Here is a 144,179-nt window from a genome sequence, read left to right on the forward strand (position 1 = left end):
TCATACACGACAATATTCCCGCGTATTTTCTTCTATAATCTTTTTGTCTATGAAAACCAACTGTTCCGTTGAATTTGAATTTAAATTAAACCGAATAGAATATGTTTAGTTCTTCATAAAGCAGCTTACCTAAATTTATTTATTTATGAAGTGTTGCTTTAAAGCTTTTGATGCTCAATAGAAACTCACGCTATTTGGAATAAAACGCAAATAATAATTTCTGAAGTACGGATGTTCTAAGTGAAATGCATGCATGTCTAGGCCTAAGCGCTGAAGTTAAGTTCACTGTAATGCTCAGAGCAACCAGGAATGATTCAGGTAAAAAGGAAGCTTTATCATCTTTGATACAAAGTAATTGATACGTTAATCATTTTTAATATAAAACATTTGAACAGTCTGACAAATTTAATTTGAGCATTCGTATCCAGCAGTAAAAAGAAGCCCATCTTCTTTCCATATTAAATATTAATTACAAGGCGGCTTAATCTAACGATACTTACTTTTCCCAAGCATGCGTTGTGCAAGAATATTATTAAAACTACTGAAGGCTCTTTATAATTCAGCTGTGATGTAACAATAAACCTTAAATGAACCTTAATGTTATTATCTTTTTTTAATTTTTCATTATTTGTAGGGTATAGCGACAAACATTTTTAAATATTTGCTAGATTTCTATTCTATTGATTTACTAACCGTATTTACTTAGATAACCATATCATATGGAAGGATAAGTAACTCGTGCATTCGTTTCACGACGAGGAAATAATATGGTAATACTAAACTGCTGAAGGTGCTCGATCTTGATAGGACACTTGTGAATATATAAATCATTTCTCATATATGGCCGCACTAACTATGCCCAGAAGGACAAGAATTAGAGTAATATGATGTGTTCATTAGAAAGACTTATTATCTAATATCAAGGCAATCGTTTCTAATATAAAAGTAAATGTATTATGATAACAAAACAAGATTATTGATTGGTACATGTAAAAGTATATAACTTTGTGTTTTCAGTTCATTAATAATTTTGCAATTTTTTCACATTGTACTTGTGAAACCTAACGCTTAAAACATAAATATTATTTTTATAACACAAAAATCACCCAAAGAAATGGGAATTCAACATAGTTTGAGAAACAAAATTCCTGCACATGTTCTCTATACCGAATACATTATCCGGGTGTTTATTTACACATGACACATACAATTTGTTTCATAACGATATGTTAATCTTTTTCAAATTATATACGATGTGTAACATTTACGTTTTATACATATGCTTTGTTTTGAATATCGATTACTTGTTTTCTGTTAAATATAAGTTGCTGGTAAATTTGAAAAATGAAATGATACAGTTTCACTTCAAAACACATTTTCTTTTTTGAAATATTCAACTCTCCTTTAAAAGGCAACACAAATCAATCATATTTCAATATATAATACACTTTTTGCAATGTAAAAGTATTAACTTAATATGATTGAATGAATATAATTAACTAAATCTAATTTCTTACCACCATAAAATGGCGCCATCCGATGAATTGGTTATGTTATTCATAAAGAGATTCTGAACATATGTGAAACTACAGAAATATCAAAAAATTCATTAATGCATTGCTTTGTCTGAAGATCTCAGACATTAAAAAACGTGCCTTTGTGCAATTTTATCATTTTTTTAAAGATAGTTAAAATTTTCAGAATGTAAAGTTGTATCAAGTCAGGCTTAAACGTATAAAACCTTTATTGTAAGAATAATTGTTGGATATGGTACCACAAAAAATTATATGATAAATTATATAATAGACGAAAATGTAAATATTGATGTTGTCATTGTTTTCCAGTAAATAAACGTTACTTTCAGATATTGTTTGCGGGAACAAGTAATGAAAAAGGAAAGCAAGGAAATAGCAGAATATACAATTTTTACATTGTTATTTGCTTACAAACAATAACAATCACACAGATCGTAATGACCAGAAACGAATTTGGTAATGTCTGTAAAGCACAATTGTTAAATTTTAGATTAAATTCTTTTCACATCTCACACAGCCACAGAAGATTTGATTAAGGTTGATAAGTAATTTAGTAAATGGCTACACTTTAGATAGCGGGACATAAATTTGCACTTCACGCTAAACTATTTGCTAATAAAGATTGCTGTTTATACAGGTTGATAATTGTTGCCTCAAGAAATGCAGGGCATAAGTTTACAGACAAATCACTTTTATGCCAAATTTCCCTAAAGATATAGATAAAAGCATTGCAAATATGTGATACATTACTCAGGGTACGAGGCCGATACAAGGATTCCAACCTCTAGAAAAAAAGCCTTACAAAATAATTAAAGTCGACCACTCGTATTTCATACAATGATTTCTCTTTATGCTACTATAGATTAAATGTGTAAAGCGTACTTTTAACATGTTTAAAGTAATCTAATGGAACCGAAACCAAAAGGAAAGCAAAAACGATGAAGGTTGCAGACCACATTTTATCTGTCAAACCATTTTGACAATATGAAATATTTGATTGATTTAAAGTTTCCCGAATAAAGCATGAATATTTTAAAGAACAAAGTTTATTTTGTTGTCGCATTAGGGTTTAAAAAACATACTAGTTACTTGTTTTGTTTTGCGAAAATACCATTATCTTTGTCTTTATTTGTATGACAAATGTTCGAAAACATCATATCTAATTGAAAAAAAAATGTTTCAGCTTGAATTTAAATCTCTAATGAAGTTCACGCGGTACAATCACTTTACTTTTGGTGTCAATTTTAAATTACGAATCAAAGAATAGATTTTTTATTGAATTGGTTTTTATGACAATGTTAAAGTCATATGATGAGTTTTTGAAAGACCATAAAGTGCCCCAAACTGTGTGTGAATAATTGCAGACAATAGCGGACACCTGACTAGAGCCAGAATCATTATGTGTAGTCAGAATATTGGCTAAGCAATTTCAAACTTTCATACAAGTAACTGAAGAAATAAATATTTGTCCAGAGTTGTACTTCTTAAAATGGATAGAAAACAGCAAAGAATGTAAATAAAATATAGAAAATCATAATATCTAAAGAACGCAAAAACGGCAAAATTTAAAGTGTTGCAGGTTGGTTTGCTCCAGCCTGTTAATGGGCGGAAGTGGTACTTGCAAGCTACCGTCAACTCCAAAACTCCCCATTGTACCGGCTTTATCAGAGTTTAACATCTAAAAATGGAAATTGTGAAAAAACGGTTTATCCTTTTCAATGTCAATGATAATTTTGTCGTTTTAAATGTTATTAAATGCTTTTATTTGTTTGTGTTAGAAACATATATTAAAGGAAGGAAAATATCGTTTGATCTTGAGCAATTAATAAATAAAGGAATCTGTACATTCAGGAACAAAGTAAAAGTATTCCACTCAGGATGTACAACTCAATAGAAAGCTTATATAGCTGGTGATCACTATTATTTTAATTCTATAGGTATTCAATAATCAGCGTATGTTGTATAAGGAAGTATCAAGTAGTATATTTAACATGCCATTTATTCATCATCAACATCATGCATTCATGTATAACAAAGATAATAAGGATATGTATAACAAAGATAATAAGGATATGTATAGCAAAGTTAATAAGGATATGAATAATAAATGTAGACGAAATAAATACATATCCTGAGACCACACAAGATTGGTTTATTTAACCAAGATAATAAACAATTACAAGACAACATATTTATATGGTAGGTAACATACACTGTTATAAAGTCCTTGACATATATCTTAATTTAAAATAATATGCAAAATAAAAATTAGTGATATTCCATACATAGTATGAAATTATGTTTTACATACATAGTATCAAAATTTATTTTCTATACAATGTATGAATATATATTCTCTTTAATCTGTATACTGTAACCATACATATAAATTCCTTATCGATGTACAATTTAATTTTACATATTTCAAAATAATGTAACGTTTCTTTTGTTTATATTTAACACAGTGTTTTAATTTCAGAAATTACCTTGGTTTGATACAGCATACTTAATAATATCAGTACTTTTGTTAATCTAATTATTTAATTAATAAATATTCAACTTTACCATTATTGAATAAGTCAAACAAAATGAATTCAAGGAATTACAGTCATTCGTCATAAACATTTTTAAATGTATGTTATCATGACAATTTCCAACTTCGAATTCGATTTCTTTCTCTAGCGACCTATTTGTTCTTCTGTCTTGGTAATGTTTGTTTGAGAACTTAGGGGAACATTGACGTCATAAAGGTTAAATCATGGTACCTTGTATCAAATCAAAGAGAGACTAAATCTTTATCATGCATTAAGGCTAAATGTCGCTAAGTGTACAGCAGACAAGTTCTATAGTTGAGAACTTTTGTATTCCTCGGTCACCTTGTCAGGGTTGTAGATAAGCGTAAGTAACATAATCAGAGTGACGAGTATGACAAAGAAGACTATGCCAAAAAAGAAAACATAATCCATCGCATCAGTAATGTTCTTCCACTTTAGATCAAGGTACAGCTCGTCTTCTGTATCAGATGACATAACGCTTTGCTTGGACGTAGCTGCTTTTGACTTTACACGATGAACATGGCTTTTGCATGACCTACATTGAAGAAACATTACAATGCCATAAAATCGTCGATAAAATTTGCCGATTTCATGATTTCCATCATCTCTGCTGAGCAATCTAGCTTCAATAATGGTAAGTATCACGGCTAATGTACTGATGGAAACCATGAGGATAAGCCACACGGCCAAGTGTGATGTTGTGTCCGAATTCTTTGGAAATTCAGCAGCTACTATTGTGAGAAAAACAACAAGGGCCAAAAACACAGTAATGCCGTAAGAAGCTCTCTCTCCCGATGATAAAGGTAAAACGAATGTAAATAAATTCAGAATGGACAGTAGTATTACCGGCAGTATCATATTGAATACGTAAAATCGCGGCTTCCTCTCCAGCATTAACGTGTAACTTATTGAGGCAACTTCACTATTATCGGCTTGGAACGTAGATTTGACAAGCTTCCATGTTGAACTCTCGGAATAATGACTTTTTATTATTCCTGATTGAGAAAGCAGATTAACATCAGATTTCAAGTAACTCCATGCGATCAATTTAATGGTGCATTGTTGGGTGTCATACGGGTAATATGTAATATCAACAGAACAGGTTGACTTCATGACCTGAAACCAGAAAAAGAGTATGTCTAAATGCTATTGCATACCGTAACAAAAGTTTCCTAATAACATGCGCTACATTCCATTTACAGTTTTTGAAATAATAAAACATTAACAAGAGCTTGTTCCTGTTGATATAGAGGGCATATTTTACTCACGATCGCCAATTAGTATATCCACCAGTCTTGTGATTTTAATTCAAATACAGATACTATAGATTTTGAGGTAACAAAACAACATATATTGTATTCTATATTCATATTATGTTAGTATAATATTGTGTCATTTAGGTAAATCATTATAAGACATATACATCTAACCAATCCCTTTCGATTGATATAAGGCAGTTTGTCAAATATCTTGAAATCTATATACAAGAGTAAGTAAATTCTTATAGTTTGGTCTTTAAAATGAATGTTGTGTTTAATATTATGTGTGTTTTCTATTAAAACATGTAATAAATTAATTTGAATTAAGATAAATCACAAACGTGTAAATGTATTTATTGTAAAGAGTATAAAATTTCAAAATCTTTAAATCTGAAACCGTTAAGAGGATAACATTTTTATACGATTCCAAATTGCTTACGAACAGTGCAATTTATGCTCTCAGACAGTTTTAATGATGCGAAGATTCTTTTCCTGCATACAGAACTTTAATTTCTAAATCTTATTTTTTAATAATAATACTGTAATATGATTTCATAATACTTATACTGCTGACGCTTAAATGTTACTTGAATGCATCTAATATATGTAAGAATTGTAAGAGTACTTGAAATGGATCCCAGTAGACTGTACCATCATTTTCTACAATCACGTTCTGGTAGGAGGAACCTAGGCCAGTAAAAGTCGAAAATGAATTTCTCAGAGATATGTCCGGCTTCCAAATGTCATCTTGGGGCTAGAAACAAATATATTGCTTTTATTTTGTAAGTTTCCTTGTACAAACATATAATTTCTATATCGAAATGTTATGATTTGTACTTTCCGGTAAGTCAAAATGATAAATATGACAACAAATGAGGACAAAGATCAACAAGCCCATATTGGCGACGTTCACAGAACTACTGATTTCACATGAAAACATCTTACCATATATATATCTATGTCTTTGAATCTTCGTTGAATTTATTTGAAGCAACGTAAACAACTTATTTTTAAAATTCAAATCATAAACACGAATGGATAAGACAAAAAAAATATTGTTAACACAAACATACTTTCTTTATGTCACATATGAGTGAACACTTAATAGCGGTTTTCCTTTTTTGTTTGTTTGTTGTTTTTTATGTGTATGTGTGTGGTTTTCTTTGTTCTTGTTTTTTTTTCAGGGGGTTATAATTCGCATAGAAAAAAGAAACTTGAAAAATAACTTGTAGAAATATCCATACACGTTATTTGGCACACATTTAGATATAATCATACTTCTGAGATTTGAAAATATATCAGATATGTTAAGGAGTGGTAACAGTTTGCAGCAAATTCCTTTGATTTGTAATATTTTACTGGCATTCAAATATCTTTAAAAATGTATATACAGTTATATCCAATCTAAAATGTGAATTTAAATAAAAAACATAGTTCAAATACAAAACAAAGTTCAACTTACTACAAACATCATTGCAACGCCATTATATTGAGACGTTTGCCAAACCAGGCTTCTGTCTTTCCACATTATTCTTAAATATCCAGCAGTTGTTAGACTCTCCTCTTGTTCATCAAAGCTGATGATTGCTGTAAAAAACAAGTAAGATGATTACTGTTAAAAACAAGTAAGCACTCATTGTCAGCTCCTATTTATAAGGTTTCAAAATTATTCATTTTTATGTCCACATTTGATAATTTCACGAAATATCATTGTAATGTTTGCTGTATTTTGCCATGTTGTTTTTCTTCTCCTCGGAGTTATTATATAAATGTTTCCTTATCCAAAAAGCTGTGTTCTTATACTTTATTATACTATTTTATGTTGTTTTGTATTGTAATATACTGGAGAAAATGTGTTTTTTGATTGGATCACACTAACAATAAATGTACTAGTACGCGTACAATAAATGTGTTCCTTGATTTTTCATAACTACATAGCAAATAAAGAGTTCTTTGACTTGTGCACAATAACGCATGTAACATATATTACACTATACAAATACAAAATAGTGATTTTAACCAAAAAATATCACTGTGAAAGATAATCAATGAAATATATTAATTTTGGCAATAAAAACTTTAAGAAATTGAATATAAAATATTGAGATTATTAAAGCAAAGTAATACGATCATTGTCCCGAACGTTTACATAATACTTCTTTAATATAAAACAAATATGCATATCTTTTTTCAAATTTAAACATGCTGTTATTTGTAAATGCAATATATAGAGGATATTGAATGAGAGTAAGTTACGTAAATACTGAATTTATTGAACGAGTTGAATAAAATTATATTATGCGAGACTCTGCGTGCATCCATTGGTAAAATTTCGTAATAGAAATAAAAGTTTATTTAAAAAGAATGCAAGATGGTTAGATTGTTCAATGGTTAATGTGTATGCATTCTCAAAATGAAACGTGTGCGTTCTATTTTTTCATAATGGAACATTTATGCGAACTTTTGGGACGACCCTCGTAAATGTATGTGTCTGTGTTTTGTAATAAAGACTTTTAGAGAGAAAAACTGTAGCAAAATACTTACATGACAGATAAAATGTCAAAGAAATATTGAGAACTTCAGACACTGTTTCTACAGGTCGAACTTTGCTAGTGTAGGTGCCCATTAAATCATTTATGAGTGTATTTGTGTCATTATACGACTGTGCCGTAGTGCTGCAGCACAGCAGAGACAGAACTGCAAAAACTTGAAGAAGATATGGAATCATTGTGGTTGATAAGGTACCTGTATAATAAAGAAAAAATATATTCATACTGTGAAAAGTGTACGTTACACTATCCTTAAACAAAGACAATTGAGTGTGAGTTCGAGTCGGAGCATACTTAATCTACTTTACTTCACAACAGACAACTTACATCAAGCTGCTTGAAGAATGAATTTAAATACTTCATTACCTTCATTGTCGTACAAAATAACAAATATCGTATTTCGAAAGTCATCTGGAAGAAGTGCCAAATAATTGTTTGAGATTGAAGCGTTATGTTTTTCGCATTTACATCGGCAGAGGAAGTAGATGACAAACTTTGACGTCTTATGTCTTTGGTTTGAAATACCATAATAATTTTATCGATAATGTCAAAGTTATATTGCAATATTATTACAATTATTATTATTATTATTATTATAATCATCATCATAATCATCATCATCATCGTCATCAAAGAGCTTTATATTCGGTAAACAGAGATGATTGATGGGCAGGCGTCAGCTGTAAAATAAAACACAAGTCATATCGATTTAAGGACTATTATTTATAATAATAATATAATTTATAATTTACAAAAATGTATAAAAATATCAAATATTTTGGAGTTATCTTACCTTTTCGATGTAACAATAGAATTAAAGCAAGGCGAACAATTATCTCCCATGCTATTGTGAGAATGTTAACTTATGATACTATGACAGTAAAAGATGTAGAACTTTTATCAATGTATTTAATTTTGTTTCTTGGTGATATTGATTAATTCATACCGACCCTATCAGCTTGTAATCTCAAATAAACAAGATATATATGATATCAAAACGTGTAAAAGTCATAGGAAATAAGAATTTTTTATAAACAGAGAGAAAATTGAATCTGTTGATTTTTTTATTAAGGTATCTGATTTACATCAACAGGTAAAATGAACCACTGTAGCTGAACTTATCACCAAAAAGCAACAGACGAAAAAGATGGTTAAGGTAATTGTCTAATGAGTAACGTTTTGGATATATAAAATGTACATCGATATAAAAAGTTTTTGAATGATAAAATATAAGTATTTCTGTGGCACATTTGGCCTTTAAGAAGCCTGTCTGCACTATTTCATAAACGTTTAGGAGTATTTGTTGTATATCATGATAAGTAGTGTACATGTGATAATATTGTCAATCGTGAACCGGTACTTTGGATAGTTTTCGACGAATTTTACGACCGTGATTTTCTTTGATTTAAGCTGATTAATGACGTTTCCTGATCAACCTACAAGTAGTTATATATAGAAATCAGATTTTAAAATCACTTCAATTTTGCACTATACTGCTGACGGGAGGAGTTGAGAGGAAATATCTAATTAACGAAGTAATGATGAGATAATTAGACACAGTTGGGGAAATAAGATTATAAACATTTTAAGTGCATCTGTCCCTTGTTTACAATGCTATTCATATCTATATATGCCATATTTTGAAAACACTGACACAAATCCTTTTTAATTATCTTGAGAACAGAATAATTTAAATCAATTAAAATATTAGTATGTATATTTAAAGATAAATCTACATTGGTAAGTTGTAGCAAAGAAATAATTTTCAAGAAAGGTCTTAAACGTAAAACTGTCACGCAACGCGTTTTAAAATTTTCAAGGTCATTGGGATAGTCGATGGCTTTTCTAGGAACTTCGTTCCTTAAATCTCCGTGTGATTCATAATTTGCGAGAAGTTGTCTCTCCTTTTTAATGTTAAGTAGTTTGTGTACTATTAGTTGTTTATCAGTCATTTAATCGTGAAAACATTTGTGAAGGAATGAGTTTAACCATATTTCTTATAATGACTGACCTATAAGTGGTTGACGTTTGTTTTGATTTTGATTTTAGAGTTTCGTGAACAAAGTAAAAGACTTAACGTTCGTACGTCCGTGTTTTGTTTGTGCCCTGTCCTGTTTTTTTATATAATGATAATATAAATGAAATTAGAATGAAAAATACTTTTTCGAAATTAGATTCGCCTTTGGTTAATATTTGTAATTATTCCCATTTGCTTCAAAACAAACATTATTAATGGCAACCGATAACTAGGCATTCATTCTTTAAAAACGCAGAATGGGATGCTAGAATTATATACATATTGCTTATCCTTAATGTTTATCAAAAAATTTTATTTAGGGAAGTATTAACTAGAGCCGTTCAGTTTTAAAAGCGACTCACGACCAGAAGATATTTACAGATATAATTCAATTATCCATTTGCAAAAAAAAACAAAAAAATTCACTAATGTATATATAAGGTGCAGGCTTATTTCCGCTATTTGTTTGTTTTGTTGTTTTTGTTGTTGTTGTTGTTGTTTTTGGGTTTTTGGTCAGTTTGTTTGGTTTTAAGGAGCACAAAGACAGTAAAGGTCATATGACGCCGAAACTGGAAAGACGATTTTTGCTACCTCGGGTGTAGCAGACATCATAGCAACACCAGCGATCGAAAGCGCCTCACCTGCTGCATTGTTATTCGAACCTATCTAGTCGCCTTCTACGATTACACAAGGATTAACAATAGCTGTAATTCTTATGTCTCAACCATCAAAGGCAACCCGTCAGTCATAAGGGGAGTAGCAGTTGAAGTGGTTCCAATATGAAAGAACGAGAGAACGAGAAATATTTTTCTCTCACGCCCTTCAACATAATTCAATCCTCAAAAACTATAATTCAGACGAAGCACAAGGCACTTCTTTTCACAGCTGCCATACACTACATGTCTTTTAGTGTAATTTTTGAGAAAATAACAGAGATTACTTTCGTGCTAGAACATTATAATGATGATGATGATGATGATGAGGATAATGAGGAGGATAATGAGGATGATGATGTTGATGATGAAATAATATTACATGTACATGTATCTATAAAAAGCGACCAAAACAACATAGACCCGGTACTTTTTCGAGGAAAATGATTGACGTTGTTATGGTTCAAAATTATGTCAACATGTACTTATCCAATCACGTTTAATAAGGAGATTCGGAAACATTGATAATTACAAATAATTAGCGTTAATTGTGACAAGTTAATTAGAGACACGAACGCCGTTAACGTGCGTGCACTAACATCGATCTTGGTGATTATGTTTTAAAAGGTTTTTTTACATATCAAGGATGATTTTCAAGACTTGTTCAACATTATTATGTATGTATTCTTATTTGCTATCCCTGCATGAACAAGTTTAGCATGTGCTTGCTGATTTTTGGTATAACTTAATATGTAAAACATATAGGTCGAAATTCTGTAAAGTTGGTTTCAGAAAGTTGAAATTGTTGTGTGTTTTTTCAGTAATTTTAATGCCCGATTTTACTATTATTTATTCAGTTTTCGCAGCAAAAGGTTTTAGAAAAATGAATATGAACGTTCCATTTTAGAAATGTTTAATTATAGAAGAATGTACGTGTACGTTGAATTTTAGAAAGGTCTGGTTATAATGAAGATACGTGACCGTCCCATTTTAGAAATGTTTGATTATAAAAGAAGGTACGTGTACGTTCCATTTTAGAAATGTCTGGTTATAATGAAGATACGTGACCGTCCCATTTTAGAAATGTTTGATTGTAAAAGAAGGTACGTGACCGTTCCATTTAAGAAATCCTTGATTATAAAAGGAGTTACTTTACCGTTTCATTTTAGCAATGTTTTGTTATAAAAAAGGTACGTGACCGTTCCATTTTAGAATTGTTTGGTTATAAAAGAATGTACGTGACCGTTCGATTTTTGAAATGTTTGGTTATAAATAAAGGCGCGTAAACGTTCCATTTTAGAAATGTTTGTTTATAAATGAAGGTACGTGAGCGTTCGATTTTAGAAATGTTTGGTTAAAAATAAATGTACGTGAACGTTCCATTTTAGAAATGTTTGGTTATAAAAGAAGGCATGTGACTATACTTTTCGAAATGTTTCGTTATAAAAGAATGGTGCGTGAACGTTCCGTTTAAGCAATATTTGGTTATACAAGAAATTGCTGATAAGGGTCGTGTGTTCTGACAATGTTTGGTTATAAAAGTGTGTGAATATTCCTTTTAGAAATATTTGGTTTTAAAAGGAGGTGAATGAACGTTGCGTTCTAGAAATATTTGATTACAAGAGAATGTGCTTAAAAGTTGCATGAACGTTCCGTTTCAGAAATATTTGGTGATAAAAGAAAGCGAGTAAACGTTCCAGTGTAGAAATGTTTGATAATATAAGAAGGTGCGAGGAGTTCCGTTTAAGCGATGTTTGGTTGTAAAAGAAAATGCATTTTTTTCTGTATAACTATGTTTTCTCATAAAAACGGTGCTTTGACGTACCGTTTTAGAAATGTTTGTTGATGATAGAAGGTGTGTGAACGTTCTGTTTTAGTAATGTTTGATTATAAAAAAAGATTAAAGAGCATTCTGTTTGAGGAATTTTTGTTTATAAAAGAAGATACGTGAACTTCCGTTTTAGAAATTTGGTCATACAAGGTACGAATGAACGTTCCTTTTCAGAATTGTTTTGTCATAAAAGATACAAATGAACGTTCCGTTTTAGCAATTCTTGGTCATAAAAGATACGAATGAACGTTCCGTTTTAGAAATGTTTGGTCATAAAAGATACGAATGAACGTTCCCTTTTAGAAAAGATTGTTTATAAAGAAAGGTGCGTGAATATTTAGTTTTTACATTATTTCGTTCTCGTAATAGTTAAGAACATAAAGTTGTGCATCTACAGTCCTTTTCGTCAAGCATGCCTACTTTATTGACTGATTGCCCAATCTTATTATAGAATTTCATTGCGATATTCATATATTTTAGTATTCTTCATTATTTACTTTACTCATGGTTGTTAGTGTTTTTAATTAAATCACGTTTGCTTCAGGTATTTTTTTCACATGCCAAAGCATTGATGGGTTCAATCATTTATTCCTGTGTACGTTTAACCATCATCTGATCAACGTAAAATTACAATGCAAGAGTGGGACCAAAATAGATATTGTAGGTGGATGGTTGATTGATTCAAATGAAACATATGCATGTACAAAAAGCAATTCCGCGACAGAATCAGAGAAAAGACACAGAGATCACTTGTGGAAAGCAATGTGGCACAAAATTCTCTTAGGATGTGTGGCTGAAAGTGATTGTAACATTCCACTTTTTCCAGAACGTTTTCCATATAAAAAAAATTCCGAAGGCATCGAAATTGAATACAATTGCCTCTCAGGTAAAACATAATATATTTTCATGACGTTAAAGAGACATGGTACTTGACGGTAGAAAGACATAGTGTGAAAAACATGGTCAGTGACGCTATAGAAACATGGCTGTTGACGTAAAGAAGACATAGATGGTGAAGTTAGAGAGACATGGTTGTTGACGTAAAGAAGACATAGTTGGTGACGCTATAGAAACATAGTTGATGACGTAAAAGAGACATTGATGGTGACGTAAGAGAGACATTGATGGTGACGTAAGAGAGACTTGGTTGTTGACGTAAAGGAGACATAGTTGGTGACGTTACAGAGACATGTTTGGTGACGTAAATGAGACATGGTTTGTGACGTTAAAGAGACATGGTTGACGTAAAAGAGAGAAAGTTGGTGACGTTAGAGAGACATGGTCTCTTAGGGAGACATGAGACGTGATGACACGTAAAGGAGACAATTCGGTGCCGTAAAAGAAAAATGATGACATAGTTGTTGACGTTACAGAGACATGTTTGGTGACGTAAAAGAGACATGATTTGTGATGACGTTAGGGAGACATGGTTGATGTAAAGGATACATGTTCAGAGACGCTATAGAAACATGATTGTTGACGAAAAGGAGGCATAGTTGGTGACGTTAGAGAGACATGGTTATTGACGTAAAGGAGATATAGTTGATTACTTAAGACAGACATTTTTGTTGACGTAAAGGAGACATGGTTTGTGACGATAAAGAGAAATGTTTGCTTAGTTTAGAGAGACATTGTTAGTTACAATAGAGATTTTAGTGACGTTACAGAGAAGCCATTTTTGATGTAGAGAGACATGGTAGTGGACGTTGAAAATACATGATTGTTATATAAGAGAGACATGGTCGATGACCTAAGTCAGATATAATTGTTGACGTAGGGGGTATATACTTGGTGACGTTAGACAGTTATGGTTGTTGACGTAAGGGATATGTAGTTATTGACGTAAGGGAGATATAGTTGTTGACGTAAGGGAGATATAGTTGTTGACGTAAGGGAGATATAGTTGTTAACGTAAGACAGTCATAGTTGTTGATATGGAACGCCATAGCTGTCTCATGTTATTACATTTCTTTTTATCTTGCCCAGAAAGCGTCTTATTATGTCAAATATAAGCGTTGTAATGCCATTGTAATTTGTCGACTTGTCTAAACATTGCCTTATTATACCTAACAATAGTCTTATCTCTTCAAAATGTGATGTTGACTTGTGTTAACATTGTATTATTATTACAAACAGTAGTGTTATCAGGTCAAAAATGTCGTTTTGGCTTGTCTGAAATGTGTCATATTATGTCAACTAGTCGCATTATTTGGTCAAATTGCGGAGCTGTTTTTTCAAAAGACTGTCTGATCATTTGAAACAGTAGTGTTCTCTTGTCAAAATTTGGTGTTGACTTGTAAAAGCACAACTTTATTTCATCGAACTGCCATGTTATTTTGTCAAAATACGGTGTTTAAATGCTTAAACATTGTCTTATTGTGTTAATAACAACTGTGTTAATTTGCCAACGTACACTACTGAAATTGTCTTTTTATATCAAGTATTCGAATTATCTTGCCAAAATGGGATGTTGACTGGGCTAAATCATGCCTTATTATGATAAACTGTATGCTATTTTGTCAAAAAGCGGATCTGACTGGTTTAAACACAGTCTTATAAAGTCAATAAATTGCAGTATCTTGTCGAAATGTGGTAATGACTTTTATTATGTAAAAACAGAAGTGTTATATTGTCAAAATTTGATGTTTTCTTGTAAAAGAAAAGAAAGAGTCTTATTATGTCTAATAATTGTGTAAATTTCTTTAAATTTAGAAAGCACTGTCTGATTTTGCTAAACTGTCCCCGTTATCCTTTTTACCAAACTGCCATGTTATTTTGTCAAAATACGGTGTTTAAATGCCTAAACATTGTCTTATTGTGTCAAACAACATTGTTAATTTGCCAACGTACACTACTGAATTGTCTTTATATATCAAGTATTCGATTTATCTTGCCAAAATGGGGTGTTGACTGGGCTCAATCATGCCTTATTATGATAAACTATATGCTATTTTGTCAAAAAACGGATCTGACTGGTTTAAACACAGTCAATTGCGGTATCTTGTCTGAATGTGGTAATGACTTTTATAATGTAAAACAGAAGTGTTATATTGTCAAAATTTGATGTTTTTTTTTTTTTTTTGTATAAGAAAAGAAAAAGTCTTATTTTGTCTCATAATTGTGTAAATTTCTTTAAATTTAGAAAGCGCTGCCTGATTTTGGTAAACTGTCCCCGTTATCCTTTTTTACTCTATATTTTACCGCTCCGCGCGGGCTCTGGTCACATGTTACTAAATTTTGACAACATCGCATCTGGACAGGATAACACGATTATATGACATAATGAGACGGCGTTTAGACATGTTAACGTCATAAACTGGTAAGTCAATGATACTGTATTACATAATGATACTGTGTTTCAACAAGTAAACTCCACATATGAAAAGGAAAAAAGATACTTCGCCATAAAAAAAACGATGTTTAGTAAAAATAACACCGAAACTTGACAAAATAAAATGACACTTTGACAAAAAGATAGGTAATTTAAGACAAGTCATCACCACGTTTCGACAAGATTATATGACTATTTGACATAATAAGACGAAGTTAAACAAAGTGAATCTGCATTTGGACATAATAGCATGACAGTTTGGCAAATTAAAATAGCGTTTGAACAGTTCATAACCATAATTGGTAAAGATACCACCATTATTTCACATAATAAAACAGTGTTTAGGCCGGTTAACATAAAGTTTGGATATAATAGCATGGCGATCTGAGAAAATAAGGCAGTGTTTAGACATGTCGATACCATCTTTCGACAAGTCAACAATACTGTTTGACATAATAAAATAACATTAACACAAACAAACAAAATTTATTGTCAAGTCAACATTAGTATTACACATAATAAGTATATTTTTAGACAGGATAACAACAGTTTTAGACAAGACTGCATGATGTTTAGGCACAATTAGACAGAATAACACCACCTCATACAAAGCAACAAAACAGTTTAATAAAACAGGACAGCACTCAGCCAGGTCAATATAACGGTTGAACAAGATATCACTACTAGCCGACATAATAAGACATGAGTTTGACAAGTTGACACTAAGTTCCGACAAGATAACACTACTGTTTCACATAATAAGATAATTTCTAGACAAATTACCACCACAGTTTGACAAGACAGCATGATATTTTAACATAAAAGACATTCTTTAAGCAAGATAACACCGAATTTGAACACAATGACATGACAGTCTGACAAAATGTGACGGTGTTTAGACAAGTCAGTATCACATTTGGACAAGACAAAACGGCAGTATTACATAATACAACAGTGTCATAACATACCAGGATCACATTTGGACAAGGTGACACCAACTTCCGACAAGATAACACTACTGTTTCACATGATAAGACAATTTCAAGACAATTCAATACCACATTTAAACAAGTCTTTGTTCAGGCATAATGAAATCCTAATTCGAAAAGATGGCGTACATGTTAGACAGATTAAGACTTCCATTCGGCATGTTAACACCGGATTTGCACATGATAACATGGCGTTTTGAAATAATAAGACAGTGTTTAGACAAGTCAGCACTACGTTTTGACAAGATTAAATTAATATTTGACCTAATAAGACTTCGTTAAGACAGGTTCCCATAAGCCAACACTTCTATTATACATAATTAGACGCTTTTAGGGAAAGATAAAACTAAATTTAACGACATGAGGCAGCTATGGCGTTCCATATGTTGACGTTAGGGAGATATAGTTGTTGACGCAAGGGAGATATAGTTGTTGACGTTAGACAGTTATTGTTGTTGATACAAGGGAGATGTAGTTATTGACGTAAGGGAGATATATTTGTTGACGTAAGACAGTTATGGTTGTTGACTATAGACAGACATTGCACTAACCACACCTTGATAGTCCAGTATTGCTGGATGAGTACTTAATATAGTATCAGTTACTGATTGTTAAGATTTTTCTACACCGTTAAATCTAAAATTTTCAATAATTTAACATTGAATTATCAATGAGTTATCTTAGATCATTAATCAAGGGTAAGTAAATTATTTACACTTAAAGATTTAATAAACCTTTGAACATACAGATGGTGCGTTCTTGCAATTTTGCCATCAACGATCTGATCCGGAACCATTTAATGGACATCCAAATGGTATTAACCTATTCTACAAAGGCGATGAAAGCACTTCAAAGCTGTGTTCATGTGATGTTGAAACAAATGTACAAATAGGGACATTACTGACAATATTCCCAACAAAAAGGTACACTATTTATTTGTGTTTTTTTAATGCGTTAATTAAACCCTCTGACAATTGTACCTTAAATAGTTATAAGAATTGACAAAGTTAGCATGAGCATAATTGTCTGTCTGTCGTGCTTGGCGTCATGTCAAAGACTTTTCAAATTAAGGTCACCTTTCGATTATGTTTTCTAGAAACGCTTCTTGTACACTTTTATATTAATATACGATATATTTGTATAATTAATGGGAATCCATTGAGTCGTGCACAAAAGCCTTTAACATATAATTTTATTTTCTTACATAAATCAGCTTCAGCATTCAAAACAGAAAGATATGCAAAAATAATAGTAAATACACTCAGAAATAAATTTATAAATCGTATTTTTGTATTTTTCTAACCAACATCGGAAGCTTTTTAATTTGGTGTCATTTTTCACAATTCGAATAATTATTCTTGAAAATGGAATGAGTGAATGATCTATTAGACTTAAATTTTACACACACAAAAATTGGTCTATACCAACATCAAATGGAGCATTAGTCTCAAAAACTATATTTCTAGTCCCATAATGTTAAAAAAATATCTGTGGAATTCCGTTAAAGCTATGGACTGCATATTGCTTTTTTTAGTTCCAAGGTACAGAATATGAATATGTATAGTTATCGGATTAAGTATTTTTTCTATTTAAAGTATGGATCTCACAGTTAAAAGTGGAGGTAAAGAAACACTTTACAATAACGAAGTGTTAATCAAAAAGTCAATTCAAAATGGCAACAATACAGGGAAACAGAAACAGACGTTTGTTGTGGATTATGCCACAGAACCTGATGACGCTGTTCCATTTCTCCTTCTTCGTTTCTCAAGTATGTTAATATTTGTTATCCCCTTATGCCAAACTTCTATTTAGGGACCTTGATATCTTGCTTTTGAATCACGCCGGATATCTGCTTCCTTACTGAATTATCTAACCAGAAATCGAAGCAGTGTTGATACAGGAAGCCGAAATACAAGCTTATACATGCGGGGATCGAATACACAATCACCGGATTAGGAGTCCTTCACCAATACAGGAATATTGCATTGTATATACTAGGGTCGTACAGCGGGACGTTTAACAAAAATTCGAGATTTCTTTTCAATTATTATAAAAAAATATGTAATATATTGTCTCGTGATGCAACGGCTATTATTCAAGAGTGTGTTGGAAAAATAAATCATTCACTTGCCCCTATACAGTATACATGTACAATGAAACTTTAATCTTTTAAGAGAATATGTGCATGATATAAATAACACATGGCTGTCGGGGTCATAGAAAATATTGTAAGCCCGAGAAATGGTATATAATACTGAGGCAAATCCAAAGGGTAATATGCCAGTTCAAGGGTTGGCAATATCTTCTCTCACCCCGAAAGTAATTTTTTTATTATATTATACCGAAAAACCTAAAACTGCAATATTTGTTAAGTACGCAGTCAAGGAAATAAATAGAAAACACATTCTCATTTTTTATAATTGAATTTTACTCAAAACAATAAAATTAACACATACAGTTCAAGAATAATTCTATACCTTTAAAGTCTGGTTAAACTTTAATAATTTGCTGAATATGGAATTATGCAAGAGTAATGCGCCCAAGGATGATATAAGAAATATTCCTAGGTGAATGACATTCAATCAGAACACATAGAAGGCCTATTGGAGTTTAACATTACAGGATATATTGAGGTTTCATAAATAATTTTGATTACCTATGCTTGTATATTGTACTGATAATTTATGTCATATTTATATGCTGTATTCAATTATTTCAGTTCCTGCCAAACATGGCAATATATCTATACGTTGTCGACAAGAAAACAGTATGTTTAAAATTCTGTATACTTTAATTTGATAAGCATTGAATACAATGTGTCTCAGCGAAAAATAACATACATTGCATCATTAAAATGAGACTGAAATTTTAAAAAATAAATAAATAAGAAAGCTCGCATGAATCGAACTCGATCAAACTAGTCTGCAATTTCTCTTTTAAACTTTCATTTTATTGCCATCGAGGGACTATAGCCTTTTCATTGCATTGCTAAAAAAGATATGTTTTTTTGTGTTTTTTTTTTTGTTTTTTGTTTTTTTGTTAACAAAAAAAATGTTGATGCAAATTCATGTCTACATTACAGACATTACAGAACAGTTGCTTTCATCGCCTCCTCCAACGGATAAAACGCCAACACACAATTACCAAATACCAGCAACAACAAATATAATAGGATATGCAATTACAGCAACAGTAACAGCAATGTCCACCATTTTGATTATTGTTATTATTGTTGTCCTTTGGAAGAAGAAACAAGGTAAGAAATATAAGATATACGTTTCTGATATCGTTTTTACCCCTTAATGAAGTAGTGACTGCAATTAATTTAGCAAGTGCTTCGTATTGTTCAACAATATTGAACTGGCACTTCATTACCTTTCGTAAAGGTCATTTGAATAAACACTGACCAGTATCTAACGAATACATCGATTCGGATATATTTGCTAATTTCACTCGTCATTCAGTGAGGTGTGGTGTACTGGTATAGTGTCGGACTAACGATCTACAGGTCTCTGGTTCGATTCCTTTCTAACAACAACTGTATTAAGTCAAATTCGTAGTTCCGATATAAACTATAAATACAATATAAATATATTATATTTATACGTATATACAGAAACCGATTGTCAAAATTACATTTTTTTTCTTATTATGCTTCCCGAAGGGCGAGCATATAGTCGCCGCTTTGTCCGTCCGTTCTTCGGTCCGCTATTGGTGTCCGGGACAAAACTTTGAAACAAAAATAGGTATCAACATGAAATACTGTAGGCCTAAATCTCATTGAGAAGATAAGCAGTGAGTCTGCCTTGTCTTATTTTGGAATTATTGCCCTTTGCTAGTTTTTATACTTTGAACATTGTCCGGGACATTATTCTAAAACTATAAGAGATATCATCATAATACCTTGTAGGCAGATAGATCTTATTGAATAAAAGTGCAGTTAAAAAGAACCTTAACTCTGCCTTGCTTAATTTTGGAGTAATTGCCCGTTGTTTTTTTTGTTGTTGTTGTTGTTGTTTTCACTTTAAACTTTGTCTGAAACAAAGCTCTGAAACCATAAGAGGTATCAACAAGACGTAGAATAATCTCATTAAATAGAGGTACAGTGCAAACTCTGCCTTGCTTAATTTTGTAGTTATTGCCCTTTGTTCATTTTTACATTTTGAACTTTGTCCGGGACATAACTCTGTCACTACACTGACACTACAAGAGGTATACTTTTCTGTGTCCTAAACCTACTTCGGGAGCATCACCCGGTTCAACCGGCTCTTGTTTTTTTAAACAGGAACAAAGCCTAATAAAAAAGACGTTATGCCGACTTCTCCAAAAAAATGCACAAGAAATATGCAGGCATCATTCTCGGTGACCTGCAGCGACAGGTATTGTATATACCAGATTATTGTTTCTTAACTATATTAATCGTTTCTACGATTACTGTCTTAAAATAAACTTGTCTATCTATAAACCATTTGTCATTCAAGGGCAAAAAACGCTCGTATGAACCGACTGAATTACGAACAGATAACACAGATGTGCATACACTGGCCGCGCCTCTCTAGTATATGTGTTTCATATGGCGGCTGATTGGTGTCATTCGTTTTTTTGTCCCATGACTCCGCCAAGGAAAAAGTCGAGAATTAACAAATGAAAATGGCGGGACACGCTAATAAGCGCTAAAAAGCGCTCCGGAGATTAAAACTCGCTAATAAGCAGGGACGCTAATTATCGTGTTTCCGCTCCAGACCCCGCAGTTCTATTTCTTAAATCTCGTTCCGCGGCCCCGCGGGGCGATGCTTCACTTATCAAACTTCGCACTGCGCCCCCGTTTTTAGCGTGTTTTTGCTCCGCACCCCCGCCATTTTAACTTGACATGTTAATTTTCGACTTTTTCACTTTGCGGAGTCGCGGGGCGAAAACACGAATGGCACAAATTAGTCACCATAGTTCGAATGCTTTGAGAATTAATGCATAACATCCGTTTCGAGCATCTATACATGTATATTGTTATATATATCTTGAAAAACGGGTGCAAAGTATGATCAGTTATTATATATATCATTAATACATTTGTACTTCATTTGCTCCTTACAGGAAAATATCATCCAAAATTTATCAAAACAAGGAATGTTATGTATTGTATTTTAAGGACATATAGACAAATATAACGTCCGTTCTACATATATTTCGCATGCAACAAAACTAAGAACTTATCAGATTACCAGGCATTGGAGCTGTGCCATGGCAAAACCAACATAATGGGTTGCGACCAGCATGGATCCAGACCAGCCTGCGCATCCGCGCAGTCTGATCAGGATCCATGCTGTTCGCCATTAGTGTCTCTACTTGTAATAGAGTTTGTAAGCGAACAGCATTGATCCTGATCAGACTGCGCCGATGCGCAGGCTGGTCTGGATCCATGCTGGTCGCAAACCCATTATGTTGGTTCTGTCATGACGCGGCTCATTTATTGTTTATTTTCAGTCATTCATATGCAGACATAGGAAGTATTTCGGATTATCGTCATTACGTTATGCCGGATGAAACATCTCAGCAAAGTTTTAAGATGAAAATATGTCTGGAAAATGTTCGTGATTCAAAAGATAATGACCGAAGAAAACTGAATGAAGACGCAATCGCCCAAAGGAAACAAAAGACGCTACCAAAAGCGGAAAATGCAAACAAAGTTGACTCCGTAATCAATAACGCTGTCAAAGATATAGATATTGTAACAAAGAAAAATAAAGATGAAGACAGCCCAGCCGGTATGCATCTTAGGAATAAGGTTGAACAAGAGCAGCATTTACCTGAAATACGAGACAAAAGTAAAGCGAGAGTGTCAGGCGACAAACACAACCTTGAAAACGATAAAAAGAAAATTTCCAGGGAGCATTACGATCCATCTGGATATCTAGATTTAGACATCGCCGAGAAGACAAGTCATCAGTATCTACAGAAGTGGATGAAAGAAATCTACGCAGTCGAGCAAAAGGCAAAACTAGAAGACAAACAACGGAAGGACACAGAGGCGCCACAAGTTGGAAAGAGAAAAGTTTTTATTGCTAAAACACCTGGACGAGAAAGCAACAATTTATATTCTAACGTAGGCGATCACAGAATTGCCTTCTCGGACGAGGAGTCTTTGTTTAGTAACCAACTTTAAGAAATAACGGCAACTCTTGAGTATTTTTCCATCTTATTTCGGCAAATTACTACTATTTTATTTGCTTCGATGTGAATGAATTTATAAATTTCATTATTAAAAGATGTTGTATTTGTGTGAAAGAGACTGGAATGAGAGTTGACTGAATCTGACCTCTGTATTTTGACAGTCCTGGGATACGTGTATCAATATCAGTATGTGAGTATATGAACTTCATCTGAATGCTTTTTGATTGTCTTACCTCATTATATCGTTGGTGCAATTATCTAGTAATAATGAAAATGACAATTATTGTTAATGTTTAGTAATAAAATTTGTTTATAAAACTGTTCAATAGATATACATGTATGTAATATTTGTTTAAGAAACATTCTCTATGCTATAATCTTAGTGAAAAAATAAAAGTTTTTGTATACTGTATACTGGAAATAATTTCATTGTTAGAAACATATAAATAACCTACTGGTTCAAAAAGTCATTAGCTTTTGTCACGAGTATATGATATTATATTCTTATAATGAAAATTATCGTATCATTACCAGAAAACATAATGGATAAATATAAGTTAATTTCATCTGCTGAATTTTATTTTTAATTTTGGATCATTAAAAATGTTTTAAAACTTAAATACAATTACAAATGTATCTATAACCAACATTGTTATTATATAATTGTCAGGCGACTCAGGTAAGTACTGTGACTATATATTTATATATACAGAACTTTGTCTGATCCGTTGGTCTACCTACTATGCATAAGACAGCACTGTTTATACAAAACAAAATATTCCACGGAAAAAAAAGAACACAGTTTTACTGTTAGACAATATAAACCTCAACTTTATTTTGACAGATCCCTGACCTGTCCAAAATTCTTAGATTCACGGATGCAATAAGAATTTAACCACATTTTATTTTCTAACAAAAGAGCACATGTCAATGTATGTGGTCAAATTTATTGTTATTCAAATAAAAGGTCAGAGTAGGGATCTATCAATTAAAAGGCACACATTTCGGTAATCTATAAAGTAAGAAAAATATAAAGATTGGAGGAAAGAAACGTATTATTCATTACGTTTCCGCTGCGTATGTTGTTAGCTTACTATAATAATTAAAACCAATTCATACCTTAAGTTTTGTACGAGATATACTATAAAAATTCAATTTACTAATTACCATATATTCAATATGTTTTTTAAACAAATTATTAAATGTTTTAAATCTTACTTGATCACTTGCTTCTAAATCCTTAATGAAAGAGTGTCCTTAATCTTTACATAAAATCGGCATATATTGTAAAATAATCAGATTAACAGTACATTTGAAAAGTGTTAAAGTTCACTTGTACGTCATAAATATTGTTATGCTATTAAAAGTGTCACAATTAACCTGCTGGTTCGTGATAACCGGATTAAGATTTAAGTAATAGAAAGAGCACCGAAACACGAGGCTATCTGATATGTACGAAGGGGCGTAGCCCCGAGTATAAATCAGATTGCCGAGTGTTTTGGTGTTCTTTCTCTTTTGTATCATAGTCAAACATAAAAACACGTTCCCTGTTGTCACAATTTTAAACCCCGAGAAAAAGTAACCAATGATCGAGCATCTGAATATGATATTTCTGCCGCTTTCCCTTTCTCTGCCGTCACAATATGTAAAAAACTATTAACCACTTCTTAAGAAAATGCATGAAAAGTACCGAGGCTGCTACTGCTACTCCTCATCAATATGTACTCATTACTCGCGAAAACGTAAACTAGTTCATACATTATTATTATCAGTCCTAAAAACTTTGCAGATCTATTGGAAAATAAAGGAGTGCGATGTTGAAAAACCCTCAAGAAATCTGACAGGACGTAATGACAAACTTGGTAGAGAACCCACGAAAATAGTTGATAATAATGTATATGTACATGTATATATTGTTCGTCAATACACTTAGAATATGGTATACAATATTTAAACAATCTAAATATATCATAAAATATGGAACTACTTTTACATCCCTTAATTAAATTATAAAGACATGTCACACTAAATATTGCATAACACTAGATGAAATTCATTAGTAAACTTTGATTTGATTTATGACTAAGAAAATAGTTTTTCATATACTAAATGTGTTGTCAAGAAAGAAAAAAAAATCAAAGATACGTACACACAGTATTTTAATTATCTTCAATGTCACTATATTCTAACATTTTTATGTTGTTTTGCTTCTTGTAAACTACCAGCATTTATAAATAGATTCATTAAATTTCTAGTAAAATTATTTAAACACACAAAAGTGTAAATATTCACAAATAACACTACCGGTGAAAACACTATTAAAACTAATTGTTTTTCATTTAAGATGCATATAGGAATAGAATAAATTATACATACAAGTGTTTTGAATGCATTCAAACCTTATTCGTTTACTAATTATGAAGATTTCTCAATTTTAGTGATAGCTCTTAACTAGTTTCTATTTATTCACATTTAAAAGGATTGTTTTCCTTTCATTTTGTACTTTGTAGCATTCGCATTCGTCAGTTAATAACCCTGCATTTGAGCAAGACTTTTTAACCATGAATACAAGCCATCGTTTATCATTAAAATGTTTTAAAGTTATGTTTTATGTTAGTATTTATTGAAACTAATCAAATTAATAACAACTAAAACTGACAGAGTAAAGGCACAAGATTATTTTATTTACCCATAACAAAGCAAATTGTCTGTTCGTAAATTACCTTTAGTACTATCTTAAATTTTTCTCTATCATATACTTTACTAAACAATATAAACTCGATCAATTTGAACCGTATGTACATTTGCTTTACTTACTGTAGTTATGAAGTTTCTTGTATGGAAGACAAAATACAACTTCATTTTTTAAACATTTGAGACAAACCTTTTCACGTTTGACGTTGTGTGTTCAATTGACAGGTATCAAAGGTATCTATTATAATTGCATTATCACAAAATGCACTTGCCTTTAGTTTTTTTAAGAGAAAAGATGTGCTCTTTTGTGAGACATTAATTTACTCCCAACCTTCTAGAAAACAAGTCTTATTATCAAAACAAACAAAGTTATTGCCAGCAGGTAATTGTTATATGATTATGAAATGACTAAACGTATTTAAGATATATTTTCACTACTTTTAGCCTCATGCATAGTTATATTAAAGCACCTTCATGTGCGTTTACGCGCATAATTATAATTGAAATAATATAATTTTATATAGGTATTTTGTTAAGTCCATGTGCTTGAAAGCTGCTTTAGAATAGATCCTCCTCTTTTCTTCTTCTTATTAAATTAAGTTTCTTTGTGTATCTTAAATTATGACATTCCGAAACTTTATACATTTATAAACAGATAATTGTTGTGTCTTTTCTATTTAGACCCTATTCATACATGTTTCAGATAGAAACTTCTACTCAACGCCCCTTTTTGTTTGTAGGTAGTGAAGAATGTCTTCATTTTTTTAATCTACTAGTATTAACAATTGCTTTTCTATCTAAACTTCAATATTTCACATATTTTTAAAACCCGTCATATTTATAGTAAGCAATCTTATGTCAGGAAAAAGCCTTCATAAGCATTTTATGCTGTCAGATCTGATCCTATTTCAGCATTGTATTGTATGATTTCACCGATGTTTTTAAATATTGTATGTGTAAAATGTTCGAAATAAAACATGTTTTGACCAAAAGCTGCTGCCTCTTTATACATGATTGAATTTAATTTATTTTAAGAATTTTATTAACTAAAATAAATACCAAGGCTTGGTAACGATCCCAATATTTCAGTGAAATAAAAGTATTTGAAAGTCAATTCACGAAATAGCCAAAGTATCAAAAGAACATTTAAACATATTTGATTGAGTAAAGACCCAACTTTTATGTTCAGATGTCATAATATTACATATATTATTGATCATCAACGACTTTAAAATATCTTTTAATGTGTTAAGTCAATTCATTTCGATTTTATAAGCTATCAGACACTGGCGTCAATGGAAATGTTTAAATATTCCATTTACATTTGTAATCTAAGCGATAGATATTCAGTTTCTAAAGGTTTAAGATTGTTTTGGTAAATGGCGCCAGCAATGCAGGCACTATGAAAAATGCTATAATTGATATTCATCGAAGCATGAACATTGCGTTGAATAATTCAAAAATATGAAGACTTTTTCGCAGTGAATTTTTATTTATTTCAACAACAATGGAATGATAAATGTATTTCAAGGTGCTGCCTTGTTATAAGTGTTAATAGGAAACCAACTACAATTACATTTTAGGGAAAATAAAACTGTATTATAATGAAAATAGAAGGTAGTAAGTGCTTGAGGAAATATTTTGTGAAAGGTTTATTTCGAATAAAATACATATATATGTATTTAGAATATTGTTTTATTTTTGTCTCTATTAAAATTACAACATAAAAAGAACATAAATTCAAATTTCCATTAGCTTATTCGCATGCGGTTGACCATTGCAGATAAAACTAATTTGCTTGACTGTAAACACAAACACAAAGGAAACGACCCTATAAAGAAGAATTGCAAAACGCTTCTTTAATGTAAACGGTGAGGTTGACAATATTTTAAATGAAATTTACCAGGGTAAAACAAAACAATATGTACACATTTCTAAATTTCCACTACCAACACACTTTATAGCAAATGTGTGTAAAAAAAGTTCCAAGCCCGTCGTATATGCAACGTTCATATGTTTGTTTTTTTGGCGAGGAAAAGGTGCTTATTAACATGAAGCGACATATAACGCTTAAATCAGCGATTAAAAAGAAATACCAGATCACCCCTTTTGTTTACAAAATTTTGTTCTAGAAATCATATGTAGCTGGTAAAATTCTTTTGCAAAGCACCTTATTTGATTTAGGTCCTTTTAAAGTTTGGAAAAATAAGATTATTATGTTAATGGACGACGCCATTATTGTTCCAGCATAATATCTTGAAATCGTGATAATTACCTTCTCGATATTGATTTTTGATCGAAAAATAAAAACAGAATCACTTTCAAAATTATGAAATCGCGCCGATGACTGGCTGTTTGAAAAGTCTCGATAAGTGACTTTGTAATTCGTGGTGGTCAGATCTAAATGGAAAGCGTTATTTAGAGCTGATTTTAATCAGATTGTATGTAGTAAGTATTTAATCAATAGCAAAGTATAATATAATCTTGCCAACTTAGTAAAATATTTCAGTTCAGATGTGTAAAAAGGTTAAAGACAGCCAAAAAATTTCATATAAATTCTTGAAATCAACCAGTACTTAGAAATGTGCGGCAAGTTTTTTGTGTTTTTTTTTTTTTTTTTTGTTTTGTTTTTTATGTATTTTTATTTTGTTGCTGGTTTTGTTGTTCTTGTTGTTTTGTTGCATAATAACTAAGTCAAGTTATTTCCTTTGTTTCACAAATGAAGTGTCGACAAAGTTGCCGTCTTTCTTGAGAACTTCAGTGTTTATTCTTATTTAAAGTACTAGTTCTTTCATGTTTTTTTTTGTATTTCCTTGTCGTGGCAATCCATGAGATACAACTTTCTTTTATAATTTTGGTAATACATTCTATAAATATGAAAGCTTTTATCCGAAAATATTTGGCTTCAGGCGTGTCAATCTTTTGCTTCCATATAAATTTATCAGGGGTTCACACGCGTTTTATATCAAATAAAAACAGTTTAATGCTATTTTTGTGCGCATCACGATTTGGAAGTTGACCTTCTGACTAATAGTCGGAAATTCTATCGTATTAACGTGAGGATTTTCACAATTAAAATCAGATTAGCTCTTCTTTGAAGTAATCGATATCAACAGTTTCAATGTGTGCATTTAGATAAACACATGCACACTGTTGCACACTTTTATCAGATAACAATATTCACAGAAAAAGAATAAGTTATTTTTTCACAAAGCAACTCCTGTGAAAAGTTCATCCTATACCTATTCGTGTAGGTTTAATCGGTCGAGACATTTTTATACATGAATTGTTTACTCATAAGTTGCAATGCCAAACAATTGCAATGCTAAAACAGTCTGTTACATACCTCAATATTTCTTATTGAAGCTATTAACTTCAATCATTTCCGGTCATATGAACATAAATGCCTACTCGTAAAAGGACAAACACTAGGCAAATGTGCAAGAATAAAATAATAAATGCCGAATATATGAAATGTATTCTATAAACAGCAATGTATATTTATAACTATTGAATTTTTACGTCATAGCTGTTATTAAAATACTGTGAGAAATGATTACAAAGATCGAAGAAATGGTGGCATCTTATGAACGCAGAATATGGCATTCGGTAAAGTTTATTTGCAAATCACTGAATTATGCGTTGTTTTCTTTCCTTTTCTTTATATTCCTTTGTGTGTGTTTTTTTCGTCTGACTTTTTATTTTCAACTTAAACATCTTAAATGGTATGACATTTGCTCGAACAGGTTCAGTAAGTTCATGTTGCTCTCTTGACAATTGTATGTTGGTCCTCTTCATAGTATTTCTTTATCCAATTCAAAACCAGATACTCATTGTTTAATATTTACTAGGATTTGATTTAATATGTAACCTTCAAGGGACAAAACGGTTTGTTGGTGTTATTGCTCTTGTTGCTGTTTTTGTTCAATGCAGAGATAGTTATGTTCTGTTCATTCATTTCCTTTTTTTTAAACATAATTTCCACTCTTGATTAAAAAAATGTTTGCTATCATAAATTACAATTTTCAATTATGTCTTTATTATTATAGTATATTGTTTCACCAAAACTTTTCTTGAAAATGTGTATGAATCTGGTGGCATGCTGCTTTAAATATTGAACTCATACTTATTGCGATAACAAATGTGTTTATTGTTTATATTTATCTGAATACTTGTCTTAATATTATCACATTTGATAATAAATATAAGGCAAATACAAAATCAAAACTAAACACCAATTTAAAATAATGATAAAGGTACTGTAAGAAATAATGGAAATACCTCCTGTACCCAGTAACTCTTATTATATTGTCATCGACAGTGTCATTATGATGTCAACCAATTTAAGTGTTGTCACACAAAATTCTCCAAATGACGATGGTAATTGTGTTCTCTAATGAAGACACCACAACAGACAATTACTTATATAAAGATCTGTGTTACAGTTATTTTAATAACAAAATTAGTCTCTTTTAGCGTAAGATAATTGAACGTATTTAGTATAATATTGCGTGTGTGTTTGTTTTTCGTTCATTCGTTCATTCGTTCGTTCATTCGTTGGTTTGTTTATTTGGTATTTAAAGATAGTCTTATTGTAGAAAGTGAAAACACACTCGAAATATGATGATGCAACGTTGTATCAGATGTATTAACACGTACCAGTGTAAGTAAAAAACGTTAAAGTAACAACAACAAAATTCAGCCTTGAAGAATGATGAATAGTCAATTCTTAATTCTAGGGGCAAATATTCTTTTATACAGCTTGCCTATCTCAACGTTCTTAATTAATTTCCATATATTTCTAGGTTGTGATAGAGTAAATGTCACTGTAATAATGGAAAGTAAACGAAGCAAGAACTAGGTCAAACATTCTTAGAAATTAGACAATGTATGGTTAACCGCACGTTGCTAACATGCTGATGTTGCAAAAGTGATCATTTATGAATAATCAAACTTCCAGAGAACGTTGCTGCAAACATGCATTTTTGTTGTTTCAAAGAATCAAAAATTTTGAAATAAAAAGTTAATGGGGTTATGTTATATAACGAATAATCTTTTTATTAAAAGTATATAAGCCCCAAATCAAATTAAGTTTGTAGACTGGTTAAGCGAGAATAAATAATTACCTCAACAACCACTGATTATGCAGAAAATAAACTTCTACTCAGAAGTTACTGTTTGTTATTTCTAATATTTCTTGTTATTGTTGTTTTTCAATTCTAAGGAAAATAGATAAGTTTTTTTCACTTAAGTACCAAAATATATTAATTGCAGTTAAAACGACTCTATAAAATTAATGAAAAATAACCTATTTAGACATTTATATCAAGCAATATAAATGTTTGATCATCATTTGGTGTTAGTGATTTTTAAGTACATTGGAGCTAAATCTGAAGATTCAGGTTGTCCTCGAACATATACTCGTATTCTGAGGGTATAAAATGAAGACTGACGATGATTACTAAACACCCTGTTCTGCTATATATAATAATGTTTGTACAATTTACAATGATCAACGATAATCTTTTATTTATTAACTCAAGAAAAAGGCATTAAATTACTCTACCCAATAAGAAAATATGATCCTCAGAAATTCCTAATATGATTTCAGATTGACGGTAGAAAAAAGATCAGTAACATTAGAATCGTTTTATTTTTTCAAGCCCAAGTTAATAAAAAATCAGGCACTGAACAGAATTTTCTTAAAGAAATATAAAGAGCATTTATCAATATAAACATCAATAAAACAACATTTTCTCATTTTCAATTGTGTTATCTTGTTATGTTAGTTGATCGCAGGGTAAAACTGAATGACAAATATTTGTTTGCATTGACGACTGTCCGTGTCTTAGAAAGGGTGACAACCAAGATTAGCGGCGATGTCTATATGCCGTATTTCCAGCAAAGTTACTTGAATACTGCTCACTATGTTAACACATGGTTTTGATCCCTTTATAACATGGGCAAAAAGAAGGGAACATAGCCGATTTCATACTATAATGTTCTTTAAGGAGAAATGACTGAGACGTAGGAAGTTTTATTCTTGACTTTAGAAAAAGTTTGTTAAGGGGAACGAACCCGAAGAAAAAAGTTAAGATTGCAGACTACTAATTATCTTCATAGACCATGATAAAATTATTTGAGAACATTGCTTTGCATGTTGTCGGAATAGGGTTAAAAACTGTAACAGTTGCTACGTTGTGTTGCGGAGAAATACCATTATTAGTTTACATGGTATCTTTAGTTGCTGTTTAACAAATGTTCAATAATATCATTTACAGTTGAGACAGATAATAAATTGATTCAGCTTGAATTAAGTTTCCTAATGAAGTTCAATCGGTACAATCACCCTTGCTTATGAATTCCGTTGATTAAAATTAAATGACGAATAAAAGAGTTATATCGGTCATTAGTTAATATTTAAAGGTAATAACCTCTAAAGTTATCTTTTCATTAAACTACCTTACAAAGGTCGTACTTTAATCTTTGAAAAATAAAAACAAAACTAAGGAAAGAAATTATTTAATTTTTGTTTCATCTACTTTATTATTAATTTGGTATCGAATATTCTCAATCAACAAAAACACTATTAGAATACAACATGATTTAGATTGCATAAGTATAATGTTAATCTATAAAAACAATTCAACACTATGAAAGCCTTGAAAACAAACAATATGTCAATAATTGCTTCCTTATTAAATTTGTTCTATCATTAAAAAATCAAATTTCTTTGGTTGAGTCGGTGCTAATGTCATAGAGGTCTTGTTATAAGTTATTATGATAAAGGAAGACCTTAAAGTTCCCCATCCGTGCAGGATTTCAGGCACTATGTGATACCTAACTAGAGCCATCCGCCTTGTTACCATCTACTAATACACATTAGCATAGGTATCGTTAACAATTTCAATATTATATCAAAATCAAGTCAAGATATTGGCTAACCAACGTCAGAAATACTGATAATGAAATAAAGGATCTCATTCAGGTAACTGAAGAAATAAACATTTGTCGGGCGTGGTATTTATATAATGGATGCATAATATTTTACAAAAGCAGCACTGATCCGTTGTCAGGTTAATGCTATAAAAGCATAGATACTCATTCCAATTTTGGTAGTTTGTTTCTGTGTTATAAACCATGTCAACTTGTTTTTATAAACGTACATGCTTATTGATCCTCTCGATTTTTGAATAACTGTATATACACTCATTGGAACATAGTTATTGTCAGAGAATTTATAGTTTCTTATAATGCCAAAACAACATGTCATTTCTAAATGCAACGTTCACTCTCAATGTTTAATGTACTTTTGTTCTTTCTCAAGGAAATGTGTCTGCTGTTTTAGGCTTAAGTTCATTAAATCAGTGTGTAGCACTAATGGAACAAATGAATCATATATGTCCATGCTTACAGTGAGGCTTGATGAAGTAAATGTCTCAGAAATGTAGTTCATTGTTGTCAATTTCTCAAATGTATAAAGAATGCTTATTGGATTTTGATAATGTTATTTTTTATATAAATATGTGAAAATATAAAAAAGCGCATGGAAAAAAGCATAAAACAACCCACCTTATGTCCAGTTTAGTTATGGAAACGGATGGTTAGGGTTTAAGGGTTTGTGTGGATCATTTGTTTGTATACTTGTTCTGACTAATGGTCTAAGTAAATTTGACTCTCCATTTTCATTATCTTCATGCTGCTGTGAGCACAAACAAAGTGATCGTCTTTTTTCCTTAATTAATTGTCTATTTACACTATGTGTTTATACACCTGTTATTCTGTATTATTACCCCTCACTTTTTTCGTAATGTTAATTTACCATAGGCCTCTGGGAGCTATTCTTACTGTTAATGCAAATGTACCACGTGACTACGAATTTTAACAGTATAAAATCTGGTCACGTGGTCTATTTTTTAAATAAAATGAAAAAAAATGGCCGCCATTTTTCTCTCGATTCATTCTTATTTTCGACGATTGGGCATCGCCGAAGTAACTATTACTCTGATAAAATTTAGTTCTTTGCACCCTAGAGTCCCTTTCGCGTATTAAATATCTTTTTGTTGAATAGTCAATAGGAAACATCCGTTTTCAACGGAAGTAACTGTAATGTAAATAATTTTGTCAAACTGGAACATGCAGACAATTAAAGCATGCAACAAAGGATACTTTAACAATTTTAACCAGTGAAACGTTACAGATAGAGTTGGTGGACAGACATCTGTAGGATATCATCGTTATTTTCTAAATGCACTTTGTCAAAAACCATGCGAAGAATATTCTGGATGCAGAAGGATCAGATTTCACAGATCATAACCTTATAAATGGGTTAGTGTTTTGTTTTCTGAATAAAACACAGCTTATTTTATGTTTATGACTGGTAGATATCATCACTTGCCTAAAGAATAAAAGAAAAACAGCTTCTCAAGTAGGCCTACAGTGCACTTAAAACTTGCAAGGTAAGGACAGTTTAGTTATTGCTTCTCTTGGCTTATTTTTGTTACAGTTAGATTTAGTTGACGAATTCAGATCATCACAGTATTTGTTCGGGGTAATAAAATAAATAACACATGGGTTTGTGGGTAACAGTAAAAATATCATCCCTCGTATAAATACTGTTACCCTCGGCTACGCCTCGGGTAACAGTATTTTCCTCGGGATGATATTTTTACTGTTACCCACAAACCCATGTGTTATTTATATAATAAGGCTTATAACTACGAAAGCCCATGTCAAACATTTTGTTTACAAAGAAACAATAAAACGCCATTATGTGGGCAGATCTTTTTAATCTTATGAACTCTATGGTTATCAACTGTAAATATGTTTTATTATAGTTATAACGTTTTTTTAATATTGATTGTATAATTTGATATTATTCCAATATCTACAAACATTATTAAAAGTTATAAGCTAAGTTAACGTCATATATTATTGATCCTATTGTGTAATCAATGTCTGAAATTGAAAAACGTTTTGTCAGAAAAAAATGTATTGGGGTATATGCATGAAATGGCAAGAGAAAGCAAAACTTTAATGACTTTTCATTTATAATATTTGCATTTTCTCAGACGTGTTTCTTGACGTGGTTAGAATACGATAAACGATTTAAAAAAACAGTTGCAATATTTTGATACAATTAGCATATTTTTCACTAGGTTTAAACCCAAGACTTTGTTTGTTTATATGTGCAATTATGCAATGTAATGCCTTTTTGTAATAGTTTGATGGAAGTGTATTTTACAATTGTGTTAATACTTGAAAAGTGCTTCATTTTTAATACGGGAGAGAAATTACAAAGAACACCTAGTACACATGTAGTATTACAATAGCTTTCTAAAACATATATTTTGAAAAAAAACGGCTAATATAATTTTATAATTTTAATTAATTCGGTGTTTTGTCACTGTGTTAATTAAATTAATTTTAATTCGGAAAAAAATTCAGGCTGCTGTCGCCACTGGAAAGGTTCAATAAGACATTTGCATTTAATCTATATCAGTTTTTAATCATTTCTTCAAATGGCACCAGCAATAGAGGCTGTACGTAAAATATTGTAATTGTTATTCATCGAAGCATGAACACCACGTTTCAATATCATTCATTTGTTGAATCACCATTTCACATATATTGATTAATTTATTTTACTTTGAATAATAATGAATGATAAATACGTCCTGTGAACGTTGCATTTGCCTTGTTGATCTGCATTCTCGTCATTTAAATTGTTACCTTTGCATACCTTGCATTTGGAAACAAAGACTGGATATGAAATATTAAAGTACCGTGGGCGTTTCACGAAAATCGTTTAATCTGAAAAGTGGTGTAAGAAGGGCTTTTTCGAATAAAATACATTGAACTATAAATTGTATTTTACATTTTTTGTCTCCATTAAAATAACTACATCAAAAGTGCATTATGCTAACTTAAAATTTCCACTATCTTACTCGCATGTTGTTAACTTTGCTAGGCCAATTTAAATGGAACACAAAAAGACGACCATAAATGAGTATTGCAAAGGCTTCTTTGACGTTTTAAGAGTTGGCTGTGGATATTTAAAAAGAGATTTACCAGGCTGAATAGAGATTTCTGTTAACGCTAGGATACAGCGATTTAAATCAGATTTATTTTTAATGTTCTATAATGTGTAATATGTGTAAAGGGAATGCCGTGTGCAGGATATGTTTATACTTTATAATATGTCCACCGTACATATACAAAAGCATGTGGCTGGTAAGATATTTGCAAAGGTTTGTTTTAGAAAAAGCAACCCTGTGGCTGGTAAGATATTTGCAAAAGAAATTATTTCATTTAGACATTTTTTGAAAGTTTGTACGAATAAGTTTAAAAAAAATGGTGATTATTTGCAAAAATGGTCCGTGTCAAAACATGAAAAATATAATCATTATGTAATAACTAGCTAATCAATAAAATTGTTGGTACATATTTGAGAACCGAAATTTGGAGACCTCATTTCGTTCGGTTCTAACAGAAAAATATTTATAATATTTTATATTTATATTTAAAATAGTTCGATTGACTAAGAAGCTATAAGCTTATTAACATAATCTCGTATCAGTTGTTGAAAAGAAATGGTTGGCATGTTTCTTTTTAGCTGAAACAATTGTTAGCTTTCAACACGATCCGCAAACCTTAGCTTAAAAACCACTGACGAGTTTCACATAATAATTTTGTGCGGCGTCCTTTGTGCTAAGATACTTATTCTTTAAGCCATTTACTATTTTTTCACAAATAAAGTTGTTGTCAATACGGTACGACTTATTTGCCGTCTTTGCTTTTTTCTTGAGAAAATTCATGTATTTTTGTATTTGTCTGTGGTATCTTTCCCTAAAATACTACTTTCTTTTTGAAAGGTTGCTATATATTCTATCAATATGATTACTTCTATTCGAAAACATTCAACTTCAGACCTATACTTAAACAATTAGTAGTTTATTTCTTTAACTTCCATATCATCAGCAGTTTACAAAAGCCTCATATTCAATATAAACCTTTCAATATATATTTTTTATTTGCATTCAGAACGTTGCTTTCTGACTACTTGGTATCCTATCGTTTTAACTTGAGCGTTTTCTAAAATAAAACCAGATTAGCCCTCTTACTTAGACATCGACATCAGCTGTTTCAATGTGATTATTTAGATAGATAAAGACTATCCACTGTCGAAGCAACCGCTGTGAAGAGTTCATCTTATAACCTATTTGTGTGTGTTAAATCGGTCTAGACATTTTCATAAGTGAATTGTTTACTTATCAATTGCAATGCCAAACATTTTAATGCCAAAACAGTCTGTTACATATCTGAAGCTTTCTTAAAATATCTAGTGTGAAGCTATTAACTAATATCTCTGAACTTTTTATGGTTTCTGTTCTAACAAAAACATGAATGACTAAAACGACTAAATAACAATGCAAGAATAAGTTAATGATATTCTAATTATGAAATATATCCGGTGAACAGTAATGTAATATTTACCTATTTTACTTTTACGACATAGCTGTTACAAAAACAAACCTGTAGGATATGTAAAAAAAGACCAACAAGGAAGGGTGGCATTCGATGAAAGCAGAAAATGAAATTTAATTAACTAAATATTTATTTGTTTCTCTTACTAGGTAATTGTGTCGTGATATTGACCTAAGTCACAACATCATTTGGCATCATGTGAACTTATGTGTATTTGATAATTTGAAATATTCTTACATGGTAAATTGTAAATGTGTCTGATTGTAAGCAATGTAAATAAATCAGTTTGTATCGAAAACTCAACACACACAAACAAATTGTGTAATTTGCATTTTGAATCCATCGTCGCATTTTATCAAAAGCTGAAACACAGCTTTTTATCCATTCAATTAGTAATAACTATGAAATATAGATTTCGAAAGACAAGACAAAATAGTTTTTTTTCTATTTATTCTAATGTTAAAAAAGGTCTTAAAAATTAAATTTGGATATTTCTTTCATTTAATACAGCAGTGGTCAATTCGTCTACAGTGTTACTGACATTTTGTTATCACTTCTAAAACCTTAAATGGTATGACATTTGATCGAACAGGTTCATTTGGTTCATTGTGTTCTCTTGATAAATGTTTCCTGTTCCTCTTTCTAGTGGTTTTATTTTATGTCAATGTCATACTCTTTTTATAATCCTTTCTGGGAATTGAAATAATCTGTTACTTTTAAGTTGACCTTTATTGTAGCAATATTGTTTGTTTATTTAACTAGTTGCTTTGTTGTTGTTGTTGTGTTCTTCTTCTCATTTTTTGTATATGATATTAATGTAAATCAGTTTGTAATACTTTTTTCTTGCCTGCATAGATGGCGCCATCCGATGAAATGGATATGATATTCATAACGAGATTTGATACACATATGAATATAGATAGATAAATATTAGATTTGTTTATGAACATAAATTATTATTAAATGTATTTAATGAATGCTTGATTTATCAGTTTCAGACAAAAAAGAACGTGCAATTTTATCATTTAACCACCATGTCTGGTTTAAAGTAATAACGTTATTAATGCTAATATTGAATAATGGCCTCCCATTGGTTTCTCGCGATAAAATGACTATCCCAATAACAGGTAATAACCAAATATAGAAGGAACCAAATAAATTTCAGAATGTAGAAATACCAGTGTACGTACATACGTGCGAAAAACATTTATAATTCGCTGTCGGTTATAACATACAACATTAGTGAAGTTCCAAATGAAACAATCGAAGATGTCATACATACAAATGAAAAAAATGAGTAATGCTGGCAGAATTATTAATTATACACTATCTACAATTAACGAAGCTCGTCATAAAATCACCGAATTTGTAGCGATAATCTTCAAAAATGATTGCTAAATCAATATCTAAATTACTTTTGTGGTAAGCTCAAAATGTTGCATTTAAGAATGGTTTTGATAAAAAAAACTTTCAATCAGATCTATTTTTAAGGTTGATAAGTAATTTACTAAAAGGCTACACTTTAGACAGCGGAACAAAATTACACAAACTCTGCTCCATGTACCTACTATAATAATTGTTCATGCAAGTTGATTTATCTCGTGTAAAGTTAAGCCAACGTAACTATAGCAGTATAAAACATATTGTCACTGATTTTACAAGATTGTCCTATGACCTTGACCAGATAAATGAAGACATTGTAAATGCTTGTGAATTAAAAACAAGTATGAGTAAATATGCAAGTTTTTTTAATTCAAACAATGTTGTTGTTTTTTTCAATATTTTAATTAAGATATAATAAGATATATGTTATTCCATTATTACAAAATAAATGATTTTTGTATGAAGAATGACAATATCATAAAAAAGGTAAAACAATCATGAGTGGTGAAATTGATCAAGGTAAAATGGTAATTTATTTTATGTACGCGTTTGTTCAAATGCTTCTACATTTAAATGTAGAACATGCACGATTTTTTCGTGAAAAAGAGGTAAGAATGAAGGCATTTACACTGTGTTTAACAAACAGAAAAGGAAATGTTTCAGCTAAATTATGCTTGTTTAGCAAATGCCGGCATAATCCAGGATCCATTATCTTGTGGACATGGAAGTACGAGTTTATATCAAATATTATTTCTGTAACTGTGTGCTTAAAAATGGATTCTTTAAAAAAAGAAATACAAAAACAAACAAAAAACACTACAAATATAATTGTAATAATGATTTAGTTTTATAGAAAATTGTCATGTCATATAATATATCGATGAAACAGATGATTAACTGCGTTTCATTTCTGCCAATTAGTAGTTCGTTATTGCCATATTTACTTTAAAATTTCTACAGAAAAAAACAGGACAATTACTTGCTAAGTAGATATATAAGGCTTCTAATGGACAAAGAACATTAGAGTCACTATATGAGCCTATGGTGACAGTATTAATGGACATTAGAAATATGGACAAAACTCGAGGACAAACTAAAGTATGTGCTAAATATCATTAATGTATGTCAATAACAACTGAAACACGTTTGTATTCTCTTTGTCAAATTTATACCTATTTGTATTTTCAACCGTTTGTTCGTACAAAAAAATTATAGTAAATATTTTACTTAAGGTCTCAGCGGACGAAAGGATTTACTAGTAGTTGTACAAGATAATTTTAAAGATATATTATAATTTTCAAATCTTCACAACCGTAATAATATATTATATGAATCATCATGTTTCCCTCCAAACACTTTCCCCTCCCCTTAGTTGATCCCTAGCATAATTTAGACAATAAGATCTGGAGTGTGTGTAAATATAAATACTATTGGTGTTGACCATTTAAGAGATTGTTTAAGAAGTATATAAGTTTCGGCGTGGAAACAAGGAGGGAGTATTTCTGGAATAGCTTAGCGCCCAAACCCTGTTCTGTATTCAGGTTTCATATAGAAAACTTTTTGTTGTCTATTGTAAGAATGGTGCCATGTGTTTTAAAAAGATAATGTGTAGTCCTTTTTGAGTAATTTGGCATTTATATCCCACATATTAGGCTCCAGAAAAGTTTTTTAGCAGTCTCTTTACCCCACCGCATTTCTGTGTTTACATACATGTATACATATTGATATGAAAAGCCCTATGATCACAACATTGAACAGTAATCGTTACTATTTTCTGCAACAGTAATATATGTTAATAATCAATCATTCTTTTTCCTCTTGCAATGGCAATTTCATATTTATTTTTACACCATTAAGGTAATCTACTGTAATGTTTACCCGTCAAAACATTCTAACAACGGCCGATGTCGTAATAAATCGGTCTTTTCCACACAATTTTCGGTATTCAATAAATCTTAATCATTTTTAACCTGAATTGAGTACATGTCGATAAGGAATGAGTGACTGTAAATAATCTTGTACCCGAGATATTAAAAGATTCCGAAAATTCAGATTTGCAACGATATTGGCCAATGTAAGAATTTTTTGGCGGGAAGGCATTTCAGCATGACTATCTTAATTACACCCATCTGTTTACGTTGAGTGATATAATGAATTAATTTTACTGTTCAAATTTTAAGTGATATGAGAACAAATTTAATATATAAAAACCGTTTAGATGCGTCCCTATATCTTAATATCTGAAAAGAAGACTAGATTACTTGCCATATTTAATTAAATAGTGTTTATTGATCATATCAAATAATTTATGCACATTATGCACATTATATGGTAACTCTGTTATTAAGGCACTTACGATATAGTTCTTGTGTGCGCTTGCTTGGTCAACAATTTTTGCATATTTGTTCTTTTTACATCAAATAAAAAATAAACGCATGCTTTCATATAACTTTGTTTGCTCTCTTAGACAATTCCATCATGTTTTTTCTTCATTAAGTGAATATTGATTCAGATAATTTCATACACCATTAGTCTATTCCCAGTGTTGTAATTTATGGAATTATATTCAATGTATTCATATATTTTAGAATGTCTAATTGAACCACTGAATTATTTTACAAATTAGATTATTCTTACATCTGAAATTGTGTAAGATACACCACCACTAATCTAAAGTTGGACCTTTTGTAAAATCTAATTTGCATTAACTGCATTACAGTAATTGCATTACAGTAATTGCAAATATGTTATACAATAAATCTTTAATTGCATTACAGTAATTGCAAATATGTTATACAATTAATCTTTAAAGCATAGATTTTATATGATTTTCTTATTTCATATTGAAAATATAAGATAAAAGCTATATAAAATGTTTTAATAACGTTTTAATTGCAACAATTGTTTTAACGGAATTATGGTATCTTCATATGTTGAAGGTTTAATGCTATATCAATCTACAACTGCTGGCTCAGTACTGAGTCAAGGTAGGCATACAATCTAGAAACATATGACAAGTAGTTAAATCATAATTTGTTTTTTTATGTTTAATTGGCTTTGTTTAAGAATGACAAACTATTCAAATAATTTTCAATCATTGTCTGCAAAATATTATTCAAAATTAAATCCGAAAACTGTATTAATGTGCTTTATTTTCTTTGCAAAGCTTCGGTATGATAAACGTCAAAGTATAATAACATAAAGTGCAAAATAAGGAAAAAATAGATATTTTGATTTTGGAAATAAATCAAAATTTTCTGAAATTTGCCAATTAAGCATTTTATTGTTACATTCTTTGTATTGAAAAATATTGTCTGTAGTTACTTTGAATAATAAGTACAGTAGTAATTATAAAAGTATAGTATGCGATTTAAAGTACAGTATTCTAACAATACTTTATAATTATTAAAGTAGATTGGTCTAAAATGGGCATATCTCACATAATTGTTTCAAACATTTATAACATCAATACATATGTATCATTTGGATAGTGAAAGTGAAGTGTTTTGTTATTAATATTTATTTGGTGAAGTATAACATTTTGTTCTTAAACAAATTATTGTTTGCTATATAAAGATATGTAATATCGGATCATGTATCTCAGACATACCAACAATATTCATACATAAACATTGGTTTGTTTAGGGATTCTGTTGTCCTGTAAATGCCATAAACGTAATTGTTATGATATTACAGTCCTTTTTTATATACAAATCCACTAAAAGTGTAACATACTTATGTTCCGTTGTTTATAAATCTTAATCTTTTGACAATACGTAACCAGCAAATCCATTTTTATGAAGAAGGGGAATTACTCACAGCAGATTCTAATAAAGCTAACAGGAAAGTCAGTACAGGGCATCTCGCAAGAGTAATTGCTTTATGGCGTGTCTTCATTAGAAACACAATTACGTACGTCATTTGTCGTAATTTGTTTGACAACACTAAAATTGGCTGACATTATTTTTTTTTAAATATTATAAGCAACATAGCCTCGTAATGCCATGGCGATTACAAGATAAAAGACGCATGTACACAACGATAATATTTCAATTATGTTTATTTTCTTAATTTTTGAATTGTTACAATGCATAATTTCATTAGATTGTTCTAATTTCAATTTTGAACAAAATGTCCATACCTTTGAAATATTTTGACGATAGCAAGGTGATTGTAAACAATAAGCTATTTTTATCAATTCAATAAACATATGAAATGGAGATAAAACACATTAAACTTTGTGCTTATTATGTACTAATAAAGAGAACAAATAAGTAATACATACTCTTATTCTTATGTTTTTTCTTTTTAACCTGAGATTCATCAAATAAAAAATAACATATAATAATACAATGATCATTTGTTTCCTACAATGAAGACAATTTATGATATGATACTATTATAATGCATCTTTTTATTTTTCTAAATACTTGTTAAGTATTTATAATCAGTCATCAATCAGACTCATCTCGAGTCAAATCCAAAATTCAGTTGTGTTAATGTATTCGTATGATGAGTGTTTATTTCGGAATTTCTTTTGAAAAATAACCTTCCTTAAGCCCTTCCATCATATATATAAACACCCGACTCCATACATCCATTACTTCCGGTGTGAACTTCTCTTTAATGCAGAATTCCCAACGCCAAATAAGTGCCTTGTAAAAAACCTCAAAATATTCTGGTTTGAAACCTGAATAGTTCTTGTGTTGTTGACCAAGAATATATAACACTTCTCTAAGCTTGTCCGGCTGTCCACTGGTCTCATTCAAACAACTTACAGCAGCACCTATTGCATTCATAAACCGCGTTCCGTGTCCTTTTATTACTTGATTCCTTGCAAGTTCAGACAATCGAGCATTTTCCACATGAAATAACACTTTAGTTTCAGGGCATGTTTCGAATATCCTTAGAAACACTTGTAGTCCATTCTCAGATAAGTCCTTTGTCATGATATGCCATGTTGACAGAATTATACGTTTTTCGTCTTCACTCAGTTCATGTTTTTGTACTGAAGTTACAGTTAAATGAGGTTGCACTGTTTGTCCTATACTTAAAGATGATTTTAGTACCGTGATTGAGTTTGTGCAGCCCATTTAGTTCCTTCGTGTACTTACTAGGAATATCTTTTGTTGTGATGTCTAACCTTATGTCCGTGTTATACAAAAAATATAAGTCGATAATATTTTGCGTTGTTTCTGGAGCTTCATAAGCATTATTTTATTCCAAAGCATGTAATCAAGATTTATGTTTTTCTAATTCTCCTACAGCTTTTTAAAACATTTGTTACCGCCATTGTAAAGTCATATCCGTCTGTTTGATTTGCGTAAGCTGTCTCCTGAGTAAGGTTTGAATTGACAACCACATCAAGTGACGTTTCAGTCAATATACTTAGACGTTAGTGAACGTTTAGGGATGAAAAGAGTGATATAAAATTCCGATACAATCTGCTCTCTGCTATTGTTTTTATCTTCAGCCAGACTGAAAGTCTGAAGTTGCTTTATTGGTTTATTAAGCACGATCAGCTTTTTCATTAACTGTTAATCTCATTTATGAATGAATCGTTTTAACTGACACAAGAAATATATTGTTAAGTCGTTATTTACATTTTTGAATAATGTTTTTATGTTAGTCACTGTGATACATTAGTTACAAAATACATATAAATGTTTCAGAACTGTTTATTTTTTACATTATCATAACAAAAACATATTAAAATGATGTCGTAAAGAAGGGGCGAACGTTCATTTACGTGACATTTTGATTTTACTTCAGTATTGCTTTAGAAGTTTCGTTGCAGTTAAGCACTTACTTCTGTTCACTTCATTTTGAATGTTTCCTAAGTGAACAAAATCGATTGTAGTCAGATGAAAGTCATTTACAAAGCAATGAAGTACGGCCTTAGACAAATATGTTGGAAAATATATGACATAGAAGACTCTTACTTATAACTTTATTTGTAATATGTAATTTAAATAAATCTATACATTGTAAAACAATTGTATCGTCATGTATTGTGACGATTCAAGTACAATAACAGTTGAAAAACTCTTCTTAGGCCAGTGATATATGGGGATTTGAGAGATGTTAAATAAATGGTTATCTCTTATGAAAATGACACAAAGAAATCTAGTCCGCAATTTACACATTTGCTTTTATTGTTATTTTTATCTCCTTTTCCTTGAGTGTTAAAGAACTTGATATAACGTCTTCTTCAAGAAGGATTGAAAAACATTTAAGATTCATTTTCTGACCGAGAAGCACTAAGAAGCCATCACACTCATTCTGTATTAGATTTTCGTTATTTCATGCAAGCGGCATAGAATTATCTCATTAAACACTTTGAAGTTATAATGTTGACATAAGCAATTGACATAAAAAAATGATTACGCGTGTAATTTAGTGTTATAAATAATATGGCATTTGAATGAGGTTATTTTAAAATAAAAACTTAACATGAAAATATCACTGAAAACGTGCCACTCATGATAATTATTATATGGTGTTCAAATAATAATTTGAAACAAACTAATGTTCCCTTAATTGAGTTTATTGACGTAAAATATTTAATATTTATGCTTCCATCATACTGTTATAGGGACGAAATCCTGATAAAAGCTTGTCGCCTATTGCTCCATACTTATGTCAAGATTAATTGAGCCTTAATTACCTATAAATTAGGTTCTTATTTTGTTTCCTAAACTGTACGCTAAGTAAAGTTCACATGTAACATTCAACTCGACCGTTTCTTGACATTGAAGTACGCAATTTATATAATTAGCATCAACTCTTCACGGGGAACAAGGACTTTATATCAATCTCAAAGATATTTATAAATACGGAAGAAGATGAAATTTACAAACTGACCAAACCGATTAATAAAAATTGTTCGATCTAAACTGAATTCAATTGTATTGAATTTTCATTTGTTATGTCTTTTATTAAATTGGCAAAGTACCTGTATTCATTATATTCTAGGTACAAACATGATGCTCATCAAATGATTAAATGATTGATTTGTATCTAATTAATATCTAAATTAAATGATTGAACCAATAATTCAACAGATAAAAAAAATTTCTTTGTTTCGTTGCTCTTTTATTTTAAAAATGAATATATTTCTTATTTTCAAATAGTGGTTGAGTAAAAAAATGCCCACAAATATGCATATAGTTACTAGGAATAAATGAATTTTTACGGGCATTTGAACTGTTGATATATTTATAGTGAGGAGCAAATATAAGAAATGAACCTGTTTGTATTTTGCTTTATTAAGATATGATAAACAAGACCAACAAGGAAAGGCGGCGTTCAATGAACGCAACCCCCATATGACCCAGCAACAAGAACCAATGACAAGGAGCCCAGGCGGACCCCAAACATAAAAAGGACAGGGCAACGACACGTTAATCATTGTAAATTTGTAAATGATTACGAATTCAAAGAAAATAATAAAAGGCCCACAAAGGGGAAGGGAGCAGGAGACCGGGAGAAATTGGGGGGGGGGGTAATCAAAGAAATAAAAACTAGAGGTAATGGGGAAGATACTTACCGTAGACGAGAAAACAACAAGGGACACAAGCAAAAGTGTCACCAAAACAGTATGAAACAACATAGACATACATCTGAGGAACATAGTCGGGCGTCGCCTTGAAACGGTAGGCAGCATAATAATGACTGCTGATGAGTTTAAACCGGTAAATGGTGCACCAAACCTCGCTCTTAGCCCCACCATGTTCCTATAAACGAGACAGTGTAAATAAAATGAATCTCCGCCAAGTGAAATTCTAACAGTTGTCATGGTTACAAAAGGTTAAATAAGTAAAACACTAAAATGATCATGTAGAAACATATAAAAGTAAACCCAATAACCAAAACAAAAGTACTCAATGTCCTAAAGGAAGACAAAGCAATAAGAAAATCACCTACAAGGGCCCGAAGAAGCAAGGCAGAAGACGAACATTAAGACAATTCAGTCCCAAAGGGCTTTACGAACTATCCATCATAGAGTCTCCCACTTGGTCCGTCAGATGCAATCAAAAGAGGAAAGCGTAGTGTCCAACTGTAAAAGGGTTGAACACTAAACATGCAGTATGTCTTAAAATAGTAGGGTCATAACCTCTTTTAATAAAACGTTTAATGATTTAAGTAATAACAGCAGAAAAATTACCATGACCCAAAATCTTACGAAGTTTGTTAACCACATCGCCATAAAAACCAGGCTGGCTAATCCCTTGTCGCAGAAGAGCTTTTAAATCACTATTGAATTTAGAAATTAAATCAAAGTTACGATTGTAAAATTAAGTAAAATATTTCCGTAATTTATGATAGCAGCCTAAATTAATTAGCCAGATCATGATCATTTTACCACATAGTGTCCTCTTGTCAATTAATTAGCAATATTTTCCTGTTCAGAACATAATATCTTGTAATTTTGATATTTTGATACTACCATGCTAGTTTTTTTATTCGTTTTTTCATAATTGGGCTAGACAAATAACAAATTAATAAATTAATCAATAATAAACGGACATGCACATGCAAATAAAAGGTTTTAACTTTAAACTTAATTTTTGAGCAGCTATTGATTGATTTTTTGAAACACGACTTTTTACAGTAGTTCAATATTTCTTATGCCGATATCTAAAGTTTACAAATTAATTTACGATTTTTGTCATCTTAAGGTAAAAAATTATCCCTAATTGGCACTTGTTCGAAAATTGTACGATTGACAACACAAGACAGTTATATGCCTAAAAGGTCAAATGTATGCAACATTTTAACAAAATTTGCCGTGCGGTTTTTGAGATATGGACATTTTTTCTCAACTAAAACAGTGCTATTACAAGGGCTCTTTTTCAGAAATGAGGAAACTCTAAATAATCCATATCATCATTATGAAAAATATTTTCCCATTGCTCATTGTCAAGAAACAAATAATAACATTCAGGTAACAAATTACACGAGCAAAATGATTGTTTCTAAACAAAATGTTTTTGATATGTATAACAATTTTACCTTACCCCCCACCAACTTTAAACACTTTGACCGTGTAAAAGCCTTATTCAAAATATCCCTGAAATTTACCATAATGAGGGGCTGTTTTCAAAGTTTGCCTTTATTTTTTTAAATGTGTATTGGCTGATTTTGAAAAATATAAGATACTTTAACCGTGTAGTTTTTATTTTATCACACTTTGAAAATATCTGGTATGACATTTGCTATTAAATTTGGAATTATCCAGCACCGTAACACCTTTTCTTTCCATAAGGGATCTGAGAAATACATAAATAATGTTAAGAAGAAAGAAAAAAAAGAAAAGTTGCCTCTTCTGGGGTTTGAACCAACGCCCCTCAGTTTCAATGCAACTGACAGCGATTCTAGCCTATTTGAATACTCTTCAAAGTGGTGTTAAAGCATTAGGGTATACAACCTTAAGCTAGTTTCTTTCATAAGATTTATTCATTGTATAACAATCATTCTTTACACAATTCTTTTAAAATCACATGCCCTAACAATTCCTTAATAAAATATCAAAAGTATTTTTATCATGACGTTTTCTGTCTTCCATGTAGTGAGTTATTCTACATAGCCTCAGATATTTGATAATGTACGGTTGTACTTTGTAAATTACTTGTGGTTTGCGTAGTGTGGTAACAATATTTCAATATTAGTCGGTTGATTAGAACAAATGGATTTTATTCACTTTCTTCGATCATAAACAAGCTGCCAGTGACATCCGACAAAGCTCCTTGCGCATTTCAGTAGAGAACATTTATCATACTGAGAAGATCTTAGCTCTTTGGGCACAATGCAGTATTAATGGCCAGCAGCATTGCCCAGGCATGCTAGGAATTATACTACTTCAAAGTAGCAATAATTAACAAATGATACGGCTTTGTCATTTCATTAAAAGCTTTTATATCTCATTTTGATAATTTGTTATTTTATATTAAATCTGAAAACAAAGCATTAGGGAACAAAAGCCTGACTATAGATAAAATATTGATTTTAAAACGTTTAGTTATGAAACTATTTTTGAGATTAAATATACATTTGCTAAAATATGAGAACACGGACCGTCAACGCTATGATCACTAAATGGATCCACAGCTCAAAGAACCACGTCAATGGCGCAGCGCAATATAGTGTCTAGTGTATTCTTGTAACTATATGTACAAAAAATAGATAATAAAAACGATTGTAGGATCTGCATTTACTTAAAATAATCGTTGAGTATGACTTGATTATGATTACTGGCAATTTCAAAAACTACTAAAATAGATAAATACAGAATCCCTAAAGAAAGCCCAACATGACAAAATTGAAAATGTTGCAGGCTCGGTTTGATTGAGTCTGTTCGGCACCGGCTTAAGCAGAATTCAACATATAAACATGAAATAGTAAAATTTGAATTTAGAAACATTCGCAGATGTGTTCATACGGCGGTTATCATGGAACCTTCAATGTGACACTGGAGTGCCATTCCATGAAAAGCGGCGTATGATCCCCAAGTAATAATTAAAATGGAATTTTGAAAGGGGATCAGGGGTTATGGTTATGAAGCCTGCATATCACAGATAATTTGTCAAAAGACAAATTTAAAAAGCAGGCAACATATCCTAAGGGTGATTCAACATTATTCAAGTAGCAATATTGGAACCACCCAACTATAAAATGCCGAAAAGTTTATTAAACTAAACATACCACTAGCACAACAATAATGTCGTGCTGAACGATATTCACTAGTATATCTTAAACACAGCTTTTTACTATTTCATTCATTTATTTTACCTTTGTTCATTGAATATCCGTTGTATAAGTTTTATTGCATCAGATTCCTACCATGCTTATCTTGAAAAGGTCTTTCTATCTTATTATAGGTAACAGCACTTATCTAAACGTGTATTTCAACAATTATTGATAAAGTAACTGTTACCTGGCTTCATTATAAAATGATTTTACATTTACCTCCCTTCGTAAAACTCTGTAATTCTTGACGAGTGAGCCTTATGTATGTTAAAAATCAAAAAAAGGTTTTAGAAAAATGAGGATTTCACAAACACAATTAAGAGGATACTTTAAACAAACATCTTTGTAGTGTACCTATCTTTTTGTAGTGTACTACTATAAGAAGGAATTTTATCATTTGTTGGCAACAGCGTTTCTTAGTGGTCACGTCATATTTAAACCCTTCAACATCACACTCAAGTATTGTTATCATTTACTGGCTTTCATCCAAGGCGTGTCCAAATTAAATTCTCTTCTATAGCGATAATAAAGGTAAACTGGTAAACATTTATAATTTATTTATCTTCTAATGTGAAAGAAATGCACAAAAATGATATGTGATTGAATTTTTAAACAACAAGTAAACATGTGATATAGTGTAAATTATATCTCATAGTTTCATTCTCCTTTACAAAATAATCAAACATTTATTTTTTTTAAAGGTGATTAAAAGTAAACTTATTCTTATTATCAATATGTATTAATACCCATTTTTACATTCTAACAACTCTAACTGTTCAAAACACAGTTACTATAATAGTTTTTGTACAATACCGTACAATGGTGTATATCAAAATTACTAAACAAAACATCGCTCCAGAAAAAAATGTTTGCTGTTTATCTTATTGCTTTTTACTTATTTTCTGATATGTTTATGTAAACATGATGATGATAGAAAGAATATCCTCTAATATAATGAATTCCTTAAGATTTTATTTAAATATATATATTATATATATATTGTATTTCTTGTGCTTACGCCATTTGTTGTGATACAAAAAAATGCGAAAAGTGTTCTGCAAAACAAACCAACTCTCTGTCATCAAGGTCATTATTAGCTCTATATCCGGACCTCTTTAAATGTAAATGTTTTGATAATCGTTTATTAATGATGCCAATTAAGTGACGTCAGTCTGACGTTCTATTAGCAAGGTCATTATCTTACGATAGCAAAGTAGCTTGCCTGTACGTTTATCATTGAGCATCTAAATGACGTGTGGCATCATATGTTTACAGCTATGTTTGTCAATCATTTTCAATCATTTTGTAACTGCTTCTTTTTAATCCAAGAGAACTAGCAAATTCATATTAAAAGTCCTCTCCGCCGGTGATAATCATATGGTTAGACCTACGCGGTTTATAAATTAGTACGCATTTTAAGTATATTTCAGAATATTTTGATTTTAATGATTTAATTTTTTTTACACACAATTATTAATTTTTTCATTTGACAAACATACATGTTTATCTAAATATGCAAAACATACAAGCGACAGACCGAAGAAGGTGACAGTTCAACTTCTTGAATTATCATGTTCATCTTTACGAACTAGCAGTTTCATCTTCATGATTTCACAAAATCAACATACAGAATTCACCAATTCACGATTTTAACTTCATAAATTCAAGATTTCAACTCGATGAATTCACTATTTCTACTAAACGAATTCCCGATTTCAATTTCACGAATTCAACTTAATGAATTCACGTTTCGAATTTCACAGTTTCGATTGTTAACCTTAAATCGAAAATTTGAGAATTATGTATGCTACTATTTCAAGCAATGTAAACAAAAAAATAACAGAAATAAAAATACCAAACGAAAGATTTTATCTTTAAGATGCTTTCTAAGTATTTTATTTCATACTAAACCTTCTTTCCTATTAAAGTTAAGTTAAAGGTAATTGATCTCAAATGATGTTACAGTATTGAGATTGTTTCCGATTTTTAAAGTATTGTCATCACACTAAAAGCAGAAGACAATTTATTATCTATTTTTGTCATTTACAACAAGACACTGACATAACATTAGGATGGTCAAAATATTGCGTCGTTATTTCTGTCTAACGAATGTCAAATTAGAATTAATTAACAGTTAATTAAATAAACGAAAAAGTGAATTAGAAAATAAACAAAAATAGGTCTTTTCGATAATCTTAAAATATGTTAATTTCATGATTTATTATTATCATTCACCTCCATCATCAACACCGATTTATATTTTTAAAGAAGAATATAAAAAATGAAATCTAACAATCCTACGTTGAAATTGCTTGAGATTAATGATCAAAGTACATTTTTTACATAATATCGTGGTATACTAGTAAAAATTGCTGAAAACTAGCGATCAATTAACATTTTTACATATTGTCTTGTTAACTGTTACAAACATATCGATCTAAAAAATGTCTTTTAATATAAGTATTTACTTAAAGAGGAAATGTTACATATATATTCTACTTAAGACCTATTTCCTGTAACAAGGAGACATTAAATGAATTGTTAATGCCGTACATGTATGATAGATAAAAACAGTTACTTTTGTCATAAATTACATACAAGGATTTCCCATCGTTTTTATTTATTTTAATGAGAATCAGACACGAAACATTACGTTAAGTCAGGACTATAAAATGTTGGAATTAAAAAACTCATGTATCAGTTAACTTTTGGTGATACGTTAAATTGTTTAAAAAAAATGATCTCTAAAGAATGTTTAGATACGTTACAATAAACGATAAAAAAACTCTCTAAAAATTAAACTGTAGGGACACTTTGGTGGTTAGGAATGATGTACTTTTTATGTTGAATTACTATTGTACAGGTTGGATTTTATTATATTTGTGAATAACTAGGGCTTATCAACTTAACATAATGTTACATGCTAATGTATAGAAATAAATTTGGATTTAAACACATCTTCTCACGAGAATGGGTTGTACAAGCTCGATATCCTACAAGAAAGTGTCATGTAAACATTACAACTCCTTTCTTGCCAGTCAAAAATCCACATCAGCAGTCACTGCAAACAAGATTGAACTTTTGCCTCGAGAACGTGTAATTGTGCAACGGTCATGGCCAGCTTTGCAAAAGGATTTACAAGGAAATGGTCTGCAAGTGTTTCTTAAAATATTTGAACTGTGTCCTGAAGTGAAATCTCTTTTCTCTGTTGAAAATGTTCGCCATTCACAACTTGCGAAGAACGCTATGATCAAAGCACACGGAGCTCGCTTTATCAAAGCAATAGGAGTAACGATCAACGATAATGAAGAATTTGAGCATGATGAAAACAAGTTATGCAAATATTTGTTCGTTTTAGGACATCAGCATAAACGATTCGCCAGATTTAAATCTGAATATTTTGAAATATTCTATGACGCTTTAATGTGGCAATGGGGGCGGTGTTTAGGGGAAAACTTCACGCAGGAAGTGTCAGATGCCTGGAGTCGTGTATTTGTTTTTCTGATGGTAAAACTGAGGGAAGGCTACTGTTCAAACGAGGAACAGTTGAGCAAAATATAACTGAAACATGACTGTTTTACTGTTTTTATTGTCGAATCGCAAGTACTACACATTTTACTTGCGAGGATAAAATACAAAAATAAAACATACAGTACTTAAGAATATTCGGCCTAACATTTCGATCTCGGTAAACATTAACATAATACAAAAAGCGCATTTAAATGTAAATATTTGAATCAGTTGTTAAAACATAAACATATCACAGTATGGATTTGTTTGAATTTTCAACAACATTAAATCATATGTCATCTTTAGTTGTTTGAGAGTTTAATTTCTTATTTTATGCAATATAAATATCAGTGATGTCAAGAAAATAAAAAAAGACATGTATATCTTTTCTTTATGTTGGACAATAAATTTATTTACGATTCGTGGTTAGACAAAGTTACAATTTTGCTGACACACTCTAATGTAATTTCATTATATACATGTATTGTTCTTGCCTGTGATTAATCTACGATTTTAAATATAAAACATCAACAGTGTATATCAAAGATGTTTCATATAGTAAATGATAGCATATATATCGATGTTTTTTCTCACTGATCCAGCTTTCATAAAATGCTAAACATCGTTAAACCATTAGACGGTATTGGAATGTAACAATGCACCACATGCACTTGCAGTCGCGCATGCACTTAATTGAAAAGTTTAAGTTCTGTCAGTCTCTTGACTTTCATTTATGTAAGTCTCTTGTATTGGAGTTATGTTACCGTAAGGAGGACAAAGACATTTCCATTAAACGTTACGATAAGTGAACATGTTGAACTTTTCTTCCAAAAAGGGACATAACTGGAAGAAAATCCTTTATTTCGCAAAAGCAACAATAAAATAAAGTTTGTCGCATTGAATTTCAGCCAACTTTGCACATTGACGGATAATTTAATAACAATACATAGAACAGAACAACAGAACAAATATTTTATTATTTTCCGACTTTGGTATATGCTCCTCTTCTTAACAGAAATACAGTATATATCAAGGTATCACATAAACATTACAAAAGTATGAATATTCTTATATAAATATATATACACATCAGTACATAATTATTTATCATGAGAGTGATATAATATAATGGTTATTTATACAAAGTCGGATTACAATTATATTATTTTCTTAAAATATCGAACAATTGTTATCCCGGCAAGAGAAATGCACTTGCTATACTTTTAAGGCTACTAAGTATTTCTACAGCAATATAATATTGAAACAAAAGCAATAAACTATAGTACTTCTTTGGAATATATTTCTATTACAGACTCAAATAATTTATACAATGAGTATAATACGATGTTAACAAATTACTCCTTATTTTCAATGCACAATTCAGATAGCAAGCTAGATTGTTCAAAGTGTGTACATTCTATGATTTAAACAACTGAGTGAGTTTAAACACACTAGGACGTTCGTAATAATAATTGTTTATATATCGTTTTCTTACACTTTTATACTTTGTACATGTTAAGATAAAATGATATTCATCTTCAATGTCATTTGATCTACATATTTCGCAAACTCTCTCGCTCCTTTCTATCCTATTCTGTCCGTATCTACCGGACTCAATACTTTGTTAATGTGAAGAGAGTCTTAACTTTGTTAAAACTTGTCTACACTTTTTTGATCTAACAACACTCAGGTAATCCTCAAACACAATGTCTTGTTTAACATTCTTAAATAGTCACGTAAATATAGGAAAGATGTGTTTGTAAATAAATAGATACACGGTTTTGAGTTATATGTTCTTGAAAATTATGTGTTATGACTTAAGTCCTAGCGAGCGTTTGACTCGTATTTAAGCGAATAAAATGCTTTTTGCAGCCATCTTTTTCTGGCCATAATCTAGCTGGTTTACAAACATACTCTTATTACCAATTGCGGTTCCAGATATATTAAATGAACAAGTTCACATTTATTTTTATACAGTCTAGATCAACTTTATACACAGGATAGTGGCCTTCTCCTATGCCTTTACTCTGGAGCTAATTTGTTTTACGAGCTTCAAATAACTTTATTAAATAATGTAATATTAAGCACATAGTTCACAAATTTGATTTGCAGGAGCATAATATCCAAAGAGGAAGCCGATTATTCTGGAAATCATTTTGAGAACAAAACTTATATCCGAATTATGATGAATCCGAGATTGCATTCATATAAGGCAAATGATTTTAGTAACAGACAAAGGAGAAAGCGGCGGATGCAAAACAATTAAAGGAGACTGTAATACAGACGACGAAAAGGAAAATTATTTATATCTTCTTAAATATAATATCATGATGAGTGGAAAACAAGATACCAATCTTTACATTTTTGAAATCTCCCTGTCATATATGATTTAATTTGTTAATTATAGTTGTTGTCGTTGCATTTTGTTGTTGATGTTGATGATGAAGATGAAAATGTCAAAATGATGATTATGATAGTGCATTTTTTCTAAATAGAGAAGAATATAGATTACAATTACGTTTGCTGATTTGTCAGTCCGTTTTTCTCTATTTTACTGTCAGTAGATGCTTTCAATATGTAAATGATAAATTACATTTGCATCTCAGATCACACTGGTCTGCTGTGGTATTTAGTTTTATGTTTAACAGAAACCTATAATTATTTTTAAAAAAAAACTTAACAGAATGACAGACGTTTTGTATCATTTCCACTAAACCGTCCTTGTGTCCTTGTATTATCTCGTTTCAGGTCCGATAACCGAGTATATTACTCTTTTGAACTTTAAAGTTAAAAATAAAACACACTCAACGTGTGTAAAGTATCATAATAACTGTAGACATTGTTCACCGAGTTTCAAAAATGGTGATTGTTTTTTTAACATTGTTAACAGGTTTTATAGTTGTGGTTTGCTTGTATTAATCATATCCGTCTTAAAAGAAAATAGACTGGTCTAAAAACAAGAGCTGTCGGTAGGACAGCAACACTCGACTATTCTTAGTGCTTGATAGTAAATAAAACCTGATAAAAAGGTAAAAAGTCGAAAAAGGGGCATAATTCTGTCAAAATGCTTGATAGAATTACCTCCTCCTGTCTACAGGTCGGGGTCATGATGGTTAACAAGTGTGCAAAGTTTCAAAGCCATATGTCAATGTACTTTGAAAATATTTAAGGTATTACAAAAACTTCAACGTAAATTCTAAGTCGAAAAGGGGGCATAATTCTGTCAAAATGCTTGATAGAGTTATCTCCTCCTGTCTACAGGTTGGGGTTATGATGGTGAGCAAGTGTGCAAAGTTTCAAAGCCATATGCGAATGGGTTTTTGAAATATTTGAACTATTACAAAAACTTTAACATAAGTGGTTACGCCGACGCCGACGCTCGGGTGACTACAAAAGCTCTACTTATTCTTATCAAATAGTCGAGGTAAAAAGTTGAAATGTGCCTCCAAACGCAGGATCCCTCCCTATCCCCCATTCCCCACCCCCCCCCCCATTAAATCCCCGTCAGATTCTGTTGTCAATTAGTTATAGCCTGCCAGCACTGGGGATATATTTAATTACGGACAATTGTTCTTACGGTCTCAGTTTTGTTTTACAATTCCTGTCTGTCAAGATTCGAGAAATAAATTGCTACAAGGAATCAGTAACTTGTCAGCTGACGGCTAATAAATTGACTTTGCCAGCTCCATCTTGAGCCAAAGATTATTTACAATAGAACAATCATGAAATAGTTAATCAAATGATGAAATCAATTGGCATATTGCTCATATTGGCATAAACGTGGTGTCTCATTTGGGACAAGTCATTCACGGTTAACACATAATTATCGTCCCATATTTTTCAGTTTAATTAAGGGTATATGGCGATATGGAAAGTCTATTTTCTTTGTTAAAATAAATAAAAACTTTTTAAATTGCACGAAACTCTTTTTATAACTGAATCATCAACCTCTGACAATTATAAAAAGCACCGACATTGCCAACGTGTTGAGACACAGAATTTCGCCAAACAACCTACCTTTAAATTAACATTTGATGACTGCAAATATGAAATGTCTATATAAGTAGCAGTTCTTATTTACTTTTTAGTATAACGGAACTGGTGTTACAAGCCTTACACAATGGCATAATAAGGTTTAAACATATTTTTTTAAATGGGACAATTAGAAGAAAGCATACACATTAACTGGTGAAATAAGCATAAAACTAACATTGAAATGGTATAATAGTCGTACAACCATCAATCGAAATGTTATTAAGCATTAAACATTAAATCAAAATGGTAGATAAGTATTTAGGCATCAATTTAAAAGAAGAATAAGCATTAAATCATAAATTGAAATAAAAGAATAAGAATAAAACCATCATTTGAAAGAGTAGAATAAGCATTAAACCATCAATTGAAATGGTAGTTTAAGCATAAAACAATAATTTGAAATTTAGAATATTCATTAAACCATCAATTAAAATGGAAGAATAAGCATAAAACCATACTTTAAAATGGTAGAATAATCATTTAACCATCAATTCAAATGGTAGAATAAGCATTACACTATAATTTGAAATAGTACAAAAGGGATTGAAACATCAATTAGAATAGTAGCATAAGCATAAAACCATCATTTGAAATAGTAGATTAAGCATCAAACCAACTATTGAAATGGTATAATAAGCATAAAACCATCATTTGAAATGGTAGAAAAAGCATTAAACCATTAATTTATATGGTAGAATAAGGATTTAACAATCAATTGAAATGGTATATTAAGCATTAAACCATCTATTGAAATGGTAGAATAAATATTAAATTATAATGGTAAAATGGTATTTTACTTGAAAATGAAATAACACAATACGGATTTAACTCATAAATATCACAGAAAAAAAAATATGTGGCTTAGGATATGTTGCTTCATTTTTCAATTTTGTCCCTTTGCAGCTTATCCGTGACATACAGACTTTTAATCTCTGATCATCTTTCAAAATTACATTTTATTCAGTTTTGCCCATTGTTTTCTCCTTTAGGGCACACGCTTTTTTATTTGGGACGATATGCTGCTTTTCATGGAATGGCACTGATGTGTCATATTTAATGTTCCATGATAACCGCTATATGAACACATTGCTGTTTAAGAATTCAAAATCTTTACAGGTCATGTTTAATGTTGATTTCTGCGTAAGCCGGTGCTAGGGGCTTTCAACTATACTACCGTCAATGAACAAGCTCAATCAAACCGGGCTTACATCATTTGTTTTTTATTTTTGCCGTGTTGGGCTTTCTTTAAGATAACTGTTTTTTATTCTTTATTTTAAACAAAGTCACATTCAACTGTCTACTTAATATACATTCCTAAACAGATTTTGACACAACATTAACTGTCTCGGAAAATACAGGTTAAACGTTTAAAGCAATAAAATTACCTTATATTCGTTCATTTTTGTTCCATGGACAGGCAGCACACGATTAAAGATATAAAATATATATTCAATTTAATGTAAAAAAAATATTTGTAAACATATTACTATTAATATCAAGCAAGAATCATATTTCTTAAAACAAGTTCAGAGTTACTTCATTTTTTGTTCAAACGAATTCTATAGTCTTATTCACACATTTTTTTTCCAATGTCATCTGAAATTTCCACCTGTACGGTTAATAATGAGATAGTTTTATTTTAGATCTAAAATTCATTCATTGCAGACGCGTTTGTAAGGAAATCCCAAATAATTTTTAACAGCATTGGCATTTTTTGTTTCACATAAATGAGAATATGTTCACAAAGTTTAGATATCAGTCTTTACTAAAGCGTCAATATCCTACTAACTAGGTTTTCTGCATCTAACATGCCGTTCACTTTCAAACAAAACAAGAATTGTTTATTGATTATTAAGTTTAATTAAGAATGATTCCATTTAGGGCAATTAAACTTTACATTAGAAAGCCATTCAAATTGGATGTGTTTTTATAGATATTTTCAAAGCAGCACGCCTCCAGATTTATGCTAATTTTCATGAGAATTTTGAAAATGTATTAAAAAGAAAAATATTGTAAAATTACCAAAATGAAGCAATTTACGCATTACAAACAACACTTACAACTCATGTAAATTGTCTAAACGAGGTCCAAATTTAAAAATAACCTTTACTGCGTTAGTTACACTGAATACCTATGGTTATAAATACTGAAAAAAAAATCAATCATAACTCGCACATAACATGTAACATGTAAAATATTACATTGTTATACACAGACTTAAACGGTATATACAATTCTGATGTCTCAACCTATAAAAACAACCCCTCAGACAAACGGGGCTTTGAATCAACGTTATCTGTTCACAACATGCAGATTAAAAAAGTGCAATAATATAATTATCCTTAGAAAACAAAACAATGCTTCTTTAACAACATGTTCAAGAAAAACTTTTTTCCAAGGCTTGCGATATAAATATAAGTTACATTTACTTAATCGATCTTGAACAAACATGCATAGGTCTAATATATTTTAAGAAAAAATAAATATGTCATTAGTTCTGTTCAAAAACACACAAACTGTAATGGTTAAAAAAAGAATATTGTTTAAAGAAACCGATTTATGTATAGGCAGAATGTCAAAACATGACAGCAATGAATTGTTGTCAATTTCGAAGTAATATCAAGTGAATACTTGTATTCTTAAACTTTTGTAAAAGCCAAAAATTAAACAATTTTTTAATACGAAATAAAACTCATAATTATAAAGCCAAGAGAACAAAAAATAAAAAGTTGACTTTTTTGCTTGGGAATAGGAAAAATACAATGCATGTTTAATGTTAACACGCTCAAGTTTAACATACTGAGCAAGTACACACAAAATAAAGCATAATTTTTATCTCATAATATCTTTAGATCTAACATGCGCTTTTCTCTTTTGATAGTCTTATCGATAATAAATAATTCTTCCCGCTTAAAACATCTTATTAAATAATAAATCGGATTAAGAAATCCCTTAGATCATTACTTTTATCATTTGAATCCATTTGAAGTATAACGAGCAGATCGATATACATGTAAATGCAAAAAGTCGTAAAATTCTTGTCATTATGCTCTTTGCAGCCTTATATAATCGTTAGTATAACTTAAAAGATAAACGATGTTGTAACAGTATCAAAAGTATGTAGTTGTGAAATAGTAATCGGAAATTCCAACGATTTTTGCCACTCTCCGTACAATGCAGACTTAAAGGACACTTTACAAAAAAAAACCTTATTTTTGAGATTTCTTTACATGATTTTAAACAAAACTCCGATATTTGTGAACATTTTGGTGTCGGTCTGGATTAATATATCATCATTCCCTTGTTTCCAGAATAATCATTTTTATTGTTCAAAATATTTCCCATTACCGTAAGACTACGTATTTTCCCTTTCAAGTGCTTCACTTGATGTTTGTATGAATTTCGAAATTTTAAGTTTTAGGCTTCTTCACATCAGTGGAGGTTCCTAAATAAACAGTCTTTTGTGTAATATATTTAAGAGTTTATTTCTACGATATATAAAGTTTTCCTAAACATTGTTTGTATCTACTAAAGTCATTGCAAATCATCCACTAGAGTATTCAGCATCAAAGCTGCTCTCGAGAAGAAATCGATATAAATGAATGCAATAACTTGTTATCATAATAACTTGAATCTATGTCACCCATCAACTGCATAATTCTGTAGGAAAATGACATACAAAGTTCATTACGTAATTTTAAAATGAATTGGTCCGAAACGCTGATTTCTTACTTTGTGTATTTAGATTTAATTTGCTTTTAAATATTAATACTCATTCGGAGGTCAAAAGCGACGCAGAAAACTAAAAACGAATTGTTTATTTTATTACAAGAATTAAAAGATTAAAACAACATTATCATTGGCAATTTAAGAGACAGATAATAATAACAATGAGTAATGTCAACAATAAAAGATAAAGCAATTAATGGCCTTTGAGTGTTGTAGGTTAGGTATATTTTGTTTCAAATATCAATTCTTCACATCGTCAAATGAAAAGCCCAAACAGAAACAAAATAGAACATTGGAAATCAATGAGGAAAAGTACAGAGAGGTTAAAGCTTTGTCACGTTTATCTCTAGTCATAGGTACAATTAATTCACTGATTGACTGATGATAACGCAATACGAGTAGAATGATATTATGCTATTATTATGTATTTGGGTGAAAGAAAAAAATGTGACCGACCGACTATTATACTGATAAATATCTAGAATATCTTAAATAAGAAATATATTAAGTAGTAGATTGGCCCTTCATGAAAATTTATTTATATCAGGTAGGTTAATGACTTTACTAGAAAGAACGAACAACATAAAAATTGTTTATTTCATTTAATGATATAAATGTCAGATTGATGCAACTTCTTAAATCTGCAAGCTATTCCACATAGAGAAGCCATCCTGAGAACGTTGAATAGTAATCTCCAGCTAGAGTTCCGCTGTGCCACGTGCCAGATCGTACCCACACCTCTTCACCTGATACAAGTTGAGTTAATGAAACTTTTGTGTATGAATGATCTTTAAGTCTTGAACTTTTTAATTGTCACGTTATGCATACCTAGTTCACAACAATATAAATCCTTTGTTTACATAGCGTTGTTTATTAGCGTTGTGTTTGCACTTAAGACAGCATTAGCTAAATCCCAAAATGAGAGTGGGATTTTTGTAGATACTTTTCATACTTCTGTTGCAATTCAAAAGTCCCAAATATTTTTCACAAGATTTAAAATTGAACTTAGAAAAATAAATATCATTAAAATTTAAATATCATATATGTCTGAAACGAAGTGTTTTTGGTAAAAAAAAGATTATACCTTTTAGAATTTTTTTTAAAGAAATTTACCAGCTTTTAGTTGCAAGACAGCTGAATTAGATGCCGCTGCATAATCAGCATGGTCCGCGGCATCTGACATAGATTTTCCCACAACAGTAGAATTCTTTACAAGCTCGGTGTTCATGTAACTGTGGTCTTTATTTGTGTTCAGCCAGAAAAACACGTATGTCCCCTGCAGTGGTGCAGTGAATATACCATCTACTGGATTGTACCTTAAAATATATGTCTTTAATTTCGTTACATATATATAATTTGATATCAAACAAGTTTTTCCTTTTCCGCATCTTCTTCCAGAAATCAGAAGCAAAACAATATTTCAAATATCAATCAAAAGAAATTACACCATCGTTAATTAAACATTTTCAGATTAACTGTTGTATAATCTCGAAGCATTTAAACCATTAGTTAATAAATCATGTTTATGTCCAAAGCAATGAAAACATGTATATTTATGGAAAGCTAAAAAGGTTGTTGTTTTTTTATAAAAAAAAAATATCACTCCATTCACATGCTTATTTGCTTTATATAACAAAAGCTTGCAGTAAACATTATTTACCCGTGTCCAACATTTGTTGTAACAATATCAAAAATTATTGTTTGATGGTTTCCAATATTTCCTACATCTTTTGATAGTTGTGTATAAAAAGCCACTGTATTGACCCCATCATCTAATAGAAAACGTTTGGAATCTGAAAGTATTTAAGTAAGTTAGGTAAAGAATCTTACTAGCAATAAAAGGTTTAAATATACCTTCTCCCTTCTTGGTTTTGTCCCTTTTGCAATTTTTCTTGTGTGTGTGTGTGTGTGTGTGTGTGTGTGTGTGTGTGTGTTTTTGTTGTTGTTTTGACTGGGTTTGTCGAGAATGCGTTCTGCAAGAGTAGCATTACCTTGTTGATCTTTTAACATTTCTTTTAGATTGTAATATTTTCCCTTAAAATTTACTGACAACACTACAATTGAGTAGACCTGAAACTTGCTTTTAATTGGTGTTCGTTTTTCTGACATGTGACATTGCACGTTTAGATTGTCATGCACGCGTGTTGTTTTAAAGGGACTATATGATAGAAGTGTGGTATTCAAACTACAATCGTGTGACAAATACTTGAAGGAGATGGGCTGCAAGTGAACACTACTTGTCCTTTAATCGCTTTTTATTTCAAAGCATTGATGATTATATACCTCGTTTATTTATTTTTTACACTAAATGGGACCAAAAAAAAACAACCAAAATATCATCAATACTAATTTACAAGCACGAACTAATTTATTTCTGCAGGAATCTTATTGATTCTTTCGCAGCTTTAATTCAAGCCTATACTAAATGTTATGAAATTCGAATGGAAGCAAACAAAATGAATTAATTTTGCGTAATGAAACCGAGAAAAAACTTTTATTGTATTTTATAAGAATAAATGAAGAATTTGCACAAGAGTAAAATATTTCACAACCTCCATTTTAACGAGATAACTTACAAATGTATAAGAAAAAATGCTCGAGAGGCTATCATTTGGAGATATATTAATAAATAGTTCATTTTTGTAAAAATGTCACAATCAAGAACTTCAGACAGTCCACATTAAAAACAAACGATAAGTGTTTGCATTAATCAAAAGCAATTTAATGGTTGCACAAATATCCAATGAATATTTATATAAACAATTTCCGTAATGTTTTGATAATGCTGAAATCTAACTTCAAATGCATTTAGATTGTATTAACGTTCACGTTAAAGGTATTGTAATATATATTAATTTAAAAATAATTATTTCAGTAGTTAAAAAAGCTTACCTTTCTTAACGCTCTCAAGCTTTTGAAGCCTTTCTTCAATCTTTTCAAATCTAGCAAGGCATTCGTCTAGAGTAATGTTTGTCCCCTCAACTTGAAACTGTAGAAAACATGCGAGAAAAATTAAAAGTTTCAAAGACAATATGAAAGCCATGTTTATGATAAAGTCACTGAAAGAATTGTATGAATATAAAATTAATATAGTACATTAAATTTCGTGTGATCCACAAGAGACAAATTTTAGTGGAACAGAAGATAAGAAACCTCACTAGTATTTCATTATAATGAACGATGTTTATTCTGAAATATGCCCTATTTTCATATTGTTAAGTCCTATCAGTAATAAGATACATGTCTTTGAACTTTGAATTCATTAAATAGGGCATTTCTGAACCATAAAAAACTTAAGATTGTCGATTGATATGTACTTTAATGGAATTCCTCTGAGATCCAAATTCTAAAACAAAATGATTTGCAAAACCTAATTGAGATATATACTCAGGAATGATTTTAAAAATCGTTTTTTATAACATTCTTAGCCCGATTCAGTAAAAAGGTCTACTTAGTACACCTATATAAATGAAATATTAATCTTAAAAAGTAAGTCTTATCTAAGCAAGATCACCGCTAGGCGGAGCATTATATGCCCAAAAATCAATAGGGGTCTTCTACCCAATACGGATAATCATCCTATGAAGTTCGAATATTGTTGGCCAAATGGAACTTGAGTTATGTTCCGGAAACTGTTTTCATATTTAAGGTAATAGTGACCATGACCCTTGACCTTATGACTCCAAAATTAGTAGGCCTCTTTTACCCAATATGGACAATTATCCTATGAAGTTTGAACACTGTGGGCCAAATGCAACTTAAGTTATGCTCCGGAAACTGTTTTCAGTTTTAAGGTGATAGTGACCTTGACTTTTGACCTTGTGACCCTAAAATCATTGGGGTATCTACCCTATATGGACAATCATCCTATGATGTTTGAATATTGTGGGCCAAACGGAACTTAAGTTATGTTCCGGAAACCAAATTGTTAACGGACGGACAGACGGGCGGACGGATAGATAGACGGACGGACGCCAGGGGTATAATATAATTTGTCCGCATTATAAACACGGTTGAGTCAGTCATTTTAAATGGTTTATTTAGAAGTAAAATCAAATAAGAAATCTTACTAAAATATACTAAAATAAAAATAACTTTTAATGACTAGGTGTTCGATCTTTAGACAGCGTCAATTTGTACATTTGGTCGGTTAACTTTGAGATTAATTACCCTTGCTGTTTCTTATATTCCAACTGGATCATTTTAGGAATATATTGTTTGCATTTTTGAGTATTTCCTTTTCAATTGACACAAATAAAAAAATCAAATTAGCAATATCTTATTGTCCTTTTTTCGTAAACGATAAATAATTATTAAACTAGGACAGCATTCCTTTGTTCACAACATGGTAGAAATGTGTAACATCAAAGGTTGCTCCTCATTAGCGTAACGAATAATTGGCTTAACTACTAACTATATTCATAACTGGTTGATTTTGTGGTGTTTTGGTGTTGAATTTTGTTAAGCACTATTGTGTCAACGGTTTTGAAATCATTGTATACCCGGATTTGTAATAGATAAACGTTGTTATGGTTCGTTACAAAAAAGAGCACAGAGCAAAACAAGTTGAGGCAATGACACATCAATGAATTAATTGCTTCCGCCTGTTGGAAATGAAATTAAATATTGATTCTGTCAATTTTTATGTGGAATTATTGATATTTGCATTTAATAAGAGATAACAGAGTATAATAGTTTATATTTTCTATTTTATTGATTCATCAATCCTTGAGTATAATACTTAGATTTTATAGTTTATTAAGATAGCTGATGAAGCTATATTGCATAATGTATCTTTTATCTAGAGGTCGTATATTTGCTTCTAATGCATTATTTTTCAATGACAATATAATAGAATTATTATTATCATTCTTATTATTATTATTATTATTATTATTATTATTATTATTATTATTATTATTATTATTATTATTATTATTATTATTATATTAAAGGAGCAATAAAAACAACTTATTTATTATTTATTAATTTATGATTCTTCTTTACTTCGAATACATTGCTATTAAACTGCAAACACACAAACTGTAATTAAGTCATTTACTTTATCTAACTAGTCAGTGACAATTGACCTTTATAAGCAAAGGAATTAGTGTTTCCTGTAGAAACTAAATCAGTTTGTTTCACTTTTAATGAAAATTATAGATGGACATCTTTTCTAAATGTTATAACCACATTGACATGAATATCTAGGCATTATTTGAAAACTTTGTCTCGTTTGTAACGATACTAAATAATGATATCCTCATTGATATTATCATCTTTGACATAAACTTACCCTTGTTAATTCTCTCTAAGTCATTTATTCTACATAGCAGTTTATTCACTTATTTCACAGATTATAGCTAACCTTAAAGAGGTTATGACAATGTAAGCATTCCTATAAAATAGTGATTTACTCATTAACAGACGTTCACAAATAATCTTACTTAAGCACCAAATGAAAGGCATCATAGCATCATTATTCTCTGAACTTTTTGTCTTCGTTGGCCTTAAGAGACAAGAGTTCACACGCTTTTAGCTGACGACTCTTTCTAAATATTTTTCAAAATTACTATACATTTTATTCATAAAATCGTAAGAAGACCGAATCTGAATATATTTCTTCCGAAATGAATTGACCATGGATTAAAGAGCTATGAGACGTGTCACAGTCAACTCATGTTTTTCATCCGATTTCGTCAAAAAAGGTGTCAGTAGCCAAACTTTTGTGTAAAAAAAATACTTTTTAACATGAATTGCTTTTTGATTTGTACTATCTAGTTGACATTGTGAATTGAGTTTTTGCTATTATAAGGGATGATCTAGAAAAAGGTGCATACTACAATGACTGTTACATAAAGATACATGTACATCGGCGGAACGAAAACTTAAAATCAATGATGTATCTGTATTTTGGTGTATAAGGAAATTAACTTACTTCGCAGTCTATAAACGACGCTTCTTTGGCGGAGCCATGATTATTTAAGACGCACTTTAACGGTCTTGGACGACACTTAGTCATTACGATTCAAACGTCAAAGTTGACTTTTGCAAAAGTAAAAAATAAGGAAAGCAGTGTGATAATTTCTGACTTATTCGGGTATTTCTGGTTCATTGCATGTATAATTTAAGACGCATTAGCCGATATCTTGATATAATATATAACATGTTTAGTTTGTATGAAGAATAGACGGCAAAGGCAAATGACTACAATTGAAACGAGAAGTACAAAACAACAAGTGAACATTTTATTCTCTTATAACAGTCTCAGCATTGCATGATCAACCTAATCCTCGTAAAGAAGATATCCTGAAAACGTTGTATAGTAATCTCCTCGAACAGTAGCGCTGTGCCAAGTTCCAGATCGTACCCATACTTCTTGCCCTGGTTTTTGTGATTGTTATGAAATAGATTGAACATATTTATACTTATAAAGGATATTTTAATGTATACCATGTAAACGTTATGTTAAGTTTGGAACATTTTGAATTAAATAGAGAATGTCCAGAATGATTAATGCTAATAACAATTCCAAATTGGTTGCAAAAATGCTACATCATTGATTCTGAAAGGTATATGTTTTAAATACACGTGTTCTATTGGATACCTGTTTTGAGCTGCAGAACAGCTGAATTGGATGCTGCTGCATAATCATCGTGGTCCATTGCATCAGACATGGACTTCCCGACGACAACAGCATCTCTGACCAGTTCTGTATTCATGTAAGAGCGGTCTCTATTTGTGTTCAGCCAGAAAAAGACGTATATTCCATCAACTGGTGCAGTAAATATACCATCAACTGGATTGTACCTTCAATAAGTAAATTGATACAATAATTTTATCGAAGAACAAAAAAGAACTCAAAATGTTTGAATATTATTAATACTACGCCTTGCACTTTCTTAACCTATCCTAATCCCTCTCCCTTTTTAGTCCCCTGAAACTTGATATATGGAGATGGCAGTATGGAGATTATGCACGTCTTTTTTTTCTTCCTTTGTTGAAAATTCTGGTTGCTATGGTAACAAACAGGCTGAAAATATGGCAAATTTAACACATAAACTGGGTCCAGTGATAACTCAGAAAGTACTTAAAATATTTTTATGAAACTTGAAATATGGGTAGATGGCAGTCTGGAGATTATGCACATCTCTTTTTTTTCTTCCTATGTTGAAAAATCTGGTTGCCATGGCAACAAATAGCCTGAATTTTAAGATTTCTGATTTAATTATTTTAGCTTTTTCACTATAAGTTCTGTATATCTTAAGGTGTTAACATCAATATTTAAATATAAGTTTAAGTGACAAGGTTTACAACTCTAGCACAAAAATTATCAGTATTACCTCCCTTGAACTTAGAATCTTTATTAAAAAAAATGTTGTATTTTTTAAATAACTTCTTTATTTCCTAATGTCTCTACTTCAAACTTCATATATATGTTTTTATTATCACTCAACATTTTTGAGACGGTTAAATACTCTAGCAAGACTATTTCCAGAATTATGTCCCCCTTAAACTGAGATTTTTTTTTTCGAGAAATTGGTATTTTTCACTCCAACTTCTTCATTCCTATGATTAACTTTAAAATCCCACATCGTAATAATATGACAAGGTTGTATAAACATAATTTCCTTACAAGGCAGGGAAACTTAACACATTACTGTGATATAGACAAACTTAGAACTCAAAAGATTTAAGTTCATTCATGTCATTCATACACTGGTAAAATTGAATGGCCAATGGCCCATAAGAATGTTGCTGGGGGTTCTAACCGGTAGGGGACTTATGGATTGCTTGCAATACTATGATAATTGCTTGTTTTCCTTTGCTTTTTCCTGTTCAGTTACCCTCTGCAACAGTGTGCATATTACAATAATTCTGGAAACAAAGTGATCCCTCAGAAGCATTTATCACAACAAAATAACATAAGAATTGCAGACTCGGTTTGATTGAGTCTGTACATGAGGGATAATGTATAAGTGCAACATCCTTCACGCCCCCTAGCACCGGCTTGAGCGGTACTCAATTATCAACACTTAATAGTGTTGGCATCAATGATCCCGAAGGACCAGAAAAAAATATAAAAACACTGAAACTTCACCACAGAGATTTTGTTGTAAAACACACATGTCAATGTGTGTGTAAATCTATTGTTATAAAAATAGAATGTCAGAATAGAGGTGAGATCTATTATAATTTCTTGTTTTTGGCTATTACTTTTGAAAGCCATAACCTAAATTATTAACCTTTTTTGTTATTTATATAAGTAATAATAACTATACTGTCTTAATGAAAATATAATTTAACTTAGTTAATTGGTGAATCAAAGGAAATATGATTTAGTTAAGAATATTTATTTAAGTAATAGAAAGAGCATCGAAAAACATGGCTATCTGATATTTCTTCCGCTATCCATTTCTCTGCAGTCACAGTAAGTAAACTTCAGAAACAAAATGAGTCAATCAATGGGTATGCTTTGGAATGCGGGTAACTTATATCTGCACTCAAGTTAACTCATTGTGCATACAATGTGTATACGATTTAAATCTGACATATTTTCAACAGAAACGTCCCCAATTTATGATTAAACTTGCTTTTACGGAAAGCATATAACATTAATATCAAATAACAAAACGTGACCTGACTCAGTCCTCCAAATACAAGTATAGTACAAACTTACCCGTTTCCAACATTGGTCGTAACAGTGTCAAATACGATTGTTTGGTGGTCTCCAACGCGGTTGGCGTCTTTGGAAAGCTGTGTATAAAATGCCACTTTGCTACCTTCGCCGTCTGGGAGCATTGAAAGTCGTTTTGTTACTGAAACAAATTTGTACGAAAAATGAAGAAAATGAAAGTAATTTCAATGTGTGTAAAGAGGTAATAATACATTACATGACTGAAAATGAACGTACAGCGATCGAACAACACCGATATTTGACGATTGATTTTGCAAGCAATGCATATGTACTAAGAGTAGGTGTGTAGAAATCCTTATGTTTATCAAGCCATCACTGGTGAAAAGACATTTACACTGAAAATGGTCTTACAAAGGGGTTTAACTAAAAAGTTGAGACCGAGCAGCATTGTTTTTGACAGTACTCGCCATTATGTGAATCATATTACATTACAAGAAAAATATTTAATTTCTTTCTGTAATTTGATTACTGGTCTCAAGAATAATAAATCTTAGGAAAGGTTATTGTATAAGTAATTAATGGAATCATAAAAAATCAAAATGGCAAACCTTTAGTTTCGCTTTCAAGCGTTTGAAGCCTCTCTTCGACTTTGTCAAATTTCACAAGACATTCTTCTAGCGTCGAAATCTTGCCCTCAACACGGAACAATAGACAAGTTAATAAGGAAAATAACAATTTAATAAACATTATGTCAAGCACTTCTCATTCACTAGATCTTTGATTAAAATAAGATAACAGGATACTAACGTTATATGGCCCAGAACAACAGAGAGATAAGAGAAAACTTTTGAACTTTGTGTGGTTTTAACGCCTGTAGGGGATTCATTCATATTCATAAACTGAAATAGTGATAAGCAACTAAAACCCCAGATAATTCGTTAACAGAATCATAGTTATGATGTATTTTATTACCTCCATAACGTATATTATTAATAGTTTAAATACGGTTACTGCAGTGGCTTATTCATTATTATCAAATTGTATATTGAAATACATAGAGGATATTGAATTAGTGTAGTTTAATAATTACTTTATTGAACGAGTTGGATAAAATCATATTTTGCGAGCCTCTGGCGAGCATAATATTGTTTTATTCAACGAGTTCAAAAAATTTAGTATTGAATCTACACGAATATAATTTTCTATCTATCACATATATAAAATAAGAACAATAAACTGTTAAAATGAGTATTTTTTCAATGACGCCACAAAAGTGTAACGCTAACATTAGCGCGTTTTAACGCTATGTTTCTCTATAGCGCAAATGACGTCACGTCAAAATGTTATTACACTAGTGTAATATCGTTTTTATTAAATGGTTTTATTACACTCCTGCGCCGCGGTTTATGTGATAAATATATCTATCAAACATTTCAAACGCTGGCGATCATACTCAGTTCTGTTCCTAAGTAAATTCACTGATGGGGCATCTGAGATCTTTCATCTCCAGTAAAGCTGTAAAGAAGACATATGACTTTTAAAATATTGGTGACAAAATGCATATATATATATATATATATATATATATATATATATATATATATATATATATATATATATATATATATATATATATATATATATATATATATATATATATATACGTTCAAAGTTAAACAAACGATAAAAAAGCATTTGTATTTGAAGAAATGAACAGAAAAAATATTACAACATTAGCAGCAATTATGGACTTATAGAATAACCGCCTTAAGATTGGTATTCAAATTTCCATTTGTGTTAATTTTTATAGCTTGTCAAGAAGCAAACAAAATCGTTTTTACACGTTACGTATTTTACCCTAAACATAACCCTATTTAAAACCTTATGCAACTTCTAATTATTTAAGTTATTACAACCAAGTGACCTTTCCATAGGAATCGTGTCTCGAAACATTTGCACCGACTTATTGATAATGATAACTGCAGCTTGTAATTTTGTACTTTAAGCAGGCTAAATAAGTGCTTAAGGCTGCAAATAAAAATGTTCATCGATTGAAAGTAATTAGGTTAACTCTTTTTAAACCTAAAGAACTGCTAAACGTATGTATCAAAGAACAGTTCTTAATGATTTAAGTCATATTTCACCATTAAATGCTTGAAAGCTTAGTGTAAGCAATAAGTTCAAAACTGTTTCACTTGTTTGGCCTTAAAATGATCGATTGAGTTGATAGATATTGATGTTGTTTTTGGGTTTAATTCTCTTTTATTTGCGAATGTGTCGGATGTTTAATTTATCTTAGACGTTACTGCATACACACCTTTGCCAAACACAGAAAAATTATTTACCAATTCTTACCAAAATGCGTAAGTTTTTTTATAATTTGATATTTATTTGCACGTACCGACAATTGTGTTTGTGTTTTTTTTCTATATAAATTGTGACAATGATTGTCCAAACACCTCCCTTTAATACAGTACATGTATTATGAAAGTCATTTCCGTTCATATGAGAAGAGTCATCAATACAAGAAGATATTGGCAATATTGTTTAGTTTATTTAAGTCATCCATGCAACGCTTTCAATCAGCCAGTGCTTTTCTGCATCCATCTAAAAATTCCAACTAGGCAGGAGGATATTGATGGACTATCGGAATTATTTAGACTTAATGTGTGAATGCTTGACACAAAATTGTCAAACCTTCCATTTTCTTAAAGTGTCTTACTATTTTTAGCCAGTTTATGAAAAAAATGCATAACATTATCCTAAAGGTTTTTTTAAAAAAAAAAAAACTTCTTATTCAAAGCTTTGGCAGTGAAACGAACTAATAGAAACATTGCAGATTGATTTCCAATTACAAAATTTAAAAAAGTGTCGTTACATCATTTTAGTATTGTTCGTATGAAAAGGTACACGTTATTTAATGTGTCAGATATGCAAATATATTTAATGAATATGTTCAGCGCAGTACAATAATATTGAACGATAAATTTGAATAATCCTTACTTACGCACTGATGAACAGAGGATAATTACCAGTGTATCATTTGATTTGAGACTTGACCTTGACACAGAATAATTACTGATTACAACACTAACGAGCGAAGAAAACAAATGAAAAGATTATTACACAAGTTTATCAAATCAGACATAACCTTGACATACAATAATAATTAATGATCCGGATAAAAAGCAAAAGTAGTCAGAATTCTTGGAAAATGGAACGGAAAGATGAAGCTGAAAAACCAATGCTGGGGAACATTATAAAACAAACGTGTATGAGTTATCATGAAACACAATCAGGGGGGATATTGTATTCATATCAAGCTGTTTGCTCTCTGGAATAAAACGTTCTTGGTACCAACGTAGCTTATTGTGCATACATAGAGTGACTTGGAAATTCAAATACGCTTAATTGGTTTTAATATTTACCTCCATATAAAATAAATGAGAAATGGATACTATTATACGTATTGAATAAAATTTTATGAATAAGATATAAAGACAATTTATTTTCACTTTATAAAATGCAATACATATAAAATTCAAAAGCCTACCTGCTTACTGTTTTGTTTGTGCTAGATATTATGTCAACGTTTGTTTTAACTGAATTACTTAACAATTGCGTAACAAACTTGCTTCCCAATTTCGCCCTCACCTCTGCTTTTGTTTGGAGCCGTGCTAGATTCCTTATGCCTATTCCATTGTTCGTACGGTGCCCTAATCGGTTCCGTATTGGTGGTCTTGAGTGGCTAGATTGTGTCTGTGGCTGCGCTTTTTAAATGCCGCCTTTCTTAGTTGAGTTTTGTTCTTCCTCGTTATTCTTTGAATGAGTAATGTAAGTGTGTTCATGTTATATTCACGACCTTGCCTATCTTTGTTTATCGTTATCAGATTGTACGTGGTAGCTTTTAAATTTCAAACCAAGTGTACCCAACTGTCTTTTAATTTAATTTACAAAGGTAATTAATGGTTGTGATTTAATTTCAAAAGAAGTATGCACAGCTGGATTTCTGTTTTTGTCAAATTAATCGTGAGTTATTTTATTCTAATCAACAACGTGGAACTCACATGGCATTTATCAAGGTCAAATATCCAAGTTCTATTCTTTCAATATTTGGATCATAAATTAATTGATAAAGCAAGTCATAAGGTCTTATCAACAAATTCAAGGAAATGTCACAAATATGGTTTATCTTAAGGTTAAATGTATGAGTTCTACTTCGCGATCTTCATCTGTACACTATTGTCAATGGTACATTTTTTTTAACAATAGTAACGGTAATTATCACATGTTTGGCATAAGCCCACACCCTACCCCGTCCCTGCCAAAATTATTGAAAATGTTAAGGATAAATGCATGTCACGAAATAAAAGTAATTTTAGCACATGGCCATTTTTATAAATGAAAAATAACATAGTGTCTGAGTAGCATACTGCGCAGTGTTATTGTAAATAATGCATACACATAAGCCCACATTTCCCGTCCCTGCCAAATGTCGTTGTATTTGATTTTTTTTTTTCAAAAAAAGTTATTGTAATTATCGCATGTTTGACATAAGCCCCCATTCACCGTTCCTGCCAAATGTCGATTTTTTATTACACTCCATACTTCATGTACAATATGTACTTGCTGAATTAAGCAGTTATTAAAATAGTGTGTATGCATTATTTACAATAATACTGCGCAGTATGCTACACAGACAACATGTTTTTTATCATTTATAAACACTGACCTAAAGGGATATTTAGGCAAAATAATGACAAAAATATTAAAATGATCTTATGAACTCAAATCACTCTAAAGTGGCATTTCTTAAAGTTTCAGCATGAATTTCTGTTTAAATTATATATATTTTTGGTTTTAAGCGTAAATGTATCTATGTATGTTGAACAAAATTTAGACGCCAATAGAATCACCGAATAGTTCTAAAACAAGTCAGGTGACTTGTACAAACCTTTGAAGTGACAATAACAGATATTGTGGATATTGTATGATTGAAACAAGTCTGAGTCATTCATTTCACATGTTCTTTAACGTTTACAGAGTTCATTGTGACACCTATTGTGAAATCCTAGCGCTCTAACCTGACCCACGCGGGTCAAGTTAGGAAACCACTATTTTATTCTTTATATGGAGAAAATTTTTGTTCCTTTGACCGTCTAATATATTCATTTTGAGGACATTTACAGAATAATGAATGAAGAAATCAAAAATAAGAAATGAAAATTTTGCCTGTGTCTCCCTGATTACTTGAATTTCGTGATATGCATTTATCTGTAACATTTTCAATAAATAATAATTGAGTAAACATCATGGCAGATGGAGACATAAGGTACATTCTAGATACATGGATATAATTGAGCCGCGTCATGACAAAACCAACATAGTGCGTTTGCGACCAGCATGGATCCAGACCAGTCTGCGCATCCGCGCAGTCTGATCCGGATCCATGCTGTTCGCTTACTAACCCTATTATAAGTAGAGAAACTAATAGCGAACGGCATGGATCCTGATCAGACTGCTCGGATGCAATAAGAACTTAGAACTAAATCTGGAGAGTATGGTGGGTGTAAGAAACCGTTAATCTTCTTCCACTTCGAAATTTGCTACACAAGCTTAGACGTATGTGATGGAGCAACATCATATTTTAGACGGACATGCCCAAAACCTGACACAGGAACATGGTTTTGCCAGTCAAAAATTTATTTCTCCACCTTCTGACTGTCTTATAAAACACCCTACCAAAAATAGATTTTCTCCAATTAAGTAAACATCTGCCTCTTCCCCAAATGACTGAGTTTTGTGCTGACTTATATATGAGCTCTAATTTCTTCAATATACTCAACTTGTTAGTCAACCATTCTCACTATAGTAGTTAACGACCGGCTGTATTAGAATTGTGATTAGCTTAAAGCTGCATACTTCCAGCTGAGTCAAAATATTCTAAGAAGATTAAACTAGAGAAAAATGTATTGAGATTCTAAGACAAGTAAAATTATGTAAGATACATGTTAAAATTTACATGTTATGTGCTATTAATAATGGATTTTGCAGTATTTACTACTATATGTCTACTGCGTGACGTACACAGTAAGGACTTTGACACGTTTTTGATAATTTACGTAGTAAGCAAGTGTATATTATTTTCTTAGTTCACTTCGCAATAATTTACTTTTAAATACATTTTCAAACTTTTCATGAAAATTGGCATTAATATGGAGGCATGCTTCTTTACAAATGTGTTCAGCTGAAGGCTCGTGACTATATCATTGGAAAGGTATTGAATAGAGTTATTCGGGTGTATCAACATCCACGAGATCAAGCAAAGCATTATCACTCTGTGGCATTATAAGCTTTTATCCATTTATGTAGCATCGATACAAATGTATTGATACGAGTTCACAAATAACATATAAGCAGCAGGATATTAAAAAACACGATATATTACGTTACTCTTTGAATTACAACACTAACGAACGAAAATAAATGAATGAAAAGATTATTACAAATAAGACTTGACCTGACATAGAATAATGACTAATGAGCTAGATAAAAGGCAACAGTTGTCAGCATACCTGTAATATAGTTATCTAAATGGAACAATGAGCAAGCTTTCGATGATGATTTGTTTGTGTGTTTGTTTGTGTCATTTTACGCTTTTTCCCAACAGTATTTCAGTCATATAGGCGGGTAGTTTCCTAACCATCGTTCCTGGAGAGTTACACCAGTACTAGACTACCTTCCTCCGCGCTAAACTACCAAAGCATCTCCCGGGGATCGAACCCACGCCAGAGAGGTAACTGGATTAGAAGTCATCGACTCTAACCACTCGACCACGGAGGCGGTTTCGATGATTAAGTTGAATAACCAAAGCTGCCGGAAAAGGATATTATCATTAACCTTGTGTCAGAAATTATTAAACGCAATCAGAAGTCATTGTATTCGTAAAAAGCTATAAGCTCTCTATAAAGATACTCATGGTATCAATCTATATAATTGACAATTTTCCAATGCATGCATAAATTTTACATTAACTTCCATTTAAAATAATGTCAAATTAATACTATTGTATGTTTTGAACAAATGTAGATAGATAAAAGATAAAGACAGTTCCATTTTTCAATATATGAATAAAACATTATTTACTAACTAAATTTGAAAGTTCCTTGGCTTTTTTGCTGTGCGTGGGTTCTAAATGTAAATGTGTAAACACTTACAATCTTTTTTTACTTTACAGATTGTGTCAACGTCGGGTTTCTACTATTTTTATTTATATCAATGTTAAGAAAAACTAAAATCCTTGTTTGACCCTCATGACCCCTTCATTTTGTTTGTTCGGTGCACCACACGGTTTGGTGACGGTTGTTTCTTTGGCAGGATTTTGTTATGGACTGCATTTATTAAAAGACGTCTTTTCATTTTGATTTCTGTTCATTTACATTATTCTCATGTAGGTGTTTCCGACCTTGCCTATCATTGTTTATCTTGCAAAGCATTCGTACAACATGTGGTGCATCAATGCATTTGAAAGTAGCATGTATGCATAAATTACAATCATGGTTAACAGTATGCTACTTCGACAACAAGTTATTAATCATTAATAAACACTGGCGGCCTTGTGTTTAAATTATTTACAAATCGTGCCAAGCTTATATCCGTAACCTTTTCAAAAATTGATATCATGATAAAATATCATGGTAGAGTACCATTAAACGTGTGTTTGTCTTTAAAGAATTTATGTATAAACTAGTATAATATTGTAAACAAACGGATGCTCCATCGGTCTTTATTCTCAGTGTGCACTTAATAACTTAACTTTAAATCAGACTGATGATGATCAAAGATGACATTCACAAAAACTTGAAAATAATATTTAAAAGATAAAAATGTAAGATCCCCCTAATACATTACCTCTACATTGACGATTATTCTAATAGGCTAGAATTAATGTCAACTGCATTGAAACTGAGGGGCGTGGGTTCAAACCCTAGAAGCTTCAACATTTTCTTTCTTCTTTTTTTTCTTTTAACATTATTTATGTATCACTTGTTTCCTTGACAAAAATTGTTTTATCTTATTAATATAATTTACATCGGTAAATGCACCAATGATGTTTGAACGCAGTTGTGCAATGTTAAAAAATGATCTTTCTATTACTTAGAGACTATACGTCGCTTTTCGTGGAATATCGCATTGAAAGTTCCATGATAACCGCTGTATGAACACATTTGTTGATGTTTAAATGTCTGTCCTAGAGGGTGTGGATGGTAGTTTGCACTTGACAGTATACTGTCCATGAATAGGCTCCATCATACAAAGCCTGCAACATTTTCTATTCTGGTCTTAGTTTTTCTATTTTCAGCCAAAGAACGTGCAAAGCTGTATGTACGCAAATATTTTAAACTTTATTTTCTTTATCAACATTCAAATTGGTATTATTTTACAAATAGGCACGATGCTTGACAGTGCTATCGTAAGGGATCAAGTTTAAAGCTTAGTAAAAGGTATCTTAGCCTTTGTATGCTTAAGTTCATGAAAATACAGATATAAAAAGAAAGCAGAAAGAAAAACAATTTACACATGTTACATATGTAAACTCACTCGCCGCCAACAACCTAAGGGTTTAATAAACATCAGGAATTTATATTAAAAATAAAATGCTCAAGAAGTCAACATGCTAGACTTGCGATGTAAGGAGATGACGGAGATTGAAGGATATAACCTAGACATACAGACATAAAAGATGTTTCTTTATACAAATACGTGAACGTTTACATCACAGGACGGGAATTTCCTGTAAACAGTTATTCGAGCATTTGCAAAGTAAATAGATTATGTTTAAACCCTTCCACGCTTAATATCAGAAAGGGGTTGGTCTATCTTTTGATCTAGAAAAAGGCAATCATCATTTTAGGAACCTTTTAAAAATATATATTGGCTGAATACCGACAATGCAGATCAAGATTAGATTGCTCAGATGTGCCAGTGGGCTGAAGGTTAATTATAATATCTAAAGGTATCCGAAAAAATCAAATTTTGTTTTATCATGTGATAAAACATTTCAGTAAGTAAAATAAACGAGTCATATAAAGGTTGTGCGTTTCAATTGTTTAAAGCTGTTTTATTCGATGAATGAGGTTTGTACTCATTAATTTTCTTATCTACTCAAACGGTTCATGAATGTATACAAAGAATTGAGAAAATACGCCCAATCATCTGATGGAATCTAATATACAAATTGTTTCATTGGCATGTTCGAACTTGTTCACTAAAAATATGACTATTAAAGTAATCATCAATGATCATTCATTTGATTTTTTAATTCCAGGTATGTTAATCTGCTCCAGTTATCGCGTGAATGTTATTATATAATAATGACGAAAATTATAAATGAAATAGCAGTACATTTTATTGCAAAACGTTCTCACGTGTCCCTTTGTGTTTCTTATCTGATGAAGTTGTGAAATAAAGCAGAAATAGTTTACATAAATAATCTACAGTGACATACACACACTTGTTGTTCAATGTTATAGAATAATGTTAAACAAACACAACCCACACAAGCACGAACATTTACTAATTAATGCAAATGTTTCGATTAGATGCTTTCATCAGTGCATATCATAATGAAATTACCGGAAGTGACGTCATAGCGGCAAAAAAATTGATTACATGTTGAATTTATAAATAAAGTTGGTACATTTTTATATAAAATTGATCAATAGTGATTTTAATGCTTAATGTTATAACATTTAGACAATAAACAAACATATTAATAATAATATTCACATTTATAATTCAAACAATACATTATTATTAAAGCCATTGTATACATGGATCAAAAATTATTCTGAACATAAACGGGCCATGTTGTGATTAATAATTTACATGGACAAAAATGAAATCTTTGACTTTGAACAATTATAATAAGGTGATTCAAGATGGACCGCAACATGTGAAATTTGATTAACATTACAACTTCTTTTATCATATTTATGTCCATTCGTTCAGCACTAGCCTGACATATGTACTACTGATTACGGCCATTACATGTTATAAGGTAAATAACATTACGTGATGCGCTGTTAACATAATTATATAACTAAAACGAACGACCTGTAATGCTGCAATTCAATTGTGAACCATCAATAATATTGTCACACTGTGAACATGTAAATCTTTAAACTTAAATGAGTAAGAACGTACGATTAAGAAAACAGTTTTCATAGGATAATCACGTATATTCCTAGGACGTCTTATATAATAAACAGTAGGTCTGAACTTGTTATTACACTTTCTTAATGAAACAAAAGTATTAGGTCCAAATATCTATTTAAGATTTCATCAATATTCATTCAATATTGGCAGAGATGTATTAAATTGTACGGTTAATGGTATTATTCATTTTGATACAATAATGTTGAAATATTTAGATTGGTTTTGACTTTAACACTCGATAATTTATAAAATGTAAATGTACAACATCGTGTAAACATTTATTTGAAATTGTTAATGAAAAATATTCATTTGTAGCCTTTTATCTAATTACAGTTTTTAATTTTGAAAATTAATTAAGAATATTTCATCAAAACAGGTTTGTCTCCCATGTCAAAGAAACGAAAGAAAATAAAATAGTTTATGGGTGCCTTTGCTCAAATCTATATCATTTTCGATGCATTGAACCTTACCACACTTAAAAACTTACATGTTCATGTTCATCCTTCAAAGTTGACAAAACCATTAATTATATTTTGGACACGAGCAGACCGGCTTATCTTGATCTGTACTGGTCGCATAGTAAGACTAAGTCGTTTCCTGCAGGTTCAGAGTTAGCTTCTAATTTCTTGTTTTAAGAGACCATAAAATAAAAAAAATCAATGAAATCAAACATGTTACTTTACAAAGGTGTCATATAAATCTAGCAATCGGGCAAAAAAATAAACAAAAAGTACACATTTGTTTCAAAATTATGAATTATATATACTTCAGAAACAATTGCATGTATCTTCTAAATATACAATAATTTCAAACAACATGATATCATTTTGAACTTTGAAACCAGGTCCACAACTGAAACAAACAAATGAGTCAAACATATCATATCATTTAAAAAAAATACCAATTTTAATATCTAAATTTAGACGATTTCAAAACGAGTTAATGGTTAATACTTTTTAAAATCTTCAATTTTGCGCTCATTTTAACAACAAAAACATGATTGTTTTAATATGTTTTATTTTATTATGAAAAAAAGTAAAATCAATATGACCATCTTGAACTTTGTAGACTCACTAAGCCCCTAAATGCTATTATTTATCTCTTCCCGAAAGACATTTTGGTGTTCTGATACAGTTTCTGACATGTTACGCATTTGCTCTGTTTACCTTTAACCCTAAAAATTAGTACTTAAGTTGGGCTGATTTGACTATATAATAAAAAAAGACTGTTTAAATAGTGATTGACCATAACTTGATATTCGAAAAAGAAGAAAACGATAAAAAATAAATTTGCTTACCATGTAAAAAGACTGCCTACTCCATTTCTTAGTCAAATCCGATGTATTATTTTCAGAAATTTCATTGGGATTGGGCCACTTGATAACGGAAACAATTATAAAATTGAAAAGAATTGTGGCATTTGACTTTCACCAATACACTCAATTGACTATATACCTTGAATGGGCATAATGTCACTTTAATACAAAAATAGAAGTATATTTTGTTACCCTTTTCCTCATGCTTTTTTATCCTATGCCGATGGTGATTCCAAGCAAAATGACACTGTCAAGTTTTGCTACTTTTCTGACATATAATTAAATTCAATTTATTAATTTCACACTGACCGTTGCTTTCTTCAAGCGAAACGCAGGATGCTCTTAATAAAGTATTAAAATATCAAAGCAAAGTTTGTATTTTCTTCCTTTGGAATATCGTATCAATTTATGCGGCTAATCGTGCCTTAAATGTTATATCTACAACATATTAAAACATCTTGAGTGAAATGTGCTGACTAAACGTAATGCTGATTAACCACACGAAACGGCAATTTGTATGGTCATATAAAGTACACTCCAAAGTTACATCAAGTAACATCAAGTAATTTAGTCTACCACATTAATCTATGTCAAAAAATACTAGGAACGGAAAGCAACTAACAACATAGTGTACTTGTAATTAATGAGGGGAATACTAAGGACATTATCTAAGTATAGATGTAACGAATAGGTTTCTAATAAGGCACAATTGAACGTAATCCAGTATATTAAGTTTTGTATATCTATTTTTGAGATTTTCGTTTTGAACAGTAAAGATAACAAAGTTGACAGTTTTATGATTATTTTGTCAGATATCCGGGGGACAAAAATCATACCAAGTCAGTTGTACGATATTTTTTATTCTGGTCAAAATTCCCAAAGTTGTGCATTTCAGCTCAAAAAATGCATATAGACGTCAACACTCCTTTCTATTTGTGTTAAACGTTGAATATATTATATCTAAAGACTCTAAAATTTTCTTTTTAGCTTTTCTCTTTTTAGGGAGGTGGTGGTGGTAATTGTGAAGTGGAGGGACGGAGGTAAGGTTACAGGAGGGCTGCTCTTTATAAGCATTTTTCAATATCTACCATTGCTTTGATAATGATACATTTGTATGTAGTTTTGACCTTTTTCTCTGTCACTGATTGGTACAGTGATTTAAAATCCATTTTATAACCATAAAAAAACACTACGTGTGCACGAACAGGCTCGATCCATCCCAGCCTGCAACATTTTCAATTTTGCAGTTTAGGACGTCCTTAAAGGTATCCGTTTTTCTCTATTTCAGTGTTTCAGTATTGTTCTTCTCCTGTATTTTTATTTCATTCTGAATATATTTATTCTTATCAAAAGTTACGCATAAATGACTAACACTACAGATGCTATAACTGATAACACCAAACACATTTACAATGAATATGTAAATAATTAAATAATATCGCTTGATAACAGAAATCAATTATATTGTATATATTAGCTAACTATAGCACAAGTACGTTACAAGTTAATGAACAAACAAAATTTAAATGTTGAAAATTTTAATTGACAACAGGATCCATGATACGCGGATTATAAACTTTATTCAACCTATTGAACAATAGACCAATATAAACCATACGTAAAACAATTATATAACCCTATTTAGATGCAAATGTGCTATTACATATATTATACATATCATATATATTACCGGTATGTCGTTAATTGACTTCATCTCAAGTATCATTGTGATAAAGTTCGGTTTGGCGAAAATGTGCTACTCAGAACGCAAAATGTGCCACTCCGAACACATAAATAAGTAAATTAATTAGCGAATCTACGTTTTTGCAACGGGAAATACAATAGCATTTCTGTCGTAATTATAAGTATTTCAGTCATGTTGTTAATGGCACAGTAATTATAAAATATATGAATTACTTATTAAAGTTATTTCGACTTGGAGACATATCATGGACACAGACTTTGCTGCCTATTTAGCCATGTGTATCCATCAAATATGACCATATAAAAAAGCAGCTTTAATTGTTTCCAAAAACTGTTGCAACGAAATCAGGGTCATAAAAGTGGTGAGTTTTTAGTCATTACATAGTAAGTAAACAATGACTGTAACTAATGAAAACTACAAAACTCATAGATAATACAACTGATGTCTGTCCTGTGCTCTTGAATATTACGAGTATTTATACCAGTAAACTTATCTTTTTTCACTCAACACAGAATTTGTCTATACCAGTAAAATTCTGCACGGTTGTCTATCTGCTCGGGTTCTCGGGTAACACAAGCCTACATGCGTTTATACTGGGTCATATAGCTTGTCTGAAATTATTTCATTATACATGTATATCATAATGATTACAACTTATGTGGTATAATGGGGCACTTCTCTATCCAAGTAATATATATAATAAAATATTGATGTGTTTATGGTAACAAGTAATTTTTGCAATGATAACTGATTCGGATCGATAATCATGCAATACGAACATTTTTTATTCATGAAAGTTTTCCATATTTTAATTCCTTTATATTCTATATGCAATGATTTCAGATGACATGGCACAAAATGTTTGAAAATAAGAAATGATAAATAAATCCTATTTAAAACTTTTACCATTTGATTGTATTTATAGATGATAGATTAAGCTTCCGGTGCTGTTTATGAAATATCAAAAGACAATATTAATCTTTGTTGAAAAGTTCATGTTATTTTAGCAACATGCCAAAACATGAGTAAAACATCATTTGTTTCGAAAACAATGCAATATTGATAACTTTTAAAAACACAATGTTTAAATACTAGTTTTTATCTTACAGTAAGTAGTGGATAGCGTTGTTGCCTTGGCACGGTTGGATAGTTTCCTGTTTTATCAAATTTTGTGTTTGCATTTTAACAACGGAAAGAGTGATTTTCAGCCAAGAAACGTGCGATGTTGTTTGTACAAACATGTTCCTTTAACCTTTTATCACATTTCAATTTCAATTATCATTCTAGTTAGCTAGCAAAATGAGCCTATTATGTTATCAATGTGAAACAAGCTTCAAAGCTTTGTAAAATGCCAAAATGTTTTACCTATTAGAAACAGATACAAAAATATGGGGAATGAAAATGTTTGGTTTGAAATAGTTAACAAACAATTAATTGTATCCATGAATCTACATTTCTAAATATAACACGATATTCTTTATAGACAAGCTATCGGTGCATATGAGCATGCTTCAAATAAATAAAGTTGTCTGAATCAATAAAGTGAATACCGATTAAACAAAACTTTTAATAAGCGTATTTAAATCATATATTGCGCATATACATGTATAAAATCTTAAACTCTATTTCAATCTATTTTTATCATATTCTCATGAAAATTAAGAAAATAATTCGGTTGTCAATGGCCATCAGAGCAGTATGATTTAAGTAACAATTTAATAAACAATACCTATTAAGCTATGCTGGTGTGTATATGGTAAAATATATCTGGAAAATGGGTGATCCCTCGGAAGCAATAAAAACAACAAAATTACAAGAAAATTGCATACTCGGTTTGACTGAGTCTGGACATGGAGGATAATGAAAGAGTGCAACATCTCTAACTACCCCCTAGCACCTGCTTGAACGATACTCAATTTTAAACTCTCAATGTGCTGTTATCAATTATTTTGAAGAACAAGAATAATATAACAACACTGACGCCGATTATTTGCCGGTACATTTCGTAAAAACTATTTCAAAGTACTTTAACTGAAAGGGGTTGCTCGTAGATTTTTTCGCTGAAAGTTTTGATAGAGGTGACTTTATTCCTCTTTCTTCATGTGGGCTCATTTTATATGATTTCCAACTCGTATATTTATATGAAAGAACAATTTATGAATAAAATAAGGCATGAATATAAATCCACGATCTAAACTGGATAATTAAAGCATTGCTTAAGCAAAAGAAACAATAAAACACTAACAGTATAGCTATTCAAATTTTGTTCATTTTCCTAATGCAATAAGATCAGAGTGTCAGAAGGCAAAGAGGAAAATGGTTATACTATTAAGAAAAAAAACATTGTTATTTGTTTAACAGAAAAAAGCTATTTTATAAACATCAGAACAGTGTCTCTTGATCACCTTTTTAGAAAAGTAGAAGTGAATACCTTACATGACTGACAATATCCATAAGCAACTTCAATCAATATTCGCAAACATTCTTAAGAATAACATAAAAATCTATATATCTGAGCGAGCATATATCAAATGTATTTATTACATATTTATTTCAGAACAAACAGTATCAAACTTATTGTACGTAAAACGACAAATGCATATATTTCTGATTGTCTATGTAATTTTGTTGAACCTTAAAACTCTTATTTTTATATTCCAAAAGCGTTTTTATATTTGATAACCTGTTACAGTTTCCAAAAGGTTATTCATGGGCCACATAGCCGTGACATATTTTGCTTCCTTTGCAAAACACGAAGTTTTTATTGAAGTCAAAATACCACTGTGTTAACATCTTGCTGTTATTAATTTTTGATAACATTTGATAACATTTTATGTTATTTGTTACAGGTGACAAGCATTTAAAATGTTCTAAATCAATAATTACAACAATTTTAAAGCACATGTTTCCATTTTCTACAGATATAAAAATATATTACGGAGGCGCTATGTTCAAACATTTTGAATTACGAGTATAACCAAATTTCAGAACATATTTTAATGTGTTTCTAATTAACATAAACCGACCGAATGTGCACTACAGTTAATATAGTAAAAGATTTTAAAACAAAATTTGTAAAAAAGAGCTCTCGCGTGTAAATGGTAAAAGGAAATGGTATTTTTTCAATTGTAACATATGACGTGGGCATAATTCTAAAACAAGAAAATAACTTTACTATAACCATGAATCACTCATCATGGCATTATGTTATAAATATTTCAGATGCTCATTTTAATACGACTCTGACAATGCCTGTATTTTATTTATTCATATTAGCCCTATAACAAACAACTATTGCATAATAAAGTGTTAGATTTATTCAAAGCGCATTTAGATATACATTGCATGTCAGTAATGTGCATCAAACTGTTTAGTTGCATTGGCTGTTCACAGAATAGAAACACTTAAGTATATCTGTAAACTTATCAATACAATACAATACAATATTTTATCATCATACATTGTATATGCATTCAACGTCTTCATTAATTTATACGAAAGCATGACGTGTCAAATCAACATTGGCAAATAACAAATACATCTCAAGATATCAAATTTAGTTACATACAGAGTGATAAAATAAACATGAATAAGAAAGAGAATGTTTCAATGAATGGCACTTTTCGTCGTTTCTTAAGACAATAATTTTTTTTTATATATATTTGCATTCAAATAAATATATATATTTTCTAGATAAAGAGTATGTACAGTACTACAAACATTCGGCTTATTCTTATCACAGAGTTACTTTGTTGTCAATTCAGAATCTTTTTATCACAGATTTCAATATTCCATTGTTTAGAACATCCGGTATTCAAATGATAAAATATGCACTTTTTACATTTCATTTTTACTTTTCAAATGAGCTTCAAAAGAAGCAGCGTGTGAAAGATATCCCTCTTTTAGTTTTCCCATTAGATAAACAAACAAATGACTCCATGATTCGGATACCTCCTTCGTAAATTGATTGCCCATGCACAGTTCCCATTGGCGCATAAGTGCTTCGTGAAATATTTCAAAATATTCGGGCCGGAATCCGGCATATCTTTGATGCTGTTGTCCAAGGCTAAACAAAAACTTAAAGAACTCGTTGTCTTCTTTATCAAATTCGTCAACACTGTCCACAGCTGCTCCGATAGCACTAATAAAACGTTTTCCGTGCGCTTTTATGTTCACATTTCGAGCAAGTTGTGAATGCCGTACGTTGTCCACATGGAAGAGAGCTTTTACCTCGGGACAAAGTTCGAATATTCTCAGGAAAAGTTGTAGTCCATTTCCTTGCAAGTCGTTAACCAATGCTGGCCATGTCTGCCGTACTATTTGTCTCTCTTTTGAAGACAGTTGAATTGGACCTTTAATACTAAACACTAACAGTGCTTTCTTTCTATAGCTTAGTGCATTAAAATGTTTGTATGAATGTTTTGTGTACGACACTGAGTGTGAACATCCCATTGTACACTAGTATTAACTGATATATCAGTTATATATAATATTCTTTATTTGAACACAGTTTCAACGATCTAAAATATAACGTTTTGAAAGGAAACTACAAACTTTTGTAGTAATGCATATAAAATGGTATTTTTGCATGTACTGGTTTATTTTATTTTTCTAAAATCATGATACACTTTTTAGTTATTTGTTTTTATTTGTTTGGTATCTTTTCGTTTTTTAATACACAAATTGATCATTTGATCCGAATAATATCCCATTCTTTTTCGCGCATGTAGTTAATTCCAGTCACTTATCCATCTTATTGTAAGATGGCATTTAATTGAATTTGTATGTTACATCAAATTAAAACATATTGGTTATATTTAGAAGTTCCTTGATTTCAACTGAAACTTCCGATTATGTCTCTTTGAAAGTTTATTTGTTTATTTAATTTCTTGTTGCGTTTGTTTCAAGTCCTTTTGGTTACACAAGTTTATATTTCTTCAACAAATTTGTTTATTTAGAATTGTATCCAGATTTCCTGCATGTTTCACCAATAAGTAATAAATATTTACGATTCATATTGTAACTCTGCTCACTGCAGTCAGTCAATGAATTACGATACGCTCAATTGTCCAGAATTTACCTGAACCACAATATTGGAAATTCACTTTAAAAGAGCAGGTATTCATTATTATACTGGTTAAATACGATTTTTTTTCGCGTGCATACATCTGAAATGAACTCGTCTATTAAATGAAATGCACACATCCGGTGCTAAGACATTATCAAAGAAAAATAGTATGTAGTTTAAAAAATGTTGACTGTATTTTGAAATAATGTTTACTTTCGTTAAATTAACACTGCGCGAGTTTTTTCTTTTGCTGTTAGCTTTTCAATAATTTTAATTGAATTTAAGTTATTTAACACGAACTCAAAGATATTTTGATAACTAAATATCCTCTGTTAATCCTATTCTGAATTAGTTGTAATTCTTTTAATATGGATATCACACTCTTCCCGGTGTTGTTTTAGCAAACTATCACAAAGGATCACACTTTTTTTAAAGGTTTAATAATCCCAATTGATACAACATTGAAGGATCTTCACACTACATTTTGTATAATATTGATAAATTTCAACACGAAATTTAATTACTATTAAAATTATGTCTACAATAAGGTCTTTGTTAAACAACTCAATGTATCCTTTGTTTCAAGTCGACACAAATATTGACTGATATCTTAATATAGAGAGAATATAAAAGGGTAATAATCCATATCTAGAGTTTATTAAGATATTTAACTTGTTATTTCCAACAATCTTAGTATGACATTAAAAAGAATAAACTACGCCGTGATAAAATAAATTCGGTATAATTAATTAAGTGTTAGCATTATTTTCAGCATGAAGGAATGTTGCGAAATTGCTTTTTAAGCTGAAATATATTCTACCATATATCAAAATGTCTCAACCATTACTTACATGACTTAAATAGCACGTACAATATTATATGACAAAAAATATAATTTACAATTCAAATATGCGAGCATTGCTAGTATGTATGTTTCCTGTTACCACAAATAGGACATTTTCAGCGATATGTACGTTTTAAGTGAAGACGTTTAAGGATATTATCTACAAAAACGTCCGCTTGCCAGCATAATAGGGAAAGCACCAGATTGGTTATCCAGGGGTTAATGGTTCGTTCCTCGGATAGAGCGCAATTTCTCCTTGCCAAATGAGCACGAACTTTGAGTGTAATGGTTATTTGTTTATCACCACTGATTTTGAAATCTTAGCGGATAAGTAGTCGGCCACTTTTAGAGAAATGGTAACTTCTGTCTGAGTCAGCTTTTAGAGAAGCAGGTACGGTGAATCAACTGTCAAGATATGATCATAATATGTGATAGAATGATAAACAGAAACATGTACAAAAACGAATTTTAGATGTAATTTACTGTGTAATCATTAACATTCCCTAGAACAAAGACATTCGTTGTTTTATTGTAGTGTATCAATGTAAACATGCGCTTTTCTAACGTTGTTACAAAAGTTTTACATAACAATTTGTCTTTTGTTAAATTTAATTAAAGCTTAACAGATTAATTTCTATCTCAAGTGGCAGTATATAGCATTTATCATTACGTTTGGTATTAATGTAAATCCCTGTATCCAGTTTATTGTATGTGCATATAATTATACTTAATTAAATATACATGAAAATGGATTAATTAATTACGTATAGTTTTAAATTTTAACCAAAAGTGTATTTGTTTTATAATACATCTAGTAAATGACATATTTAAACATTTTACAAACAAAATTAGCAGATTTTAACAACCTTTTCAATATACGTTTTATAAACTGCAATAATAAGAAAATTATATTTGGGTTTTTTTCTCTTTTTTTCCTGTTTTTTTTTTCAAACCTTAAATAGAAATAATTCATTGCGCAATCAAGTAAAAATAGGTTTTGCAATTGTAAAAAGTGTTTTTGTTGGTCAAGATGTATCTGAAAACATGACATGATGAATTGATTGTTTTATATGAATGAAAGTCTCGCTATTAGTAAATGTTTTACATTATCCGATTGTCTATAAATCGTATGGTATTATTGCCTTGATTGAAACATCATGACTGCATTCAGTGCCTTCATTTTGATACACATCTTTGTTTTGTTTTTTTTAATTTGACTTATATAGCAACGAAATGATCAAAATCGTAATTGTATCAAAATTTACAAAAACAAGTTGTTGCGGAAATGGTCCTGAACACATGCTGATTTGGGTAAAGATGATCCAGTTGCAGTTATTGTACAACCCATTTATAACCCAAAGGTCATTTAATATGATCAGAGTTAATAACCTCAAATCATATTACTAAATTACTAAATCAGTCAATCATTTAGGCAATTATTGAACATGATTCTAGATACGTAAAACATTTAATGGGTTTGATATGAGCTGAAAGATGAGACAGTATAAAAATCTAATTACATTAGCAATTTTCTAGAAGATGTCAGTTATGATTTATTGGGGAGAAATATTTTCTGTAAATCAAAACAAAACAGCTGATTTAAACGGAGACAAATTATATGATATCATTTATTAACTTTTACGGAAAACAAATTTTGCTAATAAATAAGAACGGACAAACTGACAAAGCAATTATTTACTTTCAACAGTTTTTCATTGTGATATTTATTTCCCGTGCAAAAAAAATATACTGTACGGTTTAATTATTCCTAAAATGAGTGACGGACATTTTATGCCATTCCATAATCATCTTTCTTCTCTTTTATTGTTATATTTTAAACAATTCCAAAACGCAGGTACATAATCTTCAGAATCATTTAATAGTAAAGGCATTAGGAAGCACACTTTTGGACTTATTTTCCAGATTCCATTTAATATAAAAAGTAGTCAAGGGCACTCTGGCCAGGTAGATAATGAGGATAATGAGGATAATTTCATTACTAACAAAATTGAGAGGAGGCGTATGTTAATAAAGTATCATAGGAAAATCGCATCTTGACTTTATGGCCAGATTATTGAGTATAACAACAAATTGCAAAGAGGAATTCTGGAGAATTAAGTGCAGCCTCGTTTCGAACATAGGTTTGACAGCTATGTTCTCGTGTAATACGACTCATAATTGTACGGAACAATGTATAATACCACCATATGTATATAGGTCAGTAGGTAAATGTGTCATATTCCCCTTAAAGAAGCAGCAAAATATTACTTATTTTGCCTTATTGAATTTATTCAATACAACTCAATTACTAGGTCAATGAGATATCCGAGAAGAAATGAGATTTTTATGGCTTTAATGATCCGATCATATGTATTCACGATTTCATGTTGTAAATTCACTGTATCCATTTTATTCTACTTAGGTAGGGGTTAATTGCAACATTGCAAACGTGCATTGTGTCAACCAAGCATGGACGAAACCGTTGAAAATAATGATAATATCAAATAATGACAAATGTGTATTTACTTTTCAGAAAGTCAAATACAAAATGTAATTCAAAACTAACGCATAATTTATAAGAGAGTAATTAATTAAATCCGAAATATACCCCATATGACGGACTCGATAACCTTGCTACTTTTTATTTGGAAATAATTTAAAACAAGTACTGCTGAGTAGTAAAAAAAGAATTATAAAACACGTATCACATTACATGACAACTTTTTGTTCAAAAGAACTTTCATTTTATACTCATTTGCCATCATTCTGCCATAGAAGTGATAAATAAATGATGAATTCCATTATGGAATTTATAATTTCTATGACACGATGATGGCATATGCGTATAATGGCATTATAAACTAATTGCGCATCATTCAAATGCCGTCCTTAATATTGCTTGGATGAAACAATGTAATGTTCTCTGATTATTTATGACTTGACATTTGTTGAAGGAGTTGATTAATATTATATTGACAGTTCCGTTAGGGCCAGCATGTTTTCTCTGAGAACGAAAAGCGCGAATCATAACGGAATGATGGTGACAGCACGACAGTACGATGGTGATAGTATGATAGACATCGGTAGTTCTACTCAAGTGCCCGTGAAATTATGTATACACATGCACCTGAGGTCTTCCTCAAGCAGTAAAGCTGGAAAATCGCCATATGGCCTATAGTGTTTGTGGGACGTTTAACCCAATAAAAATATACATTAATTATGCAGTCATTTCTTAATATTAATCCTGCTGATAGAAAATGTATACACCCATGCAACCATTGCAAACCATGTTCATTCTTCACACCCGGACAGACATGATCATGATCTGCAATGTTTACTATTCAGGCAATATTTTTTTTTACTTGGGGACCATATACCGCTTATCATGGAATGGCACTTACGTGTCACATTGAAGGTTCCATGATAACCGCCATATGAATGTTTCAAAATTCCAAATTATACCATTTCATGTTAAAATTTTGAATTCTTCTTAAGCCGGTGCTATGGGGGTGGGCGTTTGTTTGCACTTTACAGTATCGTCCATAAACAGGCTCAATCAAACCGAGTTTGCAACATTTTCAATTGTGTCGTTTTGGGCTTTCTTTAGGAATTCTTATATTTTCTCCATTTTATTTTAAAACTTTCCCTAAAATTATTGACGGTTTTGTTCTAATTTGAAACATCATCTAAACACATTGGTTACTGATAAGTCACTATGTAGGAATATAAGCAAATAACAAATTAAATATCACACTAAATATAGTATTGAGATTGTCACTTACAAAAGTGATATTATAACATCTAGATAATTAGATATGCTCATAAACACATGTAAAGTCTGATAACAATGACCATAAGCGAATGACAACATGTAACAATTTTATTTTTGGAGGTAAGTAATAGTTATAGTTCAGATTTTAAAAAATATGGAATTTATTGCAAGCGTAGCGTAGCGGAGCGCAGCAATAAGTTCTATATTTTTTAAAATATGAACTATAACTGGCTTACCGTTTGACCCACTTTCGTGGAATAAGTCACGTACGAAGTGTCGGTACAGCGTTTGATGTAATACGAGTCCCGCCCTAACTAGTATAGATTGACAGGCCAACACATGGTCGTAGGGTTTTGACCTTGCATTTTTATGTATTTTTATATCATTAGTCATCATGTAAGGCTGTGTTTGACATGAATATAGCAAGAATCATGATTTTGAACCATTTCATGTCGAATGTGCTGATGTGGTCACGCGGTTGCTTGATATTGATACGCAGGTTTTATATGCAGACACAAGCAAAAAGAGGCAAAAGCTCAGGTAAATATTTTATAAAAAAATATTCTCGAATTGTCGCAATATCTAACTGCATCATTATCTGAATGAAAATACAAATTGTAACATGACCAAGCGCGCAGCTTTTGTACGCCCAACCAGCACCGAACCTCAAAGTATTGAGGTTAATTATTCAAACATAACATGAATAATCTGCCTAAAATGCTGTTGCAATTATTAAAAAAACTTTGAAAATCATATTTAAGGGGTTTCTTTGATATTTGCATTTTGCAGGCCGATTTGAAAAGCTTTTGACATCTGATGACATTAAGAAAGACCAGAAATACAGTGCCCTATAATACAACGAAAAACAACAACTGGGCAGTGCGCGTCTGGAGGGAGTTGGCTGAAAACCGCAACCTACAACCGGAGACTAAGCAAGAGCGTGGTTGTCCTATTCCCGTTCAAATAGAGCAGTTCCGTTCATGTGCAGAAATGGATTTTTGGTTACAACGATTCATCAGTGAAATTGAAAGGAAAAATGGTGTATGTTATCCTCCAACAACTTTACTAAACATTGCTGCAAGGCTACAACGGTATCTTCGAAATGAAAAATCCATGCACGTGAACTTTGTTAAAACTGAAGATCTTTTTTTCTGAACTTCGCAGAATATTGGATCCATGCATGCGCGAGTTGACTAACGAGGGTATAGGGGTCGAAGTCAACTGTTAAAAAAGTGGAGATTTTAACAAAATGTGGAAAAAAAATGTCTTGGAATTATGAAAAATGTATATTCTGTATGATCTTTTAAAGATATGTGTTAGTTTCGAACTTTGAGATTTCTCTCGCTCCATGTCTATTATTTTCAGTTATCAGCCACAAACTGTTTTCTAATGTTTGAATTATAACCATGACGGTATAGGGAATGTAATGTTTCAATAATTTTTATACATGTAAAAGCTTGGATTTATAAATAACCGTATGAAATCGCTTTCTTATTTGTTTACTTTATTCGCATGCTACATTCATTGTCCAATGTAAAACTCCGCCCATATCCATAACGTCATATTTGCCAGATACCACGTCAATACCTGTTAAAATATGTCAACTTATTTTTCACATACACCAGTCCCGGTATAGTGTATGCAATATATTTCAAATAAATTGGAGCATTTGATTGGATAAGAAAGTGGGACAAACGGTAATTTTAACTGTACATATTAACATGGAAAAAATACGTACATGTACAACAAGTTTACAATAGCTAAAGATCTCAAAAGCTACAATGTCAAAGCCAGTAGAAGAACACTAGAAGGGAGGTTAATCTGAAAATGTGAAGACGCTTAGCAATGTAAAAGTAATATTCCCCTTTGCATGATAAAACATTATATTCTGTACACAAAAAATCTTCTTAAAAAGGCTCTTAGATAAATATAGTTTTCTATATATATATACCTTTGATCATTTTTGTTGTTACCAAGTCTGGGAATCAGAAGTGCGTCGTTCCCTACAAAATGTAAACAAACGCCGCCATCTTTGAATGGAAAGGGAATATTTTGTTAATTAATCTTTTTGTTGAAGACTGAAAACCAGATACGTATAATTATGTATTAGCGCACTTCAAATTGCATTGATACATGTGGTTATGTTGTTAGCACTATCATTTTTGTAAAACGAACGTTAAAGCGATCTCAATTACAGATTTATTCTTCCAAAAATTGCTCTAATATTTGATTTCCACTTAAAATATTTCGATGTCATATCTAAACCAAACATCGATAAAAAAGGGTAAAATACTCTTTTAAAGGGATTTGGGTTATTAACAGAAAAATACTGTAGACTTACTGTGGCGGCTGTAAAAAGTCTCCCCGTACATTTAATCAATGATGTTATATTTTCGATCCTTGAAGATCGTTCAGCACGACATTATTGTTGTGCTTGTGGTATTTTTAGTTTCAATTTTTCGGCATTTCCTAGTTGGGTGGTTCCAATATTCCTACTTGAATAATGTCGAATCACCCTTAGGATATGTTGCCCGCTTTTTAAATTTGTCTTTTGACGTCTTATCTGTGATACGCAGGCTTCATAACCTCTGATCCCCTTTCAAAATTCCATTTTATTTAGTTCCGCCCATTGTTTTCTCGTTTAGGGCACACGCTTTTTATTACTTGGGGACCATACGCCGCTTTTCATGGAATGGCGCGGAAGTGTCACATTGAAGGTTCCATGATAACCGCCGTATGAACACATCTGCGGATATTTCTAAATTCAAAATTTTACCATTTCATGTTTAAATGTTGAATTCTGCTTAAGCCGGTGCTAGGGGGCGTGGACGGTAACTTGCACTTTCCAGTACCGTCCATGAACAGGCTCAATCAAACCGAGCCTGCAACATTTTCAATTTTGCCTTGTTGGACTTTCTTTAGGGATTCTCTTTTTATCTATTTTGTAAACTCGTGCAAGAATAAACATATTGTTTATGTAACGAATGACGTCAAATACATGGTGGTAAATGTTTTACCAGGAAAACGCATCCCTTTAGTGCTTGAAATTATTATTGTCCAATAAGATTGAATTATTTGAAATGAATCGTAACACATTTCTTTAGTAAAATCGACTATTTATACCAGTCAAAACAATTTTAAACACTAAATTAGTTTGTGATCATAAATGACCAATTTATTTTTTTTATATAAATGTTTACTAATAAACACTAACCTGTGCGTGCTTTACATTTATTTGCTTGAAATTCAATTGTTTGACACAAATACTAAATTGTAAATAGGTCTCCTTACAATGGCACCTGATTAATCTATATAATCATGTAAACAACGATATTCATGTCAAAATGACGTCATCATGACGTCAATTAACGTAAACATTTTGTTCATCACTGATGATTAATGAACTAGTCCTTAACGAGGATATTTCACGCGTTCCTCATTTTTTCTGGCACTAATGATACTATTAAAGTACGTTTCACTGAATGGTTCGTTATATATGCATCACTAGCTCTAATCAAGCGTTTAATCAAGACAAAGTAAGGTGAAAGTATATCGCATAGTGGAAGAATTTGAAATCAGAACAGATTGAAAATTCTCAGCTTTGATACATTTCTAACCTTTTGTTTGTAAAATTGAAGCACGGGGAACTATTAAGTCACTTCAATTGTGGTATTTATTAAAAAGTAAGTTTTTCTTAAACATAATATAAAAAGATAAAATAGTATGTGTTTCTTTTTGGTACTTTGTATAAATTGAAATAAATATGATCTTAAATTACAATTAAGTGAGCAATTAAAATTTGAAAACTTGGCATGTTTCAATGCTTTTTCAAAAAATTAAATCCTGAATTTGAATGCATTCTTAAATGAAAAAAAAATTATGTCAAGAATAATTTGAGTTGGTATTTATATAAAGCTTTTATGTTTTTATTCAGCCGCATAAAATATGGGTGGAACTTGTTCTGTGTGCAACATCAGAAACTCGGGCAAACGTATTGATCGTGCTCAAAGTCCATGGCAACAACGTGAAAAGATATCAAGAAGTTTAGACATGTCTTCAGAGGAAATTGATATTCTACAAAAGACATGGCCCATCATTGCAAAGGACTTAAAAGAAACCGGCTTACAGGTATTTCTTAAAATATTTGACATGTGTCCGGAAATTAAAAAATCATTTGCTCTTGAAAATGTTCCAAGTTCGGAGTTATCAAGAAACGCATTTATTAAAGCTCATGGTACACGTGTTATGACCACAATATCCTCAGCGGTGGAAGGGGTCCAGGACATTGGACGGAATAATAATTCACTTTGTAAACTATTAACTGTTCTTGGTCAGCAGCATAAACGTCATATTGGATTTAGACCTGAATTTTTTGAAATATTTTATGAATCGCTCATGCGGCAATGGGAACGCTGTTTAGGGTACGCATTCACACCGGAAGTGTCTGACACGTGGAGTCATCTATTTGTATTCATCATGGTAACGTTAGAAGAAGGATGTAACACACCGGATATGAAGTAAAATGTTTATTTTTTCATTTTCAAAGATGCAACTGTACAATAATGTTGTTATTCATAATTACTATGATTGATGTAGTCTTCACACGAAAATGGATTTAACCGGGAGAATGACAAAAATTTAAAAAACTTATCGGAGGTAATAAAAACGTTAATGTACGTATACTTTTCACTGGAAGTATAGGATTCATCCATACGTCGATTCCATTGCGAAAACATTATTCTCATCTCTATAATGTAGCATCTACAATCTATAAAATACAATGTCATGATCAATAAAGTTGATAAAATTGGCAATAGTTCTGTCCCTTGTCTAATCATCCTCGGAAACCCAGCCTATATACCGTGCACCAGTATATACGGAATATGTTCCGTGGGTTCCGACGATGTATCCAATAAGTGTTCAATAAATCCTGGACATAAGGACTCTCATTTGACTCACATAAAACACGGACAATATGAACATTTCAGGACTTTTCCATGTATGATTGATTTTTTATGAAAAAAGTTAAAGCATATTCTATAAAAGGATTTATAGATGTTCCTATATATCAATTTGTCTAAATGTATTACATGTAGTTATGTCTAAATGTATTAATGACATTAGCGGTGGTCCGTTGGTCCGAGACCACCTGGTTTTGTCAAGGACCAACTAATTTTAAAAGCCACTGGTCCGTTGGACCACTTGAATTTTCTGGTTGGTGCAAGGCTCATTTTGGAGAATGGCGATTTGGTCAAAAACACGTTATATACATTTCGTTTAAAAACATTTGTCCGATGTATATGTACATGTATATGGTTCATAAAAAATACAAAATATTTAAATCTCTGATTAGTTAAAGAAGTTCTTAAGTCATCAATAACTTTCATTTTCAGTCCCTTATATTTTCTTTATGCAAGTTAAACGAGTTAAGAAGTTAACAGTCAGAAAATAACAGACACAAATGGTTGAGTTGAGGGAGAAATCATGTCAATGTAAAAGTTAACATAAATAAGAGTCCTGTTGTTAATTTTTTAATGAGATTCAAAACAAACAAATAACTTCATAATAAAATACCTAATAACTTTCATTCCTTAATTTCTGATTATATAAAAATATATATCTAAAATATTTGTTTTATTGAAGGTTAATAATACATCTTTGTCATCAATTTAAGCATATATTTTTCTAAATTTGCAGTAAAATGATATAATAATAAAAACTGACCACCTGACTTCTGGAAGGATCACCTTAATTTCAAATCTAGTGGTCCGGCTTACCACCTGCTAAAAAAGTAAGTGTCGAGGCCTGACATGTAGTTACAAAAAGATAATAAATAACTTCTACGTTAAAGATATAAGAAGTAATTTGTAAAGGATCATAAAGAGGAGCTGAGCATGTCAAATGTGTTAGATGCAATGCCTATATAGAATTTAGATAAATTCTCGACATGGGAAAAAGGGAGATAAATAGAAAAAATAGACAAAAAAGGAAGAAAAAGAGGAGATCAGAATGGAGACAGAGAAAGTGAAGTAATTAAGGATGTCACTGTGATATAATGGGAAGTGTAGGTCCTATTTAAGACAAGAACTAAATATTTTATTTACCATGTATAAGCCAATTTAAAATGATTTCTATATAAGTAATACGGTGATATGTATTCCTGTGATAATATGCTGTAGTTATTAAAGCATATGACAAGGAAATACATGAATTAAAGGCTACGGAAGCAAAAACGTGTAACTCTTGCGAAACTAAATGCAAGAGCGCCCTTACTTGCGCCATACCTTACAAATTTACTACAAAGTGGCATAGATTTGTTATTTGAAACACATAAATATACAAGATATACCAAATTCAAGAGTTATATTATCAGTTAAATTAAATTTCCAAATTCATATGTATGCATTATGAAAGCGTCTGCATGCATAATCAAGTACAGAATTGTTACCATAATGTAAGAAACTTATTTTGCAAAACTAGTATTTAGTTCCATTGGAAACAGCTATCTCTGACTGCTCTCTCGTGGTCCTGATCATCCGCGCAGTCTGATCAGGATCCATGCTGTTCGCTATCAGTTTCTCTAGTTGTTATAGGGTTGGTAAGCGAACAGCATTGATCCTGATCAGACTGCGCGGATGCGCAGACTGGTCTGGATCCATGCTGGTCGCAAACCCACTATGTTGGTTTTGTTGTGACGCGGCTCAGATGTTTTTATTCATATGAGAGGTGAGCATCGCCGAAATGAAGTGTAGATTGTCTGTTGTTATCTAACGTAGATTGTCAAGAAGTTCAGCACGTTGTGCATTACTTCGTGGACACATGAATAAGTAATGGCATTTGTTATTTTTAAAGGGGGTTGTTTTGGACATGTTAGATATAAGATTAACACATTCCTGTGTAGTTGTTTTTTATTAACCATCATTATACATCGATATCGTTTTACTGCCGATAAACTGTATGAACGTATATTTTTAATTTAGCAATTATTGTTCAACGATGGTGCATCTGTAAGGTAGATATGCATGGTGGACAGTCTACCAAGGCTATACAGACAGGTAGGCGGTGTTTCCATGAATAACTAAAATAGAAACAAAAAGACTTCTAAAAATAGATATAAAATATCATTGAGCAGAGTTTACGATTTTATTAATCCACAACAATATTTATAATTATGACTAAAAGGGGAAACCTTTCAAATTGTAATGTCAAAAAGAGAAAAATGTATATAATAAACAGAAAATACTATCAATACAGGATTTATTTTCATCCTGTGGTATCAAAATTATCAAATTTGATATGTGGCTAGCCTCACTCATGAAATATTAAAATCCTGTATTTACAGTAAAAAAAACTTGAATATCCTCTATATAGTATAACTTTAATGTTTTCTCTTTAATGTTACTGTTTTTATTATTTTCTAATTATTTATTATTAATTTTTTTATCATTTTGTGCTAATTGTTTGTCTTTGGTTTATTTTCCCCAACTTTTGGGTTGTAATATTTAAGCTTACCGCGTAAACAGCCTGTTGCGGATGTTCAATGTATGGCGAATATTGTTTCAAGTCCATTGCAAGTGCCCACCCAAAGCTATTTAATACACCGTCATTGTACAGCAAAAATACCGGGAAAAAGTCGTTGCAGTTCATCGCTAGATCTATGTTATACCAATAATGCACCCCTGTATAAAGATTATAATCAAAGAAAACAGAAGTTAAAAAGGTTCCATGATAACCGCCGTATGAACACATCTGCGGATGTTTCTAAATTCAAAATTTCACCATTTTCGTGTTAAATGTTAAATTCTGCTTAAGCCGGTGCTAGGGGCGTGGACGGTAACTTGCACTTTCCAGTACCGTCCATGAACAGACTCAATCAAACCGAGCCTGCAACAAAAATTTAATTTTGTTGTGTTGGACTTTCTTTAGGGATTCTGTTTTTCTCTATTTTAATGCGGTGATCAATTTCAATAATATAAAGATATTTCATTTAACTGTTTTCAAAATTGTTTGAAAAAAAGAAAACTTTTGTATCGAGAATATAATATCAATAGAAGAAAGTCTTTTGAGACCGTGACTAGTAGGATGTGTCAGAGTTAAATCGTATACATATACGCCCCTCGTACAAATCAGATAGCCTCCTGTTTCGATGTTCTCTCTTTTAAAGAAAATGCAATACACAGTCTAATACATATTTACACATCAAAATAGAGAAAAACAGAATCCCCCGAAAAAGATCAACTCGGCAAAATTGAAAATGTTGCAGGCTCGGTTTGATTAAGCCTGTTCATGGATGTTACTGGAAAGTGCAAGTTACCGTCCACGCCCCTAGCACCGGCTTAAGAAGAATTCAACATTTAAACACAAAAATGGTGAAATTTTTTAATTAAGAAACATCTGCAGATGTGTTCATTCAAAGACACACATTTCCCTGCAGATTTATTTATGTAAAGCATAAAAAGGTTGTTTACAAGTTCAAAATTTAGCGGATATCGACTATACTCGGTAAGCTGTGTTATACATTGTATCATAGTTTTGTAGACCTTTCTAAAAAAACGTGCACAATGCGTTAACTGAAGTGCAGGTAGTACAATGGTAGGATATTCATTATTAAACCTTATATGTTTATTTCAATTTAACAAAAAACACTAAGATTTAAATGAGGAAAAAAGAACCATACCCATAACTTTGAAACAGAGGCCTTTTGTCCAAAGGCTTTTATCTGCTTCATTCTGGGTTAAAGGAACTTCAAGTAGGTCCAGCATGGGGTTCGTACCGTTCTGTAGCCACAGGCCTGTGCCTGTTCCATCTTCGCGAAATTCAGCTGCGCTGCGACCCTTATTACAAATAGTCGCTGTAAAAAAAGATATACCATACAAACCGGAATTTTGTCAATTTTACATAATTATATATTCTGGAGGCATCAAAGTAGGACAAAAGCTTGAGTGTAATCAGAACAATGACGTATGGAATATTGCTCTACTGAAGGGATGGCAGTTCCTACCGTTCCTATGGCGACACTGAATACAGTGTTTACAAAAATTCATTTATTAATCCGCATTTGAAAAGTATGTGCCTAAAAGTGGATAGGTCTACAATGGGCACATTTTCCGTATTGATGAAAACGTATCATATGGATACATGTATTCTTATCAAATTTTGCTGGAAATTTATATTCTGTTATAGAACAATTTATTATCTGCTATATGAACACATGTAACTATATGTAAATTTCGCACTTACCAACAACATTCATATACAGCTACATGTACAATTCTTACATTGTTTGTCGTTTTGTATGTTACCTAACGCTGTCAATAATTATTTATTGTATCACAGAGACATTCCATTAAAGACCTGATTGGCGTCCGCGCCGAAGCGCGACGCCCCTTATGGAATGATTTTGTGAAAGGGCAATTGCAACTTCTCGGGCCTTTTACTCGGTCATAATAGCCGATCATTCCGATTGGTATGAGGGTGTTTGATTATAAGCATTTGACACCAAAAGAGAGACACGAAACCCATGCAGACTGGTTAGTCTCTATACTGATGTTGGCAGCTAAATTTATGTTCCGCTAAAACTTTGAATAGACTGGGCCAAATTCATAAATGAAGAGATATGTCGTCTGCCGTCGATTTATAAGTAAATATGGCATTCGGCTCAGAGGTCGCATTAGCATTCCAAGACTGGAGATACAAAATAAACATAACATAACTTGAAAATTGCATTCCCTGAATTATTCAAAACATTTCGCCAATTACCCATCATCCTTTACCGAAATTTGACGAAAGATACCGAAAAGTTACGATTGTGAATGACCTAACTCGATTAATTAATACGTACATGGATCAACAAAGTAAGCTGTCAAATATTGGTACCCATCATCTTCGATTATTGAATTATCCTTTAGTGGTGGAAACGGGTAATTGTTTGGATTTGGTGTAAAATCCGCTTGAAACTGAAATGTATAAATACATTCTCGCAACTTTCTAGCTTTAATTCCATTATTTTGAAAACGTGTGAACACTGTAGTTGAAACATCGAGTTTCCGTAAGCTTTGACAGTTTTCTAACATGAGACTAGAAACACACAGCGGTAAATGAGTGGAAACACAGCGGTCAAGGAGTGGAAACACAGCGGTCAAGGAGTGGAAACACACAGCGGTCATGGAGTGGAAACACACAACGGTCAGGGATAAATATACAAAGGTCTGGGAGTGGAAATATACAGCGGGATAAAAATGGACGTTTGCTATTATCGTTAAGTTTATGACTGAATTTTGTGTTATGTTTTAATGTTTTACTGAAAACACTTAGTGAGACGGGACCCACATAATTATGTATTCTTTCATCTTATTACAAGCACACGTAGCAATACATTGCCGTTTATGCAAACACTTCTGTCAAGTTTGACAAGAGGGTGTATTTTTACCTTATTTTTTACAGCAAAGAGCCATACTTTATCCACCGTTTCTGCGACGAATACTCCACTTCTGCGAAAGCTATGGCCTGAGTGTTAATATGCCATAAAGAGGCAGATTTATAACATCCTCCTTCATTTGTATGGAACCCAACGCGCGAATCCAAATGGAATTTTGTATGAACTAATATTATTTACCATACATGTTATTATTTCTTCTTTATCTAAAAAAAAAACGTCGAAAGGTAAAGCAAAAGCGATTGTTTTAATTGAACTGATTATATATTATTAGTTATCTAATAAATTTATTGTTTAATTCAAATGTTAATAAATAATGAAATTACCCCAAGTTGAATTCCTGCTATGTAGCCGGCTACATCGTAAATTAGAATCACCGCCGTGTCATTGCCTTTGATGTATCGTAGGCCTTTAAATTTTGAATTATCTGGGGAAAAAATGTAGAAAATAAATAAAGCGAGACCGGATTTTTAAAGTCTACCACGAGTTACCTCCACTTTTGGTAGGTATGAGTCATTTCCGGTTTAACCGTCATCAATATTAATGGAAAAATACTACTGTAGTATGCCAAAATGTCACAGCTATAAACCCATTGAGTAATAACAGACACACCGCACAATCAACTTGTGAAGCTGTGAAACGAAATATGCTCATCATAATCTCGAGTCATTAGTCACGTGCATTTAAAAGCCTCGTTTTCGATCCAATATGACTGACTCGTGATATAAGGTTATTTAATTGCTTAATAGAATGATGCATTAGAATATTTAGATAAATATGAAAGCCAAACCGTCACAGCCAGCACCAGGGGTCAGTCCAGTCCAGTTGAGAGCAAGAGCTTCAGAACGGGTCCTCGGCATGTTTTCGAATACATTCCAGGTCACTGTAAAAAATCCAACAAATAAATGGATTGACAATAGCAAATTCAAAAGCATATACGTAATAATTAAAAAAAAATATGAATATTTCAAATATTGTACGAGAGAAATTATATTACTCTTTATGATCAAACACATTGAAAACTGCATAAAAGTCATGATTTTAAAACAAAACTAGATATGAAACAATTTATGTTCTCTAACTCTAAAGAATCAAAACATAATAAAATTTATTATTTGTCACGCAGAAAATGCAAGATATATTCACCTTTCAATCCATCCCAGTTTTTCACTGAAAAAAAAAGAATAAAATACCATATTACATCAATATTATATTACATATCAATAACCGTTCCTTATAAAAAGAATTTCACTGATGATATGAAAAGCGTTTGTAATACGCTTTTAACAAAAGTATGGCTAATAATCGCACTCAATAATTAACTAAATTCTTAATGGAATGTATATGGTTCTACTCAGGTGCTCGTTCGTGCCTGAAATAATACACGAAGCGGCATCTGATTTCTTCTTCTACCAGTAAAGTTGGAAAGTCACTAAATTACCTTGACAGTGATTGGGCGTCGAAAACTATACCAAAAAGTAACTATTTTAATATAGAACAAATACACATGTAGATATATAACGTTTAGAAAAACGCACTCATGTGAAGACAATTTCTATTAAAACAGGCAATTATCCTACGTTGATCAAATATAAATGATATCTAATTTCACAAATAAAATTACAATTTTAAGAACATATCACCAGAGTAAAATCTGCCGCTCTGGCGTAAATATTGTGTGACATGAGAAGAACATAAGACTAGCACCATCCTGCCAATACTTGATACCAACGACTTCAAAGAAAGTGTATAAATTTGAAACCAAAGACATTGGCTTGATTAGTTCAAATACCTCGGCATGTGTCGTTTTTATCAGACTCTATACATTTCCTCTTACAAACGCCCTCACATCGCTTAGATAGGCATTGTCTGTCGAAATCACATTTTTCGCCAAGTTCTATAATAAATACGCAAAGATAAAATGACAATTTAAATGTGGTTGAAAATAATGTCTTACGACACCAATACAGAACAAGGGCGGCATACACGTACCGCAAACTGACCATTGATATAAAACCACTTAATCTTCTAATTGTAAAAAAAATAAAATGAGATATAACTTTCTCTAAATAACTAGTTTTGCTATAATCTGTAGTTGCTCCATTTTAGTTTTGCGATAATCTGTACTTGCTGCATTTCAAATTGTTGATTGAAAACAAACCTTTTTTACAATGAGCAACAAATGCAAATGCCATTTTTCGTATTTGAATCATTTAATTATATCTGTTGTATCATTTCATGTTCATGTTTGTTTGTTGTTCTTCTTCTTCTTTTTTCGTTTTTTTTTCTTCTTTTTTTTATAGAAAATTAATGTTATTTTAAACAATATTAACATTAAGATCTCCCAATTAATTTATTGTGTGAAAAATGAACAAAACAAAACGTTTCCAAACAAAATATTCTTTAAGAATGTTTGATCAGCGATGATTTTGAGTATGCGCATGCCTCACCCGGTTTAACTGAAACGGAATTTCAATTTTTCACTATTATTACTGCGTCATTTTCTAAATATAGCTATAGAAACATGTAATAAATTGGATCGATCGCTGAAATATAATTGTAAGGAAAATTAAAGGTTAAAAGCACAATTACCTAAGTCCTTTTTTTCTTTATGTTTCAAAATCTACAATGAAAAGGCTAGTTGTGAAAGTTGGCAAATACCTTACATCTATGGTGGCTGATTTGGAACGCTTTTGTGCGTCGTGTTGTCGCTAGCGACAGGCCGACAAAGCGCCAAACGGTGTGTTGTCAGACTTTCATCTTGTCGTCATGTCGCTGACGATGTACGCCAAACGGCACGTTGTCGTGCGGTGTGTTGTCGCCATGTCACATTGTTGCTCAGATCAAATCCAAGGATCGGCTTACAAACCAAGCGACAGGGCGACAACGCGCCGTACGACAACGAGCTGTTTGGCATGCATCGTTAGCGACAGGATGACAAGACAAAAGACACTAGCGACAGCACGACGCACAAAAGCGTTCCAAATCAGCCGCCATAATTATGTACATGTGTTATAAACGTTATAATTATAATCTTACATACATATCTAAGTAATAGAGCATAATGAATGTGTGTAGGTTACTGTTAAATTATTTACTGTTAAATTATATTTTGATGCCTCTGGCGAGCAAAATATCATTTTATTCAACGAGTTCAATAAATTCACTACTGAACTTTCACGAATATAATATTCTATTTATCACGTACCCAAAATAAAGACTGTTTTAAGTGCAGAAGAATTATTTTTTTTCGACGAACATATAGTGTAAAGCTAACATTTAAAGCGCGTCTTTACACTATGTTTACAACGCAAATGACGTCACGTCAAAATATATGCAAAGCCGTACAGTGCCATTTTACGGGTTTGCAAAATCGTCACGGGTATGTGATTAAAAGTATTATTACTAGTAGATAGAGCTTTAACACATCAAAAGTGAACAGTAGCTTTAGTTAGAGCTAGTCAGTGTACTATAACTAAGTAATTTTTATTGTTTACCTTCAAAATATACTTTTTGAAGTGAGTAAGCCGAATACCCTTGACCTTTTTTGTTTGGCATCCTGCTTTCACGGAAGAGAGACCGACAAGGTACCACAGATGATTGTTTGAATTCTCTGCTTTGCAGATGATAGGAGATCCATTGTCTACCTTATATACAGAAATATATATAATATATTTACAGTTTTATAATTCTTATCAAATGGAATAATTTATACATGTATGCCAATGTTTTATTAGGACTTTTCCGACCTCTTTATTATTATAATAGTGGCAAGCCTGGGGAGGGACTTGTATAATGCCTGAAGATATGTATTGAAACATTAAAAATACGATATAAGTGAAAAAAGAAGTAAGTTTGTAACGTAAATGAAAGTTTAAGAACAGAACAGAACAGATATTTTATTAAGACTTGTACAAAGTACATCATCTACAATACATTATATTCACATATGTAATAGCTGCTTGAAAATGAACAAACAAAACATGAATATCACATTTTACGTATACAATAATTTCATAACAACAAACAAACATGCAATCAATCAATCAATCAATCAAACAAACATGTAGGTATGAAAAAAGTGTATTTACTATCTACTTTTATAATTAAATAAGATGCTTTTATGTATATTTTTGGAATAAAAACAAAACATTTGGAGAATGAACATTAATTGTAATCAGACAGTAGCATTCAAGGTAATACAATCATGGCAAATTTCATATCCATTACTGAGACAAACAAAAAGCACCCCCACACACACGTTTTTTGTTAACCGTTTCTGACACAAACTAACAACTTAAACCTCACCCCAACAAGCCAGCCAACCATAGGAGCATGTACTACTGTTCAGCAGCTCAATTTGATATTTTGATACTAAAATCGCTTAACTTTAAACTGGCTTTTTCTGGCAAAATTAAGCAAGAAAATATTCTAAATGCAATCATATTTAAACAAACTTCGCATTCGCTGTCACTGCTGGAATCGAATTCTAAAGCATTGTGGCGCAATGAATATATTGTCATATTTGAAATATGTGTCTATTAGAACTAAATAAAATCACTGTTTTGAATTCGGATTTGAAGAAAAATATTATGAATTCGCAGAAAAATTTCACGAGGGCGTAGCTGGAGTGATATAATGCTGCGCATTTGAATGACTAACAGTTATTTTATTAGGCGATAAAATCATCGCTTGGGATATATTATTTCGGCTCGTACACATCGACAAATAAATGCTGCCGTTCCTGATACCAAGTTTATTTGTCGTACTTTATTCAGCGTGGTGTAGCATTTTAATGGTAACGTCATAGGTCTTTTATAGATAGATAAACAGTGATTTTACACTTTCTGCTTTCGGTCATTCTTTCTTCAATAGGAAAAATGCAGTTCGTGATAAAATAATAGATATCACAATAATCCTAATGTCAATTTCACTACTGATTATAGCATTCATTTCAAACCAATGAAAACAAAAATAGAAAAATGTTATACATACTGCACAAATTTTGTCATCGGTTGCATCAAAGCAAAATGATTCGGCCTTGCCCAATTTGCCGCATTTGGAATTAGATTTGATGTTGACACCGACTTCCTTCAAATTGGTCTTGTCACCTTTATCAAACATTTAACAAACCTAACAGTTACCAGTACTTTAATGATCGACTTTGATTTTTCTTTACATTTCGCAATAACTTAAGACTTTTGATCTGGGGAATGTGAGTGCCGTTATCAAAAGAAAATAAGAAAGGTAATAAAACATGTTGTTGTTTTTTTTTTTTCAGATGGTACTACACATAATCATCGTTTGAGTATTTCATAAAGCCAAAAAAGCCATATATGTCAAAAGTTTGTTTTGCGAAATCTTCAAATTGCGGAGGAATCAGGAATTGTTATTTCAATAGTTGTTTCAATAGGGGGAAATGTCTATATTCGGGTTCTATTTTGATGAAAACAAAAAGAACGACACTAGACGTCTGAATCAATAAATAGGGAAAAAAACAACAAATAGCCCATGTAGATCTAAGTAATGCACAATGCAAACTTTTCAATTATGATGTAAATAGGAGTTTAATCCAACCCTCGTATTAAAGAGTAATAAAAAAATTTCCGAAAAATGACAATAGATTTTTGTTAACCATGATTAATAGGAAAACATGAAATATCGCTGAAATAAACGTCAACAAGGGAAATGAATCGTTTAATGTTTAAGACAGTTAATAAGATCAGAAAATACTTACCTGAAAAACCAACTACTTTACAATTTGTCGCTTTTGGTTCGGCTCCTTTTGAAATAAAACGATCAAAGGGCCGTACTTTGTCCTTCTTGCGATGTACTTTTTTGTTCAGCTTTGCCAACAGAATGTCGTCAAACTTATTGTCTGTCTGTTAATAATTGATATATAGATGTTCAATTTTAAATATCTAACTATAAGTAAACAGACAGTTAAAGCTAAGATAAGCTTCCTCACATGAAAAACCAAATGTCCCTGACGATGAAGGGCTAGAAACTTTAAGTCGGAGACTTAACTTAATTGAACTTGATTGTAACTAATTTTGCAAAGGCTCACGGATATGTTTTTTGTTTGTTTGATTGGGTTTTGCGTCACAACGACACAGTATTGGTCATATGGCGACATTCCAGCTTTACTGGTGGAGGAAGACCTGGGGTGCCTTCCGTGCATTATTTCAGACACGAACGGGTACCCGAGTAGAACCACCGACGTTCTGTAAGCTAGCTTGATAGCTCACATGAAAGAATCCAAAATCCCTGTCGTGATTCGAACCCACAGCGGTGAGGGGCAAGTGGTTTGAAGTCAACGACCTTAACCACTCGGCCACGGACGCCCCACCACGAATATGTAATAAATATATAAATTTCCTTTTTCCTTTGTTTTCTTTTTTTGGAAGAAACATAGATGCATATGTTAATATTGATTCATTGATTGATTGGTTAGTTGATTGATTGATCGATTTGATTTGATGACAATAATTTAAAGATATTAAGGCATTCCCACCCCAATCATGGTCTAATACTGTATAAATAATTATAAATAATATTTATATAAGGTCCGTTTAGAGAAAGATGGAGTGCTTTTATGTCTTCCTTGAAAGAAATAAAATATTGTGCAAAAGATACAGAAAAAGTATAGCTAGAATCAAAACATGTACATTTCGTTGAAACAAAAATCCTACAAAGAAGTAAATTATCCCCAAAACATACCTGTATATATTTAACTTTTCGGACGACGCCAGGCTTAAAAAGAATTGTATAGTCGCGAACATCCCTGTAAAACAAACGCATTGATACTTCTTTTGCAAATAATCACGGGGTCGGAACCCTATATGGATCTCAAAATTGAGCATCGGTAAAACATATATGTGAATGTGAAGGATAAAAAATATGTCAATCACAGTGTAAGTTTCCAACTTTTTAAACGTTTATATAAAATTCAAAGCATTTTTTTATGAAAATCGAAATGTGATTTGCCGACGATGAAATATAAACAATAAGGAAACAATTCGATACCTCTAGGTTACCGTCTATATTTAAATTAGTAAAGCGTGGCCAAAGTCTTTTTTTTAAATTTATGTTTGTTTTATAAAGCTAAGAGCTCAGCCATTTCATTTACCTCTCTATACAATCTTTTCCCGTTAAAATCCAATCACGTGCTATCAGAATGCCGCTACAAATAAATTCTTTCTTCTTCATAATTCTCACTGTAAAACTGAAATCTCCTTTTCTTGCAGGGCGGCCTCCTTTCATGTGTTCTGACAATTCTTGTGAAAAACATAATGTCCATATAATACCTAAAATGGTTAAAAATTGAAGTAATAAGTTATTCGAATCCCGGGCTGGCCAACTAACATTACTAATCAGTCTTTCGGATGAGACTTTAAATCAAGGTCCCATGTATGGGTGCTTAAACATTTGGCACGCTAAAGAACCAGGAGAAGCTTCTGGAATCGGGGCATCTTTCTGTATCTGTATCTTGCACTATCCTCAAAAATATAGAATGACTAATACTCGTACTTTTCTGGAGGACATTGGGAAACCAGTGGCGAGTATGAATAAACTCAAATGCACGCATAATAAGAAATAGTTAAAGCATATTATTGTTATTATTATTATTATTATTATTAATGTTACTGTCATGATTATTTTTATCATTTTAACACTTTTTATCATCAACATCATTATCATTTCTACATATTTATAATCATTATCATCATCTTCATCATCATTTTCATCATTATCTTCATTATTATTATCATTTTTATATTTTTTGATAAACACGATACAAAGTCATTCAGGAACAAGAAATGCATAATTCGAAAAAATAAAAAATAACAATAAAATAAAGATTGAATAAATATCACTTAAATTGCTAATAATTAGTAAGATAAAAAAAGGCAAAACTTAATAGAAAATAATAAATATTTACTTACAAAATGCAAAGATTTCTAATAATCTTGCCATCGTGCCATATATTATATTACATTTATCTTCCTCGGAAACAAATAAGCAAATTAGTTTTGATTTATTTTAATAGCTAGAGTTTAAAATTGGTTATTTTTTACGACTATTTTCTATGGTGGTCCATTAACGCCACTTCGTATTTATTTTTTATTTCATTTTTTTCTGATTTTTGCTATTAGTAGCTATAACTTTGTTGTTTTTGAATGGACTGTTTTCAAACTTGAACATAATTATCTCTAAGGATAGACCTTCAAGCTGACTTGACAGACATTGACCTTCACTTATTACTGACCTTCAATTTAAATATATGAATGTCATTTTTTTTTTTACTGTAACTGGCTATAACTTTGTTATTATTGAATGGATTGACTTCATATTTATTATGAAAGAATATTTTTTTAAAATAAGACCTTTATGTATATCAAACTCAAATTGACCTTGGCTCTTTTATGTCATTTACTTTGAAGGATTAATTATTGAATTTTCATCGATTTTGGTAATCAATAAATGAATAATCTTCATACTTTGACAAAACAATATTTTTGACAGACCTTTTAAAAGGTTAAACTGACCTTGACTTTGAGCTTTAATGACCTTCACGGTCAATGTCAAATTATTGCAATTTGGTTAAATTCTCATAATTTTGTTATTTAAATAAGGATTTGAATTAACAAAATAAGACTTGCTACAAAAAAACATATTGAATAATTAAGATGTGACTTTGACCTTAAATTGACATTGACTGTCAATATCAAATAAATAAAATTATTTTCTTTTTTTCTGTAACTGGCTATAACTTCGTTATACATTAATGGAATGATTTTATATTAAGATACATCTTTTAGGTCAGGACCTTCATTTATATCAAATTGACCTTGACTCATGTTTGGTCTTGAAGGTCGTCTTTATTTTATTTTCACTGCTTATTGCTATAATTGGCTGTAACTTTGTAATTAATCAATGGATTATTTTCATACTTGGACAACAACGTTTTAGGAAAGGTTAAACTGACCTTGACCTTTAGTTTTAAATGATAATGACCGTCAAGTTCAAAGTGTTGAATTTTGGTTAAGTTGTCATAATTGTTTACTTATGTACTGACTTGATTCATATGTGGATAAAACAAAACAGATATTTGGAATAATTTAAACATGACCTTGACCTTTAAATGACCTTGACCGTCTAATGATTGAATTTTGACTATGTCATTTATTTATGAAAAGGATTCATACTTGGACCAAACAACAAGTGTGACTAGACAGACATATTAGATTTAAAAATAGGAAAAACTCTTCTTTTTTTAATTTTCTTTGTAAATATTGTTTCTACTGTTCATTTGTTTGGTTTAAGAAACAGTAAAACAGTCGAGCGTTGCCCTAAACCAGCGCAGCGGTGACTCTTGTTGAATTTTCGCTTTATTGCAATTAATGTTGCGTTTTGCGTAAATACTATAAAAACGCACACGCACATCAATATCAATATGAAGCTTGCAAAATTATTTTTATTTATATCTTGAATTTATATCATTCAATCATCGTTATTATGTGACATGAAACGTGTAAAACAAATATGCACATGCGTAACTTTATAAACGCGAAGATAAGAAAAGTGAATAAGGCGAAAATGCAACAATGCTAAAATACTACAGTGTGAAAAACGAAATGCAATAATGTCAAAAAGCGAAAATGCGAAAAAGCAATTGCGCGAAAAGTCACGACAAATAAAAGGCGAATACAAATTACAGTTTATTTGTCTTATAGTCCCCTAATTTTGCCGTCATTTAGCTTATTCCCCTATATACAGCCATGGAGCTAAAGATAAGAAACTTTGTTGAATCTTTGTTTTGGGGAAAAAACGACGAAATACGACATGACACAAATCAGCCACCGTAATTATACCGTCGTACAGTCATTTTATGTGAGATAGTTCACCAATAGTAATTAAAACAATAAGTGCCTTTAGAAAAAAAAACTTCGTTATTATAAAAAAAGTTTATAGTCAAAATTAATTGAAATGCTTACGGGCCGAAATATAATTAAACTATGTGACTGATCTCGTCAGATAACAAAATTCAGTACATGTTTATTCAACATTTTGGGGAAAAAAAGAGTAAATAACAAACTTGTACTAAAACATATTTCTTTTCAGTAATTCAACGTCTTTTTCTGACTATCTAGACTTGTTAAGATCATTTTTCCATCATCGCTTAAGGTTCGAATCTCGTAAAGGACTTAGGATTCTTTCATGTGAAGGAGATAGTCAGCTAGCTTACGGAAAGTTGGTGGTTCTACTCGGGTGCCTGTAATATGCTCGTAGGGGCAGACCAAGTTGAGATCCTCCTCCAGAAGTAAAGCTGGCCATATGACCTATACAGCGTTGGTCCAATGTAAAAACCCAACAAAATAAATAGGAAAGAATTAAAAAAGACTTGTTAAATAATTCTTGTATTTTTCGTTTTAAATGGGGTACGGGTCAAAATAATATCAACCGTGACAGCTGAGACTCTTTTTTAGTTTGTTTTATTATGAGAAAAAAATGAAAAACAGGTTTTTATGCAACAATTTTTGTAACATTTTGATCAAAGTTTGAGTTAACTAGTCATTTGACGCTCTTAACTTTGTAACTATATCAGAACCAACGGTTTCCTTTTTTCAATCTACATTTAGTTTGATGCTACATCATGCTGGCTGATCATGGCTAAACTGCCTTATCATGGCTTAAATTGGCGTGATGGTTAATATATTATCAGAATTTCAGGAGAAACTACATGACCTTAATAATGACTTATCCGATGATTTGCTTGTATAATATTAAGGGCAAATTGTGTTAAAAAAGAAAATAAGATGTCGGTTACGAGTCGTAGAATAGGAATTCTCAAACAAATATCAGTCGTGTAAAATCATAAAGGAAAAACATTTGATACGAAGTATGATATATATAACTTCTACTTATCATTATTTATTCCATGCTTATAATGTTATTTACACGTTCTAACCATAAGGGTGTCCGTGGTCGACTTCAAACCACTTATCCCTCGCCGCTGTAGGTTCAAGTCCCATCAGGGACTTTGAATTCTGTCAAGTGAGGAAGCTATCCAGCAAGCTTACGGAATATAGGTGTGCACACTCGTCCCTGAAATAATGCTCGGAGGGCATCTGAGGTATTTCCCCACCAGTAAAGCTGAAAAGTCCCCATATGACGAAAGTGTCACATTGAAGGCTCCGTGATAATCGCCGTATGCACACATCTGTGGATATTTCTAAATTCAAAATTTCACCAATAACATTGTTGAATTCTGCTTAAGCCGGTGCCAGCGGGCGTGGACGGTAACTTGCACCACGTACAGGAGCTTGTTCTGTCAATAATTGAAAAATATCAGCAAATAATTAAGAAATGCCTGTATTGCCGTTATTTCTTAATTATTGGCTTATATTTTTCAATAATTGATAGAATCATCAATGTCAAGCCCCAGTGTTTGCACTTCCCATTACCGTCCATGAACAGGTTCAATCAAACCAAGCCTGCAACATTTTCAATTTGGGATTCTTTACATTTCTCTCTATTTTCTTTAGCCTTTTGCAGCGATGCTAGAACTGGTTTTGCAACTTCCTCACCTGTCAATCCCGTGTCTCCTCTTCGTTTAAGTGCTTTGCCCTCTCCTCCATGAATGTGTCCACATAGGGACTGGACACAGTGTTGGGATAGTGTAAAAAATAATATATACTGTATAGTTTATATAAATTATATATACAATATACATTTTTTCTAGAATTGTTACACTATCCCAACACTGTGTCAAGTCCCTGTGTGTGTCCTTGTTTATAAAGGTAAACCAAGCTACGCCCCAGGTAGACTCATTCTAAAATAGAGCCTATACAAGATTGAAGAACCTGATAATTGAGTATTTATTCGCCATATTATAGAACTGGTACAAAATTATTTGCATGGACTTCTAATCGCGCGCCTGATAGATCGCTCAACAGTATAATAATTTAATGTGAAACAAATATTAAAGGGAGGTAATAAAATATGCTTATTTCATTTTGATTTGCAAATAGAGTAATCGTAGAAAATAATCAATGCTTTAATCTTTCTAATATTAAGATGATTGATACGTTTTTGTAAAATTGATAATTTGGGATCCCATGTGAATCATTCTATTTTAAACGATATGTATACAAATTTTACGCTATAACGTCCATTTCTACGGGGCTGCGTTCTTTGAACGATTACGACTAGCGACAAGCTGTCACTCAGCTGTACGCTAAAATTCTTTTCAAACCCGGACCTGGGCCTGGGTTTATTTCCTGAATTAGTCCGTCTTTAACACTCAAAGACGATAAAATAAATGAAAGTTCATTCTGACATGTGACGTTGTTCAAATTGATTGACTAAGTAAAATAATTACATTATACTTTGTCAAAATTTCATCGAGTGTACAATGAATGTTGAAAAAAATATTCGGAAATTGCGCTCGAAAAATACTCAGTAGATAAAACAATGCACAATTTACAACTTTATATCATGGACCTTTAAACACTTTTCCAGCCACAGAATTCATTCCAAAACAAGCAATTATCATAGTATTGCAAGCAATCAATAAGTCCCCTACCGGTTAGAACCCCATCAACATCCTGAAGGGCCATTGGCCATTCACTTATGTTTCAATTTTCCTCTATTTTAAGTAAATTTGTTGGAAAAGTTCTTTAAAAGTGATCACAGGAAACAGTTTTTATGAACAGACAGACAGACGGACTGAAGGACACTCTAAAGTTAATATTTGGACCATCCCCGTTACCAAAATTTAACATTTTTAAAAGCAAAATTCTTAAACAGGAGATAACTCTTGAATTAAAGATGCAATTTCATAAAAAATTTTCAGCTCCTTTTGACTAATCACAAATATTGTTATATTTGCCATGTTTTAGCATATTTGTTGCCAAGGCAACCAATATTTTTTCAAAATAGGAAGAAAAGATAAGACATGCATAATCTCCAACTGCCATCAACCCATATTTAAAGTTTCATAAAAATATTTCCAGTACTTTTTGAGTTATCACTGGATTCAGTTTATGTGTAAAATTTGCCATATTTTCAGTCTATGTGTTGCCATAGCAACCATAATTTTCAACATAGGAAGAAAAGAAAAAGACGTGCATAATCTCCATATTGCCATCTATCCATATATAAAGTTTCATAAAAAATTTTCCAGTACTTTTTGAGTTATCACTGGATTCAGTTTATGTGTAAAATTTGCCAAATTTTCAGTCTATGTGTTGCCATAGCAACCATAATTTTCAACATAGGAAGAAAAGAAAAAGACGTGCATAATCTCCAGACTGCTATCTATCCATATTACAAGTTTCATAAAAATATTTCCAGTACTTTTTGCGTAAACACTGGATCCAGTTTATGTGTAAAATTTGCCATATTTTCAGTCTATTTGTTGCAATAGCAACCAGAATTTTCAACATAGGAAGAAAAGAAAAAGACGTGCATAATTCCCATATTGCCATCTATCCATATATAAAGTTTCATAAAAATATTTTCAGTACTTTTCAAGTTATCACGGGGATCCAGTTTTGTGGACGGACGGACAGACGAACGGACAGACGTACGGAGGGTAAACCTAAAGTCCCCTCCATTAAACGGGTAGGGGACTAAAAAGTATTTGGGTATATACTGTTACACTGGGAGAGAGCGCTTCCGATGCCATTTCAGGTTTCGAACAGGCGACCGGGAAGGCAAGATTTGATGTGAATTTTAACAATCAGTCAGTCACAAGGCGAGAGGCCAGGACTATAAGCGGCATGTAACAATACCACAATTCTCTGCCTTGAACCAACGCTGACCGGTCTGCATGTGTCATTTCCTTATGGCAACGCACCCCGGGTCTTGGCTCTCGTAATGAAGTGATTAACTAACTACAGCAGTGAGAACATATGTCACGGTTAAATGTACCAGTGACACTAACCCTCTCAGGCACAGCAACTCGGGCCACTATTCCACCAAAGCGAACATAACTTTTAACGCTCCTGATACGTCGAGCAACAACTGGGCGATCGCTGTTGTGACCTACCCAGATTTTGTTACTGAGTTTATTTGATGGGCTCGGCGTTTCTCTCAGGCGTTTAGGGTCGCGATCTTTGAACCTAGTCAATAAAGCGGAGGTTTTTTCAACCCACTCCCTTTTCTGGTCAGAAGTTAGCAAATGTGGGATCCAACTGGAGCATATTTTCCTCGACTTTCAAGATGGAAAACACATATGACGCACTAAGTCCCGATATGTCAGATCTCCACTATGGCTTTGACTGTGCAGATGTCTTTTTCACAGGTAGCGGGAATTGGCCACCCAGGGGCGGTGATCATGCTTAACATTACTTCTACTTTCCTTGAAGATTCATGATTGATACCCATCTGGCAATTTTAAGATATGGAAGGGCATTTTTATTTCTGTCGCGCATTTGCTCAATAACCCACGAATTTTGCAATAAGCTCTTTACTCATATCTCAAATCACAATGCAAACTCAGCCATGTACAAACCCACACGTATTTAAATGACCTGCTTAAATGTTATTGCACGTGCAAATCGTGCGAAAATACTGTTGGTTAGAAAAATCAATAATCTTTCCAACGGTATACTAGTATTATACATGTACTTTCACGTGCCCGACAATTCCAAATTCATGGGTCAACACATTTATTATACAAATATAACAAAGTATGGGTAAGCTTACTTTTTTGTCTATAGCAGTTAGAATAATAAATTTCTGTTTGAAACATAACTTAACAAGGTCAACAGATTTTCTAAAGGATAGTTAGAATAATAAGAGCGGTCAGTGGTCACATGTACCACCTTAGCAGTTCCACTGAGGCCTGATTGGCCATTTTGTTTCCTATGTCACGGCCACTTTGAAGTATGTCCATTTTGCAGCATGTTTGTAGCTACTGCGTAGCAGTAGACACAAAAATCATTGACATGCCAACTGGCATTTCAAGGGCCATAACTCAGCCAAACAGCATTAATAATTATGCTAAAGTACATGAGGTATTGATCAATCTTAGAAAGTTTCATTAAATTTGTATTAGTAGTATTGGAGATGTGGTCTAGACAAAACTTTTAAATAAACAAAAAATAAAGGGCCACAACTCTGACAATAATTATTGAACTGGAAAATTGACTTGCTACTGATCATTCCTATTGAATAAATTGGAATAAATTGCATCATTAGTTTATGAGGAGTGGTCCGGCAGATGGACTTATGAACAGAAAATGAATAAGTTATCCCTTATGTTGCTGCTATGTAAACTTTGAAACACAAAAACAACAAAATGTTAAATAAAAGGGATATTCAACCTTTATTTTTCTGTATGTGTCAAAATAATTTGACAAGACTTACATATTTAGATAACACATATTGGTTTATAATAAAATTTTGTCTCCTTTTTTCTGTATTAACATAACAATTCAAAATATTTTCTAACCTTTATTATTACTCATTATTACAAAAATGGATAATTTTGTAAAATCAAAATAAAGCCATTTTTACTTTCATGTTTTCAAGTATAACACGAGCTAAGCTATTTTTAAACCACAACTTTTGAAACAATTTCTTAAATCGAGCTGATTCATTTCTTCTTTTCTTTTCAAATTTCTTTGAAAACTTAGAAACATTTTGTTTCCAAAAAAAATTGTTAAAGTGAAATCGTATTTCTAACTCATGGTGTGAATAAAACATTATTGTTGGATGGATAACAGTAAAATAATTAGCACATTTCTCAAAACAAGACAAATAAACAAAAATATTGGTACATATATAACCATGGGTGCTCATAAGTACCATTAAACCGAAAATCTAATAAATCAATTAAGCAACCGACTAATATTCTGCACTAAAATGAGCATAATTTGATAAAGAAAACAAAAAGCAATTTTATAATCAAAGATTAAACAATAAATTTCTTCAAACTGTGGCTGAAAACAAAATATTTCAGAACATTTTAACATGAGAATCAGCACTACAGAAAAAGACTCATTTTTGAGCTTAAAGATTTCCCAAAAGGGACCACATTTAGCACCTTAGGACACTATCTTGTAATTTTTTTAGAAAAAAAACATCCCCTTCAACTCAGAACCTATATACCAAACTTTCAAAGATACCTTTTTAGTATCAGTGCAAGTAAGAAGTGAATTCTTCACTTACATTATGTTTTTTCTCTATCAGAAACAAAAAGCATTTTGCTATGCAAGTTATTCATTTCAAGGGAGAGTATCCATCTGGAGTATTTATCACTGGTTTAGTTATAGTTACCTCCCTTATTCTAACCGAAAAAAGAAAATGCAATAGCTGCCAAACTTGATAAAACTTCTAACAAATAATCAATAAAGCATAACCAAAATAACAAACAATTTTAACATAATCAAGCCACTATTTTTATGTAAATTAATAATGAATTTTGCACTGTAAAAAGGGAGTCAATGCACTCTTTCCTGAATACAACAATAAGTGCGTCATATACAGTACATGTACTTCATGAAAAAAAAAATCATTGTTAAAAAAATCCTTACTGAATCTAACCTGAAGCAAAATTTACAAATCAAATTCAAAAAATTTAATTTCTATGCATTAACCCAATTGCAATGAAATTTCAATTAATGGCAACACAAAATAAGTAAAATTAATAAAGAGAGAACAATCATTTTTTTAAAATTAATAAAGAGAGAACAATCATTTTTCAAAGCTTTAAATATTTGTACCCTTCATGTACCCAATTTCCAAAAATTATCATTTCATGCTTAAAACATCGTGCTTAAAACTAAAAGCAAAATATTTTTCAACATTATATACCTCTGGAACAGAAAAAAAAATGTTTGTTTTATTTTGCCCAGAATGTCCTATACCAGCCAAATATTGCAAAAAAAAACCTATGACATAATTGAGCAAATAATGAAAGACAAAAAAAGAAAATTTCATATTTTTCTTCGTGATAGTAGAATCTAGCCATACATATACACATATAATTAGACATTGTAGAAAAATCAACTTCAAAACAAAAAATTGTCAACAGTGCACAATACACATATAACTTTGAGAGGATTTTTTTCTTGCCGTTATCTAAAACATAACTTCATAGCACTAGGGTTAAGAAAGGTTTTACAAATACAATCTTATATATCATTATAGTACGAGGGGATAATAAAGTTTTACAAATGCAATCTCATTATCAAAGTGTACAATACTAAACTGGTGAAAACATGATTATGAATCCACGCACATTGTGAGTTACAATGCTGTTATAAGGTAAATTATTCCATAAAATCAGACATTTTTCTAGTGAGTAAAGTACAATTATTATATCTAGCATTTAGCTATATCAATAACAACTCACTGTTGAAAACAGCAGTAAGACTTCAATACTATACACTACAGTTGAGTATAAGCCCAGTACCAAGAGACTGTTACTGAAAGTACTGTAGGAGCCCAGGCCTCGAGTTTATAAAACTTTTGTCCGAGATCTGTCTCAGACCTCTGGAATTTCATTGATCAATGCATATTCTGTGTATATTTCTGACCAATCAAATACCCAAGATACAAGTTTAAGCTTAGAAAAAATTTTCCTAACCTTTGACTCATTACTTTAGACTATTGGTGTAAGTGTGCAGTACTGTAAAGTAAACTACTGAAACAGTCCAGACTTGAATCTGTGAGAGGTTAGTACTATAGCCTTCCAGTACTGTTATAACTCTAGTACTGTAAGACCTCTACTGTTAAACAAGTACTGTGTAATTAAACTACTGTATAAGTTCAGAATTTTAGATATTAGCATGTAAGACTATAGTACTATAAGACTTTATTACTTTAAAATAGAGAAAAACAGAATCCCTAAAGAAAGCCCAACACGTCAAAATTGAAAATGTCGCAGGCTCGGTTTGATTGAGCATATTCATGGACTGTACTGGTAATTGCAAGCTACTGTGGACTAAAATATTGTGTAATTTGTAACTACTGTAAGAATCGTGAACAGATAGACTCCAGCAGTGTTAAGTTTAACACGGCATTACTGCTGTAAGCACAGTCTATTAATACATCTACTTCCTGTTGTCACAAGAGAGGTCCAAGTTTAAATTCATAGGCTCCCAAGAAAGGTACTGTGTTTAGAAGTAGAAGGTTCTTATAATCATAAGGCAGTGTACAGTTTAATTGTATATGGTAGGCTTGTAGGACATTGTATAGTGATTTTGTTCATCCACTGCGGAAAAAAAAGACGTTATATTATAACAATTATCCACAAGCCTTTCCACGAAATTTCAACAATAGCTAACATAAAACAAATTGATATTAAAACTCATGAAAAAAAATGTCTGATTTTACGTATATCCTGTAATATAAAAAAAACAAAATATAAATATGAGAAAAAAATGAGCAATTGACTGTCACCCCACACTCGGACTGCAATTCGAAATTATGTTTCCTTTCCTTATCTCTGAACATACATCGGAATAGCACCTTACTTACACCTTCAATCTACACAACTTTTTTTTATTTTTTAAGTTTGTTGCTTTTGTTCATGGGCCTTACATCTTGACATCTTTTCTTTCTATTTATGAGTATTAAATTTCATCTTTTTACTTCTTATCAATAAAGAAAAGGCCACAGAATTGAATGCTATACTTTTTGGAATGTTCCATTTAGTTGCAGGTAAGATTTGTCAGCACTGGAATGTTCCATTATGTTACAGGTAAAATTTTTGGATATTGGAATGTCCCATTCTTTTACTGGTAAAATTTTTGAGCAGTTGGCTCCCACTCATCACCTAGAAGTCATAATGGACTGTCCTGCTATTCCATCTAGATTGAACCATTTTCACTTTCAAGGGGTGACAGAACGATCAACATTATGAGTCCCCTGCCTCCTGAACATTTTGAATGTCTGAACCGTATTTCATACTCAATGATCTCGACACATAGTTCCAATATTCACTTCGAATTTGATCGTATTCATCCGCAAGACAATTACACAACTGAAAAAAAAAACCATCAAATATTTCATATTAAGTATCCTAGTGAAAGTGCTAATTTAGGGTAGCAATTGCATATTTCATTACTGAGATCTACAAAGAACTATGAAGAACTAATTAAACAACTTATTTTCACATAACATGTATGCCCCAACCACATCACAGACCTATTTACAAGTCACAAATTTTTTATTCTTATATTTCAAAGATGTTTTAAAATTCTACCATATTTAAAGGTCAAAGTCATATGACTTACAGGTCAAGGTCAAACTTCATTATGTCAAAATAAACATATAGGTATAATATGTCAAAGTAGAAAGATAAGCACAGACAGACGGAACAAAAACATATCCATCAAATCAAAAACCAATAATTGAAATAAACAGTATCAAATTATTTATTATTTTATAGGCATTCTTATCATAATTTTGGTGTCACATTAAAAAAAAATCATTTCATCTTAACGTTCATTGCTTCCTTCCATAAAATGAAGGTCTTCTAATTATAGTCTAAAATTTAACACATATAAAAGTGAAAATTCTATAAAAAAAATCCCGAAATTTATTAGAAAGTTTACAGATAAATACCCTTAAAACTTAAAACAATTACACTGGCAGTGACAGAAAATGACTAAAAATGTGATAAATTTGTTTAAGTATATAAAAATAAAATTCATGCTAAATGTTTTTTGTTATTCAAACAGTTATGTTGTAACGATCCGAATCGCCATTGATAACCTCCTATTACAGATCACATATTTTAGTAAAAATTAAGCATGGGTCTCCAAAATAAGACCAACTCGATAATAAGACCACTTTTACCAGGGCCCCAAAGTGGTCTTAATAGCAAGACTTAACATTTCCCTCATGAGATATTTACCTCCTCGGCTTTCTTCAGAGTTTCGGTTTGATCTTTACAGCCTTGTTCTAACATCTCTTCGTATGTGTCGATCATGTACGCAATTAGATACGGAGAACGATACCGATCATTATACAACTGTTTACAGAACTCCAAAACGGACGGGTATTTCTGTAACTGACGGTCCATTAGTACGCTAAAAATAGAAATTTATTTATCAGTCGTGTATTAAAATTTCAGTCATACTAGTATAATTACATTCAGACTGATTTTTTATGTGAACTTGATTTGTAACAGAAACTTAGCTTTCTATATTCAAATATCATCGTCACCTTAGTGCAGTAACAGGATAACTCCTATTGATATCATATTAGGAGTTAAACCGTTATTGCACTAAGGTAACAATATGTCCTAAAATGGAAGCAATGCCTTTATTGGAAAGTGGTGTATACTGAAAACTTAAGGTAAGCTTAAAATGGACATATAAGGCATATGTGGGAAATTTGGCTTTAAGTGGAAATTGGTTCAATATTCAAAACTAGGTCATAAAAATAAGGCCAACATAAGAAATTGGCTCAACAATTGAGACCTAACAAAACTTGATCATGTCCTACCTGATAAGATGTTATATATTTCTTTACAACATTCTTTTATGTAACAAGTTTGCTTAAGAGTTTTAACACAAAAACTGTCAAATATGGCATAGGCTAATTATTTAATTGATGTTGGAATTATACTTCAATGCCTCTATATAAAGTTTGTACCATTTAAAAACATTTCAGTTAAAAAGATATTGGGAATCCCCCATTATTATAAAACAATGTATCATAAACAGTCTTCTGTACTTTACTAAAGTTTACCCTTTTAAATAATTCCATGCACTTTCATTGTTTGGTGCTTTTCGGATGTAGTCCTGGGTAAATCTGAAAGTAACAATAATCACATAGTACAAGAACAAAGTAGCTTCCTTTTTAGCAATACCTCACCCTCTTTGTAACACTGATTTTCATTGGTCAGTCAGGCCATACACATTATCAGCATGTATAAACAGTGTACCCTCTTCAGAGAGGCCCTCTATTTAGCAATAACCTCTCAAAAACAGAATTTAATGTCTCTATTGAAACACCTCTCCTCAACAATCACAGAGTTTATCTCCCAATGGGTGCTGCACTGGAAAAGTTGTACCATGCATGGCTGCTGTAAACTTTTAAATAGTTTTCATTTTATACAATATAATTATTATTATACAATATTATCAATTCCTTTTAAAGAATTTAAAGTTACCTGGCAATGTATAAAAGTAATTGACAGTTAAAGTATGGCAAGTCCATTCATACAAATTTAATGACAAAACAGCTTGATGCGAGTTTTTGTAATATTAATTATCTTTAATTCAAGATACAGAAATCTGGCTAATATTTGTGATATAGATCTATAATTTTATCAATGGTAATAACAAGTGTGCCAAACTAATAGATAGAGATACCTGATTAAAACAACAGGTAAATTGGCATTTTACATGCAATGTTATTTATAAGACTTGACGTTCAGGTATGATACATTAAGACAAAACTCTAACAAAAATAATTGAATGCTTTCACAATATATTACTGGCAAATCAAAACAAGAGACTACATCTGATTTCCCTACTTGTTTGTTTTGTTTGCATGTTTGTCTAAACAAATACTTGGACACCTGTTTTTGTGTAAATGACTTGACCTTTCAATTTGGAACTGTGCAATACTTAAATTATGAAGCCAACAAAAGAGATAATGCATCTTTCAAGCCAGCTTGCTGATAGAGAAAGTCCCAAGATAATTCATCCAGGGTTAGTGCTTGCAGGAGCCAATGACAAATTTGGCTAATAAAAATTTAAATTGGTCCGAGAAATATGGAATTGGTCCGAGAAATATGGAATTGGTCCCAGACATATGGAATTGGTCCCAGATATATGGAATTGGGCCAAGAAATATGGATTTGGCTACAAATGTCAATGCTCTAAAAATAGATAAGTAGTCATCCATATTCAGTGGCATGAAGAATAACTGGCATAGTGCTACCCTCTGTATATTATTTCAAGGACAATCTAGTAGTGGCTTAAGTTTGTCAAAAGAAGAGGGTCTTAAAAAAGGCTCAGCCCTTCCATCACAGCCTATAATAATCCTACAGGTATAATCTACTTCCTGCTTTAATTGTCAATGCTGGATAAGGGTTCAAACCTTGCATTTAGGCAAAGCAAGTATGAACATGTCACTATAGATGTCAACCTAAACAATTAGCTCTGAAGCTAAATACCAGTAAATATGTTAGTCAAAAACAATAAGAAGTTTTAAAAACTTTAACTACCTAATCTCCCTGTCAATAATTTCATCAGTGAACTGCGATGTATTGTTGATGACAAAATAACGTTGGTTCCATGCCGAATTGTTCCTCAAGTCCTCCCTTAGCAGTTTCTCTACGTACTCCAGCTCGTTATCCCAGAGGTCAAACTCCCGAATAACCCACTGACGGTGTTGCCAAGCATGGTAGTTTTTGGCGTCTCCCTGTAAGATCTTACCAGTGAAGTCAAGCTCTTGTGACGGTTCCTGCAACCATTCCACAATAACACGTCTGTGGTGCCTGAAATTTATTTTCGAATATTAGATTACACTGATAAATAGAGGATAATGAATGAGTGAAAGTTTAAAGTGTACAAAGCTATATATCTGATGTAAAAATTATTGTTTGGAATTTAAAAAAGAATACTTCCAAAAATGCTTTTTATAAATAAAAATGGCAAATTTAAATTGGGCCCTTTAAAACGGAAAGGGGCTGCAAAAAATCATTGCAATTTGATTTAAAAAATAACCTTTAAAAATTGCCCAATTTAAAATTTTTTTCCGGGAAAATTATATTCATGTTATTTTAAAAAACAGGGATTCTATTTTTATACTTGTTCGGGAATCAACCATATAATAATGAAACCAATATATTTTTACTGTTGATGAAATTTTTAGAAATATTTCATAAGATATAGATTTATACCCTTTAATACTTAATTTATTGAACGAGTTAAAGAAATGATAGAAAATTTTCATTAAAGCGCCTTTAGTATAGCGCTAACATTTCACGCATCTTAATGCTATGTTTGTATAACGCAAATGACATCACATGAAAATATATGCACAGCTGTGCAATTCCATTCGTATGGAGTCACAAAAGCAGCACCGACAGCAAAGGCTTGTCACTTTAAGTTCCAGCTAGTAAGGGGCTAAAATTAGTAAAAGACTAATCACACTGTATTTTGCCAGTCATATGACTATAGATATGTTATTATTTCAATGAGTAAAACAGTTTTCCAAAAAACATTTAGAAATTTCTGGGTTTACATTCATTATGATCCAATCATAACATCAGATCGATATTCTTATTCCCTCTCTGTTATAAACTCCTGACTGAGTTTTTACAATCAATACATAACAATGCATTCATTTAACACAGGAACTACTTTCTTGATCATTTGTGAGATTATTAATACATGTCAAACCAAACCAAAAAGTTAAACAACATGTCCACATATTCTAATTGCAATATAGTAAGTCATTGACCTTCAAAAAATGTATAAACATTTTTTTTCTTCTGATTTCTCCTGTTTTAAATTTAATGTTTTTGGTTTATTAGGTTTAAGTCATTAAATGGTGGTGATGTGTGGGGTAAAAAGGAACACTGATGATTGTCAATGGTGACCGGATCACCTGTTTCACAAATTCATGTAGCTGGCTAACTATTCAAGACAAGACAAACCAGCAGCAAAAAGTGTTACAGGTTTTCCAGTTAACCAGTTCAAAGAAAACTCTTTTTTTTCATCTAAGCACTGTTTTTGAATGTACAGTAGAACTTCTATGAGTCGAACTTCGATTAGTCGATTTTCTCGATGTGTCGAAGAAAAATGAAAGTCCCGATTTTTTCCCCTATATATACCTTATAGAAACCTATTTATGAGTCGAGATTTTATGTGTCGATTTTTTGATGTGTCGAAGTTTTTTCGTTGTCCATATAAAGTAAATCTAGTGCAATTTACCACAAATAAGTCGAAGTCGTTCGTTATTTTGACACCTTCGATCTCGAGATATTTTTCGCACCTTAGCTGGCTGCGAAGACGATTTCCAATCAACTTGTGTGACAGGTGTTAATTACACAGCCGTGTGTTCAAACAGCCTTTGTTTGCGACAAAATGTGTGATAAAATGCTTTAATCGTTTCTATTTTAATTGCCCTAGTGGTAATTGACAGTAAACAGTAAGAACTACTTTCATTTGAAAACGGTCAAAACATCGGTGACCCGGTGTCGCGTGAGAATTACACGCGAAATATTTATTATAAGCTGATTAAGTTATCGCCCTTTCGTATTGTTACGCCTTTTGTAACTCTATTGTATACGTTAACGGGTAGTCCAAATAATTAGCCGTAAAAAAAGTTATTTAACATTCTATATTTATCATAGTACAATGTAAAATATCAGATTAATGATGGAAAAACATGAAATAGGTTTCGTTATACATATTATAATTAGAAGTAGTCACGGGTCGAAATTTTGTCATGGAATTGAGAGAAATTCATGAGTCGAAGTCCCGATGTGTCAAAGTTTTTACGCAAGTCCCTTCAACTTCGACTTACCGAAGTTCTACTGTATATAACATAATAAAAAGAAACAATATAAATTCTATATCTTACCAGACTTGATAGTTTTTTGGATGTGAGTTGATCACACGTGTGATGTACTGTAACTCCTCTTTCAGATCTTTATTTAGGCCTTTTAACAGCACACGTCTAAAATGCCTGAAAATATACACAAATATAACTATTGATATATTAAACATACCAGAAATATTAGGGGAACAACTTTATTTGCATCATACTGCAAATAATATACTGTCTTAACCTCATTCCACTCTAAATATCTTCAATGGACCTTTCAACTTCCAATATGGACACAGCCGATGGCAAATTTCAAAATAAGTACTGACGGAGTAACAAACAGTGCAGTTTATATAATCAGACTGTAGTACTAAGGATCCACCAGATAATCTTAGTCTGCACTGGTAGTACTGGGTACATTTTGTTGCCATCAGAAGAGTAAAGGTTACATTGTAAATAACAAGAAGTAATTATGAAAGAATAGCTGCATATAAAATGTTGTTTGCAACATGATAACCCTTGCATAGTGACTGGGATTATACAATTATACTAACAACTGGGCTGTGTAACCTTATTTTTTTTTGACTGCTTTTACAGCCCAGTTGTAAGTAAAGATTTTTAAAATCTTTATAATAATATGGATATAACAAATTACATGAATGAAGAAGGTTTATTTATCAATTAAACTACAAGTTTCAATGATTAATACACATACATGTATAATGGTATACAAAGTACAATGACATGAAAGTTAACATGATATATTTGATGGACAAAACTAAATATAAATGACAAAAATAAGATACAAGATGGCTAATACACACTTTCCTATACTAGATCATAGTAAAATCTTTTCATTAGGAATCATGAAATAAATACAAAATTTGATGGCCAAAAAGTATTTGTTTTAAACAGTGGTGATATCACAATGAAATGTCTCTCAGAAAAATTATTCCACTCAATATCTTACTTGATATACATAGGAATAATATGATCTGACCTGAATGTCAACTAAGGGCACGTATCTAGCTATCAAGCGTCTAAATTAACCTACAATTCAGTTTGACAAGTTTGAAATTTTATCAGAAAATCAATCTGTCAGCCTAGTATAAAATCCAATTACTGCCACCCATCAACAAAGGTTACTTCTTCATCACAGACATATACATGTATATATCTGAGAAAATAATCATGAAAGTAAGCAAGAAAGTAAGGTTTCATTATTAGCTCTGACTATTAGATTTTTGCCCTCTTGATTTTTTTTGAGCAATGTAATGTAATGACAAAATTTGTTTTTGTTTAGAGAAAGATGCCCTAGATTGGATCTACATGTATATGGTATGATTTAACCTTTTTAACCAAAACAGTAAGGTAACAGGATAATACAATAATGTGACAGGGTATAATTTCACCAGGTTAATGCCCCTGTCAAAGTTAAATATAATACTGGTTACTTTGTAAGCTAACACCATTATCAACTCTTGGCCTCCAGAGAGTGGATCACAATAACCTTTACGCACAGCAAGGTACGAGACCTGCCACCCAGTGCCTCAATGTCTTGTCAAGTACTAACTTGTATGACAGTTACACTTGTTTGTTTTTTTAATTTGTGAAAATTGAACAAATTCTAAAAATCCAGCAGCAAATGGAGCATGTAATATAGGTAAATAAGCAACAACGCTAAAAATAAACTGGGTCAATGACTTTTATTGAATAACATCAACGATTTCACTACAGTTTTCATTATAAGCATATACTGTTCATAGAATTCATTTATCTCATTTTTTTATTATCTGCCCAGTGTTTAACAAAATTTTATTTTCTGCCAATTGTAAAACCACACTTTTTTAGGATTTGTAATATTTCTATAGCTGGACTAAAATGAGTCCAATGACTGTGACAGCAAGTAATATATACATTTTTGACTGAAACTAATATACCAATTCTTCAAAGCAATACAATATTAAAGGGACTTCACTGAGTTTTTACTTGACATAAAGGGACTGGAAATAATTCTTTGAGTTTAATGTTCCATTTGTTGTAAGTCTAGACAAATAACTTGTAGATCTATCAGACTCTCACTCTGTTTTTATTTCAAAATAATTATCCTAATTGTAAACAATGACCGAAAACGGAAAAACAAATTGGGCTAAGAATAGCATAAAATGTGATTTTCAATTTATTTCTCAGTATATAATTATTTCTTGAGTATCTTTCTGTTTTAATTAAGTGTCCCAGCTGATCTTTGTAAAAAATTCAAATTTTAAGTATTTGGGCTTTAGAACCTCAGTGGAGTTCCTTTAAATCAAGTCCCAGTAAAAAATAATGTAGAAATATAATGTAATCATTCTGTTGCATTGTAAAACATGCACTTTGAAGTTTCTGCAATCATACAATAGCTTTTTCTCATGCAGTTTCTGAAGAATTAACTATAAATCTATGGAGAACTATTGATTACACAAGAAAACAAAACCGGCAAAATAAGACAAAAACAAAATAACACGTAAACTGACATAAAATGATACTTTACTTTATTTAGAAAACACATGATTCATGGAAGCCAGAAATAGAACGGACATTAAGACTCAGGTTAAATACGGAAATTCAAAGATCTGTCAAGACTTTCTTCACTGTCAGACAGTTAGAAGTCTTATCCCCCCACTATTTTAATATTTCACTTCTTAAAATTGTGCACAAATTTGTCAAGATGTTAAATTCGTGTTCTGTCCTAATTTCATAAACATCAAAATTAAATTAATACATCCTGTTGAATAACATAAATATAAAAGTCTGTGCAATAAATCATGACTTTGTGGTAAGTTTTACAGTCACAGAAAAAAAAAATCAAATATTTCAGTAATGCCCAAAACCTGCTGCATTTCTTTAAGGTCTTGACAAGTTTCCAATTCTGGAATTGTCCATTATTAATTATGGGGTCAGACTACATGGAAGTGCAGGCACGGGCCTGACTGAGACTTATACTTGTGGCAAAGGCCTAAATCACTTCCAGTTCAAGGCAGGGAATTAAGAGTAAAAGGAGTGTGTATCAAAATATACATTTTAGAAAAACAAATCTATATCAGATTATAAATTTAATTTAAAAGGAAGGTGTAGCGATTTTTTAGATTAAGATATTCGTTATAAATTTACAATACAATGAATGTGTATTTCCTAAAATACTTGAGAGATTTTTAGAGTTCAATGTACCTGCCAGTCATTATACTTCTAAGTCATTTGAAATCATGAGTGAGGTAAGCCTTTGTATTTCATTCTTAACAAAGCCTCTTTATTTTCCATACTGATTTATAAATTAAATAAATTCATAACTCATAAATAGGCATGACTATTAAATCGTTAAAAAAATTCTACCAGCATTCAAGTCTTTAAAAGAAACATTATTAAAGCAATATGCTTTCATTTAGACACATTTAACAAACAAGGACAATTAGTATGATGTTACATCTTTCACCTTTTTAATTCTATACCCTACAGAAGCTTTCATATGTCAAGGACTAATCCCCCCAAAAAACATTCAGAGATGACGTATTAAGTCTGGACTTCCTCCAAGAAATAATAACACTTCAGGCATGTAATGATAGAGCATAACTTAGTGCCATGTTGACAAGAAGTTATGGCAACAAAACATTGTTAATCCATAATTATAGATTTTAACGATATATTTTTAGCAGTGATCTAACTGTATTCAGTGTTATACCTGAGTTTTAATCTACTTAAAGGCCCATTAAGCCCGAATAAATTGCTATAACCATTATATCCATTATAATTAAACAGTACTTATGTTTGCACTTTCTAAAAAAGTAAAAATTTAAAATCATTTCTGAGGCACAAGGTGCCTTTCTAAAGTGATTTAGTATTTTGTATGGAAGTCACAATACCTGTAGACATTTTGCTACTTTAATGACAAAATGCTGTCATCACTGGTGCTATTCTATCAATGTGAATTAAGCATCTAGCAATGCTCTTAATGGGTAACTACAACATTCTAAATCACATGTTTGCCATTTCTCTGTAGTAGAATAAATGCATTTCATTTCCGAGGCATAATGTGCCTTTAAAGGTGGACAGAAAGTAATGCAAACCTTTAGGATTAAAAAATATCTAATTTTGGTACATCACTGTTTCAATGAATTTTAATGACAGTTTACAACTGTATCAGTAACTTGACATCAAAGATACACATCAATGATCTTATGACCCAAATATCTTAATTACATATCGAACAAAATACCTACCACAATGAAAAAGATTTAAATCGACAAAACTACGCAAACTTACGATGAAAGATTGGGTCAACAATAAGATTATATTAAACTAAATGTCCCCAAATTATGCCATTCTTCAATTCTTATTTCTTAATGCGAAAGAGATTATATTAATGCTCAACACTTAAAGATAAATAAAATATTGATATAAATAATAAAGTTTATCGTTCGTTTAACTACATTTTCATATTTTGTATCTACTACTCAAGTATGCCTCCTGATCAAATTTCTATGACTCTGGTTTGAAATTACTATATATGTATTTTCCATATAAATATTCAAAGGTCTCTTCTTTGTTTTTTAAATGAAAAAGGTGATGAAATGTAAGAACTTAAAGGTGACATTACCTGTTTTTTGTCATTGTTGGAGTTTTTTTTTTAGGTTTATGTTGTTGTTGTTTCTTTTTCCTTTTTTTTGGGGGGGGGGGGGGGGGGGTGGGGGGGTCTTGCAGTAAGAGATGGGGGTGAACACTTTAATAGCTGATGATGAGTCACATACTACCAAAATAATGGGTATAATCTGGGAGAAGAATAATATTGGTCAAATATTATTCAGCATATACAGTAATCATAAACTCAAAACGTATGAAGATTTATATCAAAGAAAACCCCATTTCATCTCAATTTATATAAAGAACAAAAATAACGCTCCAATTTGTCAGGTTAAAAATAAACTTCAAGGCAAACAGAAAACATCAATCACAAAATTCGTGCTATATTTGGATTGCAAACATTAAAAGAGTTGAAATTAGTGCAGGTAAACTTTGTTTTGTGATAAAGAAAATGAGACATTAAGTTTATTTTTGAACACTGGTATCTTTGGCATTATAATACAAGACCTTGACCACTTTGATAAAATAAAATGTAAATATTGATATGTCTTAATTTTGTTATCATGGTCAAGGTTAAATAACAGCTGGTCTTTTGCTGCCTTTTTCACATTTTAGTGTGATTTGGGAATATCTGAGCTTCAATTTAACTAAGCCAAGATTAAACTAGAATGATGAAATATAAATGTTTGGGAAATATATTTTGAGAAATAATTAATATTGGTTAAACATTTTTAATAAAGGCAAAATAGGTTATACAAATGTAAAGAAATAACTGGTGAAATGTTACAATCATTTACATAAAGGTCAAGATTGAACAAAGGTCAAGATTAAACAAAGGTCAAGAGTAAACAAAGGTCACTGTCAAACAAAGGTCAATATAAAAATTTAGCAGAATCATGATATTATAAATCTACTGAAACTTCACTTATATTCCTGCAAATTAAATTTGATAGCAAAATTCAAATACCTATCAATATACAAATTTTCTAATAATATCCTACCCATGGAAAATAATAGGAACAACAGCACAGAATAATCATGACTTCAACTTGTAATTCAATAGATAATTTAAAAATTTCAACACCAAAAACTCCTAGGCTTAGCAAAGCCAAAACCATCTGATTAAACTAAAAATGTTTGGGTGTGTGTGTGGGGGGGGTGGGAGGGGGTGGAGGAGGTAGGTAGAAAAATCTTCATGATTATATAGTGGAATTTTGGAATTTTTAAACTCTTGTGGGAAAATGCCTTTTGTTTTTATACCACAAACAACAAACACTGAACAACTATACATAAACAGACAAAATCAAAACAAACAAAACAATAACAACAACATTTCTGCATCATAATCAATCAGGGCTGTTATATATTTGATTGAAAATTGAAATGCAAAATTAAACTACAAATAACATGTGCTTAAATACATGTAATTATCTGGTATATATAGGTAAACATTTTAAGTTTACTTTACATATCCAGCAGTTTATACATTTATATGTTTTGTTTACATTTCACATCCAAATTTATATGTTTACTAACACAGAAACCTGGCTTACTTTGTCATATAACTACTGTATATATACAAAATATACAAATAACAACTGACTGAATTTGTAAACTAACGATCTCAGCATAATATAAAGAATAGCTGCAAAATTAAAACCTTGCTGAGCAATTGCCACATAGTTAAGCCCCAGTCACATTAGAGCCTACCACCAGTGAAGACCAGTTCACGATTACCAGTGACCTCTGGCCGTGGACAATCTTTAAAACGTCTTACGACGGTCATCGGTGATCTTTGACAGTCGCAGGTTATCTTATTTATGTCCCATGACCAATTTCAGTCGTAGAGAGGTTTTTGAGCTTGCACAAAAACCTCCTTGCGATCAAACAGGTCGCTAGTGATCTTATAAGGTCTTAAGGCTGTCGCACGATGGTCGTTCGGAAGTGTGACAATCTTACGACAGTCTTTACAAATTGCCACTAGTCACTGATAATCTTAAGTAGTCTTTAGTTATCGTGTGATGGTCGTACGACAAGTTGTAGGTGATCGCATGTTATGTCACAGGTAGTCGTAAGTAATCCCAGGCAATCTTGAGACCATCGTACGTTTACTGATGATCTGTTGTGCGATTGTCAATGATGACTTGTCTTACGATACTCGCAAAAGTAAATTTATCTGTGCAAAAATGGTTTTGGTCGCAGACAATCGCTGATGATCGTCAGTTTTACAAGTCGCCGGTGGTCGCAAGTAATCATAAGCTCTAGTGTGACTGGGGTTTAAGATAATAAATCAACATTTGCAGTGTAAACAAAAATCACAACAACAATAACATTTTTTTTTTTTTCCTAAAAATAAAATCTAATAATTTAAAATGATAAATGTAAATTTCAATATTCATAAAAAATGTTTTTTATGGATGTTTTAAATCACAATGTAATTACATTTGCATATCAAATAGTCAATTTAAGTCAGTTACATTCTTTTCTATCAATTAACCTATAAATTTTGAAGTCATTTAGAATTCACAAATTTTGCATAAGTTGATGAGAGCATATTTACCAAGTGGTTGAAAATACATGTACTATGACAAATATCTGGCAAAGACTGAGGCACTCTGGATGAGTCTCTTAGAATTACCGTTACTCATACACATCTACCCTGCCTTAACCCTCTGCCCTTCCCTGAAATCAGTTATATAGTATACCCACACAGGTATCTATTAAACCTTTACTTTGATTTTCTTTAGGTTTTGTTTTTGTTGTTTTACTTCGCACCAATACAGTATGAGTCACGATACATTAATATGTGATTTTCCAGTTTTACTGGCATTCATGCATTATTTCAGAGATGAACGGGCACCTGAGTAGAACCACCCAGGCCCTGTAAGCTAGCTTAAGATAGCTTCATCATGCAAAAAAATCAAAAATACTGACAGGATTTAAAACCACAAAAGCGAGGAACAAGTGATTTAATGACAACAACCTTAACCAGTCAGCCAAAAACACCCCCTTTAAATTGTTTACTGCCTGCCAATAAGTCATAAAAATTTCACAATACATGGCAAAAAATTGATCTTAATAATATCAAAAGGAAATATTTCATTTTTTTTTTCTTCAGAATATTATGTGTTTAATGTCCAATATGAATTCTGGCAATCATTACAGTTCTATCTTACATAACTAAAACAGCATATTTAATTTAAAGTTACATGTGACACGCAATACACATTTTTGTATGCCAGCCAAAACAACAACTGTTCATATTTGTTTCTGTTTCAAAACAGCATTTGGCAGGGACTATTTCAAAACACTCACAAGGTGTGATAATTATGATATTGCATCATTTACTATTTGTAAGTGGGTAATAAAAGTCTGTATACCACATCCAGATACTGATCTGACATATTGTACACAGACTGTGACTTGATAATGATAATAGGTTACCTGATTTTCTTCCAAGGGCTGGAACCCAGCCAGGAAATATCAGCAGTGACTTTTAAGTGTGCCAAGTTCAGTATTAACACCTACACGCTTTTCATATATATATCATAATTATTATAAGTCTAGTATAGATCTAAGATGTTAATCTGGTAGAAACAATAATCTTCTACTAGAATGTGGAATCTGACCTTCAGGTAGTGTGACTATAACAAAATACAATGATAAACTAACCCTTTACCTCCAGAAATCATGTAATGGATTTGCTCTCCTTTAAATTTGGAACAGTATATTCATAGTATAAGTTATTTCAATATCAAAAACAAAAATTGAGTTTAAATAACAGTAGAGCCAGGTCAGACTGCACGGACTTTACAGGCTAGCCTGGTTACAACACTCAACTTGTGGGTACAGGTTGATCCCATTCAGCTTCAGCAAGGTAATAGGAGATAAATCTGTACAAAAATGAGGAACCCAATATATTAAAGGATATTTGGGAAGAAAAGAAAGGAATATTGAACAAATTGTAAGTTCTATAAGCCACAAACATCCCAGACAGCATTATCAATGGAACTATCTTCAAAGGTGTCATATATATCAGGTTCAATTGCACATGAAAAGAATTCTCTGCAACTGTAACTGGTTCTGAAACCATTTTAATCTATTCATATAACCATTATATTTAATTATTATATTCATATATTTACAGAATCACCAAATCATCATCCTGTACCTATAGGTTACACCTTTACATGCAACAGGAATTATGATGTTTTTCATTGATAAAAAACTCAGAAAAACACCTCCATACTATTATTAAACACCAAAGTTATGTACTACATAATAGCATTATATAAAGAATCTGCAGGAAATCATTTAGTTTCTGATATAAGAGATAACAAGATTTACAGATCTACTGTACCCAGCCTCTATAGCCTGCAAATAGTATGTAGCAGTGTAAGTGGTAAAAATTTCCCCTCTGCAATAATTATTATAGTTAGTGTTTCAAACAAACACAAGCAAGTTTCTTCACCTTTTTCTATTTTTTCTAGCTCAGTCTTCCAACATCTTTTCTAACAATTACTACAAATGGTTTGTTAAACTCAGGTTTTTTAAGAGAACTGGTTGATTGAAATTTAAGTATGTAAACCAAGATATTTAGGACTGAACCTAGGCTGTTAGTTATGTTTTTTTATGCATATAAAGTGACCAATACCCTTAAAGAAGAATGGGATTTTTTTTACCAATGTTTGGCTCTTAATTACTAGGAATTTGCATTCAAAGTTGCTGCCTAGTTCTGTTCCAAGTATGCAAACAATTCGTTCACAGCTTGCATATTTTACAACATGACACAACTGTTCCAAATGGATATAACCCAATATCAACTATAAAATCATGCAGCCAACACTTTGGGTCAAGGGTCCTCTATAAAGTGGACTCTATACAGAGCATTTTAAGTAAGCATAAATCTACAAATTCAGGGTTTGAGCTAGGGGCAAATAGGGCAAAGAAGTCGCCTAAAACAAACTTAAAAGCGATTTTGAAGTCGCCCTATTTTTTTATGATCTATCATATCTGTTTATGACGACACTAGTTCTGTTACTAATTTGTTTACTTCTTCTGTGAAAGTAACTATCTGACATATTTAGTTATTTAGCTAAAATAAATAGTTTATGCACATTTTCAACATCAGCAGCAGCGTTTATGAAGTCACTGGCCGTAGAATCTATTTCTGCAACTGTTGTTAAATTTTAAATCAATAGACAATGTGGGTTTGCATGCAAGTTATTTAAACGCCAATAATGAAATGTAAAGTGAGTCAGCACAAACCATTAGTAATAGCATACTTATCTTTATTTCACAAATGCCTCACATGCTATTATAAAATCTTCAACATTTACCATTAAAAGCTGTAATCTGTGGCCATAGCAACCACTTGCAGGATTTATATAATAAACATGTATAATGCTCATATTTGAGTAAAAATCATTTCCTAACCAGTAGAGCTGTCATCGAAAGAGACGATATCAATGTATTGTTGATATTTTTCTGTCCACCAATAACCAATACACATTTGAAAAAAAAATCAAAATTTAGGATCATTTTCAATGTCTATAATATAAATATGAAAATTCACCCAAAACATATGCAAAAGCAGGTGGGCAAGTCTTAAACTATGCTGGAGTTAAATAATGAACACATTTCATAGCAGTGATGACAAAAAAATGGTCAGAAAAAAAATAATGCAAAGGACATTTTATAAACAGGACACAACTCATATTTGTATAAATAGAACATGGATTTTACTAAATCATTTAAACAGGTATGATAATGAATTATATATACTAGAAATTAGGGAGTATTTATTAATAAATCGGTGTCTCGTCAATATCCTTTGCTTTAAAGCAATGACAGCTCTACTGGAATTAAACAAAACAAAATAATGTTGTTTTTGGTCAGTCCCTTTATGCAAAACAAAAACATTAGTGTAGAGAATCTGGCAGACCAAATTCTACTATTTTATGGCACAGGCACGAGTATCGGACCTGGGAAGAAAAAATATGACCAGATTGATAAAAAAACCTGTGTTCATCTTGAAAATGTCAAAAAAAAACAAAAAAAAATGTAAATAATGACCCCCTTTAAAAATATACTATAAGTTAACTTATAGTATATTTTTAAAGGGGGTCATTATTTACATTTTTTGGGGTTTTTTTTGACATTTTCAAGATGAACACAGGTTTTTTTATCAATCTGGTCATATTTTTTCTTCCCAGGTCCGATACTCGTGCCTGTGTTTTATGGTACAAACAAAAATCGGGCAAACTAAACACATGCATTCCATGGCACTGTCAGTTTATGATATTAACAAGACAAAGCTATGTCTAGAAAAAAATATTCGGTCACCAGAACATAACACAGATGACCTTCACATGGAATGGTGAGAATGCCAGCACCTGCCTATATACAATATCCTGTGCATGTTTGTCATTCCTTATTACAGATTTATTTTATTAACAAATATAATACTTCAGTATATTACTTACAATTTACTTATCATCATAAATAAACAAGTGTTTTGTAAAATTACATAATATTAATTATGTTGAAATTCCCCCTTTACAACATTTGTTTTTCTTTCTCCAATTTGCCTTCCGATTTGTAGAGCTTTTTTTCTCAACATGAATGATGGTAATAAAAATCAAGTGTTTGGCATATTTTTGAACAGACTCTAGAAATGTTTTTTTTTTTTGTTACTTACAAACTACAAGAACTGGTGTTAATGTTACTGTGCAGGTAGCAAAAGTGATCTTGTCCCTATTTACTTCAAAACTGTTTGACATGTATCTCAGGGTTGTCATTAAGAGGCGGCAGGAGGCCAAAATGCCTGTCTCAAATGCATTATGGGCCGCCTCAAAATTAAGAAAACACTCTTTGTTATGCATGATAAAGACAGAAATGACCGCCTCAAGTTCAAAACAAACCTTCTGCAAAAAATGTTAATGACAACCCTGTATCTACATTTGTAAAATGCCTAAGACACTAGCAACAGGGCCAAGACATGATATGCACAATTTTTTTGATAATATTTGAGGAAAACAGACTTATGTCATTGCCATGAAAAACACAATAATTTATTAAATTATGGGTGTTAACATAATCAATTAGGTAATCCAGTAAAATATTTGGAAAATTAAACAACACAAGAGTGTTTTCATACTGAAAAATTATATTTAATTCATTGTCCCTTTCAGAAATATAACATTGTATATTTGTGGCGGTGTTGTGAAGAAATCTACAAAATTTTTCCAATTTCTCTAACAATTTCTGTTCTTAATTTTTTGGGGAATTTTAAGAGACAGGGGAATTTTTAGGATCAAACTAGGACAAAAAAGATGCAAGTTTGGTTAAGGAAGCAGTCGATAAAACTTTGCTACTCTTTTCTAAAAAATCACTGTCAAATCATAAACCTTACCTAAGTTACCTTCACATAAATGTAACACAATAAATTTGACTGCATTCCCAGAGATAAAATCAATGGTATAAATAAGGAACAATATGGTAAAATACAGAAGGTGTATATAAGTTGACATACCAGACTGTGTAGTTTGCTGGATTGAGAGATGCAGCATCCTTAGTGAGGTTGAGGGCTCGCTCACTGATTTCATTTCTGTCAACAACAGCTCTGAAGTAGTCATACACATCACGAACTGAAAAAAAAAATTATATAAGTTGTGGCAACATATAACTTAAAATATTGTAGAAATAACAGCATATTATTCAAGCCCTATAAATATCAATTTTAACTTGCTACATGTTGATACTAAAATGTCTAGTTCACATGCCTGTTATGTTGCTTAACACTTAACATGACTTCACAAAAAAATAGCCATTTCTACACATTGTATTAAATATTCCAAAAATCTACGGTTGTCTTTAATATTTCTGGAACTCATAGATGTATTTAATTGAGATTTCATACCAACTTTACTGGTATTATTATTAGTTTACACAATACATTCTATAACTCACTTTGACTCATTTTTGCTTGTTTACTATTATTATAAATATTATATGATTTTGGCAATTTTTTGGCCCTTTGTTGACCATGTTTCTTTCTTCACTTGATTGTTGTAAAATTAATTCCTTAAAAAATACACTAATTATCAACCTTTAGTCTGCTGGATTTAACTGAATATACCCATCCAACCATGACAGACCAAGATAAGCTAACACATCTGAACCAAAACAAAACTCCTTCCCAGGTAGTATCAATTTTTCTTTATTTTTCCTTTTATATTTTTTTCATTTAAAAAAGAACTGTACTAAATAAGACCAGGAAAGATCTGTAACTTATATTAAAGATTTAGATAACTGCTCTTTTGAATTTTTTCCAGTTATTCCGCATCAACGAGAGGTCATAATTTAAAACTAGAATTGCCTTGTAGTAGAACAACACATTGCTTGAATCAGTTTTCACGATTTGTAATTAAAATATGGAATAATTTGCTGAAAAATGTAATAGAATACAAAAAGTGTATAAAATCAAGCTGGATCAAAAGAGGACCAGAGAAAGTACCATATAAAATTAAAAAATTTACCGTAGCATTATGCTGTAAAAATTAAACAGCAGTGTAAACTGAAAGTTGTATATATAAATAAATATACAGAGCTACAGATAAGCAGGGTATCTAGGTAATTGCCCAATAATTTTGACCCATTTACCCAATTAAAATAAAATCTTTGAGTAGTGAAAAAGCAAATCAAAGGCTCAGTACCCAATTTGTTTTGATTCTTCCGCTGAGTAGACTTGTTATATAAATTTGTATCAATTTTTTTACGGAAAAGCTTATACTTTGAAGAGATAATGCAAAACATTTTAGTTATCTTACCAAGCCAGAGCCTTAAAGGATGTTGTGAGAAATTCTTATTACCTAAAACAAGTAAACATCATTATCTGGTTAATGTCAATCTACACAAATAAATTAATTTTTCAATGATACCCAATTTGTTTCTGTGTTACCCAATTGTGTGTCAAGTTCAGGGGTAAATACCCAATTAACTCAAAAGCTTATCTGTAGCTCTGAATATAATAGCGATGAGACCAACATAAAGTAGTGGCGAAAGTTTGTCTAAACAAGAGAGGCTTAAGAAGGGTTGAGCTCTTCGGTAATCTCCTAGATTAGACCCCTATGTATATTTAAGTACTAAAACTTGTATATAATACACTAAAGAAAATGGAATATATATACTCCTGGCTTAGAGTTTGGGGTCCATTCCAGGAGATAGCCTTTCCTTCTTAGATTGGGTCTGGTAACAAGAGCTGTCGGTAGGACAGCAACGCTCGACTATTCTTAGTGCTTGATAGTAAAAAAAATGCTTGATACTGTTACCTCCTCCTGTTTACAGGTTGGGATCATGATGGTGAACAAGTGTGCAAAGTTTCAAAGCCATATGTCAATGGACTTTGAAAATATTTGAATTGTTACAAAAACTTTAACGTAAATTCTAAGTTGAACAAGAGCTGTCGGTAGGACAGCAACGCTCGACTATTCTTAGTGCTTGATAGTAAAAAAAATGCTTGATACAGTTACCTCCTCCTGTTTACAGGTTGGGGTCATGATGGTGAACAAGTGTGCAAAGTTTCAAAGCCATATGTCAATGGACTTTGAAAATATTTGAACTATTACAAAAACTTTAACGTAAATTCTAAGTCGAAAAAGGGGCATAATTCTGTCAAAATGCTTGATAGAGTTACCTCCTCTTGTCTACAGGTTTGGGTCATGATGGTGAACAAGTGTGCAAAGTTTCAAAGCCATATGTCAATGGACTTTGAAAATATTTGAACTATTACAAAAACTTTAACATAAATTCTAAGTCGAAAAAGGGGCATAATTCTGTCAAAATGCTTGATACAGTTACCTCCTCCTGTTTACAGGTTGGGGTCATGATGTTGAACAACTGTGCAAGGTTTCAAAGCCATATGTCAATGGACTTTAAAAAATATTTGAACTATTACAAAAACTTTAACGTAAATTCTAAGTCGAAAAAGGGGCATAATTCTGTCAAAATGCTTGATACAGTTACCTCCTCTTGTCTACAGGTTGGGGTCATGATGGTGAACAAGTGTGCAAAGTTTCAAAGCCATATGTCAATGGACTTTGAAAATATTTGAACTATTACAAAAACTTTAACGTAAATTCTAAGTCGAAAAAGGGGCATAATTCTGTCAAAATGCTTGATAGAGTTACCTCCTCCTGTTTACAGGTTGGGGTCATGATGTTGAACAAGTGTGCAAAGTTTCAAAGCCATATGTCAATGGACTTTGAAAATATTTGAACTATTACAAAAACTTTAACGTAAATTCTAAGTCGAAAAAGGGGCATAATTCTGTCAAAATGCTTGATAGAGTTACCTCCTCTTGTCTACAGGTTGGGGTCATGATGGTGAACAAGTGTGCAAAGTTTCAAAGCCATATGTCGAAAATGTTGAAAATATTTGAACTATTACAAAAACTTTAACATAAGTGGTTACGCCGACGCCGACGCTCGGGTGACTGCAATAGCTCTACTTATTCTTATCGAATAGTCGAGCTAAAAAGGGGCATAATTCTGTCAAAATGCTTGATAGAGTTACCAACTCCTGCCTACAGGTTGGGGTCATGATGGTGAACAAGTGTGCAAAGTTTCAAAGCCATATGTCAATGGACTTTGAAAATATTTGAACTATTACAAAAACTTTAACGTAAATTCTAAGTCGAAAAAGGGGCATAATTCTGTCAAAATGCTTGATAGAGTTACCTCCTCCTGTTTACAGTTTGGAGTCATGATGGTGAACAAGTGCGCAAAGTTTCAAAGCCATATGTCAATGGACTTTGAAAATATTTGAATTGTTACAAAAACTTTAACGTAAATTCTAAGTTGAAAAAGAGGCATAATTCTGTCAAAATGCTTGATAGAGTTACCAACTCCTGTCTACAGGTTGGGGTCATGATGGTGAACAAGTGTGCAAAGTTTCAAAGCCATATGTCAATGGACTTTGAAAATATTTGAACTATTACAAAAACTTTAACATAAGTGGTTACGCGGACGCCGACGCAGACGCCGACGCTCGGGTGACTACAATAGCTCTACTTATTCTTATCGAATAGTCGAGCTAAAAAGACCCTTCCCAAATGAAAATACATTTTTTCTAAATAAAAAAAAAATGCAAATTATATCAGCTTTAAATATCATATTTGCTGAGTAATCAAATTATCAATCCCCAAAATATACTAAATTAAAATTTATATTGTGCCAATGGAACATGTTCACATAGTAATAATAAGATAATCAAGCACCCTAATATCACAGGCAAAAGTATCGGACCTGGGAAGAAAATATATGACCAGATTGATAAAAAAAACTGTGTTCATCTTAAAAGTGTCAAAAAAAAAAACAAAAAAAAATGTATATAATGACCCCCTTTAAAAATATACTATAAGTTAAGAGTAGGCCGGAAACTCCAGATTCGAGCCTACGAGCAAGGGATTCATTTCCCAGGCCGTTGTGAAAACAATTGGCCAGACAATAAAAAAAACTTTTATCACTATTTCACGTTTATATAAAGCTTCAAAATGAGACCAACCCCAAGTCTCTAGCCCTTCCCGTTCATGAAATATCTATCAGGAAACGAGCGACTTCGTGCTAAAAATCCTTGGTAGACATAATTGCGGCACAACAATTCGGTACGTAAACATAGACTAATACATGTATGTCAGCTGACTACGGGTCAAAATTACTTGAATTTACTAAATAATATTACTAAATACATTAAGTTGGACCACTCACAACCGTCAGTAGCATCTGATACACGCAAAATTCAAATTTCAAACCTTTCCACGGTCTTTAGATTACTTTCTACGCCATTGTCAATCAGCTGTTCGATATTTTGTAACGAGTCTTCTGATTGGCCAATAGCAACGAAAACCGCAACGTTTCACACAAGATGCCTAATGGCGTAGAAAGCGATTGAAAGACCGTGTAAATGTTTGAAACTCAAATCCCGTGTGTATTAGATGCTACTGACGGTTGTGAGTGGTCCAACTTAATGTATTTAGTAATATTATTTAGTAAATTCAAGTAATTTTGACCCGTAGTCAGCTGACATACATGTATTAGTCTATGTTTACGTACCGAATTGTTGTGCCGCAATTATGTCTACCAAGGATTTTTAGCACGAAGTCGCTCGTTTCCTGATAGATATTTCATGAACGGGAAGGGCTAGAGACTTGGGGTTGGTCTCATTTTGAAGCTTTATATAAACGTGAAATAGTGATAAAAGTTTTTTTTAATTGTCTGGCCAATTGTTTTCACAACGGCCTGGGAAATGAATCCCTTGCTCGTAGGCTCGAATCTGGAGTTTCCGGCCTTCTCTTAACTTATATATATAGTATATTTTTAAAGGGGGTCATTATATACATTTTTTGGGGTTTTTTTTTTACACTTTTAAGATGAACACAGGTTTTTTTTATCAATCTGGTCATATTTTTTCTTCCCAGGTCCGATACTTTTGCCTGTGCCTAATATTACTGAATTGATTTTCATGACTGTTTAAATGACTCGTCACGAGTCACAACAGCAAATAT

The 144,179-nt window shown here is 31.5% G+C and overlaps 10 protein-coding genes across 10 annotated transcripts in view; 3 read left to right on the forward strand and 7 right to left on the reverse strand.

Annotated features, from left to right (window-relative positions):
* Window positions 1-3,673: 3,673 nt before the first annotated feature.
* On the reverse strand, window positions 3,674-8,464 carry LOC132744026 (acetylcholine receptor subunit gamma-like). Its single transcript, XM_060732636.1, has 4 exons — window positions 7,894-8,464; window positions 6,812-6,936; window positions 5,975-6,103; window positions 3,674-5,206 (listed from the first exon to the last, which is right to left on the reverse strand). Exons 1-4 carry the CDS (start codon window positions 8,120-8,122, stop codon window positions 4,379-4,381), a joined length of 1,311 nt encoding a protein of 436 aa, XP_060588619.1. The 5' UTR covers window positions 8,123-8,464; the 3' UTR covers window positions 3,674-4,378.
* Window positions 8,465-11,110: 2,646 nt separating this feature from the next.
* LOC132744034 (uncharacterized) lies at window positions 11,111-20,245 on the forward strand. Its single transcript, XM_060732643.1, has 6 exons — window positions 11,111-11,245; window positions 12,944-13,285; window positions 17,468-17,642; window positions 18,315-18,487; window positions 19,439-19,486; window positions 19,802-20,245. The coding sequence occupies exons 1-6, from the start codon at window positions 11,215-11,217 to the stop codon at window positions 20,020-20,022; spliced, it is 990 nt and encodes a 329-aa protein (XP_060588626.1). The 5' UTR covers window positions 11,111-11,214; the 3' UTR covers window positions 20,023-20,245.
* A 263-nt stretch (window positions 20,246-20,508) lies between these two features.
* Window positions 20,509-23,971, forward strand: LOC132744035 (uncharacterized). Its single transcript, XM_060732645.1, has 2 exons — window positions 20,509-21,098; window positions 22,201-23,971. Exons 1-2 carry the CDS (start codon window positions 21,031-21,033, stop codon window positions 22,877-22,879), a joined length of 747 nt encoding a protein of 248 aa, XP_060588628.1. The 5' UTR covers window positions 20,509-21,030; the 3' UTR covers window positions 22,880-23,971.
* Window positions 23,972-42,755: 18,784 nt separating this feature from the next.
* On the reverse strand, window positions 42,756-43,544 carry LOC132744041 (uncharacterized). Its single transcript, XM_060732651.1, has one exon. The coding sequence runs from the start codon at window positions 43,542-43,544 to the stop codon at window positions 42,972-42,974; it is 573 nt and encodes a 190-aa protein (XP_060588634.1). The 3' UTR covers window positions 42,756-42,971.
* Window positions 43,545-52,170: 8,626 nt separating this feature from the next.
* On the forward strand, window positions 52,171-52,761 carry LOC132744043 (neuroglobin-like). Its single transcript, XM_060732652.1, has one exon. The coding sequence runs from the start codon at window positions 52,171-52,173 to the stop codon at window positions 52,759-52,761; it is 591 nt and encodes a 196-aa protein (XP_060588635.1).
* Window positions 52,762-61,061: 8,300 nt separating this feature from the next.
* LOC132744027 (complement C1q-like protein 4) lies at window positions 61,062-63,610 on the reverse strand. The gene is made up of 4 exons (XM_060732637.1): window positions 63,367-63,610; window positions 62,135-62,267; window positions 61,588-61,790; window positions 61,062-61,220 (listed from the first exon to the last, which is right to left on the reverse strand). The coding sequence occupies exons 1-4, from the start codon at window positions 63,515-63,517 to the stop codon at window positions 61,123-61,125; spliced, it is 585 nt and encodes a 194-aa protein (XP_060588620.1). The 5' UTR covers window positions 63,518-63,610; the 3' UTR covers window positions 61,062-61,122.
* A 3,460-nt stretch (window positions 63,611-67,070) lies between these two features.
* Window positions 67,071-69,918, reverse strand: LOC132744044 (complement C1q-like protein 2). Its single transcript, XM_060732653.1, has 3 exons — window positions 69,721-69,918; window positions 69,155-69,293; window positions 67,071-67,284 (listed from the first exon to the last, which is right to left on the reverse strand). The coding sequence occupies exons 1-3, from the start codon at window positions 69,857-69,859 to the stop codon at window positions 67,071-67,073; spliced, it is 492 nt and encodes a 163-aa protein (XP_060588636.1). The 5' UTR covers window positions 69,860-69,918.
* Window positions 69,919-85,652: 15,734 nt separating this feature from the next.
* Window positions 85,653-88,103, reverse strand: LOC132744036 (neuroglobin-like). Its single transcript, XM_060732646.1, has one exon. The coding sequence runs from the start codon at window positions 86,800-86,802 to the stop codon at window positions 86,188-86,190; it is 615 nt and encodes a 204-aa protein (XP_060588629.1). The 5' UTR covers window positions 86,803-88,103; the 3' UTR covers window positions 85,653-86,187.
* A 10,840-nt stretch (window positions 88,104-98,943) lies between these two features.
* On the reverse strand, window positions 98,944-110,478 carry LOC132744028 (uncharacterized). The gene is made up of 15 exons (XM_060732638.1): window positions 110,416-110,478; window positions 109,599-109,776; window positions 109,190-109,253; window positions 108,207-108,351; window positions 107,465-107,580; window positions 105,967-106,116; window positions 105,062-105,092; window positions 104,262-104,366; window positions 103,616-103,639; window positions 103,260-103,352; window positions 102,796-102,896; window positions 101,876-101,990; window positions 100,712-100,885; window positions 99,547-99,713; window positions 98,944-99,112 (listed from the first exon to the last, which is right to left on the reverse strand). The coding sequence occupies exons 1-15, from the start codon at window positions 110,444-110,446 to the stop codon at window positions 99,011-99,013; spliced, it is 1,596 nt and encodes a 531-aa protein (XP_060588621.1). The 5' UTR covers window positions 110,447-110,478; the 3' UTR covers window positions 98,944-99,010.
* Window positions 110,479-119,003: 8,525 nt separating this feature from the next.
* Window positions 119,004-144,179, reverse strand: part of LOC132744037 (protein farnesyltransferase/geranylgeranyltransferase type-1 subunit alpha-like) — a 25,896-nt gene continuing 720 nt past the window's right edge. Inside the window, exons 2-7 of the mRNA XM_060732647.1 lie at window positions 139,149-139,263; window positions 127,037-127,141; window positions 124,671-124,943; window positions 123,185-123,247; window positions 122,346-122,520; window positions 119,004-121,469 (exon numbers count right to left, since the gene is read on the reverse strand). Coding sequence (XP_060588630.1) covers window positions 121,344-121,469; window positions 122,346-122,520; window positions 123,185-123,247; window positions 124,671-124,943; window positions 127,037-127,141; window positions 139,149-139,263 — 857 coding nt within the window. The 3' untranslated portion in view covers window positions 119,004-121,343. The remainder of the gene's footprint in view (window positions 121,470-122,345; window positions 122,521-123,184; window positions 123,248-124,670; window positions 124,944-127,036; window positions 127,142-139,148; window positions 139,264-144,179) is intronic.

This window comes from Ruditapes philippinarum, unplaced genomic scaffold (genome assembly GCF_026571515.1).
Source record: "Ruditapes philippinarum isolate M1 unplaced genomic scaffold, ASM2657151v2 ctg1811_1_1_1_1, whole genome shotgun sequence".
In the NCBI taxonomy this organism is placed as follows: Eukaryota; Metazoa; Mollusca; class Bivalvia; order Venerida; family Veneridae; genus Ruditapes; species Ruditapes philippinarum.

Bases quoted from the DNA above. Each gene is read 5' to 3' on its own strand.
- LOC132744028 (XM_060732638.1), bottom strand. From the start codon at position 110,446: ATGGCAAGATTATTAGAAATCTTTGCATTTT. The intron at 109,777-110,415 runs GTAAGTAAATAT...TAACCATTTTAG, and splicing joins ATTAGAAATCTTTGCATTTT to GTATTATATGGACATTATGT. The intron at 106,117-107,464 runs GTATGTATAACA...TCTGTATATAAG, and splicing joins CCGATGACAAAATTTGTGCA to GTAGACAATGGATCTCCTAT.
- LOC132744041 (XM_060732651.1), bottom strand. From the start codon at position 43,544: ATGGGCTGCACAAACTCAATCACGGTACTAAAATCATCTTTAAGTATA.
- LOC132744044 (XM_060732653.1), bottom strand. From the start codon at position 69,859: ATGTTTATTAAATTGTTATTTTCCTTATTAACTTGTCTATTGTTCCGT. The intron at 69,294-69,720 runs GTTTGCCATTTT...AATTTGTTTCAG, and splicing joins GCTTGAAAGCGAAACTAAAG to TAACAAAACGACTTTCAATG. The intron at 67,285-69,154 runs GTAAGTTTGTAC...TACTTATTGAAG, and splicing joins ACGACCAATGTTGGAAACGG to GTACAATCCAGTTGATGGTA.
- LOC132744027 (XM_060732637.1), bottom strand. From the start codon at position 63,517: ATGGCTTTCATATTGTCTTTGAAACTTTTAATTTTTCTCGCATGTTTT. The intron at 62,268-63,366 runs GTAAGCTTTTTT...AAATACTTTCAG, and splicing joins GCTTGAGAGCGTTAAGAAAG to ATTCCAAACGTTTTCTATTA. The intron at 61,221-61,587 runs GTAAATTTCTTT...AACTTGTATCAG, and splicing joins TGTCTTGCAACTAAAAGCTG to GTGAAGAGGTGTGGGTACGA.
- LOC132744034 (XM_060732643.1), top strand. From the start codon at position 11,215: ATGATTTTCAAGACTTGTTCAACATTATTAT. The intron at 11,246-12,943 runs GTATGTATTCTT...CGTTTGCTTCAG, and splicing joins GACTTGTTCAACATTATTAT to GTATTTTTTTCACATGCCAA. The intron at 18,488-19,438 runs GTATGTTAATAT...CAATTATTTCAG, and splicing joins TCTCCTTCTTCGTTTCTCAA to TTCCTGCCAAACATGGCAAT.
- LOC132744036 (XM_060732646.1), bottom strand. From the start codon at position 86,802: ATGGGATGTTCACACTCAGTGTCGTACACAAAACATTCATACAAACAT.
- LOC132744026 (XM_060732636.1), bottom strand. From the start codon at position 8,122: ATGAATATATTTTTTCTTTATTATACAGGTACCTTATCAACCACAATG. The intron at 6,937-7,893 runs GTAAGTATTTTG...TGTTTTTTACAG, and splicing joins TTTGACATTTTATCTGTCAT to CAATCATCAGCTTTGATGAA. The intron at 6,104-6,811 runs GTAAGTTGAACT...ATTTGTTTCTAG, and splicing joins GCGTTGCAATGATGTTTGTA to CCCCAAGATGACATTTGGAA.
- LOC132744035 (XM_060732645.1), top strand. From the start codon at position 21,031: ATGCCGACTTCTCCAAAAAAATGCACAAGAAATATGCAGGCATCATTC. The intron at 21,099-22,200 runs GTATTGTATATA...GTTTATTTTCAG, and splicing joins TCGGTGACCTGCAGCGACAG to TCATTCATATGCAGACATAG.
- LOC132744043 (XM_060732652.1), top strand. From the start codon at position 52,171: ATGGGTTGTACAAGCTCGATATCCTACAAGAAAGTGTCATGTAAACAT.